General features: G+C 42.6%; 3 protein-coding genes across 10 annotated transcripts in view; 1 reads left to right on the top strand and 2 right to left on the bottom strand.

The window, feature by feature from the left end:
- The first annotated feature begins 7553 nt into the window (after positions 1–7553).
- On the top strand, positions 7554–75099 carry tfb1m (transcription factor B1, mitochondrial). 2 transcript variants are annotated; one of them, XM_080783879.1, is made up of 8 exons: positions 7554–7582; positions 11043–11180; positions 11979–12130; positions 16509–16617; positions 19815–19966; positions 21533–21652; positions 70464–70591; positions 74081–75099. In XM_080783879.1, exons 2-8 carry the CDS (start codon positions 11060–11062, stop codon positions 74388–74390), a joined length of 1092 nt encoding a protein of 363 aa, XP_080640005.1. In that variant the 5' UTR covers positions 7554–7582; positions 11043–11059; the 3' UTR covers positions 74391–75099. The 2 variants fall into 2 exon arrangements, with proteins under 2 accessions (XP_080640005.1, XP_080640006.1); XM_080783880.1 differs by having other exon boundaries at positions 7563–7573.
- On the bottom strand, positions 36380–42701 carry LOC308329065 (claudin-20). Its single transcript, XM_080783255.1, has 2 exons — positions 42394–42701; positions 36380–41672 (listed from the first exon to the last, which is right to left on the bottom strand). Exon 2 carries the CDS (start codon positions 41419–41421, stop codon positions 40687–40689), a length of 735 nt encoding a protein of 244 aa, XP_080639381.1. The 5' UTR covers positions 41422–41672; positions 42394–42701; the 3' UTR covers positions 36380–40686.
- A 32437-nt stretch (positions 75100–107536) lies between the features above and the next one.
- The window catches only part of tiam2a (TIAM Rac1 associated GEF 2a), a 153891-nt gene continuing 117248 nt past the window's right edge, over positions 107537–144179 (bottom strand). For all 7 annotated transcript variants that reach the window (XM_080784848.1, XM_080784849.1, XM_080784844.1 and 4 more), the window contains 12 exons: positions 130338–130583; positions 127252–127320; positions 126032–126157; positions 124847–124955; positions 120409–120588; positions 119618–119736; positions 116717–116825; positions 115055–115110; positions 114395–114509; positions 113981–114068; positions 112538–112674; positions 107537–109815 (listed from right to left, as the gene is read on the bottom strand). In XM_080784848.1, coding sequence (XP_080640974.1) covers positions 109043–109815; positions 112538–112674; positions 113981–114068; positions 114395–114509; positions 115055–115110; positions 116717–116825; positions 119618–119736; positions 120409–120588; positions 124847–124955; positions 126032–126157; positions 127252–127320; positions 130338–130583 — 2127 coding nt within the window. In that variant the 3' untranslated portion in view covers positions 107537–109042. The remainder of the gene's footprint in view (positions 109816–112537; positions 112675–113980; positions 114069–114394; positions 114510–115054; positions 115111–116716; positions 116826–119617; positions 119737–120408; positions 120589–124846; positions 124956–126031; positions 126158–127251; positions 127321–130337; positions 130584–144179) is intronic.

The following is a 144179-nucleotide window of genomic DNA, read 5'->3' on the forward strand; positions in this document are numbered from 1 at the left end:
CTGAAAATTCCATATAACAGCGTATCTGCACTGCAGGCTTAGGCAAGTCAGATTTAACTTTAATACCTTTTTTTATATTTAATATTTTGAGCTTGTAGATCTGTTCAAGCTGTTACTTTAGGCTTGTTTATCAGTAAAGACAGCAGGAACTCCTATACGGTATAGTTGTGTGCATTTGTCCTTTAGTGCTGTAACTCTGTGATTTACCCCATTTGAACCCATTTTGACCTGAGATCAGATTCAAAAAATTTCTTCTATACATCCTGACAGTTTTCTGAAAAAGCTATGTTTCTATGTCTTCGATCTTTTTCAAAAATACACAGATCTATAAGCGCATAGCGCGCGAACCATGAGCTTGTAGATCTGCTATTTTTCAATAGCTAAATTATATCATAATGTTTAAAACACCAAAAGGGGTTAATTCCCACCCAAAATGGATTAATACATTTCAGTGATTTCTATAGCGGTTTACCCCCATCTGATACAACTCTTCTTATTCTCTGACTGACTGGGACCCCAAAGTTCACTGTAAAATCCTATAAGTGTTGATTTAAGTCTTGAGCTCTGTGTACACGTTGTACTGTACAGGGACTCCCATCCCAGGTTGAGAACATTAAATATGATATATATATATATAGGCTTACGTTAAAATTAAACAAAACCTTTAGCCTTGTATACATAGATCAGGGCTGGGCAACTTTGATGATGCATATAGGGCCAATATATTTCCACACTCATTCCAGAGGGGCCACAGTGCATATTACTGTCGTAGAAAAAAATTGCCGATCTACAAGCTCAAAACGCGCCTCAATGCGACGCGTTTTGAGCTTGTAGATCGGCTATTTTTTGCAATATTTGAATTGAAAACCTGAATATTTCTTTGCTATTTTTGAATTGGAATCCTGAAAAGTAACCTTTTTTTATTGAATTTCAAATGCATTTAGTTATAGTTATGTTAACTTTCTCTCAAAGACAATAATGAAGTAATTAAAGTGGGTTTGGAATTGTAACAGCTGAAATCAATATGTATTCTGATATTAACATGAGGGCCGCATTGAGTGAAGGTGGGGGCCGCATGTGGCCCCCGGGCCACCAGTTGCCCACCCCTGGCATAGATAGTGTGTGTGTGTGTGTGTGTGTGTGGTTAAATAAATGCTAATTATTCTGGGTGTGACAGGCACCCCCCCCCCCTTCCAGTGTGTGCCTCTTACAAATGTGCGCCACGGAACCCTTCTGGTTTAACCCATTCAGCACGGGAACCCCTTTTGGTGTTTTTAAGCATCATGCTATATATTTTAGCTATTGAAAAATTGCAGATCTATACCGAGTGATATGATATGATATAGTACTTTATTGTCAGTTCACACTGCGGGAGGCAAACGAATATCCCCGAAACAGTGTTTTCAGATGCGGGAGGCAAACGAATATCCCCGAAACAGTGTTTTCAGATGCGGGAGGCAAACGAATATCCCCGAAACACTGTTTTCAGATGCGGGAGGCAAACGAATATCCCCGAAACAGTGTTTTCAGATGCGGGAGGCAAACGAATATCCCCGAATCACTGTTTTCAGATGCGGGAGGCAAACGAATATCCCCGAAACAGTGTTTTACTACAACAAGAACAACAACAACAGATCCACCTGTTGGTGGCGCTGTAACTGGCCAATGTGAAAAGGGTGGGATATATTCCTCAGCCTATAGTATGAAAGTATGTGAAAGATTCCACGTAAATTGCACATTGCCTTCATGATTTGAGTCATTTTCAAAAATCCACCTGTTGGTGGCGCTCCTGTTCTCCCGTTGAAGTAGACCACTGGCCTATGAATTAATGCAGCACCAATTTGAACTTCCTTTTGTTTTGTTTATTTAAAAAAACATGTAGCCTACAAAGGCAATTTAAATAAATGTAAGCTACTTTAGCATATTTAATATAACAGAAATGCAATACGTGTAAATGGCTCAATTGAATAACATTGCTGTAATTTGCATCAGTTGAATCCCAGTTTCAATGTATTGATTTATAAACAGTATGCGGAATGAGTACATTTAATTCAAACAAAAGTAGGCCTACAACTCAATACAAAAACTGTGGACACTATAGCATTACACTAATTGTTTACAATAAGGCCCACCATTTTCAATTCATCAGAACATTTAGAGACAATTATACACTTCTATATAAAAATCAGGAATGATTGAATGTAATATATCAGGTATATCAAGTTAGTTTCAGCCTTCTAGTGGAATCTCGAATCTGATATTTCCTCTTGTGCTGTGTTTTATGGGTTAAGAATTGCATAATTATGTAGGCTACCATATGACATAAGATTCAGGAATACCCCAAAGATGTATAAGTTTGTAGTATAAGGATATAATGTAACCTTAAGAGGCAGCAGGCATTGTCGCATTTCTCTGGCAGAGGATGGGGCTTGACACACATTTACGAAGTGAACACTTATGGTTATAGATGTGACATGTAAATTGTTCAATTGAATAACAACATTGCTGTAATCAGTTGAGTCCCAGTTTCAATGTATTGATTTATAAACAGTATGCAGGCAAATGGTTTGGGATTGGACAGTGGTTTATATGAGTTGAGTTGCTTAAAGTAACTTTGACTATCAACTTTATCTGACTAGTGACTTTGTCTTATAGTATTGTTTCACTGGGAAAACGGAAAACAGGGTCTACTAGTTTGCATGCTCTTACTGGAACTGGAACAGACTACGCAACTCTGAAAAGGGAACTTATGTTGTCCAAACGAAACAGACCTGGCCACTGTGTCTAAACCCATGAAGACATACGAGAAAGCATTTCCTGTGTTGCACAAGTTGTCCCAAGCCCGGGGTAAATGCAGAGGTAGTGGCAGGAAGGGCAATTGGGTTAGCATACTGTTGGTCAAAGAGAAGATAGATGAACTGATGATGATAGCATATAGTTTTCTATGCATTTTGGTGGTTTGACACCCCAAATTCTGTCTGCCCACCTTAGTGGGGCTGGCTAAATCCGGCCCTGGTCTACTCTAGCAGCATGTGGTGGCAAAAGAGCTTGTGGGCTGCCGCTGTGTCACAATCAATCCACGACACGCCTCCAATCTCTACTGCCACTCCCACCATCCAGCACTGGAAAACACTAACAGTGGATTATACAGGGGGGGGGGGGGGATTATTCATTTGATTTACTCACCAATTATGATGTTCTTTTGTAAAGGGGTCCAAGGCCTGCATCCTCCCCAAAGCTATGCATTGGCAATCCCCCTCATGTTATGTAGGCCAGTGGTTCTCAAAGTGGGGTCCGGGGACCCCCAGGGGTACCTGAGGGAGTTCCAGGGGGGACCCATCTATTTTGTTCATGTTCATAAAGTGCTAAAGTGTTTAAAGCAGTGGTTCCCAAACTTTTTCATGTGAAGGACCCCCAAATTGACACTACTTAGCCCGTGGACCCCCATTTGAAAAGATATGCCAGGGACCCCCATAAGAGAAGACGTACACATTTAGACGTCTACATTTAGATGTCTACATTTAGACGTCTGTATACATTTAGACGTCTACATTTAGACGTCTACATTTAGACGTACACATTTAGACGTATACATTTAGACAGTGTCCCCCTGAGTGCCTCCCCAGTGTCCCCCTGAGTGCCTCCCCAGTGTGCCCCCCGAGTGCCTTCCCAGTGCCTCCCCAGTGTGCCCCTGAGTGCCTCCCCAGTGTCTCCCCAGTGCCTCCTCACTCCTCAGTGCCTGCCCAGTGTCCCCCAGTGTCCCCCAGTGTCTCCAATAGCAATACAAGAGCAATAATACAAATTAATCTTAATGTATTAATCTTATTAATTAATGAATCAAATTAATTAATTAATCAAAATTGCGGCCTGTGCCCAGCACCATGCCAAAGCTTTTTCCTGCAGGAAACACTGCTTGTGGTTGTAAATATATTGTTATCCGTGTTGCGAGGATGAGGGACCTGGAAAAATATCTACCCCAAAAGGGGTACCTGGTCAAAAAAAGTTTGGGAACACCTGATGTATATAGGCTACTATATCTCTGCTGTCGGGAAGAAAGCACCCAACTCCAAAATGTTCATTTTCTCATGCAATGAAAATGTTTCATTGTTTATTTTTTTAGGCTGTTAGAGAAAAGATGAATGTATTATTATCATTTTTTTCATTTGCTGCTTTCTTTCGTTTTAGCGATTTTTACATGATTCGAGCATGGGGCTAAATAGGGTTTATGAGGGTTGGGCACAAGGTGTGCATGACACTAAAATAAATAAACAATCAATCAATCAATCAATCAATAGGTATTTCTTTTACAATTTCTTATAGCAATTTATTTTATTATTTATTTACTATAGTCCTACTAGACCTCGTAAAATCACATCTGGCCACAAAAGATGCCCCTGTAAAAAAAAAAAAAAAAGCAGCAAATGAAAAATAAATAAATAACATTCATCTTTGACTTTCTCTAATAAGATAAAACATGAACCTGGTTGAAAAAAAAACTAAGGTTGGAAATAAAATAAATCCCTGAGATTGGTTCCCTCACCCCAGAGTTGTGGGTGGCCAATTAGAGGCCACTATTCAAAATGAGACTTTTTTTGGTGTGACATTGGAAACTGTTTCTAACCTCCCCTTGGAAATGAAACCTCAACACAGAATTTCCAGACTATATGTATGTATGTCCATGCCAGGCTATACTACCTCATCAAAGTTGGCGTTGTGACTTTATACATAAGGCTTTTGTTTAAAAATGAAATGCACCCTCATACATCTTATTCTCATCCAACTCAGCAGCATTGAATATTTTTTAATTTTAATGAATTGAAAAGTAAAACCCTTTAGCAGCAGTTTGGCAGCTGGGGCACCATAACAGTTCTCAGTCTCCACTTACTAAGCTGCATTACAACATTAATTAAGTCTAATGAAAAAACAGCCAGCTTAGGTCAACTATTCTTTTTCAAGTGAACTATAGTACTGCCACGCAAGCAGTGCAGGCAGATGCGATAATACAGGAAACTGAGCTTTTCAGCATTGTGATAGGCTACACTACACAAATGCACCTTGCATTAATACATTACATTAATTTATTTGACACAATGGCATTATTTATTCTGTATTTTATTCATGCTTGGTAATAGGAAGGTGTGTGTGTGTGTGTGTGTGTGTGTGTGTGTGTGTGTGAGACTGTGTGTGACTGTGTGTGTGTGTGACTGTGTGTGTGTGTGTGTGTGTGTGTGTGTGTGACTGTGTCCTTCCGTCCATCTGTCCGTCTGTCCATATTAAAGGAATGTTGCAGGAGAAACTGGAGGAGAGCCTCACCACATAAAGCATCTGATTGGGCTTTCAGTTGCCATAGCAGCAGACTCCAGAGCATCATCAGCACCGCTGCTAGTGTTTTTTCCTTGTCTTACTGAAGCGTTCTCCCAAGGTCACAGCCACAACGGGTGGCGGAACTGTCACTCATCAGCAAAGCTCTGGAGGGGGAAGTAGAGTATCTTATTTCTACCAGTGGTGGACACTATAAGTAGAAGTTACAACGTAAATGTTATTTTTGTAATATCATAGCATTGCTTTATTGGAATTTAAAAAAGAATGCAGAAATGTTCAGGCAAACAAAATAAAAATAAATGATGATATGATGGGCAATGATACGTCCTCTATACACTGCAATTAAGCATGTGCGTATGTGCTTGTGTTTGTGTGTGTTAATTTTACTATACACAAATGTAAGATTTATCTTCTTCCTGCTCCTTTTCTTTTCTGATATGGAATACGTAAAAAAAAAATATAATATATGCATATAAAACGGTAGAAGTCAAGATCAACTGATTGCTAACTTAGCCGGCATAGTTAAACAGCAAACTGTTGGATAATGACTGAATTCCGACATGTGGGAATACTGAGTATGAAATGAGGTTATGCCAAACAGAAAATGAAAAACAATTAAACATGTGTGGCTCAAGAGGAAAAGTGAGGAAGCATTCTGTCTTTATCACAATGATATGGTATGGTATGATATGGTATGGTATGATATGATATGATATGATATGGTATGGTATGGTATGATATGGTATGGTATGGTATGATATGATATGGTATGGTATGATATGATATGATATGATATGATATGATATGATATGGTATGGTATGGTATATGGTATGGTATGATTGGCCGCAATTTGCAACTCTAGATTTTTTTATAATGGGATGAATCTAGAGTTGCAATACCCTCCATTGACTCCCCACTCATCTTTTTTGGTTTGCGATCTGCTTGTCTTAAATGACGTTAAACTCACCAACATTGCAGCTGTAGTACAAACTTGAATTATCCTCTTTCAATCTGCCGAGCTTGTTTTTCATAAAAATCCAACGTAGAGATGTTATGAGCTACTTTCTGTCAAGACATCCTCTGCAAGTGATTCTTTTTGGAGTGCTGGAGTTTGGAAGCACTCGTCGTATGTCACTGAACAGCCCTGCGTTCCACCTGTTTCGAATTTGCACATAATGCAGGAGGCAGCAGCGCGACCTGTTAATAAAAACGAGTGCCAGTGCTTCCAAACTGCAACACATTATTGTGTGTAGTTTACCATACCATATCATACCATATCATACCATACCATACCATACCATACCACACCACACCACACCACACCACACCACACCACAGCCGCAATTTGCAACTTTGAAGAAAGTAAAAATAGCTCAAAATTCTATACTGTAGCCTACTTATACACAGTGGTGTAAAGTAACTATAAGTAGGCTACAGTATAGAATTTTGAGCTATTTTTACTTTCTTCAGTATTTACAATGCAGTGTCATGGCTCTAATTGCTTTTTGACCATTGTACCAACTACCATAAGTACGCCTACTGTTTTACTTTATGTCAAAGTAGCAATATCACAATATAAAACAAAAAGGTCTGTATTCAAAGTGGCAATATCATAATATAACAATACAAGTAAAAGGTCTGTATTCAAAATTTTACTTAAGTCAAAGTACAAAAGTATAAAAGTGTTCAAAATGTATAAAACATCTTTTGAAAATAGCAGATCTACAAGCTCACAACAAATGTACATCGGCTATTTTCAGATGTCAATAGTGGTTAATGTATGTTTTGGTAATGATATTCAACATCCACAAAGTAAGTAACTAGTAACTAAGGTTCAAACTGGTAAATTCACATATATTTGTGGAACCGATCGAGTCAATAAATGTAGTTTATTTTAATTAACTGAAAAATAGACAATGCTTCTTTAACGATACAGACTGAAAATTGTCTCATTTTTTACCCATTAATTATCTATTTATTAGCAAATCTTTATAACAGTCAATCAATCATGACATACTATACATTACAATACAAAACAAGACAAACTGAAAATGAAAATTGTCTCTCTCGTGTGGTCTTTACGTGTCATTACATCAACAACAGCCAGTTGTTCAAGGGCAAAGCAATGTCCCGCCCCCACTGCCAGTCGATTGGTTGAAGTTGGGATCTCTGAGAGCTCATTGGATCTCCGGTTGCCGGTGAGATGACGAAAGCGGTAGTAGTAGTGACAGGAGGACTGTCCACAGCCTGGTGAGAAACGTGGGTTTATTTATCTTCATGATTCATCTCTTTAACATTTAAAGTCTTACTTTCTTCATCAGGTTTAACATGTTGTACAGCTCAGGATATTTCTTGCTTCTATGGAAGTCATAATTCATATTTAGAAGCTGTGACGAAGAGCTAGAACACTATTTAGATGCTGTTAGCTTTAAGGCTAAATTGTTGCAACTTTTTACTTCAGTATTTATTCTATAATATTCGCGGAAGCATTTGTCATACATTGTCACCGCGTTATAAAGACTGTTTATACGGTGTACGCCTTGGGTGTGATCAATATGTCACGTGTGGTGGACTAATAAGAAATAAATAGTATCCATACATTGCTGTTAAAATTGTTTCTTTTTCAATGTTTCTACCACAGACAGAGAACTTGGTATTACATCTCCACAATCCGAAATAACGTTCGTTTAGTTTGCAGGGGAGTGGTTCATGGAATTATTTAGGATTTGTGGAAATTGTTGTGTTTTATATTCATTTTCGACATTTTTGCTGTAGACCTTGTCAGTTGAATTGCTTTGCTATGGGAACAGTTTAGGGCAGTGGTTCCCAAAGTGGGGTCCGGGGACCCCCAGGGGTCCTTGAGGGAGGTCCAAGGGGTCCCCAGCTAAATGATAGTTTGGAACCAAATGGTCCCTTACTCCCTTATGGGTCTGTAACTCTGAGAGTGTAAATGGAACAAAATGGACCCCAGTGGGGCCATTTGGTTCCAGAGTTAAATTAACATCGATTTTACAATATAAATTGGGGGTCCCAGAGATAGAAATTCCATTAAATGGGGGGCTGTAGCCTAATGCATGTCAAACTGGGGGCCCTTTAATTAAACAGGTTGAGAATCACTGTCTGCTATAGAGCCGTAAAGATCTTCTCTTATCTTATATCTTAAGATATTCCAGGGGGTCCCTGGAATATCTTTTCAAATAATTAGTGTAAATTTGGGGGTCCTTGACATGAAAAAGTTTGGGAACCACTGGTTTAGGGTTCATGTTTGCTGCCAGTACTGATGTTATTTTACAAAGTACAAACAACACCCTGCTAGGCTGCTACAGGAATTGAACTTCTCTTAGTGAAGTAAAGTGGAGTTCCTATAATTCTACTGACAATATTGATATGTGTAAATCTTAATATTTACACATTTAGTCTTGGTGTTAAATATGGATAATTGAGTTAATATGTGCAAGGAAGGACTGGAAACATTCCCATGAAACATACTGTTAATTACATGGCTATCTCTAAGTCAAACAACGTTTTGACTAAAAGTCTCTGTTTTTGGCCTTTTTAACTTTTAAATAAGACACTGTCTGCCCTGAAATGATTGAAGTACCGGTATTAAGATTTATTTTTTACTTCAAAATGCAACTTGGCCATGGCACCACTAGGTGGGGGTAGAGATCGTGTTATGAATCACTCCAGCGTCAAGCGCTTCTATTAGCTCAGGCAGTGGTTGGTTATTAAAGGGAACTCTGAGACCCCCCTTGAGGGGGTTCCAGCAGGGGGTCCCCTAGCTCAATTATTGATAGTTAATCTTCACCATTATTACATGTACACTGAAATACACCTAGAGAATGTACACCCATGTCTATTTTCACCGTTTAACCGTTATCTCTACTATAGGCTTTTCCGCTACATAGACTGTAAAGGAATTTTAGACCTTAATCACATGACCATATCAGATGATGTTGGATTAGGGCCCCAAAGAAAAGGCTTGTATTTTTGGGGTGTCCTTGGAATGTAAAAGGTTGAGACTCACTGGCTTAAAATATTTAGTTGAAAGACAATGAAAACCAATTATGAATCAACAAAGTGGTTCCATTGAACTAATTAAAATATTCTTAAAAAAACAATGAAAGAAAAAACGTATTTAGCTGGAGAATGATGACTACAACTACTCAACCATGAGAAGAATCATTATCTGCCTAATACAAAATTACAAATCCATACCTAATCCTGTATCTTTATGCTCATTAGATAAAAGACTGAAAATCCTCTTTATTGCCAAGGTAATTACTTGTCAGTGTGTGCACTGCAGCTGTCATACTTTGGTCTTTCACAAATTATCTTTCCATTTATACCTGTGAAATGTGACTTCAGTTATTTGGAGCCGTTTAATGCAATCCCTCAGATCTTACATTTGGTTCCATTTGTTCACTCTCTGAAACTTGCCAGTACCCAGTAGCCACTTTTAAATCGTAGGACGGTGTCTCGCTGAATCACACAGCGAAAACAGCAGATGTACAAGTTCTCACCTTGTGAGCTTGTTGTAGAAAGAAAGCTATTAGTATTAATATGTTTCCCCCACCTATAACGACAGGCCCAAAATAGGGCAGAAAGCTTGAAAGCTTGCGTTTGTGTAGTTGTTCCGATACCAATACCACTATCGGGAAAGCTGCCGATACCGCCTAAAATGCTGGCATCGGTATCGGCCAGTCTAAGTATGTCATTCTGATACCATGTAATTTTTTTGTCCATGTCATTCACATATCATTTTGAATAGGCCTCAATTGATGTTGCACGACTGTTTTATACTGTCTCTTACTGTACTATTTACATGATTATTTGTGGCTTGTGGCTGCACACACAATTATTAATGGATTTAAAAAAATGTATTCCTAGATCAGTGGTTCTTAAACTTTTTAAAACATTTTTGGATATTTTTTTCTGCCTTTATTTGGATAGTATAGTAGAGCGAGACAGGGGACGGTTAGAGAGAGAGAGGATGCATTATGTGGCATGGGCCTTATAGTTGGGTCGTTTACGACAGTTCTGTGACCGCGGAGAGCAAAGGTCCGTTTCTCAATGGATTTGTCATCTAGGACGGTTATTAAACAAATTGAGCCCCCATGTGAATCGCAAAAATGCGGGGAAAATTCATGAGACCCCCAAATCTATATGGCCAAAAACCTGTTAATGCAAAATGATCTAAAATTCATTCTGCTTTCAGTAGCATGTGATGTGTCAAACTAGGGGGCTTTCATGATTCTGAATCCATTCGTTATTCATTAGTTTTGCACAAAAAACACTCCTTGGGCTAAAACAGCCATAGCCGTCATCACAAATGTGATGAGGTCAGCACATTTGAGCACATTTGAGCAATGTTTACAAATTACATGGGGGCTCAATTTGTTTAATAACCCTCCTAGATGACAAATCCATTGAGAAACGGACCTTTGCTCTCCGCGGTCACGGAACTGCCGTAAACAACCCAACTATTAACCATAGTGGATTAAGCCAGTGGAGTTGCAGACCTGTAAGGGTCCATTTGGAACCCCCTCAAGGAACCCACTTTTGAGAACCACTACTGGATTCTTTTTAAATTACACACTGGTATGGTATGGTATCGGTACTCTGTATCGTATCGACCGATATGCAAGTTTACGCTCTCACCGGAGTGTGTGTGTGTGTGTGTGTGTGTGTGTGTGTGTGTGTGTGTGTGTGTGTACAGTGCATCCAGTGTTCCAGATGGCGGGCCCCAGGTTCCGCCTGCCTCCGCTGCCCACCATCGGAGAGCTGATCAAACTCTACAACCTGAGGGCTGAGAAACAGCTGTCACAGAACTTCCTGCTTGACATGAAGCTGACAGGTCAGCCAGCATTCATTCTGTCTGTCTGTCAGTCCGTCTTTCTTTCTTTCTTTCTTTAGTTTTTTCCTCTCTTTAGGTCGCTCTCTTCCACTCTTTCTCTCCTGCCTCTCATCCCCCCCCCCTCTCTCTATATATATAGCTGCAATGCACCAACACCTGCCAGCCACTGTATATATTCTGTACATACAGTAATAAGTATAGCTCCAGTAGTGTGTGACTGCTCTGCTCTGAGCATGCAGGGACACAACAAGTGCGTTTTGTATCACCATGGTGCACTTGAGCTCGCGGCAGGCACACAGCAGCCTTGTTCATAGCCATTGAAAGCGACAGGCTCTTTGTCCAGGGGACTAGTAGTATACACTGAGCAGATAGTCCTGCTAATGTGAACAGACCGAGTCAATTGCACGCAGCCCCTTCCTTCCTTCCTTCCCTCGGCCGCTCTCCGCGCCCCTGGAAACGTGATTATCGGTGATGCAGTGCAGGCCTGATCTGCTTTCATGTCCTTGGACAAGGTGACTGTGTGTTAGATTAATGTATCCCCAACTTCGTCATAGCGAGGTAGACGCGTGCATCATCAATCTCCATCCAGACTCTTAATAAAGACCTTCTAAACCGTCAAATAATTCCTAATTCCTATGATGACGCATCAGTCCCGCAGACTTTATCGTTGTAGTTCACAAAGCGCACACAAGCCCCCGAGTCAGCCTGGTATTAATTTCATGTTTAAATTATTCAATTCCATTAACTGTGTCTCTCGCTCATCCGTCCATATCCCTTTCTCCACGTTTCTCTCTCCAGACAAAATAGTGCGTCAAGCGGGCAGTCTGAAAGACGCCCACGTGTGTGAGGTGGGCCCCGGACCCGGGGGCCTGACCCGCTCCATCCTCAACGCGGGCGCAGCAGACCTGCTGGTGGTGGAGAAGGACTCCCGCTTCATGCCGGGCTTGCAGGTACCGCTGGAGATCTGTGTGGGGCAGTGGCTTACAGGTACCGCTGGAGATCTGTGTGGGGCAGTGGCTTACAGGTACCGCTGGAGATCTGTGTGGGGCAATGGCTTACAGTTACCGCTGGAGATCTGTGTGGGGCAGTGGTTCCCAAACCTTTTCACGTCAAGGTCAAGGACCCCCAAATTGACACCAATTAGCCCGCAGACCCCCATTTTTAAAAGATATGCCAGAGCCTGCAGACCCCCATAAGAGAATGTTTTTACGGCTCTAGCAGTGATTCTCACCCCGTTTTAATTTCAAGGACCCCCAGTTCGACATGCATATTAGTCTACAGACCCCCATTTAATGGTATTTCTATCTCGGAACCCAATTTATATTGTAAAATGTTAATTTAACTCTGAGAGTGTACAAATGTGTACAAAGCGTGGCATTTGTACACTCTCAGAGTTACAGACCCATAAGGGTCCATTTGGTTCCAAACTATCATTTAGCTAGGGACCCCCTGGAACTCCATCAAGGACCCCTGTGGTCCTTTTTTAGAGCACTATTTCTCAAACACTGGGTCGGGACCCGAAGGAGCTTTATTGGCATGAGAAAACAAACGTTTACATTGCCTCTGATTGGCCTATCGAACGTCCCCTTCCGTGACTCACCGTTACGTTCCTTGGACGCACGCGGAAGCTTGGGAAGCTAACGCTATGCTTCCGCAAAAGCTTGCCTATATGTTGCCTATTCTCGAGATACACACGAGTCTATGTCTAAGGTATAGGCTCTGTACTTGGTCTGCTCTTCCCCCCTCTACATCAAACCTCTTTGCAGAAAATAACCTAACTACAAGCTCACAACACGTCACAGAGATGTTGTGAGCTTGTAGATCGGCTGTTTTTGGCTAATGTTCACCTCAGAATGTGGTGGTTAATGTAAATAAAAGAAACGGGTCATATCACACACAGATTTTGAGACCCTCTGTAGTGATGCTGAGGACCCCCATGAAGACCCATGCTCTATAGGGCAGCAGTTCCCAAACCTTTTTGGCCATGCACCCCCTGTTACCTCCCGACCTAGCTGAGAAATATAAATTGCATAAGCTAGAGACATATATTTCCTTATTGCGAACGCAGTGAGCATTTACTATGAGACCTAGCAGATCATGTCTGTCTGTGTGTGTGTGTGTCTGTGTGTGTCCCACCTTTGTGCCCTTATGGAGCTGAGAGATTTGTTTGTGATTGATGCAACACACTCCATATTTGGACGTATAGCTGCTTTGGGGACTCCTTATATGGTTATGGCTAAGTTAAAAACTTAACTTAAAAATAACTTAACTTAAAAAAATAATAACTTAAAAATAAATCTTAAAAAAACCCAAATATGTACGAGCTGCGTTCGCTTCCCGCGTTTGCGCGTCTTACTGGTATATATATATGCCTATTAGCCCACAATTCAAAGGTATTGTTTTTTAGGGGCGGCGGTGGCTCAGGGGTAGAGTGCCTGGATGGGAACCGCAAGGTTGCCAGTTCGAACCCGGGCTCCCCCAGAGTTACTGTCGAAGTGTCCTTGAGCAAGACACTGAACCCCTAATTGCTCCCGATGTGCTAGTTGGTGCCTTGCATGGTTTCCGCTGCCATCGGTGTATGAATGGGTGAATGTAATGCACAATCTATGTAAAGCGCCTTGGATAAAGGCGCTATATAAATGCACCATTTACCATTTACCATTTAAGGGGCGCTATGCTATGCACAGGTTTGTATGTCTGTGTGTCTGTTGCACGGAATGTGATGATTTGATTGGCTGAGTACGGAATGTGATGATATATGATGATAAGAGCACCCCTCACTTCACACGAGTGTGATTTCTTTTACTTGTATATTGCGGAAACTTTAGTGTTTGGTGTTCATCTACAATGATGCATTTACCTTGCAGAGCCATCAGCCAAACCAGCCAGACATTCATCTGTGGACTGCTTCAGAACATCTGACAGCTATGCCTCTGTTTAGAAGTGGCCTAAAAGTACTTTAGGTGACACAATGGATCATTGAAATGCAGCCAGCCAGGGTCATTCCTATGTTAATTCGCACTGTTGGCAGCGTTTGTAAGACGGTGTGAATGGCTGTGTTAGATTGATACGCGATTATTGTTCTACAAGTTGAAGGCTTTCTCGCTGGCACAAACGTGTCGTGCTTGTGAGATGTGAGTCACGTGCATGCAGCTTAATAAGCTTGTGGAACCCTTGTGCTCACTGCTCAGCCCTCGACTACATCCCTGGCCCTCACGGTTCCATTTGTACACTCAGTCATGTCTGTGAAGGGATGCATACCAAACTGGAGGTTTGAGGAGAATCTTGATATGTCTACCAATCACTTTGCATTTGTATAGTGCCAACTCGTAACAAGTTATCCCGAGACACGTTAGGCGTAGAGCAGGTGCAGAGCGCCCATACTCTGTCTACAGAGACCCAACATGCCCGCTGCATGAGCAAACACTTGGCAGCGGTGGCCAGGAGGGAAGAAGAAGCAGGCTCTGGGTGGGCGGCCATCTGCCTCCACAGTGTTGGCAGAGAGAGAAGAGACTGACGATCTGTACTATGCACCCAGTTTACTTACTGCATATATACAAGCAGAGCAGATAACGTTACATACATTTGATAAATTGCTGCTGCTATGATTCCATCTTGTTTTAAATGTTTTATCCTTATCTACCGGTACATCTGTGGCAGTTCAGCCTGCCACTGAGACTGAATGGCTAAAGTTTGAATTATTTATTGCGTATGTTGCAGAGAATTATATTATTTTGGAATGTGTATGTAAATGAGATGATGATGATGATGATGCTTGATTGATAATTGGTTGACTCCATTGTAGGGAGCAACTATCAGCTGTGGGGTGTGGGGAACATACCAACAGTATGAGGGTTTGGGTAGAGTTCAGTCTCACTTGAGGCTAGGTAAGAGATAACAGGGGAGAACTGCCAGCCAGGGAAAAGCCTGTACCAGTTCCTGCTTGTCTCTTGATTGTATATTATGTGACTCTAAAATGTATTATGAATGAACTGTGATGTCTCTGGACATTGTGAAGCCACTGGTTAGATTGTGGAATCAATCCTGGGTTGGTTTGGTCCATTGGAGGGGGACCTGCCACTGCACAGGAGTCAATTTAGGACTGCCCAGGCAGGAGAATAGACCTATAGAGCCAACCAGGCCAGTGAATGTAAATACTAATAATGTTGTGTATTTCTTGTAACAACCATTTCATGTGGACTCTCAAAAGGTGAATAAAAACGGATTGTTTCTTGCATAGAAAAGACTGCCTGCTATTTTTGCCATTTTGAGCATTTTGAGAACTGGTTCAGTGCCAATTTTGGCCTACACTACCTTCACTCAGACCAGAGTGTGACAACATCTATCTATTCTGCGGTATGCTGTATATATTTTCCAAAAGCAAAATCATAATTTCTCTTTGAGCTTGTGGATCTGCTACTTGTGATGATTTTGTGTGAAGCAGTAGTATGATAGGGCATTAATTCACCAACAAACACAAAAACCCCACAACATTGTAGAATAAGGAGAATAAGAGTTATTTTTAGCACAGCAACAACATGCACGTTAAGGACATACTCCTTGCCAGAGCTCTCTTGAACAAAGCTTACAGCTGGAGTTGGTCCCTGGGCGCGAGCACTGCTCCCAATAGATAGGATGGGTTCATTGATTGAATACTTTATTAACCGTTTGCAAATTATTTATTTAGCGATGCAAAGTCCTTAAGCCAATGATCTGCTTTTATGGAGGGTGACTAATCCTCCTTTCAGTCTTTGGAGAGGACAAACGTCAATGATGTGCTCCATTGTGTGCTCCTCTCCACCACTACTGCTCCATTTTGTGAAGGCAGGCCAAGCAGGGGCCATGTCCAGTCTTGAATCTATGGAGCGTAGACTACCGGCTCCAATCCCTACTCCCCTTCGAATCCGCTCTCAAAGAGCACATACAGGTGGCTGCAATTTGACACTGTCCCCAATAAAAATGAAAACGATGAAAATATATTGTCTTTTTTTTGTGGCTTTCGCCTTTATTTTATAAAGTCTTTAGTCTGTAGTTGCTGAACAATTACTACATTCAAAATGTATCACCTGGAGCCAACTACTTTGGCTTTAAACAGGCACATCAAAGTGCTTGTCTTGTAGCAAAAACATAAAGGGTAACTAAAATGAATTGGACAGCCAACTAGTGCTGCACGATTCTTGCTCAAATTTAGAAATGAGATGAGATTGCATACAGTAGGTTCAATTAATCGTACAGCATTAATGTGATAGACACATTTTGTGATAGACTGTAGATGTACTAACAAAATCACATGATGTTATGTTGTTGATTTCATGTGTATCTCCACAGCTGTTGTCGGAGGCAGCACCAGGCAAAGTGAGGATAGTTCACGGGGACATACTGACATACAGAATGGACCGGGGCTTCCCTTCACACATCACTACAGCCTGGGAGGACAGTGAGTACTGTGTGTGTCTGTGTGTGTGTGTGCTTTGTTTTAAAAATATAAGGTTTTCTTAATTTCCTGAAAAATGTATATTTTTCATTTCCTGAAAAATGAACATTTTGGAGTTATGAGGTTTCCTCCCGACAACAGAGATATATATATATATATATATATATATATATATATAAGTCATATATCTGGATGAAGTTACAATTTGGACATAGTTATGAATAGGTCCTGCTATCATTCAGCCATGTTTTGTGTGACGATTTTAAATCGTCTTTGGGACCATGGACTTTAGACTTTAATTAGGAAGCCTATTCCACATGACAGCTGCTCAGTATATGAACAGGCCCTTACAGCTGTTAAATCGACATCGTCTAATGTCTGGGTGTCCCTGACCTTCACCAAATTGTTAACTAGATACCTGGGTACCTCACTGTTTGCAATCCTGGCTGTGAACCATACACATTTTCATGTGAGATACTCTCTCTTCAACTCGAAGCCACTTTAGGCTAAACAAAGGGAGAAGATGTTTTGGGATGTAGTTTGGGGATTTATCTGATCATTTTGTTCTGAGAGGTCTATAGCTTTGTTTAGAGCAGGGGTAACCAACCGGGGGTTCGCGAGCTACCGGTAGCTCGCGGGAACGTTTCCAGTCGATCGCGTCAGACCCATTGGAATAATGTCAGTGCCGCTCGTCACATGCAAATTAATTTTGAGCAGAGCGCTGTGACTCTGAGTTTGAGAATAGACCCCATCGTCCAAGGGTGTGTGTGCGTGTGTGGTGGGGAGGTGGTATCTTAGCAACACTGAATGATCTGTCCCATTGGTCGTGTGCTCGTATCATGAGCCAATGGCTGCAGCTCTGAGCTTCCCAGACCCAGGTTCACATCTCATGCCGTAAAGAGAACTGACAGGTCAGCCACAGGGCTGCTACCATATTAGCAGCTGTGAGCGCTCTTCTCTTCTCGTGAAGAAAGCAGGACAGAGTTGTCAAATAAATCCCGCCGTCATTCATACTGTATTTATTCTCCGACCCGACATTAAAATACGGAACAACGTGCGTCCCGCGTATCAGTTCATTACGGGGCTCGTGACAGGCTGCAGACACTTGAGGTGGGACTACTAGCCGATAGCGCCGCTGCTCCTTCAGTTTTCGTTGTTCGTTGTTATAATGTTTTTTATTATTGGGATTTGATCATTGATGCAAATTCTAAACATATGGATGCAGCTGCAGAAGTTGTGTTGCTTAAAGGAATGCATAGTTGCGTTCTCCTCAACTGCTGCGCAGCAACAACAAAAATATAAAAATGAGAAAAATATACTGAATATACCAGTCTGCAATGCAAACTAATAGGCGAGTGCACTCCAGGGCATATGCAAAGGGAAAGAATGACTTCTGTCTGTGACAATAATCAATGCTACAGTTTGAATTCTGTACACATGCACACATAGAGCAAAAAATATGATAAATATGAAATATGAAAACTTGTTGAAGTACAACGCATGAGTCAAGTAGCTGCTTTTGTATCAAACCCTTTCCTCTTTACTGAGCCTACTGTCATTGAACTGCTGTCCGATAAAATGCAGGATGTGTTTGCATTAACTTCAGATATTTAAATGGAGATTATTGGATTAGTAAGTGACTGTCACCTGCAGGTCAGAGCTAAAGAGAAGGAATTTTGGTCTCTTGTGAGCAGAGAAGTATCCCCTGATTGTGTCGTGTGCACTGAAGCTACATGCCTACTTTGGTTCCACGTACTTATGTGAAATGGCCTTTTCACAAATGAAAATAATAAAATCCAAGTTTAGAACTCGTATGACTGACTCACATCTTAATGACACCCTCAGACTGGCAATCACTAAATATGAACCAGATTTCAAAACGCTTGCAGATAAAGTGCAGTCACAGCAGTCTCATTAAAGGTGGGCTGACCCTGAGAGTATGTCACCATATCTGTGCAAATATATATGGTCAAGTTATGCCTATGTCATTTGAACATCTGCCAATGTGAATATTCATTGAAATGAGAAACAAAATATTTCTAATACTAATTATTTCTAATTTGTCTTAATATTATTTGACATTGATAATATAACTTACTATAAGTATTTATTCTAATTTAAGCTTTAGTCTTTGTGTGGATGTGTGCACATGCATTGAGCCTGTCAGAAATAGCAAAAAAACAAGTGTTTTTTCTAACACGTTTTAGTGGTAGATCTTGGCTTACAATTGGGAATAAAATGGGCTCTTGGGCTTGAAAAGGTTGGTTACCACTGGTTTAGAGGATATTAGGGATGCTAGAAGTATCAGGAAGTGCAGGCGTAGTCAAAATGACATATTCTACTAGTGCTGATGCCTGTATTTTCAGGGCTCTTTGACCTACCCGAGTCAATGACTCTAGCAAGACATTTTGCTTTTTGATTTACTGTTTTTTGTTTTACTATTTTACTGACTTTCAATGCCATGTTCTTTCTCATTGTTGTCTAATATGCAACCTAAATATATGACTGCCTCCCTGGCTTTGACTTCATGAGTCCAGGAGAGTTCATTAGGTTGTGTTTAGACCCAAAGAGTATTGACTCGGTTTTACCAAGGTTACGTAAGTGACAACTTATTATGATTAGTGTAGATTTTCGTCTTCCACAAATTAAATTAAATTCCCATTGACAATGAATGGAGAATTCTACGTCGGTGTCTGTGCAAATAGGCATAGTGTCTATTTTCCCTCATGATGTACGATGATAAGAGTGCCCCTCACTTCACATGGGTGTGATCTTTTTTCCTACTTCTGACTTGTCCTTGGGAGACTAGTAGGGCAAGTGGTCCGTGAAAAGGAACAAGTTGCAGTTACAGGCTGATTTCATAATAAAATGAAGAGTGAATCTAGTATACTCCCCTGTGGAGTATACTAGGAGAGTGTTAGGGGTGAGGACAATGTGCAGCTTGTGTGTCCACCACTTGATCTCTTTCCCCCAGATATAATATCAGGTGGGTTGCCAATTTTAACCAATCAGGAGAGAGTACCCATTTATCAGCTTAAATGTCCGTTCCAATTTTATCTGCTTTCTTTCTTTGTGTGATGTAATATATATATTACAGGCATTTTTCTTACTTCTTTTCCAGGGGCAAAGGTTAAAAACACTTATTTTACGGAAAGAAAATCACTTATTGTCATGTTTCATTCATTTATGTTGTTTCTCAGAGCCACCCAACCTCCACATCATAGGGAATCTGCCATTCAGCGTGTCCACTCCTCTTATTATCAAGTGGCTGGAGAACATCTCAAACAGAAGCGGGCCTTTCGCCTACGGACGCACGCGGCTCACGCTCACCTTCCAGAAGGAGGTCGTCGAGGTAAGGAGGAACGCTCACCACCCACAATGCACCATTATTCCGTTGCCGTCGCGTATAGAAATCTTTTAAGTAAAAAAAACTCCCTTCCTTTTAATTATCATTTTAATAATTTAAAATAGTGAAAATAGCCAATGTACAAGCTCATAAGGTGTTTGGAACTAGTTGTAGATCGGCTATTTTCACTACCTATGTGTGACACTTTAGAAGTAGGGCATCAATTTACAAAGTAGAAATATGGAGATACCAGGTTTCTGCCCGAAAGCAGCGATTTTGTAATGCGACGCATCCTTCGCCAAGACACTTTACAACTCTGCGAGGACTAAACATAAAACGGCTACATATGCCATTTCCCACGTTTTCAACGTACACATTTAAGTCATAATTAATTTATCTCGCCTGTTCTAAACAAAGGTACAAAATGAAGTGCTTGTTCTAATATATTATTTAATTGTAACAAAGGAGAAGTGAGATTGGGAACACGGTACATGTGTTGCCCCAGTTAATAACGCAGATTTACAAAACATGTCCGGCACATCATCAGATGATCAGATCTATGAGCTTGTAGATCGGCTATGTCCACTATTTAACCCATTCTGGACGGGAACCCCTTTTGGTGTTTTAAGCATTATATTATACTTTAGCTATTTTAAAATAGCAGATCTACAAGCTCTTAGTGCGGCACCGAGTGTCATGCTATACGAGCCTGTAGATCGGTCGTTCGACTGATATAATTGTAAAACACAGCCGTTTGACTGATATAATTGTAAAACACAGCCGTTCGACTGATAGAATTGTAAAACACAGCCGTTCGACTGATAGAATTGTAAAACGCGGCCGTTCGACTGATAGAATTGTAAAAAACAGCCGTCCGACTGATAGAATTGTAAAACACGGCCGTTCGACTGATAGAATTGTAAAACACAGCCGTTCGACTGATAGAATTGTAAAACACAGCCGTTCGACTGATAGAATTGTAAAACGCGGCCGTTCGACTGATAGAATTGTAAAACGCAGCCGTCCGACTGATAGAATTGTAAAACGCGGCCGTTCGACTGATAGAATTGTAAAACACGGCCGTTCGACTGATAGAATTGTAAAACACGGCCGTTCGACTGATAGAATATTATTAATTATTATTAATATTATTCCAGTTTAAAGCTGACATGTGTTTTGTGTTGAGTGTTCAATATTGTTGCAATATTAAAATGGTTATCTATCCCAAGTGTGTGCACTTGGAATATAATATTGTAACCAAATATTATTTTGTTGCCAAAACTGAAAAAAATTATTGTGCATTGTTTGTCCAACTTCAGGAATAAATGGCATCAACGTTTAGGAAAAACGTTAATTTATGATCGTCAAATATGGTGTTTCAGCTAATCTAAGGCAGTGTATGGGCTAAGAGTGCCTCCTAGTGTCTAGAATTACTATTACTATGTTCTTATGTGAAGGTCCTCAGTTTGTGGGGGTTTCATACTCGGACCTCACTAGGCCCCAAGTACAGGGTGTGTGTGTGTGTGGTTTCTCAATTGAAATTGAACTGTGTATGTGTGTGTGTGTATGTAGCGTCTGACAGCCAGCACCTCCAGCAGACAGAGGAGTCGTCTGTCCGTCATGGCCCAGTATCTGTGCACCGTCCATGACTGCTTCACCATCCCTGGACGAGCCTTCGTCCCCAAACCTCTGGTAAGGATCACGCACGCGTATGCACACATACTGTATCTATCTGTCTTTATATCTACACTACTGCTGCATAATAGTGGGTCCATGCTGTATCCACACACACACGCACACACACACACACACACACACACACACACACACACACACACACACACACACACACACACACACACACACACACACACACACTACAAGGTGTCTTTGAGGTGTCATGCGATGTTGTCTCGATCCTATCTCATCTCAGGACCCTTTCTGGGTGGTAATGATGCCTGCTGGGTATTTGAGAGACGAGGCTCCATAATGAGAGAGAGAGAGAGCACTGCTGCTAGTTTAGGTCCCTCTGCCTCCCTGTGTGTGTGCGTGCGTGTGTGCGCGCGTGTGTGTGTGTCTCACTGCTGTCAGGAAGAACTACGCTGTTGCGTAACACAAGAGAGCTGTGTGTCGTGCATGTGAAAATGAAAGGATTTTGTATGTCTCACAATGTCTATTTCTAAAATTCAACTCTACATTTGTCCCTAACAAGTATAGTCACACACATGCGCACACTAGGGTGTTAAGCAACTAGTCGACTATTCAACTAGTCCACTAGTAAATCCACTAGTTGACCTTGTTGGTACTAGTTGATAAGGAAAAAAAACATTTGTAGGCCTAGAATAGCCTACGAAGGTCAGCTAGAATGCTACATTATAGTCACCAATGTACACAGTTTTTAAATGTACACATTATTTTAAAAAGTTTAAAAAAAAAAACCCCTGTGTGTACATTTCAGTGAAGAGGCTGGAGGGATAATAACAGTGGACCAATTATAAAGCCGACCATGATTAACTAGTTTACCAAGTATAGAGTGTTCAAATGGTTAATGGGATGTTTCACTTTCAAATAAAATAAACAGAACAAATATAGAGATGCTCCGATCAATCGGCCACCGATCGGTGATCGGACGATATTCACTCCAAATTACTCGATCGTTCATCGGCAATTTAGCTATCTGTGATCGGCAATTTACTGTATCTGGAGAAACCTTTTATACTGATTTAAGTGGTATAAAATTCAGATATATTGTATTAATATCATGTTGCATCTTTGTGACAGGCCTAAACATTCTCCCCTTCCTCCCCACACACACAGGAACAGATGTGGGTTTTGACATAATCATTTTGGAAATATTCCAATTGTCTCCTTACGCATGAGAAAAACAATCAGTGATCAGGATCGGAGCATCCCTAAAACAATACATGAAAAAAGTTATGAAAAAATCACGTCCCCTTACGCATTAGAAGGACAATAATATCAGTCCCTAGAACCGAGAATTGGTGTTTCAATGCAATCTATCGTGGTTAAAATGGAGCTTGCCGTTACGAACATGTTTGGAAGTGAACACGTTGACAGCTGAAAGTAGTTGACTTCAAGCTCCTTCGGTGCAACGCATTTTTAGTTGAATTAGGGCATTCACTTCTAGTAATATTTTACTAGTTGACTAGTTGCAAGGTTTACTAGTTGTTTACCTACCTATTATGTAAATAAATATTTGTACATTTAAAAACTGTGTACATTGGTGACTATAACTATAATCTACCTGGTCTTGAGGCCTGCAAAATCGACTAGTCTACTAGTACCAACAAGGTCGACTAGTGGATTTACTAGTCGACTAGTTGAATAGTGGACTAGTTGCTTAAAGCCCTATCTTGAATATCAGTTCCGTTGGGCCTTGACTCATGCATTAGGCTGTAGGAGGTCCAGTGCTGTGGGTAAATATTTAATCCCATGTGTGGTGGAGAGGAAGAGACGGCACTGTGTGAACCTGATTGTTTATTCTGTTAGAAGAAGAAGATGATTATTTCATCACACTCTGCAGCCTCACTCTGTCGTCTTTTCATATAAACTGAGCGTTCTTCTTTGTTCAGCGTCTCACGTCATGCGTATGCGCGTGCCAAAATGTAGCCTGATGGGTTTTGAGCATGCTCGTTTGGCTTTTGCTTTTTTAAAAGCTAGACCTCGTGTTGTTCACGCTGTGTGTTTGTACTGTTTGGTATGTAACGTGTGCTTTAGATCATTGGTTCCCAACCTTTTTATACTGAAGTACCACCTCAGAAAATATTTTGCTCTCCAAGTACTGTACCACCATAATAACTGAGCATAATACAGGAGTGTATACCTGTCCTTTTTGTTCCATTCCTAAGCCAATAATGCTGCTGCTCTGACAAAACTCTGTGTAAAAGTCAGCACAGCTGATGATATTTATTTCTAATGTGAATGATCTGTTCTCAAATCTTCTTTTAACGGCTAGGTGTGCTGTCATTCTCATTTCAGCACGGCTTAATAGCCTATTTCAACCAATTGCTTGATCAGATGAACTACCTGTAGTAATATAAATATTTGTATTTTGTATTTTTGGGGCGACTCCTCTGTGTACCACCAGAGGGGGGCTCAAGTACCACCAGTGGTACTAGTAGTACCAGTGGATGGGAACCTCTGCTTTAGTGTTCCAAGGGGTCCTCACTCCTCGGCAAACTTTGTTAACACAGTCAGCATCACAATCGTTTCAACCACTTCATCCATTATTCGTCGTTGGCTATACAAATAGATGGCAGATATAGAAGCTCACAGCATGTCGCTTCATGCCGTGATGCAATCTTTTACGTTTGCTATTTTCAAACTTTAAATCATGAAAGTATAGAGGGTACGATATGCGCATGCATAAAGTGAGTGGCAAGGTGAGTTTAACGTCGTTTAACGTCGTTTAATGTAATCAGATATGACTTTTATTTTTGGCTGCTATGGGCTGTCATGGCCAGAAAGTAGTTTTTTGCCACTCAGTAGGCGTTCCCGCATAACTTCTGAGTATGATGATGATGTCACGCGCATACCCTCTATTGGAAAATGTTGAAGGCTTTTCCCTGGCACAAAATGTTTTCAGATAGGGGGTCCGTGGCCAAATACGTATCAATTTGGGGGCTCCTTGACATGAACAAGTTTGAGAACCACAGCTTTATACATAGATGAATACGTAGCCCACACACATGCATGCACGCGCACACTTCAGGAGATCATCTCCCTGTATGTTTGAGTGGGTACTTGGGAAAGAGCTGATGTCATTAGGAGAAATGATGGGTCTTTGATGAGCAGGGCTCCAACTACTGACAGTGTTCTCATAAAAGACTCGAAAGAACAGAGACTACAGTAATGCTATATCATCATCTATGCATCATGTACAGTACATGAGGCCCCCTTTTAGGCTGCTATGTTCAGACCGGCAGCCCAGATCAGATTTACAGTCTTGTATCCAGATTGGAATCTGATCGTTTTATCAAGTCTAAAAACGGCGCCTGACACTGAAGACGTGTCTCAGTCTGGACGCTCCGACATGAATTCATACTCGGTCGCACGGCGATGTCGCTCGCCTAAAGTAGCCGATCTTCAAGCTCACAACACGTCGCAAACTCCCAACACAGCCCATTGTGAGCTAAGCTTGTACCAGATAGGCTATTTTCCCGCGAGCGACACGGTTGTACTACAAGAGCACAAGTAAGTTAAGCATTGCTTGGCCCTAAGTCGTTACGCCGTTACCACAGCAACCAATGCAGCCACGTCGACGCTGTCTGCATACACAAGTCCAGTCTGATCACTTTACATTACATTATGGACAGTCAGCCCTAAAGATCAGCTTTGAGAAACAGACATTTGCCTGTAGACTGGACAATTCTCTCTCCCTCTCTTTCTCTCTCTTTCTCTCTCTCTCACTCTCTCCCCCCCTCTCTTTCTCTGTCTGGCTTGTTTACTGGTAGATGCAACGCTAATAACAAATTGGCGGAACAATAAAAATGTCTCTCGCATCATGATTTATGAGGCAAAATTATGAGGCAAAAAGACTGGTAGGGGCGGGGGGGTAGAGGTTGCATTTATTTAAGGCACAGGAAAACGGGCTCATAACAATGGGTTTTTGACTTTGTCAGAGACATACGGCACAGTAGTTCTATATGTCGTCTTGTCGAGATGCAGTAAAGCGATATGGAGTATTTTCAGGCCTGTGGTTATGGCGCTGTGCCGTTCCGCTGTAATTAAATAGGCGTTATGGGATATTGTTCCCATCGCTGCCTGTCATGAGCGATGGATGACCGTAATAATAATAAGGGGTCCATGAGGACGGGTCACTGGGAAGAGATCGTCACTGTTGGGCAGAAACCTCTTATCTCCATATTTATATATGTCCAAGTTTTTGTGGGTTTTTGTTGTTGCAAGTAGCAAATCCACAAGCTCGACATGTGGCGCGGAACGACACGTTTCGAGCTTGTAGATCTGCTACCTTTTGATGCTTTTGAATTGGAAATCCTGAAAAGTAACAGTTTTGGACATATGAGGTTTCCACCCGACGGAGACGAAATTGTCTTTCTCTCCCTTCCTCTCAGTGTGTAGTTTTTAGGCACACACACACACACACACACACACACACACACACACACAGCCAGTAAGTCGGCTAAGTGTTCTAATTGTCGGTATTATCTTGTTCTCTCTGTAGCTTTCAGATCAGTAATTGTCTTGCGGTTGCACCGGGATTTGTTCAAATGGAATTAGAATTGTCCTCCAGTCCTTTTGTTGATTCCTGGCATGTCTTGTGTCGTGATGGCTGCAGCGAGCTGAGAGGCTGGCTATAGAGTCTGCTCTGCTCTGCGTGCATGCCTGCGTGTGTGCCTGCGTGCGTGAGTGTGCTCGTGTGCACGGAATATGAATTAGGAAAAGTGAAAAGATTCAGGTGGAGTTATGCAGATTTATTCTTGGTTACTGGTGGCCGGTGTGGCACACACGTCACGATCTACAAGCTCACAATGCGTCCCAAGTGTCCTAAATGATGATTGTTTGCGTGCATGCGTACGTACGTACGTACATGCAGAATTATTGGAAGGGGGTTGTAATTGTCATGACAGATCAGCTCAAGCGAGACAGTGCCACCGCCAGATGAACTTGCGGTGTCAAACATGCGTGCCTGCGTGTGTTTTGAACAGTTTTTGACATAATATGAGGTTTCCACCCGACAGAGAAGAAGTGTATCAAACTCCAAGAGGGTTTTTACCATATCTGTCACTCCCTCTTAGAGGTACAAGTAATGAAATGTTGGTGTGGCATTTCACAAGACTGTGCTAACGACATCAGTTAAAATATACAGCATAACAACAAGATGGCAATAAATGATAATACTGGTTGTAACGAAGCTGGCAATAGTGCAGCTGAATTAGCAAAAGGCCGATGTACACCTCAGAAGGCTAGTGACAGGTGTGTATAGGACAATATAGCATACTTAAAAAGGGTATCTTTGAAAAACAAAGAAAGGGTCCCGCACACTGTCAAACTTGCGTGGTCTTGGTGTGGTCTATAGATGTTTGGTGGTTATTGTGCCCTGTATTGTCTGTCCTGATGAAGGTCTAATCGACCCAAACGTCGACCCAATAAAGAGCAACATTTTGGCAAGTTTCTGTCTGTGCGGGACCCTTTCTTTGTTTTTCAAAGATACCCTTTTTAAATAGTATTTAGCAGCAATGAGGAGTGTGCAGAATATGTGGGGGACAATAATTTTGCATCTGTATGTATTTGTGTATGTAATTACTGTCTGCATGAGTCATATAATAAACCTGCAATGTGCAGGAAGTCTGTATTGACGGGTGAACCTTTCCAGAGCGTAGCTTTAATCAATCCATGTGAACGTTTCTGCCTGCAGTCTTCATATCCTCTTCTCAAAGCACTGTAGAATTGACTTAATTTAACTCTGAGAGAGAACAAATGGAACCAAATGGACCTGCTAGGGACGGGTCCACTTGGTTCCATTTGAACACTCTCATAGTTGCAAATGGTTAATAATCCATTTGGTTCCATTATATGTTCGCTCGCAGAGTTAAATCACATTTTTCCAGAGTGGTAACCTAAAATCCAAAGCAGCAGGTGCCAAGCAACACGAGGCACAATTAGCGGACTGACTCCTATCTTCACACATTTATTATGTGAAAAATGCTCTGGGTGGTTCTAGACAACATAGCAGATATCAAACACACATCACCCGCTATAAACATAGACACACGGGTGACAAATAGCCACGGCAGAGGAGAGGAAATGCCAACAGTTAAACGTGTGTGCGTGTGCGTTGCTTGATTGCAGCCCGCTGGAGGGAGAGGGGAGCATCCAATTTCAAGCGGACGGAGAGGGTTAATGAGGACGGGAATGTTTAATCCATTTGACATGATTTGTAGCGTTTATTGACAGGCAGAGGGGAGAGACGGGTGAGCTGGTCTTTATCCAAGCTATTTAATCTGTCCCACTCCCCCACCCCCAGACGGGCCCCTCTCTCTGTCACATTGAGTGACTAGGGGTCGTCCTTGAAGGTTTCTCTATCCTGGACGGTGTGACAGACAGCGGTGTCCCCTCAGGCTCACCGTGTCCTCAGCTTGTCCTGTAAGAGGAAAACAATCCGATCGGATCCAATCCCCCCCCCCCCTACGCTTCTGTTCATTAGTCACACACCTCCTGCTAATTCAAACACACTATTGAAATGTCTATTAAAGGAGTCTGCTGCTGTTCTTGGTCTCTCTCGCTCTCTCTCTCTCTCTCTCCATATATATATATATATATACTGTATATATATATAGGTGGGTGCAAGCTTTTTTTGTGCAAGCTCTATGGTTTTTGTAGTTTCAGAAAGAAGAGAGAGTGTGGACAAAAATAAATCAAACGGCAAAGAGAAACATGCCGGAGATGGACAAAAATCTAAGATATCTACATGTATAAACACAAATATCTACATATGTACACATATATCACGTACATAATATACACACAGCTTAGCTGTTTATACATGTACATGTTTATTATTACCGCGGCAGCGTGATGCTGTTTTGTTGCTTAATATTCCGGTCATGGAGTTGAGGACTGTTTGAGTGCAGCACCGCCGCAGCAGGAGGGGACTATCGTTGGTTGCATCTGCACTCAATCCAATGTGGACATTCTCTCATTCGCACTTCCTCTCCTCGCCGCCTCCCTCCATACATAGAAAAGAGCTGATTTGCAGGGAGTGTGTTGACTTGCGAACACCCTCCCCCCTCCCTCCCCCCTCTCCTCTCTGCTCTCCTGGCTAGAATGTGATTAAAATCAGCTTCTGTCCGTCAGCGAACGTGTCTCATGTCTATAAGTCGCTCAATAAGCGCTCTATCACGAGCCCGGCAGCTGTCCGTCCGTCTGTCTCTCTCTCCCTCCCAAAGAGGGCTCGTAGGACGCACGACTCTGCAGCGTTCTGCTTTGGCTATTAGTGCCGCTACTTTGATGTCATTGGAGATAATGGGGAACAAATAGAGAATGCAGGGTGGAGTGGAGGGTGGAACCGCATAGGAGAGGAGAGAGGTGGTGGAGCGTTAAGCGAAGGATACAAAGGACATAATATGAGTCGTGAGACTGTAGAGATGACTGAGAGAGATGGGGAGAGGATTGTGTGTGAGGAGGAACAGGAGGGTCTCGGGGCCCCGGCTCAGAAGTGGAACCTGTCGGCGTGAGAAGGAATGGAAGCAATAATCCGCCAGGAAAGGCACGGGGGAGCACGTGTGGAAGTGAAACGGAAAGGGAAATGATATATAGAAGTCACGGGAGGGACAGCGTTAGCAGCAAAGCCTGGAAATGATGCAGGGGAGGGGGAAAAATAATAATACGAAAAACCTCCTCACACGAGCCAGTGAGCGGCGAGGTAAAAGAGCACCCCGAGACAGATTCATGATGGAGATGGATCTGATTGGAAAGTGAGGCGTACCTCCAGCAGATGGTCGTCTGGGCCAACCCTCGGCCCCTCGGCCCTCTCTTGAGTAATGGCTCCATCCACCCATCCAAGCCTTTGGAGGAGGACGGGCCCTACAGATGCTTTGCCTTGTACACACAGAGGAAACCCCAAATTAAATCTGCTTAATGCCGGCACCACGCATCAGCATTCGGCTATAGTCTGGCCCGTTGTCTGGCGCAGAGAGTTTGATCCTGAGCGGCAGAGAAAGCCGAGTCGAGGAGGAAGCAGACACGCAAGCCTCTGCTTTAAAAAAGCACTACTTTATTTTCTTTTTTTAGCAATTGATTTTCCGTGTCTTTGTGGGGTTTCGTCTGCAGATCGGGTGCCTTTTCTGGTATCAAAGTAATTATCTCCTCATAATTCCAAAGGGTGTTTCGGCGCTCAATGTGACCCAGTGCAGTGAAATGATGGATATCTTCCGTTTTGGACTGAAGTGGCCCAGCACCCAGGGAGCCAAACGGAAGGTATCCCTCAACTACAAACCTAAGAACAGGTTCAGTGTGAGACTCTCTCTCACTCCACGAGCACACTATTCATCCGGTCCTATTCCTATCCCCGTATAATGGGGTCAAACACGCTACCAAGAGTATAGGGAAAGTTATTTCAATGACTGGTGCCGGTTCGGTAAACGCCCGAAGCCTTTGGTCTCAATACGTCACAGTCCCACATGACAATAAAAAGATGGCTAAAAATATTCTCCTCTTTTTCCTCCGCTTCCCCTCAAACACAACGAGCTACGAAAGGTTGGCTTATCAACATCTCTGGAGATCCTCCTAACAAGGAGCAGCACTGGGTATATGCCGGTAGTCAGCAACTTGGTGTTTTAGCAGATTCAGCACTGTTTTTATCTGCACAAGCCAAAGAAAACATGCAGGTGTTTTTAAATTAAATGCCAACAGCCCTGCTTGGACTCCAAGAGAAGGTCGGCTTCAACTGAGAAATAAACTTGACATTTGACCTTATTTGAGCTAATGGATATAGAGGCTGCCTGCTTGCTCAGGGTATAGATTGAATCTTCGTGTCAGATCCTGTGTCTAGGTGAGACATGACCTTTGACACAATCTAAATGACTTTCAATAGAACGGAAGGGAGACAAAATGCAACATCCCAATTGTATATGTGCGATATTGTATCAACATCCATACCATACAGACTGGACAAAATGAAATTGTATTCATTTAAAAAAGCCCACTTTAATGTGGAATTGACTGAGTTTGACTAGATTTGTTTTTATTTCAGTATGTCGCTCTCGATAATGTTCACTTCAACCCCATACGTTGTTCTCTTGGGGCTACTAGTGACCTTTCTGTTTTCGCTCTATCTTTGCTAAATATATTTGCTGAGAATAGCAAATAATAGTTATAGAGCTCAGTGTGAATGGCCCCTGGTTGCACATCGTGTCGCTCATCGATAAAAACAAAAGGTGATATATGCGACACACTGGCAAGCAACCAGGTATAAAACGGGCCTAAAGGATTCATTTGCAGCGTGAGAAAAACGACCATCAGTGTAGTCTCATCTCCAGATGACTGCATCTACATAAAGTACTGTATCACCCCGCTCGCTTGTGGGGCTGAAATATTAAAGGGCCTCCTTTGAACTGTCAGAGTGTATTGTTTTCATACAAGCACCCCTTTGTCATCTCGCAGAGCCTCTCCACTGCCTCTCTCAGCAGTTTACAGCCCAGCCAAGGTCACAGCTATTATTCCCCCCTCTGCTCAGATGAGCCCTGGGACCTGGGTGGGTGAGGAGGGGTCTTTGACAAGCGAAGGTCATTTTCAACCCGGGCCGTTGATGACCGCGTTATATCTCAGATATGAACCTTCACAAGGATGAAGACGACTGAAAAGCAAAGTGCCTCCATTTAAAGGAGAATTCCATGCTAGAATGCTTTCTTACCTTTCTTTGTAGTTGTTACATCCCCACCAATGAGCTCCAGGTGTTTTTTGTGCAAAAGCTCCTTATTGGCTATTTCCCCTACCATAAGCGCTCAATGAATTGCATTGAATTGAATGGGGCTATGGGGTGTTGTGCTAATTCGCTTATTTCCATCTAAATAAGTAGTAAACTGTGCAGCTTGGGATATTATTTACATTATGAAGAGAGGATATATACAAAAAAATTATAATTTTGACACCCCATAGCCCCATTCAATTCCCATTCAATGCAATTCATTTAGGGTATGGTAGGGGAAATAGCTAATAAGGAGCTTTTGCAAAAAATAACACCTGGACCTCTTTGGTGGGGACGTAACAACTACAAATAAAGGTAAGAAAGCCTTCTAGCATGGAATTCTCCTTTAAGCACGGAGCAGTTTGGAGGGCCCTGGCGTGTTGTTGTCACGGTCGGACGGGTCCATGCTGATGGATTTTGGACGGGCGCTGGCACACGCCATGAGAAGTCCCTTGCGCGGCCCCCGGTTCTATCAGTCTTTGTACTCTCGTTCATTTTGCTACAAACGTGACTGTTGAGGCCGAGTGTGTTAGGCTCTTTTACAAAAGCCGTACACCTCCCTGGGGCTATTACGATGGTGAAGTTTTAGTTGCCATAAAACATTCAGATATGACAGGGCACAATGACAAATAACTTAAATGGACAATTAGACAAGTAATTTAGCATTTTTTGACAAAATTACAGTAAGCGGTGGTCTAAGACTCCAAATCAATACACAAACAAATTATGTACAGTACTATCGCCAAAACAGGCCATATACTGTACAAGCTCACGTCATGTCACATCACATATCACATTTATTTTTCAAGATCTTTGCCATAAATCCCCAAAATATTGGGACCCAAGGTTGAAAGTGGTTAAAACAGCTTAGATGTAGACGGCATGAATATAATCATGTAAATGATGACATTTCTGTTCATTACAGCTGTACACAAATTAATGAAATTAATTCCAAGAATTAGCTTATAGAATAATTGTGCTCAGGCGATGATGTAATGATGGTGACAGTGCTAGGTGGCTTAAAAGTAGGGTTGTCCCGATCCGATCACATGATCGGAAATCGGGGCCGATCACGTCCTTTTCAAATGATGGGGATAGTATATCCATATCATGATATTAGTCTGGAAATTGTCTATGATTTTGGATATTGTGCTATTGTGATATTTAAATATCAGATCGGAGAAATTGGTATCGTCAGATACTCAAAATCAAATGATTGGAATCGGATCAGGACCAAAACAACAGGATCGGGACTTCCCTAATTAGAAGACCCTGGTGTGGCCCGTTCTATCCCTAATTATAAGACCCTGGTGTGGCCCGCTTCTATCCCTAATTATAAGACCCTGGTGTGGCCCGCTTCTATCCGTCTCATTATTTGTGCTGCCAACTAGTGCTTTTGTTTTTGCAAAAGCCATAACCTCATTAATCTGGCATAGATCAGAGGTCTCTGACTCTGACCAAGGCCAGGCGAGACTGTCCCCTCATTTTCGTCTAATACTGGCCAATTCATATTAATTATTCTACTTTTTTGATGACATCCATATTGGCAATTAAGTCGCCGATGTGTCACACTTTCAAACTGGTGTCCCTCCTCTCTCTCAAGTTTTCAGAAATGTTCTAAATGTTCTAAATCTACAAGCTCACAACACAATGCTGTGACTGTGAGCTCGTAGATTGGTTATTTTAGAAATCACTATTTTTGAAAAAAATAATAATCAAATGTATTATGTTTTGTTTTTTTTACAAAATGCTAAATAAAGAATAAGTCTGCACACCGTTTTGATAGCTCACCAAAAACTTCACTTACCAAGGCAGTCTGTTGTTTTTGTTCGAGCACCCGTTTTATTGGCCTGGGATGTGCGTGCACCTCCTGACCACTTTTTTTTTTTTACAAAATGGCATTCAAAACGTCAGTAACTGGTGGTCTAGGACTCAAAAATCAGGCATGGGTCAGGCTCTGTCTGTCTTGTCACTTTAATGTTGTGGTTCACGCCGCGTTCAGCACAGTTGACCTGTGTAAACTGATGTGGCAAGAAAAGCTCAAGGTAAAGAGTCAGGACCACCACGCTATAGGCTTAGAATGTTATTAACCCCTGCCTGGAACCGACTAAAAGCGCCTTCCCCTCCCATCTAAGCCCACAGCCCCGAATCTGTCACGACAGCATCTCCGGGTGAGAGCCTTTGAAGGAAAATGTAGGTTAAATACACAGAGGAGCGTATCTTATTAGCGTTTACCCACGAGAGGACTGGCTATTTGATCTCCACTCGTGTTGCGTAACCAAGAGGAGCACAGGATGGCGAGAGACAGAGGGCCTTGAATAATCCATGTTTGTTTCAAGGCACATTATTTCTTCTTCTCACTGGTGGTCGTGGTCCATCAGCTGTTACTGAGAGGGGAGTCCCGGTTCTCTGCCAAAGAGGAGCGGCTGTCATGATGGGCTTTTCATCTGCAGTCCAGGGGCCACAACGGCATAGACATGGTTCCTGGAAAACATACTGATTTACAACCAATTATCGTCGCTGTCGGGCAGAAACCGCCTATATCTATATTCTAACTTGTTGTGTTTCCTTTCGTAAATTAACGCCCTACTTGATCGTACAGCGTCACACAAGAGCATAAAAAGTAGCAGATCCACAAGCTCGAAACACTGTGTGTTTTGAGATCGTAGATTTGCTACTTTAATTTGAATCCTCATTTTGGTGTGAGGTTTCCAGCTGACAGAGACAATATGCTAAACAATACCACATTACCATGCAGCACTGTGATTCACACGGTATCTGGTGTGAAAGCAAGGATGGCTTGTGCATGGTTTTAGTGTGTCACAGGTTTTTCAAAGTGAGAGCCATGGACCCAAGGGGTTGCCAGGTCTTTCAAAGTGAGAGCCATGGACCCAAGGGGTTGCCAGGTCTTTCAAAGTGAGAGCCATGGACCCAAGGGGTTGCCAGGTTTTTCAAAGTGAGAGCCATGGACCCAAGGGGTTGCCAGGTTTTTCAAAGTGAGAGCCATGGACCCAAGGGCTTGCCAGGTTTTTCAAAGTGAGAGCCATGGACTCAAGGGGTTGCCAGGGGACAATTTGAAAAGACATGGGAAGAAAAAAAAAAACGTTATACAATACCGGTATATATGTTTTTTATTTCAATTCATATTGAGCTTGAGCCACTTTAACCACTTTGAACCTGGCATCCCTATTTTGGGCATGTCATTGTCAAACATTTTCTGAATATTTAAAAAATAGGACATATTTGCCAATCTACAGTCTAACAATGCGTTGTTTTTAAAAGCTATTTCTATGGCTATGTCGGGGGTCCTTCCTTGGCATAGAAAGGTTTGTGAATCCCTGGGATGTGTTATCTCAATCCGCTTTGGCGTTCATCTTGTTTAGAGACGGACTCAGGCTGGGCCTGATTTGATTTGACGAGGTTCAGCTGCTGTTCAGCTGTTTTGTGTTATCTGTGTGTGTGTGTGTGTGTGTGTGTGTGTGTGTGTGTGTGTGTGTCTGTGTGCACTCGCACGTGCATTAATCTCTTTGATTCCAGTTGGCGATAAATGGTGTTTGCTACTAGACAGACCCTCGGGTATACTGTATCTGGCACTTAACAGAATCACTGTTAACAAACATGCATGTTCTGGAAAGCAACGTCGTTGTTGTTTACTGTTAAACTAGACTATAGACAAACCATTCAGCCACTGTTGCCTTCCTGCCTCCTGTAAGTGCATACGTTCAGAAACATGTCCTAAGCCTGAAACTGTACTAGAGTAAAATTATCATTCATTGACCAGGGGTTCCCCAGGGCTCTCTATACTAGCTCCACTAGTATTTCCTTCCATTGCCAAATCTCTTCGCCGAAATAGAGGCAATCAACAAGCTCACGGCACGCTGCATTGCTGCAACCTTGTTGATCTGCTATTTCCGCCGAATGTTAAGCACATAGTCATACTGTATATTAAAGGTAACTGTAGTTACTACCCAACCTACAGCATTAGTTGAAAAAGACAACGCGAGTTGAATTGCAGTTGGATGCACAACATGAAACTAAAAAAGGATCACCAGCACTCACTTGAATTCCTTTATAGGATGTGTTATTTATTGAAAACTCAGCAGCAGCTGCAGAATATTCCTATAAGGAATTGAAGTGAGTGCTGTTGAGTGTGGTGATACACATGTAGGAATTGTCATGAACTTCTTACAGTATGTGAAAGAGACCAGACCAGATCCTCCCCCGTTTTCCCTAACCCATTATGAGCTGAGGCCCATTCTACAAAATGTCTTCTAAATGCTAACTTTTGTTGCTATATCAGTCATTTTCTAACTTTTTCAATGACCACCCAACATTATGTATTTGGCCGCCGACCCCCATCTCAAAAATATTTTGTTCCAGGGACGTCCAGAATCAAAGATTTGCATTAAAAATGTTCGCTATGTATGTATGTATTCATAGATTTTTTTCAAAAATAGATCCACAAGCTCAAACCACTTTGCTATGACGGGCTATAAGCTTGTATATATCTGCTATATCTGAATAGCCAAGTATAAAATAATAGTTAAAGGGGTTCAAATCTAAAATGACACCGATGCTTTCTGGTTAAACTCTCACCAGGGTTGTTATGACTTCATTCATGACACATTCATGATACTGTACTGTACATAAGAAACAAGGGGAACAGGCTGTGAACGGTATATTAAAGTAAGCGCCGCTATTCGAAAACCCATTTGCAACGTTGTGTCGGTAATGTTTTATGGATGCGCGCGATTGCATGTCATGGTGGGAGTTAAATCCTGTTTTCTCTCTCAGCGAGTGGAGTGGTTAACATATGAACAGCCGGTTTGCCTACGCACGGCACAGCACGTACCCACCCAGAGTCTGTGGATCTGGCAGGAGAAGCTTAGCACCGTACCCCTACTGTTCAGCCACACGCTCCCGCAGTCCCGCGCACGCATGACACACACACATTGAACAGATTGCATTGGTGTGTTGCTTCCACAAAATAGTTTTATTGGTAAAAAATATAACTACTTGCACAAGCACACTGAGACAACGGTACCAGAACTTGTGAAGAACGGCTTTATCATCATAAATACGCTCTGGCAAAACAAATGAAAGTAAGAAGTGCTAAAGCATCCACAAAATAAGCTGCAATTATCAAAATGATAATTTCTTGTCTTTTATGCAGGTAGAGCTGCAGCTCTTTAAGCGTTTTTAGGACCCAATTGTTTTTTTGTACTAAGCTTATGAAATGTTGTGCTGATGATGATCAAGCTGTCCCCGTTTGCCTGGTGGATCGTATAGGACAGAAATGGTTCACTTTTCTGTGTCGTATGTACATTTGTAGCAGCTGCAGGGAACTTGGAACACTCGGCCGCAAACTACTGTCAAACTATATAACATGAGAAAAGGTGCATTTTACTAGTCTTCTTATAAAGAAGATATGGATCATGGTGTTGTATAGTGAAATAAAATTGAGGGTAACTACTTCAATCAACGTATGAGATCTCATCGGCCTAGATACTTGTGTACAACATTGTGCAGACTTTTACAGTGGTCAAGACATCCTGAAATGTAAATTTTCCATTAGAAAGATCTCATCCTCAAGTATTGCCCACTGAAACTATATCCCATAGCCTAAATGCCGGGTTATTAAATAATGCTGTGCTTTGAAAAGAATGGAAGAATGAGGCGAACAGATAAAAACCTCGAAATCCACAGTGAGCCGTACACAAATATCCAGCTGAAGACATCACAAAGCCAAAAAAATTAAAGAAAACATTTGCCAACACATAACTCATTTACAAACACAACATAATTGAAAATAAACTAAAACAAGATTTCCGTACAGTATTAAATCTTGTCACCATGAGACAATTTGGCACATTCTCAAAACACAACGTGTCAGTATTGGTTGATGACATGGCACATTCTCAACATTGCTTATTGCATTGCTCAATATGGAGGCCTGGGCCCATGGGTTATTGTTTTGTCAGGATGCCCGGTGTGTTGGTTCCGGACAGTGTGTGTGTGCTGGTGGCATGGTGGATGGCTGTGATGTAGATACAGTAAACCTGGCTCTAGAGGCCTCTGCCAGCACCTGCAGAGAGATGCCTACAGACAGAGAGGCCTCCTGCATGCCAGCAGCAGCCTGCAGGTGGCGAGCTGTGCTCAGCCATCTGCTCTCCCCCCAGGAAACTGCATGTTTATATGACAGAGAGAGGAGAGAGTGAATGCATTGCTCTGTACAGTATGTCACTGCCAGGGCCCTGTCACTGAAGTCACTGTGGGCCCTGTCACTGAAGTCACTGTGGGCCCTGTCAATGTAGGACCTGTCACAGTAGGCCCTGTCACAGTAGGCCCTGTCACTGTAGGCCCTGTCATGTCACTGTAGGCCCTGTCATGTCACTGTAGGCCCTGTCACTGAAGTCACTATGTCCTGTCACTGTAGGCCCTGTCACTGTAGATCCTGTCACTGAAGCAGCCAGTGTATTGTCACTGAAGCACTGACACTGAAACAGCCAGTGTCACTACACAGCCAGTGTCACTGAAACAGCCAGTGTCACTGAAGCAGATTCACTGAAACAGCCAGTGTCACTGAAGCAGATTCACTGAAACAGCCAGTGTCACTGAAGCAATGTCGCTCAAGCGGCCATTGTCCTAGAAACAGCCAGTGAGACTGAAGCAGCCAGTATCTCACTGAAACAGCCAATGCCATTGAAAGAGCCAGTGTCACTGAAACAGCCAGTGTCACTGAAATAGCCAGTGTCACTGAAACGGCCAGTGAAGGACAGAAACGTTACCTCCCAGCCATGGAAACAGACCGGTGTGAAAGCTTAAAACAGGTACCACGTACCACCACCACCACGACATTTGAGTAGGTGCGCGTCTGTGTGTCGGGGTCAGGTCGTCAAACATGCATCCATGTTCCCTGTCAGTCATGCGCGTGACTGTGACACATGACACAAGCGAGAGAGGGAGAGTGGGAATGACTGACGGTTAAGGAAAAACGACGATGACAGAGAGTCAAGTGGCTGCAACTCAAGACACCGATCCCATCTGCAGGTACATACATACACACACGTGTCGTTGGTATTACTATACTTGTGAGGACATACGCATTTGACAATTGTATAATTTGTTACCTTCTTTCTTTCTTTTTGCGTGATTTTAAACACAAACGTTAAAGCCTGACGTATGCTGATATATTATTATACTCGTTTTTTATGCTGCATGACACCGGCATGCAACTAATCAGGCAGAACTCAACGCCAACCCACACACCTGACCTCTAAAATGTCTAACGCCAACCTCAATCATTTCCTAATTGTACGCCTAAAAACAACTAACGAGGACCAGGAAATTGTCCCCGCAATGTCTATTTCTCAAATTCTGCTATACCCGTCGTGGTTACATTTGGCCTTCACAAGTATAGGAATACAAGTGTACCACACGTACGCACACACACACACACACACACACACACACACACACACACGCTTGTAAAAACAAGTCACATATGGAGAATGACTCAAACCTTTTTAGCAGTCTGACACACAGCCCACTCCGGCAGTCATGACTCAAGAATCTTCATTTCTTGCACGTATATTTTCTTTGTTTTGCTGCTGTGTAACCAGGATGTCATAGATACATTCGCAATGGACAACAAACAATAAAAGACAGACAGCATTTCCCAAAGCCTTAGTAGTCAGGGTAATGGATGGAAGCTGTCTCAGTCTCACATCTCTGGCTAATAAAATGGATTAGCGAAGCAGCAGCACTGCATGAGCAACGGCTCTGCAGAAACATTACACGCACGCACATATGCGTGCACGTACGTGTCGTGGACACTCACACAGACACACACGTGCACACACACAGGCCCCCAGACAACAGCGATTTTTGGGTACCAGATTCTGTTTCCATGGCAGTGAGGAGGTGGATGGCTACGAAAAGCACATTCATTTTTTAGAGGGATGTTTCCGAAGGTTCCGTGTGTACACACGCTATACTGCACAGGAGTGTGTGTGTGTGTGTGTGTGTGTGTGTGTGTGTGTGTGCACGTGTGCACGCGAGCGAGCGTGCGTGCGTATCTGTTTTATTTCTTTTTTTCATGAGTATGTGTATGCATGCGTGGGTGTATAATCGGCGTGCCAGTGTTGTTGGTGGGTTGATCACATCATGTAATGGAATTTGAGTTAAGAGACAGGATGTTTTTAGTTTGAAGGGAAATGTGAAAACAAAGTGTCAACACCATCCAGTTTACTGTTATCTTAATCTCTCTCTCTCTCTCTCCCTCTCTCTCTTTGCCATTCTCTTTCTCTCTCCCGCCACCTCATATTTACACCTGCAGTGCAATATGTGCTGGGTCTGTCTGTCTGTCCGTCTGCATTTCTCTGTCAATTCTGCAGCCCAGCAGTCTCTTGTCTACTCATCCTGAGTCTATTATTTGAACAGTTTCAACGGGATATCATAATGTACAGCTTATTTGTAGGCACAGGCATTGTGTGGGTTATCATGTATCGATCCTCTAACCAGGCATTCCACTGCATTAATACACTTGACAGGCTCCGGACAGCATGCTTCATATGAGGCAAAATATCAACATCATTCTATATTAGCTACCAAAAATATGACCATTTATTTCAGTCTATTTCCTGCTAGCATTCTAGTGGACAAGCATTAAAAACAACAACCCATGATGGCTTCTATGAAAGGGCTTCCACCTACTGCTGCCTCTCTGAGACATCATATTGCCGACTTTGCGAATGAGAGGATACCAAACGATTGTAAAATAGCAGCTAGATGATTGGATTTTATTCCTCTTTTTCCCTTTTTCTTTCTTTCAATTCAAACCTTTGGCGAGGGGGGAGTGGTGGTGTTAAATCTACATGGGAAGGCCTACGCACAGTAACTGTTTAATCCATTCTCCACGGGGAACTCTGCCCTCTCCTCCGTTACTTCACTGACTCGTGACGGATATCTGCGTGTGTTTAGCGGGTTTCTCCCGTTCCGCAGCGAGCTCCTTATCCAGACTCTGTCTGCTCCAAGGCGCCACTCGCTCAGGGAAACATCCACGGCTTGTGCTTGTGGAACGCAATAAAAGAGAAGATACAAGCGGGCCAGGGGTCAAAAGAAAACAAAGGGATTAGTCGTTTCCCTCTTCCCTGCTCTTCTGTTCCTCTCCACCTCCATCCAAGAGAGCCTGGTCAGGAGTGTAGTGAGATTTATAATCCGTTCTAGACCCCCCCACCCTGCGGTGGTGCATGCAGCGTTCCTTTTATTTTTTGAATCACACGTAGTCCTGTAGGCTGTAGCCAGTCTTGTTGTCCAGCGGCGACAGGGAGCAGTACTGATGCTGGAGGTCCTGCGACTGCTGCAGGAGCTGCTGCGCCTGCTGCTGCAGGAGCAGCTTGTCGGGCGGCGGCAGCAGGATCATGTCCTGAGGCCCGTGCCTCTTGCCCGAGCACGACATGCAGAAGATGGAGCCGCCGGCGAACAGGAGGCCCGCCGACACAAAGGCCACGTAGACGGCGCCGCCCGGCTCGAACTTGTTGCTCTCGGGCACGTTGTGGTCCATGAAGCTGGCGATGACCTCGTTGGTGAACCATGAGGCGGGCACCAGGCACAGGAAGCCGGCGGCCACGAAGCACGTGCCGCTGGCGACGGCGGCGTGCCCTTTAGCCCGCCGGCCGCCGCCCCAGCGCGTGCACTTGAGCCCCAGCGACGCCAGGCAGAGGCCCATGGCGGCCATGACGCAGCACAGCACCATGGTGGTGCGCGCCGTCTGCAGGTAGGCGGGCAGCGACAGCACCGAGTACTTGAGCGTGCAGCTGAACATGCCCGTGCTGTACCACGTGCAGTCCATCCACAGCCCTTGCATCTGGGAGATGGCCGTGATGATGTTGGAGCCCACGTCGGCGCTCACCTTCCAGTTGGGCAGCACGGTCGCCACCATGGCGCCCATGATGCCCAGCAGCGCCAGGACGAAGCCGAAGACCTGCATGCCGGTGGACGCCATCCTCATCCTTACCCGCGCCCGCCCTCAGGTCGACGCAGCCGCCCCGCTATGCCTTATAAGCCCGACGGTGACGACGATGCCCGTCCCCCCCTCCTCCTCCTCCTGCTGCCCCTCCTCGCCGGGCAGCATTCAAGCGGCGCCGGCCAGGCGCCTCAACCCCTCTCTGCCCTCCCGGGGCTGGCCGCCTCACACCACTCCCCTGGTGCTACGCCAAGATGATGCCAGGTCCAGGTCAGCGCCGAGCCGGCTCCACCGGACTGGAGGAGAGAAAGAGGCACACGGAAAATGAGAAACTGAATTGTGTTATTCCCTCTCTCTCTTTCTCCTCACTCAGCGCTGCAGAAGCAGCGGATACTTTTCTAACGGGGGGGGGGAACAAAGGAGAGCGTGAAGCCCTAGCTATGTAGAGCGATAAGACCCACAGCTCTGGCTGATTTCTGGTAAACGAGTAATGAGACACAGGGTTTTGTGCTTGTGTGCGTTTTCCCATTTGCCTGTTTTTCCCCCTCCCGTGTGCCTGCCTAGGCTGAGCCCCATAGAGCTGTTATTGGAGAGCGAGAAATGAGTTTGTGGTATTTTGCAAACGGTCTTTGCTATGAGCACTTAAAGGTGCAGTGTCCTCAGCACCACTCAATAATAAAGAGCTTATTCTAGGCACTTTCACTTCAAAGCAGTATGAGCTATTCTAATCATTAAGCCTCGAAGTTTTACATATAGGCTTCCATTTTAACATAATTGTCAATTAGTTCAAATTAATTAACACTTTTTTTGGGGGGGGGGGGGGGCAATTCGGGCAGAATAAAACTTTCCAGTTATTTTCTAACCCCCCCTATACTTCATAACCAATTTATTACGTTTATTTTCACCGTGGACGTATAAAATGTCAGTCGCTGCTCAGATTGAAGAATGAACCGCATAAACGAACGATTGAGAATAAATCCTAAGTATTTAATCTGAAATACAACGGCTCTTTCTTACCTCCTCTCGTCGGCTGCGTGGTGCTGCAGTCAGAGCTGGTCACGTTGTGTGTTGACTGTGTTCGCTCGCTCGCTGTGATTTCTGTAAACACCAAACAGACACACGGATGGAGATGAGGTGCAGCAGCGCTGCTAGAGCGAGGGGGCGACGATAGTTTCAGTCCCGACCGGTATGGTCCATTCCGCATCCTCCGTGCAAGTCATAATCATCCATTATTGCCGTATTGCCGTTCTGACCAGAGAGGAGAACATCCACAGAGCACGCTACCTACCGCACCGCACCGCACCGCGCGGCTCTACTGAGCCTCTCTGAAGGACTGACTGACTGAACTGACTGACTGAATGTCTGCTGCTGTAGCACCGTGTCTACGTCATCAGCACAAGTTAAACTACTGCCTGTGTAATCATCTAGTAGCCTAATGCCTATACGGCCGTGATGGCTATACTTACCGAAAAGAAAGTTAATTATTTATAGGCTATTTTAGCCTATCAATAAATTAATGTAGGCTATAGGCTAACCTTGTATCAATACATTATATGAGCATTTATATAAAGATGTGGTAAATTCAATATAATAAAGTTCAAATCCTTAATGGTGGCTATACGTGGAAGAATGACGCATCTTATTTTAAGTTGTAGCCTAGACTAGTGTTATGTAATTCTGCTTTAATAGGATATGTTTCTTAGTTTTTAAATTACTGTGAAATTGTCATAACTATAGTGTTATATTCCTAATATTGTCTGGGGGGAAATGAGCTAACTCTAATTAGACTATCGACTAACCTATACATGTTTGCCTATTGATTTGTGCATTTATAGGCTTAAGAGGCGAGGCAACGGTTTGGTCATTGGTATAGTGATGATGAAGATGATGATTATCATGATTATTATTACTTTTAAAAGTTTTGCCATCCCGCTACAATTAGGGCTACAATAACTTTGTGATCTTTATAGCTATACTAGTTAGCTCATTTTGCTGGGCAATTTGAGATATCACCTTAATCATCAACTTAAAAGAATATACTGTAGTAGCCTATATCATTTTTATTAAGGTTAGCCTCCATTAAGGATTGTAAGTATTGCTTTGTTTTATTATGCTATAGGCTTCAATATAGCCTACTATAAAATAGTAGGCTATCATACAAGTAAATATCAATATTAGAGAATGCTTATTATGCTCCCATGTGTACTGTAGTGTTAAAATAACTCATTTATATGCTGTATTGTAATTTATTTTAGTTTATTTATATGTAGCCAGCCATATTAATATATATTTCAAAATGCCCCTGCAGGCATTACCAGACAATGCTTATGAGAAGAAAGAAATCACACCCATGTGAAGTGAGGGGCGCTCTTATCATCTCTCATTCTGGCCAATCACAGTTTGCGTCCTCAGTTTTGTCTTCAATATGTACTTTTCTCAGCCAATCACAGCTGTGGGGTGATCAGCCAATTACAAGTAAATGTTTGTTCACAACCCTGGAAGCTGGGCATAGGGTTTACTGTTCTTTCAATGCTAGTGGATGGAGAGAGAGGATTTTTGTCCAACCAAGAAACGGCACAACCACGGGCGTCTTTCTCCATGTCAGAGGTTTGTGTCTCTCTGGAGGTCTATTACTCCATTAGACCCCGTTATAATATGCAAATATGTCTTCCTGGTGTATTCCCGGCTTCTTCCTGAAAGCTTTGAGTCAAAAAGCCAAAATCAGCCAATGCTCTTATCATGCAACAGCCACGGGCGTAGCTGAAGAAGTCCAAGTATTGTATCTCACGAGTATCGCGGAATGTCAACTCAGCAGTGTCCGTGACACAATCACTATGCGATGCTCAACCAATGGCACATCTCCCACCCAATCACGCCGGCGGCCAATCACAATTCACGTCCTCACGTCTTCACTTTTATCTTCAATGTTTTGAAACCCGGATAGAAGGAGGGACGCCCCCTTGTGGCCCCTGGAATATATATTTTTTAAAAGATAAATGGTATTAAATGGGGGTCAGTACAGGGGGGCAGTCAGACGGATATTTTGTGAAGCCACTAAGGAAATGAAAGTTCATATAATGGCCTGTTGTGGCGTTCTCATTGTGCTCAAAAAAACCCATAGCCCCATAGAAGTCCATGTATTTGGGCCCAACTTCACCTAGACTGTATTACCTTAATAAACATGGTCATGAATACTTTTTTCTTCCAGTCACTAGTTTAAAGTCTCATTTCTAATGTCATAATATTCTTTTTGGAAAATGATGGTCCCATTTATTAGAAAAATGACCATAAAGTCGCGCATGTTCTGAGGGGTGTGGCTACCGTTACAGTCTATGAACGGGATCCCCCACCCACTCGAGTCAAAATAAAAACCAACGAAGAAGAAGGGGGAAGTCCCGCCTCGTTGTCTGGGCCAGCCAATGGGCCAGCTGGCCTGAACTGGGCCAAAACGGATCTAGAAAGATGGCGACTTCCATTGCAAGGACTGACAGGCTTCATTTTACGTTCACGTTAGACCTGCGGAACGCTTTGTCCATATTTTTTACAGTCTATGGGTCAGTAGCGTATGCATGTCAAACTGGGCATCCTTTTCAAATGGGGTCTTGCCCTGAAAATGAATTTTCAGGACAAGACGCGCGTGCAGACTCGGCCCCCAGCCTGGTACCCTATGGCCCTTGAGGAAAATTAATTGAGGAACCCTGGGCTAGCGGCCAAGGCCCGACCACCGAGAGGAAACATTGAAGGGAAATGGATATGGTGGCCAAAAGTGGTATTGCACCATGGGCAATGCACTATGCACTATGGGCCATACGTGAACGCGCGCTATGCTGCATACGTGAATGCTATGTTCCATACGTGAACACTAGTATGTTCCATTCGTGAACACTATGTTCCATACGTGAACGCTATGTTCCATTATGTGAACGCTATGTTCCATACGTGAACGCGTGCATGCTATGTTCCATACGTGAATGCTATGTTCCATAAGTGAATGCTATGTTCCATACGTGAATGCTATGTTCCATACGTGAATGCTATGTTCCATACGTGAATGCTATGTCCCATACGTGAATGCTATGTTCCATACGTGAACACTATGTTCCATAAGTGAACGCTATGGTCCATACGTGAACACTATGCACTCTGTTCCAAACCAGAAGATCGCCTCATGCTCTGGGTGAGCAACTCAATGCAAGTGGATGAGAGGAGAAGTCTGGTGACGTCTCTATTATATATAACTCTAATTATATATATACAAGTGGTTGCTATAGATAGCATGCAGCTAATGTGTTGCTACCACAGGCTACTGAGGTTTTGCTTACCTAAAGTGAAGTCATCAGAAATAGAAATAATACAGGGATGCTATAACAGCTCCTACTCTTCACAGTTAATGGTTTTATCTAAAAATAGATCTTGATTAGTTTAACCGTCCATAGAGCCTATATGAACTTTACAGTGAGTCAGGGGATTTAGTTCTCTCACAGCAAATTAACATTTTAGACATTTTAATAGTTCCACATGTGGAGTAGTGCTTACTGTAGGTGTAAAATTAGAAAGCAGTGTTGCCAGGTTTTCCGAGAGAAACAAGCAACCAGGTCTATGAAAACAAGGCCAAAAATAAGCAATTATACCGTATGGCACATGAGCCCTTTATATACATCAGCTATTTGAAAATAGCCGATCTACAAGCTGTGAACCTTGTAGATCTTCTATTTTCTAAAATCTTGAATGTGAAAAATGTGGAATATTTTTAACAAATCTTGTCCCTGTCATCAAATATTGTCACATGGGGGTCCGCATCAGACAAATGCATATTCATTTGGGGGTCCTTGACATGGAAACGTTTGAGACACACTGGTTTAAAGTAAACAACATTAGACAGCAAGCCCAAAATAAGCAACTACACTTTAGAAACAAACCCCAAAGAACCGCAACCCACAACTAAACAATATTTACAAGCTACTTTACAGAAGAACAAGGCCAAAGTTGCTTATAATAGGCGGACATGGCAACACTGTTACTTAGAAAGCTCTTGCAGCATGCAGGATACATTTCCAGACAGGCTGCCCTGCAGCGGGTGTTGTGTGCATATAGAGGGGATGGCGGGAAGGCCGGTGTAATCAAGATGAGAGCTTAACTATTCCTCCGGAGTCCCCCAGGGCTCTATACTAGGATGCTCCCCCCCCCCCACAGAATCTCTTCGCCAATCTATAATATAGTTGTGTTCAAGCCTGGTGTTTCATTATTTTAGGAGCAAAGGCCAGTTGGCTTTTGGTGTTATAAGTTTTTTAAGATCTTTTTTTTTTGTCCTTTCTGCCTTTTGATAGGTTGAAAGTAGACTGACAAGAAATGGGGAGAGAGGTGGGGGGGAACCTGCGGCAAGCCGTAGGTTAAAGTCATTCTGTGTGACCTTTTCGATAAAATGAAAGTTATTTTTGATATAATCACTATTAAACGCTATTTTTATTCCGGAGTTTCTGGCCCCAGCACTCGTGCCAAAATGACGTAGGCACCGTAGGCATGCTATTTTACTGTTAATAAATACTGTTTCTGACGACTTCTGACAAATATTATAGCTAAATATGACCATGCGGCCTTCCTTTTATGAGCGGTACTTCACTACAGGGGGCGGCGCCAAAATTACTACTAAAATGAATCTTACGCAGTGTGATTATTTATAACCTTAAAAGACTGAGTTTTGATGTCTGTCCAGATCAGATGGCCCAGACATTATGTCTTCTGAAGATGGGTCCACACCCTCCTGTTCAAACCTAGCTCCACACCCTCCTGTTCAACCCTAGCTCCACACCCTCCTGTTCAACCCTAGCTCCACACCCTCCTGTTCAACCCTAGCTCCACACCCTCCTGTTCAACCCTAGCTCCACACCCTCCTGTTCAACCCTAGCTCCACACCCTCCTGTTCAACCCTAGCTCCACACCCTCCTGTTCAACCCTATAGCTCCACAGAGGACACACAGGGAGGGGGGGGGGTTGGGCCGGGGGGCTCTGGTGGTTTAGAGCAGTAGCCTCGTTTCATGAATGACAAAGAGGACAATGCACGAGACGGGGACCGAACCGACAAAAAATAAAAACACGGCTAATAGACGCGATACCCTTGAAAACACAGATGTGCGGGTTGCTATAATTCTGCTGCGTGGGCAGATAAAAAAAATAGAAAAAACAGAAACATCCCCCTCATCAGCCTCTCTAGCGTGTAATGACCGTACAGTGGCTGCAGTGACGTGCAGGTCGTTACTTGTGCGGATGGGTTTGCTGGTGATTGATTTGTTCACGTATTGATCTGTTTGTTTAATTTGGCCTGATGAACTCCCCGCGCCGCCCCCCCACTCCTGTGTTTCCTACATGTAACAACCCCTAAGAGACCCGGAGAGAGTACTAGAGAGGCACATGCACACACACCCCCCACACACACACACACACACACACACACACACACACACACACACAAGCATGCACACTACAGTAGTGATACCTGGGGTTTGGTGGCGGTGGTGACCTTCAGCGATATGTTCTCAGAACCCCTGTGGGGGTGCAGCAGGATGAGACATTTTCCAGTTTCTGCACACACACACACGCACACACGCACAGCCACTCGCACACACTCGCGTGCGAGTGCATTTGTATACTAGGTTTTTTTGTAGCCCTAACCGGTATATAAATGCAGGCATAACTTCAACCTAACCTATAAATGCCTAAACCCTAATCCCATCATGAGTTTTCTCCTTGTCTTCACACCGTCTATTTCTCACTTGAGGAGACATTTGGCCCTCACAAGTCTTGTAACATGAGTACAGTACAGTACACACACACACACACACACACACACACACACACACACACACACACGCGCACACACACTATGACGAGTGCGTGGCTTGTCTCTTGTAAGCGATGATATCGTAAGTGCTGATGCTGTTGTTCTGTGGGGAATGAAATAATGAAATAAATAAATAGATTTTAAGAGGAAGTGGGTCGTAGGGGGGGTGGGGGGGGTTGTGTGGGGTGGTGGTTAACATGAGCCCAGGGAGTGTGCTGGTGGTGGATGTGTGATCCTGTCATGTGTGAAGACATGACAGGCTATTATAAGCATGGTCCCCCCCCCCCCCCCCACACACCCCTTTTTCTTTTTTACTTTATCACCTCCTCTTCCCTTTCTGCAGCGTGGCTCCCGGGCTCAGTCGGACCTTCTCTAACCACGTGATGGAGTTTTATTGTCCAATTTGCATTTTCTCTCTTTTATGTCCCGCATCTGCCCCCCTCACTGCCCCCCCCCCCCCCCCCCCCCCCCGCCATATCCCAGTGTGTAATTGCTTTTGTGCTCAGTCTCCTGCTAAAGTGGATGTTCATAGTTAATGTCCAAGGTGTCTTGTGATAACGGCGGGGAACCCGTTCACTTTCAAAAGCAGTCCTTGTTTAGGCGCCGCGGGACCATGTCCGTTGTTGTCACACCACCCTTAGTAATATTACACATCATTATGTGTGAGTCTGTTTGGAGGCAAAACAGCTGTGACCGCCGGGCTTGTTGGCTTCTGTGTCGTCTATGTCGGGCAGAAACGTTGTATCTCCATATATGTCCCCATACAGTATACAGTATATGGAGATCTGTCTTGTCTGTCTACCTTTTATGCCCATATACGGAGATCTCTGTATCTGTCAGTCGATCGAGAGTTCTGCCAATGAGGGTGCAGAAAACAGCCCGGTAACGTGCTGTGGCTCATGTAACTCGTTTGTCACTCTAAAGGCCATAGACTCCAATGCATTCTGTAAAAACTTCCGCTTCTGGCGGAGTTGTCGTAACTCTGTGTCAGTCCTTGTCCCTTTTCTGCCCATTTTGAATGGAGATCCCTAATGTCGTCACTATTTCCCATTTATTGGCATTCCCATATATGGACATATCGGTTGGTTTGTTTATGGTTATGTCAGGGTGACGTGGTCCTTCCTATATATGGACGTATCAGGTTTGTTTATGGCCGGCCACCCTGCACGCTCCCATTAGCCAATTTTAATATATAGGATTGCATCCATTGAATGCAATGGATGCAACTACATTGTATCCAATGGAAAACGGGTTATTTTTTCCCATCTAGAAAACAGATTTGTTAGTAATACGTACAGGTTTCCGCCTGACGTCGATGATATATGGGTGCGTTCGCAACAGATCCCTTAGTTTGTATCGGCAGTGCGCTCAGTGTGGCTATATCTGAATGCACCCTATATGTCATTGTCCATTGTCAACATCACCCACACAGTTGTACATAAACCTCAACCAACTGTGAAACTGTGACATTTACGCCCCACTTGTACTGTATACTGTACTACAGCAGTGTTATTCAACTGCCGGCCCACCGGCCAAATTCGGCCCCTGGGGAGTTTTCTTGTGGCCCTGAAACACTATCCATTATTTAACAAAAGAAAACACATAGTGTGTGCGTGTGTGTGGCTATCTCCAGGTATTAAGGTGCTCGCATCAAGACATAATGCTGTACATTGTTGTGTGCTAATAGTGCAACGTTATGTCCATCGTTATGTGCTATAGGTCGTATGAAACATCATGGTGACTTCATACTGCTGAAGTAGGTATTTCAGTGTGTCCATGGAGTATTGATGAAACATCATGTTGACTTCATACTGCTGAAGTAGGTATTTCAGTATTGGGCGCAGGCTGACATGGTGAAGTGTTTCTATGTTTGAATGATTATTATTGTTTTGAGTACCACCTGGTTGATAAGGCCACAGGCTCTAATGACATGTTTCATGAATCATTAGTTGACATTCAGCCTGGGAAACTATTGAGTGATTGGATGAAATTAATGGATTGAGAATTATTTATTTGGTGTGATGGAAAGAGATCCACTCAAAACTAAGAAATATGATTACAAATAGAGAGAGATGGCATGTGATGGTCGAACGGCACTCAAAACTCATATTGTGCTCTTTTTATGTTGATGTGTTTGTAGTTTCCGGTAAAATGGTAAATTGTTACCCTCCCTTTGTTGTCTTGTGACTTTAAGTCATCTTACTATTGTGGCCGCCTGCCTAATCTAGTTGAATACTCCTGTACTACACTGTCACACAACAGTAGCCCATCTACAAGCTTGATCTGCTAATTTCTCTCTAGGTCGTCCTCAGACGAGCCCTCCATCGTCGTCTCCAGTCATCTCGGTTCTCCATACATCCGGCCAGTTCGTTGGTACTTTGCACTCCTGCATCGCTCTTGAGTATATCCACGTATGTTAGCACGGGGCGTCCTCGTGATCGATGGCCGTGTGTTGGTTCCCAGAGCACCAGTTTGCTGGCTGGCAGTTCTTGATGTCTTTGGCAGTGTCCTGCTAGTCTCATTCTCCTGGCTGCTATTTTCTGGCTCACCCTCGGTAGTCCCTCATACAGAGTCATGTTAGTGACATGTACAGTCTTGCTGATGTTAAGTACTGCACGCAGCATTCTGGTGTAGCACCCGTCAAGGGACTTCTCCAGGGTTGGCTTCAGGGTCCAGCATTCACTGCCGTATAGGAGAACAGACTCCACTGTTGCGTAGAAGAAGCTCAGTTTGATTTGTCGGGGGAGATTGGAGTTCCAAACACTGTTCATGCCATTCAGGGACCTCCATGCAAGTGCCTTCCTCACTTTCAGATCTTGCTCGGTTGAGTTGACCCATGAGCCGAGGTACTTAAAGTCCTTGACTTCCTTCAGCACCGTGCCTCCTGCTGTTGTGAGAGGTGGATGTTCCGGTGAGATGTTGTAGGTGATAACCTCAGTTTTCTTGGCATTTAGCCTAAGGCCAACTTTGGCACACTCCAGCTCCACACTGTTCAGGAGTTCCTGAGCTTGTTCCACGCTGTCGGAGAGCAGGCCGATGTCATCCGCATAGTCCAGATCTGTCAGGACTACCTTGGGATGTCGTCTTGACCTCCTTGGGGTTAGGGTGAAGCCAAAATCCTGCTCTCGTCCACTGATAGCTTTCCTGAGCGCATAGTCCAGGACTATGATGAAGAGGAAAGGGGCTAGGGTATCCCCCTGCATTACCCCGGCCCGGATATCAAACTCCTCACTGTTACCATCTGGGGTCACCACCTTGGCCCTTGTTCTCGCATACATGGACTCTATTGCCCGGAGCAAGTTGGGAGGGACACCGTAGGCCTTAAGGATCTTCACCATTGTGCCTCTGTGAATCGAGTCAAACGCCTTTTTGAAGTCGATGAAGCAGAGTACAGCAGTCAAGTTATCCTTCCTCACCCCCTCAATCATTCTCCTCAGTGCCAAGATCTGTGCTACGGTAGTTCTCCTCTCTCTGAAGCCATTTTGGTTCTCTCTCAGGAGAGGGTCGATGGCAAAAAGAAAAATCCTGAAAAGTAACAGTTTTGGATATATGAGGTTTACACCCATTATCTCATCTCGTGTGTGTGTGTGTGTGTGTGTGTGTGTGTGTGTGTGTGTGTGTGTGTGTGTGTGTGTGTGTGTGTGTGTGTGTGTGTGTGTGTGTGTGTGTGTGTGTGTGTGTGTGTGTGTGTGTGTGTGTGTGTGTGTGTGTGTGTGTGTGTGTGTGTGTGCGCTAATCTCGCAAACCGCCGGGAACGATTGACACAAAACGTTTATGTGCTATGCTGCCCAGCAGGTCAAGGAAGACAACCCCCAGTATTTTTACTGTTATTTAATATTTTTTCTTTATGAATGCATAACCTTAGACCTACTGTGCCTCCAATGTGGGAGTGTTCCCGTGAGCCCCATTCTTAATGGAAGTGCTTCTATCAACTACCACGTCCCTGTAATGTATGCGGTGGGGATGTCATTGACTGCATAGTTTAGACTTAACACATTCTGGGCGGGAACCCCTTTTGGTGTTTCAAGCATTATGTTATACTTTAGCTATTGAAAAATAGCATTGGTGCTACGAGCTTGTAGGTCTGCTATTTTTTTTTAATCGTGAATATGTGGCAGAAATCTTTGAATATATATTCTTTCAGAGCGAACGTTTTATAACTCAAATCCTTGCTTCTGGGGGGTCCCTGGAACAACATATTTCCAAATGGGGGTCGGCGGCCAATTACACATGAAATATTGAGAACCACTGACATAGAAACATGAGGTTTTTCAGAAGATTGTCATGATTTTGAAGACATTTTTTTAATTCCGTCCCTGGGTCTAAATGGTTTAACAAGCTGTGGTTTCTTTTTCGCCCTCTGACAGACTCACACAAAAAGACACACAGCAACCAGCAGCACAATGCAAACACACACATAGTGAGGAGGTAAAAGACACACAGCAACCAGCAGCACAATGCAAACACACACATAGTGAGGAGGGTAAAGACACACAGCAACCAGCAGCACAATGCAAACACACACATAGTGAGGAGGGTAAAGACACACAGCAACCAGCAGCACAATGCAAACACACACATAGTGAGGAGGGTAAGACACACAGCAACCAGCAGCACAATGCAAACACACACATAGTGAGGAGGGTAAGACACACAGCAACCAGCAGCACAATGCAAACACACACATAGTGAGGAGGGTAAGACACACAACAACCAGCAGCACAATGCAAACACACACATAGTGAGGAGGAAAAAGACACACAGCAACCAGCAGCACAATGCAAACACACACATAGTGAGGAGGGTGAACACACAGCAACCAGCAGCACAATGCAAACACACACATAGTGAGGAGGGTAAGACACACAGCAACCAGCAGCACAATGCAAACACACACATAGTGAGGAGGAAAAAGACACACAGCAACCAGCAGCACAATGCAAACACACACATAGTGAGGAGGGTAAGACACACAGCAACCAGCAGCACAATGCAAACACACACATAGTGAGGAGGGTAAGACACACAGCAACCAGCAGCACAATGCAAACACACACATAGTGAGGAGGGTAAAGACACACAGCAACCAGCAGCACAATGCAAACACACACATAGTGAGGAGGGTGAACACACACAGCAACCAGCAGCACAATGCAAACACACACATAGTGAGGAGGGTGAACACACAGCAACCAGCAGCACAATGCAAACACACACATAGTGAGGAGGGTGAACACACACAGCAACCAGCAGCACAATGCAAACACACACATAGTGAGGAGGGTAAGACACACAACAACCAGCAGCACAATGCAAACACACACATAGTGAGGAGGGTAAGACACACAGCAACCAGCAGCACAATGCAAACACACACATAGTGAGGAGGGTAAGACACACAGCAACCAGCAGCACAATGCAAACACACACATAGTGAGGAGGGTAAGACACACAGCAACCAGCAGCACAATGCAAACACACACATAGTGAGGAGGGTAAGACACACAGCAACCAGCAGCACAATGCAAACACACACATAGTGAGGAGGGTGGTTGATTGACTGTGACGGGAGACAGCAGCACCTCACGGGAATGTGTCACGCCTTCAGTAGAGAGAGAGAGGGGGGGGGGGGGGGGGGGAGAGACAGAACCACTGAGACGTTATGACAGGAATTGGAATGGAATACAAACGCCATTTTTGAGTTATTGTCAGAGTTATCGACAGAAATGCTTAGTAGAATGAATTCATCCCCATGTACATGTGAACATTTTGTACATACATACATATCTGTCTGGTGGGGCGGCAGGCAGGTAGCAGAGAAATCAATAATAATAAATGCATTCATATGACTGCAAGGCACTAGACGACTAAAATAGGAAACATGGGGTAAAATGGAAGTGAACATGGGGAAGTTAACACTACAATACTAATTAGGCCTGCATGTGTGTTCCTGCACATCCAATCTGTGCCGTGCTTAATTATCTCGGTACATACAGTAGAACTACACACATTTCTATTCTAGTATTGATTGTTTTAATTTCACACATATGAAAACATATGCCATGCCATTAGAAGCCAATTTTAATTGAATTGAAATGAGAGACAGAAGGGAAGGGACTAACATACTGTACTGTAGCTGCACATGTCTGTAGCCTCTGGTGATTAAAAGAGCAAACGTAAGCACTGCACACTGAGATGGGTCATCTCTGCTAAGGGCTTAGTAGTCCAAATTAGACTGCTATGGTCTTCACTCTCCACCAGTCATAACACGGGTGGCAGTGGCTCAGGAGGTCACTGAGAAACCCTGTCCTTGTGTCCTTGAGCAAGACACTGAACCCCTAATTGCTCCCGATAAGCAGGTTGTGGTGCCTTGCATGGTTTCCTCCACCGTCCGGTGTGTGAATAGGTGAATTTAATGTGCCTTGGATAATGGCTATAACGCACCATTTACCATTCAAATTATAACACTGGATTTGTGTTTTTGTGCATGTCCTCCTGAAATTCTTTATTGGCATCCTTGGAGTGAACCAAGGGGGTCCACAAATGACAAAATACAGAATTCATACATTTGGACAAAATATTTAACGGGCAATTCAAGCATCAACCAAACAAAGAAAACAAAAACAACAACAACAAAAACAACAGGAGTGCTTCATAGATTTGGTATAATGATCATAATGGGCAAAACAAGAACAGGGTCATCTCAAGGTGAGAGTGACAGTTTTAAACAATTGAAAATATGTTGACCAAATGTGAACAGGAAGATACTTTATTAACAGTTTGCAAAAAGTACAGATGTAGGCCTACAGTACGATAATGCTAAAATGATAACACAAACATACCTGAGGACTTGTTTACATTGTGGTCCTGTATATTAAATTCATCAAGGCATAAGACATACAATACTAAATCATCAACACTTGTCAGAAGGAGCTTTAAACCTAAAGGATATTTTTTTTGGCAACTGATGTAGATACTTTTGGAATTTAAAAAGAAAAGAAAATAAAAGTCTCAGATGTTTGATAATATCTTAGGAGCACAGTCACTGGACTCCATGAGAACAGTTGTGTTTGTTTTTAGGTCATTTCCTCACTGGTCTCATTGACTTCGTTCACGTCGTACGTGCCAATTCCTTCCGAGGGCCTGAGCTTATCAACAGGGACTTTAAGCAACGCCGCTTTTCAGGACGGCTTCGCTACATGGAAGTACGCAATCGCTGTAGATGTCAAAATTGTTAAGCAAAGAGCCATCGGCAACGGGTTCTTTGGTTTTTATGGTGACGTGTCTATGCAGCATGTGACAAACACATAAAAAAAAACAAAAAAAACATGTCAGCTAACTTGCCGATATCGCTGTAATTCCTACATGGGCTGGACATGATCAGCAGTGGAAAGAGGAAGGTGCTGGAGCAATCTGTGTCATTCTAAAACCGTTTTAATAAACATGGTTAATATGACATGGTATTAGTGTTATTTCTTCATTCAGAGCATGCCGACACATTACACATGCATAAGAGAGGTGATGGAGCAATCGGTGTAAATGTATTACAGCTATAATTTCAATAATCATGGTTATGACATGGCGTTGTAGACACTACGTGTAAGTGTAGATTCTGCCGTAGAAAGGGCTGCGATGGCGAGCAGGTTTATGTATCGAGCACTGATCCATTTCCTGTTGCCGGAGCGGACTGCCGTGGCCGTCGTTGCTTTAAGTCCCTAACGACCAGGGCTTGTGTGTGTGTGTGTGTGTGTGTGTGTGTGTGTGTGTGTGTGTGTGTGTGTGTGTGTGTGTGTGTGTGTGTGTGTGTGTGTGTGTGTGTGTGTGTGTGTGTGTGTGTGCCCGCGTGCATGCATTCTTTTGGCATTATGCTGTCCTGAAAAATGTATGTCCTCACGTATAGGAATATAAAACATGTATGCATGAGTGTGTGTGTGTGTGTGTGTGTGTGTGCCCAAGGCAATACTGGGAGCGTGGGAAGTTAGTAGAGAGTGGCCTGCCTGAGCAGGAAGCCCCTCCCCCTCCTCCTCCTCTAGTGGGTCAGTAGCTCCTCCAGCATCATATAGAGGAGTATCTCTCCTCCTGCCTCCTGAGAGTCCTCTTCCAATGGATGTAACGCTGGTTGTCCTCTCCAAGGTAGCCCCACCGTCATGATTAATGCAACCCTTTCCTCTCTGTGGTGTCTTAGTGGGCTGTTTTTCCATGTGTTTCCATGGCTCCATCCCCCCCAACACATAGGCTCCACACACACACACACACACACACACACACACACACACTCACGTAACCTGGCGTTACGTAAGAGTTTGATTTGCCGTGTTTTGCCAGGTTAACAAATTATCAAAACATCCAAACTTATTTATGTTGCAGATTATGTTGCAGTGAGTATACCTGACGAAGGCCACGGAGACCAAAACATGTTTTTTCTCCCGCTTTTGGTAGTAAATATATTTTTGGGAGCATTCAAAACGGTTTGCAGACTTCCTCCTTTTCAAGCTTGCAGTGAGGCACGAGTTGAGCTTATATATCTGCTAATTTGTATAGCCAATTCATAAATGGTTAAACCGCTTATGAAAATGATTGTGCTGGAGAATTAACATTTTACTGGAGACCCCCTGGAACCCCCTCAAGGACCTCTGCCCAGACCCCGCTTTGAGAACCAATGCCTTCTGCACTCACGCGCACACACACACACACACACACACACACACACACACACACACACACACACACACACGAATGCGCATGCACAGAACCTGGTGTTATGTAAGAGCAGGCGTGTTGGTTATTCAGGCGGTATTGTTACAGTACATGGATCGGCCGGTCGCCCAGGGCGCCCCGCTCTCCATCTCATCTGGGTTCCGCTCAAAGGGACGTGACAAATTACGGCTCCCACACCATCTGGGCGAGGAGCCGGCGCCCCCTCTGGGCGGGAACCCCTTTTGGTGTTAGCTATTTAAAAATAGCAGATCTACAAGCTCATAGCGCGCCACCAGCTTGTAGGTCTGCTATTTTTTCGAAGAGCGACTGACATAGAAGACATTTTTAGAATCTGATGCAGGTCAGAATGAAAACTGTCAGGATGTAGAAGACATTCTTAGAATCTGATCTCAGGTCAGAATGGGTTAAGGTGGAACTAGGCGAGGGTGCGAGGCCAGGAGACTAGAGAAGCCCGCAGGGGGCCCCGACTAACCCGAGTAATGGAGTTCCTCCTCTCGGAAGCTTCTGGAAGGTCAAGCGCACAGAATACGTTTAAAATGTGGAAAAGTGTATTAATATGGAATGTGGTTTTGAGTGTTTGTGTCAAAGTGGGTCAGGTTTTATAAGACTTGAGCTGCGTGTGGAGTGGACTAAAGTGGGCGTGGGAGTTGTAGATGATGGGACTTTTATGATTTTACCTTTTTACAAAATGCATTTAGAACGGGGACTGTGTGAAAGCTGGGTTATTTTTAGGGTTATTAGTTGATATGCTACATACACCAGATAGACAGACATATAGAGTATACAGACAGACAAATAGCTACAGTGTACAGATAGATAGACAGACAGACAGACAGACAGACAGACAGACAGATAGCTATACAGATAGCTATACAGATAGACAGATAGCTAGACAGACAGATAGCTATACAGATAAACAGATAGTTCAGTTGCCATGTATGCTTGCAAGAACATGGGTTCAAAGTCCATGTACGTGTTTGAAGTCTTCGTTTGGAGGGAGGGAAAAAATTAAACACGGACGGCCAAATTAGTCGGACCGAGGGAACGGGAGAGAGAGGAATTTTTATGAGTTATGAATATAGATTGTTATGTAACGAGCTAATTTGGAGGCCAAACTTCATCCGGAAATCATTAGAGGCTATGATGTTGTTTCTCTCTCATCCCCCTCCCCATTAAGTGTGTTTGTAGTGTAAGATGTGAAAGAGATGTTTTTGCATCCAGACCATCTCCGCTTTTCCCTGTGCGTTCTCTGATTATAAAGCTCCCGTCGCCTCCTGTGCAGATGAACGTGTCATCAGGGAATAGATCCACTGGGACGCGTTAACCACTTTCAACCTGCCGTGCCTATTTTTGGGAAATCGGTAGAATCGGCATCGACTTTTATTTGTCACGTCACACAAGTGTGGTGAAGAAGAGCGGGTGAAATACATTTCTGTGTAAGCTCTCAGCATCGCTAACAGAATTAGAATAGAGAAGTGAGAAGAAAGGGAACGCATTATAGCACACAGCACAGGTCAAATAACTGGAAGGCACAGACAAATCACTCCAAGTCCATAAATACATATAGTACATACATAAGGTACGTGATTAAATTCATTGGCAATGGATAGGCGGCACTATACTGCAGAAGGCAGACATGCAGAGACGTGCAGAGCTTAGAGTATATATGAATAGAGACGGCACCGGATTCCTCCTCCCATCCACTTGCATTAAGTTGCTCAAAAGCGCATGAGGCGATTTCACTCCTAGGAGCAAGAGCATTCTGGGATGGATTTCCCCAAGCGTTGAGAGCTTGTAGGTCAGCTATTTTCCGGGCGCAAACCAGCTTCTTTAGCTAGTGGAGATGTGGTGTACGACATGGATTTCTAAACTAATTTGCAAAACGCAAAATGCTGCGTTCAAGTTCATTCTCCTGAATGCTGCCTTCCGGCATGGCATGGAAAGTCTTTCACCATAGTAAATGGCTGCATTCATTTGTGGTCTGGGAGAGGGCAGTTGTTTTACAGACGGATGAAAGGGCAGGGGCTGAAGCCCCCTTTGTGTGCACGGCCCTGCAGACTTGTAGAGTATCTCTTGTGCACATGGATTAAAGTCCTCAGTCGCCACGGCCATGATTCATTCTGTCATTTTGGATTCCATAGAAGCCAGCAGGTCTTCTATTGAAGCATGTTGCGCGGCGAATCTATCTTTTCTACATTTCGCATTGAGGAGCTTGTACGTAGATAAGCTGTTTCCGGTTCTTATTTTAAGGTTAGAGCATTTTAAGAGGTCAAACTATGACTTATGCACCTGGTTGGTGCAGGGTGTGGAACATCAGGGACATACTGTAACTGTGTTCACCTGGTTGGCAGTGTGTGGAACAGCAGGGACATACTGTAACTGTGTTCACCTGGTTGGCAGTGTGTGGAACAGCAGGAACATAACTGTGTTCATTTGTTTAGGGATCGGTGTGGGCGGCTCCTTTCACACTGTTTCACAAATAGCACATTTAGGACATGGCCATACAAACATTTCCAGTCGTGAGATTTATTATTTTCGCTTTAACCCATTTTGACCTGAGGACGATTCTACAAATGTCTTCTAAATCCTGACCCTATATGTTTCTATGTCATTTTCATGTCAAGGACCCCCAAAAATATATGTAATTGGCCGGTGAACGCCATCTGATAATATGTAGTTCCAGGAACCCCTCAGAAGCAAAAAATTGGTTAAAAAAACTTTCGCCCTGAAAGAATATACTGTATATTCAAAGATTTGCACCACAGATTTGCACCAAAATAGCAGACCTACAAGCTCGTAGCGTGGCACCGAGTGCCGCGATAGGACTTGTAGATCTGCTATTTTTCAATAGCTAAAGTATAACATAATGCTATAAAACACCAACAGGGGTTAATCCATGTGCACAGGTGGATTATAGGCATGTCGTTATCGACGGCAATGTTCAATTATAAAAATGGAATTGGCAAAAATGGATGATCTACAAGCTGGTGGAGCTTGTTGAAGTGTAGGGCTGAAGTAGTTAATGTTGTCAGACGGGGCCAATAAGTCACAGTGCAGGGCCTCCCCGGATGCAAACTATTTCAGGGGGGGGGGTAGATGGGGGAAGCCTTGGGGGGTGTGGGGATATATATATATAGGGCATGTACAGAGCACCTGAGTGAAGGGAAGCGCTCTGCGAGGCACATGATTTAGGATGGAAGCTCCTTGGTGTTAAGGTTATCAGGGGAGGATTAATGGCGGAGAGGGGGATATATTACGTAGTGAAGCCATGTAGCGCGGCCGTCCATAAATCACTGCCGCAAAGTGACTTGGACAAGCCCGATGGCTGGAATGCTGCTCCCCGTATAGTCCCAATATCGACGTCCCCCCTCTTCCTCCAGAGCTCCACTCTTAAATCATGAAGTGGGGAATATAAATGACCTAATTATTCCAGAGCAGAGAGAGTGAAATTAAAGGCATTCCCTTTTTTTATTGCCTTTCCTGCACCCAAGCAGATGGCATCCCTATCTTGCATCATCCGCGGTCCTGTTAAGAAGCATGCAGCAGCCCCCCCTCCCCATCCAGACGACATGTTGATGTGACAGGTGGAGGAATTGATTTGTCCCTAATGCAAAGCCCTGTTCCATCCCGTTGATGCAGCCTGTGGGCTGTCATGGCCTCTTGCTGATAGTACCTGTGCCGTGGTTTCTGCCCTGTGTGCCCGTGGCATTTTAAATGGTGCAATCAACGCGGTTATGGATTAAAGTCCTCTTGACATTTGGCATTTTGGATTCCATAGAAGCGTGTCGCTCACACACTGAAAATAGCAGATTGTCTATTTACAGTTATTAGTAATTTATTTTAATATGAAATTGTATTTGAAGTGGTCAGACAATAGCAATAGATTATATTCAGAAGCATCTTCCATGAAACATGAATGGTCTGGATGGGATATTTCATAAAGGTCAAAAGCCTCAATCTGTGATGTCTTACTGATCAGACAGATCTGACAGATCCCTGTAACTGTGATTTGTTTCCTGTACGCTGGTGATTCTCCTCTGCTAATGTCCCATCAGGATCAAGACACTCTTGAGACCGCCCCGAGTGAAGGATTGGCTAATGTTAACGCCTGGCTTATCGATAACAAGTTATGTTTTCACACTAAGGGAAGACGGAATCCATTCTGTTTGGCTCCAAAATCTAATTAGGAAAGAGCACTGACGTCAAGGTCAAACTAAATGCGGAATGCATACCGTATAGCAGCAACATTATCCTAGGGTTGTATCTTGGAGGGTAACTTTTAGACGACCAAAATATGGCCAGCAAGGTCTCCGGACTGACAACTTTTTATTTATTCTCGAAATTCCACTGAGTAATCAAACACATTTTTAGTGTCGTCGAGTAATACAATCACATAGAAAAACATCACAATACATCAGAAGATAAGGAAAAGAAAAACAAAAGGTATACATGTGAATTACATACAGTAGGTTTACAAATGGAAGCTACGACAGATTTCAAAATGATCTAAAAACAGTTACATATTGTGGGGGTCTGTATGCTCACCAAGGTTTTAAAACGACTCAAGGGTACCAATTTTACATTTGAGTTCGAGGGCCTAATCAAATCCCTCAAAACCAAGCTGTACAGTCAGCTCGGAATAGACTGATCAAGGTCATAACCAGAACCCATGATACTGTAGGCATTATACAGAGAGCTCAAATCTCCTGCTTTACCACGGCCAGATTGACCATGGTTCATAATCAAATAAACCATATGGGGATATTTTCATTATTATTACCAATTAAGATGATTGCCTGTGTTTGTGCTCACCATAATTATTTGTGCCTCCCGTGAGCCTGATGCATGGATGGGGAGGTGAATTGTGCAATGTTATGTTTATTAATCATTGTGTAATAATCCTACTATAAATGCGCAATGTGTGTGTGTGTGTGTGTGTGTGTGTGTGTGTGTGTGTGTGTGTGTGTGTGTGTGTGTGTGTGTGTGTGTGTGTGTGTGTGTGTGTGTGTGTGTGTGTGTGTGTGTGTGTGTGTGTGTGTGTGTGTGTGTGTGTGTGTGTGTGTGTGTGTGTGTGTGTGTGTGTGTGTGTGTGTGTGTGTGTGTGTGTACGGTTGTAATGCACGTAACTCAAAAACTGTTCGCCCCACCGACTTCAAATTCAACACACGCGTTCCACACCCCCACAGGGAGTGCAGTGCCCGGTGTCGAGTCGGTCGGACCCACGGTTCTCCAGAACCACCACAAAAGGCTCTGCCTAATCAGCCTAAGGTGGTCTTTAGACAAGAACGTTTTTCATAGGAAAATAAGTGACTTTGCTGGGGTCCCTTTAGACGAGAACGGCGTTTTGAGGTGAAAACGCAACAAATTATTATTCAGTTAAATTGAGTGTGGAAGGCAAGTCTGAGGGTGGATTTTGGCGGTGGCTTTAAGTCCGTTGGCAGTGGGTGGAGGTCATTGTACTGTAGGAGGTCAGGAGTCTCTGTCGGGTGCAAACCACCTCTGTCGAAAGCTGTTACTGTACTTTTCACCATTCAAATTTAAAGTGCCAGATCTACAATCTCGAAATGCGGCGAGAATTGACGCGTCTCAAGCTTGCGGATCTGCTACTTTTTGTGTGAAGCCGTAGTAAGCAGATCAAGTGGGGAATTATTTATTTAAGAAAAAAATAAATAAACTGAGTGCAACATGCGTGTGGAGGTCCCTGGAACTTCCAGACCCACAGGAACACGGCCAGGGTGCCGGCCAGGTTCCGGCGAGCCGCCCCGCGTTCGAACCGGTCGTGAAAGATAAGAGAAGTCAGAGTTACTGTGTGGGGGAATTAGCAGACAACATTAAAACACAAAAAGAGAAAGCATGGAGATAAGAGGTTTCTGCACCGACAGCAACGATAAAGAAAAGCTGTATTTATTTGACTGGGAGCGAGTGAAGGTCACAGAGGGCAGGTGTGATGTGGTTCTGGTGTGTAGGCGGGCAGCGAGCAGCGCGGTACATTCTGTACTGTGGTTTATATTGAGGACTTTGGTAGAGGCACCGTTATATAGGAGGCTGTTGCACAGTGTTGATTTTGACAGCAAATTTTGATTTTAGTTTTAGTCACAGTCTTTTGAATAGTTTTCATTTAGTTTTTAGTCACATTTTTTGTCACCTGGAATGTTTTGGTGTTGGTCTAGTTTTAGTCGACTAAACATCATAAGATTTTAGTCGGCTAAATATGAAGTTGATTTAGTCAACTAAAATGTATTTTGGTTATTTGCATAACCCACGTCTTCTACCCTGCAGCCATCCCCCCCAATCTATCCGTGTGTTGGAATGAGGTGGGCTTAAGGCCGTGCAGTAGCAGTCGGTATCAGGTTGTTTTGGGAGGTCTGAAGGAGAGTGTGGGGGTCGATGAGATAACTTTGGATTAATTGCCCACCGCGCCCTCCCGCTACACCTCCACTGCAGCACATCCTGGCACGCAGGCAGGCGTCATCTCTGGGCACCCCAGACAGAGAGAGAGAGAGAGAGAGAGAGAGTCAAGCTATTAGATCTGATAAGAGAGAGTGCATGCGGCGGTTCGGATGGAAGGAAGTGTCTGCCAAAGCGCCGCCATCGCCGTATGCGGCGGAGCAGATCTAAACACCTCATTAGGGATCCTTTGCGCGTCCGTGGACCACTTTAGTTTACCTCCCCCCAATTATGCACCCCCCCCTTCTCCCCCCACCCTGGCCCAGGAAAACAAAAGACAGCTGAGAAGGAGGGATGAGTCCCCCCCCCCCCCCCCCCCCCCCCACACACACACACACACACACACACACACAATGCAGTAACACGACCGTAGCACAGCCTTCAAGGATGCAGAAAAATGCAGAGCTCCTCAGCTCACCACAGGGGGCCTGTTCCGCTAAATGAATTGCCCTTTCATGTCCTCTACTGTACCTGTGTGTGTGTGTGTGTGTGTGTGTCTGAGACAGAAAACATAGCAGCTACAGGGGAGTGCGTGCGTGCGTGCGTGTGTGTGTGCGCGCAGTATATGAATATATATATAGAAGGGATGAAAAATATTGTTGTCATGTGTGTTTACAGAACACCTGGGTCTAATGTAGAATTGTTCAAAGAAAGACTAGAAGAACTAATGAATGGATTAAATGAAAATAAGACATGTCTAATTTGTGGAGATACCAACATAGATCTAATCAGGGTACTGAATCATAAAGCAACATCAGATTTTCTGGACACATTATATAGTAGAGGGTTCTACCCCTTAATTACCAAGCCCAGTCGAATTACAACAACCAGCGCAACGCTGATTGACAACATTTTTATCAATGTATTAAAGGATGATATTAAGAGTGGGTTAATAATAAATGACATAAGCGATCATTTGCCAGTATTTGTAACGTTCAACAGTCAAATAAAGAGTAGGAGAGAGGAAAATTGTCACAGATATATTAGGATAAGAACGGAGGAATCAATAAATAAATTAAGAAATGACCTATTAAATGAAGAATGGAAAGGAGTGTATGCAGAAGGGATAAATGATGCATATGAGTCATTTCTGAATCGTTTTCTATCCCATTATAATAAACGGTGCCCATTAACACAATGCAGAAATAAGAATAGGTACAATAACAAGCCCTGGTTAACAAAAGGTTTACAAAATGCATGCAAAAAGAAAAACAAACTTTATAGAGATTTTATGAAATTCAGGACAAAGACGGCTGAAAATAAATACAAGGTGTATAAAAATAAACTGGTAATCATAATGAGACAAGCAAAGAAAGAATACTATAACAAAAGGTTAGAAGAAAACAAAAATAATCTTAAAGGTACTTGGAAAATATTAAATCAGGTAATAGGGAATAAAAATACATCCACAGAATTGCCCACTTATTTTATTAATGACAACAAGAGAGTGATAGAAAATATAAATGAAGTGGTGAATGAATTCAATTCTTTTTTTGTTAATGTAGGGCCAAGCCTGGCCAATGCCATTCCACAACATGCTGGGGAAAATGAAAATGATGAAGGGGGAAGTAGAATAATTCAGTCCATGTTTCTGGGAGAAGTGAGTGAAAATGAAATTAAATCAATTGTAGCTAAATCAAAGAACAAAACATCAACCGATTGTGATGGGATAGATATGATCATTGTAAAGAAGACTATTGACTGTATAATTAAACCTCTTAGTTATATCTGTAATCTTTCTTTTAATACAGGAGTTTTCCCCGACAGGATGAAAATGGCAAAGGTTATACCACTTTTTAAAACAGGAAATAAACATGATTTTACTAATTATAGACCAGTGTCGCTGCTTTCCCAGTTTTCGAAAGTGCTTGAAAAACTGTATGGACAAAGATTGGATTCATTTATTGAAAAGAACAACTTACTGAGTGAGAGTCAGTATGGCTTTCGGACCAACCGGTCCACAGCTCTGGCACTCATGAAAATAAACGATGAAATAACAACAGCAATAGACAATCATAAACACGCAATAGGGGTCTTTATTGACCTCAAAAAAGCGTTCGACACAATTGATCATACTATTTTAATATCCAAATTAAATAATTATGGGGTGAGAGGTGTAGTGCTAGATTGGTTGATCAGTTACCTTCACAACAGACAACAATATGTACAGTTGGGGGATCTTAAATCTGATTATATGAGGCTTGAGTGTGGGGTACCGCAGGGCTCGGTCTTGGGACCCAAACTTTTTATTTTGTACATCAATGATATTTGTGAAGTGTCAAAGTTAATGCAGTTTGTTTTGTTTGCAGACGACACTAATTTCTTTTGTTCCGGGGATAACTTAAAAAAGGTAGCAGAAAGTATTACAAGTGAAATGGATAAATTAAAAAAAATGGTTTAATAAAAATAAGTTATCATTGAATTTGAAGAAAACCAAGTTTATGATTTTCTCTAATAGGAAAAAGGATGAAATTACTCTCTCTATAGATGGAGTGAATATTGAAAGAGTGAATGAATTTAGGTTTTTGGGTGTTATATTAGATGAGAAATTATCATGGAAAAATCATATAGCATATATAAAAGCCAAGGTGGCAAAAAGTATTTTTATTTTGAACAAAGTAAAATATGATTTGGATACGAATTTATTGAGGATGTTGTATTGTACACTGGTTTTACCATATTTTATTTACTGTCTGGAAGTATGGGGCAACTCATTCAAGAGTAATATGACTCCCTTGATAATGTTACAAAAAAGAGCGTTAAGAATCATGTATAAAGAAGACTTCAGAGCACACACCAATAGGCTTTTTATGTTATCAGGTGTTTTAAAAATCATGGATTTGGTTGAATTACGTACATTATTGGTGGTGTTTAGAGCGAAAAACAGATCTTTACCAATACAGTTACAGAAGTCATTTGTGTTTAGCTCAGAGGATGAGAACCACAGAAGAAGACATGATTTTAAACATCTGTTCGCCCGGACTACACTAAAACAAATGTCACAGGTATAAAATTATGGAATTCACAAAACCAGGAGTTGAAGAGTTGTACAACAGTGTTTCAGTTTAAGAAAGTGTTTAAAAAGGAAAAAATGTTAAGATATGAACGAGAAGGTTAGATAAGTGTTATTTTGTTCCCTTAGCGTTGTTTTGTTTTGTTTTTGTTTGTTCTCTTGTTGAGCTCTATGTTATTTCGTCTTGTTGTTCTCTTTTTTAGGGTTAGGGTGAGGGTTAGGGTTAGGGTTTAGTTGTTAGTTGTTTTATTTTTTTATTTTGATAGGGGCAGGTATAAATAAGATTTATCTTCTTCCTGCTCCTTTTCTTTTCAGTTTTGGAATATGTAAAAAAAAAAATATGTAAAATGAATATAAGTATGTAAAAACCAAACTGAAATGAAATAAATAAATATGAAATGAAATGAAATGAATACTGTACTGTACATTCATATGAATGCACTTAACATATCGCTGTTGACGGGCAGAAACCTCTTATCTCCATTTCTAACTATTTTCTTTTCGGAAATTAAACGCCCTACTTGATCATACTACAGCGTCACACACAAGCATCAAAAGTAGCAGATCATCGCGCCACGTTTTGAGCTCTGGGCTGTAATTCAATTCAACGTCTTTTTCAGATTGTACAACCGTACTGTATGTCCTTTAACAAAACCACAGTATATCCCCACCACCCCCTCATGTCAGTCCTGTATCCATGTCTGTCCTGTGGACATTGAGTCACACAGCAGCATCCTCCTCCTCCTCATATCGGTGACGACGGTCCCCACTCCCCACAGCTCTCACCCTAGACTGTCAATCCACTCAACCAGTCAGCTATATTGGCCCTTCACACCCACCAGGGACAACCAGCAACATTACAGCAACTGTACTCTACAGGCAGACGGAAAACACTGATGAAGGCCTGAATAGCTGAAACACGTCCGTTTGTCAGAGACTGCTGCTGTGGTAAATAATCCAAAGAATTCACCTTGTGAGTGAGGAGTGCGGACTGTTTCTATAGAAGACTATACATAGAGACAAGGCAGGCAGACAGCCGGATGGATGGACAGACCGACAGGCGACCACTCTGTGGTGCTGTCCAGTATGTTGTGAACCATAAGCCCTCCTACACATCAGAGCGTCCTCCTCTCAAACAGGGCTCTGGTCCGTCTGCAAGGAAAGCACGGCATTCGTAAAGCATTCGTCTGAGAGTACAATCTTCAAACGATGCTCTGCTGTGCTTTCCAGACATGCAGCACATTCACACATCGAGCAGCAACAGAGGAGTGTGAAGGTTATCTCCCGAGCCATTGATGGGCTTTTTTGATCCTTGTGCTGCCGGACTGACCTCTGGGAAAACGAACAGAGTGGACGATACGATAACGTGTAGGAGAGTAAAATACGCAGTGTCCAGCTCATGGCACGCCGCGTTGAGCTTGTAGAGCAGTTATTTTGGCCGCGCAACACCGGCACGCCACTATAGTACAAATCAGCCGTGGGGGAGTGAGCGAAAGACATGGACTGAGTTTGAAGTGTGTGTGTGTGTGTGTGTGTGTGTGTGTGTGCTTAAAAGATTGGAGAGGCAGCGAAAGAGAGAGATCAGAGAAATGGAGAGAGAGAGAGATAGGAGGGGGGATGTGAGTGAGAAGGAGGCTAGGCACTGCTTTGTCTGGCATGATTACTTCAACAGTTTGTCATATCGGCTTAGGGCTGACAGAGGAGAACAAACTGGAGCCAGGACTCTCACTTCCAGCCCAACTCCTAAACCCAGAGACAGTCATATCCACTACTCCTAACTAGGGATGGGTATCGTTAGGATTTTTGTGAGTCCGGTACCGATTCCGGTTCTTAACGGTTCCCTATTTCGGTTCCAAAATGGTATAAAATAACTTAAAATAAGAGGTCAAATGTTTATTTAACAAAAAAGCTCAAAGTCAATTTTAGACATGTATAATGAATAGTGTAACATCCTCTCCTATATATTTAGAGTTAAATATAATATATCTATTCTGTATTTACCCAGTGTTGCAGGCCACTTCTCTTACTACTAACTACTGACAATAACAAATAAAAGCATGTCTGAGATTTGAGAGCAACACTACTCCTAACCCCAGACACAGAGAACCATGCCCCCATAGCCACTACTCCTAACCCCAGACACAGAGAACCATGCCCTCATATCCACTACTCCTAACCCCAGACACAGAGAACCATGCCCCCATAGCCACTACTCCTAACCCCAGACACAGAGAACCATGCCCTCATATCCACTACTCCTAACCCCAGACACAGAGAACCATGCCCCCATATCCACTACTCCTAACCCCAGACACAGAGAACCATGCCCCCATAGCCACTACTCCTAACCCCAGACACAGAGAACCATGCCCCCATAGCCACTACTCCTAACCCCAGACACAGAGCACCATGCCCCCATAGCCACTACTCCTAACCCCAGACACAGAGAACCATGCCCCCATAGCCACTACTCCTAACCCCAGACACAGAGAACCATGCCCTCATATCCACTACTCCTAACCCCAGACACAGAGAACCATGCCCCCATAGCCACTACTCCTAACCCCAGACACAGAGAACCATGCCCTCATATCCACTACTCCTAACCCCAGACACAGAGAATCATGCCCTCATATCCACTACTCCTAACCCAGAGTATTCTGGTAGAATTAACACTGCTAGCCGCTACAAGGACAAGCTGAACCATAACGAGACAGGCTGTGACCAGAAGAAAAGCCATCAGTCCTAAATGCTTTAATAATATGCTTCTCTGACGAGGGATGCGTCGCTAATGCAAAAAGCCTCAATTCTACCACTCTTCTCCCTTCCCTTTCAAATCACACTGAAGCACAACACACCAAACCCTGTCACGCACACACACACACACACACACACACACACACACACACACACACACACACTCCCCTGCAGTTGCTGTTTTCTGTCTCAGACCCTCACCTATACTGGCAACAGTGGAGCTGGCAGTGACTCACACTTTAGTCATACAGTATAAAACACCATGGCATTGAAACCAATGACTGGTAGAGAGAAAAAGACACACAGACAGAGTGTGTGTGAGAGGGAAAGCGACTCGGTTTCTATGGTCCATCACAAAGGTGTTACTGTGGCAACCAGAACGAACCCAATAGCCACTAGCTTATACTGTAGTACTGTACCACCTAGTTATCCTCTCTGTCTCTGTCTCTCTGTTTGTCTCGCTCTCTTTCTGTTTATCTCTCTCTATCTCTGTTTGTCTCTCTCTCTCTGTTTGTCTCTCTCTCTCTGTTTGTCTCTCTCTCTCTGTTTGTCTCTCTCTCTCTCTCTGTTTATCTCTCTCTATCTCTGTTTGTCTCTCTCTCTCTTTGTCTCTCTCTCTCTCTGTTTGTCTCTCTGTCTCTCTCTCTCTGTTTGTCTCGCTCTCTTTCTGTTTATCTCTCTCTATCTCTGTTTGTCTGTCTCTCTCTCTCTCTCTGTTTGTCTCTCTGTCTCTGTCTCTCTCTCGGCTCTCTTTGTCTCTCTCTCATATTCTCCTCACACTCCATGCTGTCTACAGTCCCTCCTGATTTTACTTCTTTCTCTCCCCTCAGCAATCCAGTTCTCAGCACTCTGCTAAAGCACTTTTGCATTTCACTGCAGAAACCTCCTATCATACTACAGCGCCGCGCAATATAAAATCAAAAGTGGCAGGTCCGCATGCTCTTTCAGCTTGACAATCTTTAAAAAATGTGTTCTATAGCCTGCTATAGTGTTTATAGTTTCAATGTATGCATACTGTACTGTTAGTCGGATGACAGGTTCTTAGTTTACTTATGATCCTAGATGACTTATACTATGCATTTGATGTATTACCTTGTTCTTGCTTGTTGTAAATCACTGAGTCAGGATTAAGAACTGTCTGCTACATTAAATGCCTAAAGTGTGTGTGTGTGTGTGTGTGTGTGTGTGTGTGTGTGTGTGTGTGTGTGTGTGTGTGTGTGTGTGTGTGTGTGTGTGTGTGTGTGTGTGTGTGTGTGTGTGTGTGTGTGTGTGTGTGTGTGTGTGTGTGTGTGTGCGTGTGCGTGCTGCTTCCAGGTGGATGTGGGAGTGGTCCATTTCACTCCTCTGGCTCGTCCGCAGATCCAACAGCCCTTCAAGCTGGTGGAGAAGGTTGTCAGGAATGTTTTCCAGTTCCGTAGGAAGTACTGCCACAACGGAATATCGTAAGAACACCATCCATCCATCCATCCCTGCACCCCATTTTTTTTAAATGCATCATTAGTTTTGCCACAATCTTAAATCTTTTCATCCTGCTGTCAACGCCCGGGGTTATTTAATCCATTAAATCAGAGCGCCCAGCGATTTATAGCAGCGGAGCACATTTAGCGACGGACCGGATGCTATCCCGGATGTATCTGCAGTAGCTAGATGTAGCCAAAACACTCTATCCCGGATGTATCTGCAGTAGCTAGATGTAGCCAAAACACTCTATCCCGGATGTATCTGCAGTAGCTAGATGTAGCCAAAACACTCTAGAGGATGTATCTGCAGTAGCTAGATGTAGCCAAAACACTCTAGAGGATGTATCTGCAGTAGCTAGATGTAGCCAAAACACTCTCCATGCCATCGACAACAACGGGAGGTATGATTAGTTCTAACGCGACTAGCGACGGGACCACGATGGGCCGTCTAACACATAATCTTTTCTTAGAATTGGACGGAATGGGGGCACGGTGGCACAGTTGGTAGTGCTGTCGCCTCACAGCTAGAAGGTCCTGGGTTCGATTCCCGCTCGGGACGCTGTGGGCGCTGGCGGCGTGTTTCCTCCTCCGCGTCATCAGTGCCCATACCCGAAGGCGGGGTTGGCGAAAGGGCCTTTCTGTGTGGAGTTTGCATGTTCTCCCCGTGTCCCCTAGGGTAGGTACCCTCACAAAAAACATGCAGTAATCCTGGTCACTAAACTGCCTCCCCCATGGAGTGTCGTGCACCGCAAAATAGCAGATCTACAAGCTCAAGGAGCTTGTCTGATGCGTTGTTTTATGCTCTCAAGAGTTACATTATTGTTAAACATCTGCATTACTTAATTTACAAGAAGTCTACACAATTAGAGAATGTAGAAAAATGTGTATTTTGTCAACATTTGCCAACGGCATGGAATTTTGGACATAATCTTATCCAACGATAACAAAATATTCTTTAGTTTTGTGTCTGAGAGGCTAAATGTCATGTCGTGGCTCAAATGCCGAATAAATAATGGACCTTGATGTGGAAAAAGGTTGAAAACCACTGATTTTATTTATGCCCTATAGCAGCGATGTGACGCGTTTTGAGCTTGTAGAGTCAGCTATTTTTGGATTTCAATTATGTAAAGTAACACTTTTAGACATACAGTAGACATACAGTAGGCCTATGAGGTCTTTGCAGACGGCAACTAAATCCGCCATGATCCAACTGTGAACACTGTGTGTTCGCCAGCTCTTCATCAAAGCTGGACAGTTGAAAGCGTCAGCCAACGTGAAGCGAGCGCCACAGCCCGGCGCCCCCGTGTGCCCATTAAGATGCGTGGGCGGGCCGTGGCTAACAAAGGCAGCGCTATAGCTGCTCAAACCAAAGCGGCAATTATGAGTCATTGAAGTGTCATAGAAAAAGACGAGGCGGGCTCACAACTTATGTAACTGTGAGAGGGAAGGATGGGTGAAGGGAGGGGTGGGGTAGAGGACTGAGTGAGTTCTAGGGTTCCACTTCCTTAACCCCGCAAGCCCCAGCGTAGCTTTTTGGCTACATTTATATTTTAATTAATTCATAATTTAATTAAGAAAATTAAGAAATTCTGTTATTTTTTCACCTAAACATCATAATTGATGTTCATTGTTTAGTCTTGCAATGCAGGGTTAACAATTCCCCCTTACAGGTCTGTAACTCTCAGAGTCATGGGGATCCTTGAACTGATTGTAATTGCATAGCAGATGTGGAGTCACATGCAACTGCTTCCGGAAACTGTTCCAAAATGTGATTCCCGGTTTGCTCAATGATCTCAAACCAGAGTTTAACTGTTGCAATCAGGGCAGGTATGGAGGCCATTTATTTATTTCACTGATAGTTAATACTACATATTAAATCCAAAAATTATTCTTAACCTTTAAATTAGATTAATTATTTCAGTGGACTCAGTGGCGTGCACAGACATTTAGAGGGGCAGGTGCTCAAGTGAAAAAAGGGCACCTTGTGCAGCGCGGAACCGGCCGGTTGCCTTAATAGTGTGAGATTTATAGATTTATTTTTCTCCAAAAGGGCACATTTGTCCAGAGGGAAAATGGCAGGGAGTGCTCTAGCACCCTCTAGTGTCTATCTGTGCACACCACTGAGTGGACTTAATATCATTGTTATATTTGGACGGAGCATATATTACGTTTTAAGCTTCCCTATTCAACCACAGGGTTAATGGATGCCCTATTCAACCACAAGGTTAATGATCATTGGATGGATTGCGGTTTAATATCACCGTAGCGTCCCCTTATTCTGGGGTGAACACTGGACTAAAATTGCAGATCTACAAGCTCACAACGCGAGATTATGTGTTGAGGGAATGAAAAGGAGTGGGCCAAGTACAGAGCCCTGGGGCACTCTGGTCAATGAAGTACAGCGTCTCTGTCGGGTGGAATCCGACAAAATTGTTACTTTCCAGGATTCTAATTAAAAAAACAGCAAAAGTAGCCGAAAGTACACTGTAGGTTGTGGATCTGCTACTTTTGATGCTTTTACGTGATGCTGTTGAGTAGTATGATCCAGCAGGGCGTTAATTTAGCAAAACACACAAAAAGTTAGAATATGGAGATAGGAGGTTTCTGCCCGACAACGGCATTCACTGACTTCTGTCTCTCACTTTGGAATATATATCTGTAGTGGAGAGAAAGAACATCATCTGGATACCTGTGATGTCTACATTGTTTTATATACATTTATATTTATATTCTATTTTAAGCACGTTAAAAGCTCTGTAACACTTCAGAAGTTTCCCTCCATCAGTATCCGTGTCCTCGGCCTGCAGAGCTCAGCAGCTACTGAGAGCTTTAAATATTCATGAGTCATTCCAGCTCCTTGTTTGATTTCAATTAACTTCAGAGACGTTGGGGAGGCATTTCGCTGAGGGTTCATTTCTCTCGAGCGTTTGAATTCCTGGTTATTAAATTTGCATGATCGATGTGATATCAAAGCGAGCCTGAGAGCGAGTGTCAACGCTGACCCTGCTTGTCACAACTAGTCTCTTTCTGTCTCTCTTTCTCTCTGCTATCCGACTACGGACCAAATCTAAAGTTTGGTCCGTAGTTACCATGACTAAAACTATGACTAAATATATTGACAATTTCGTCAACAAATAAAAACTCGACGGAAATGTTAGGGAGGGACTGGTGGAGAAGAGATCAGGTAGAACTAATATAAAAGACAAGTCATTTTATGTTTTTTGCCGTCTGAAAACAGCAGATCTACAATCTCCCGGCGCAGATCAGCCATTTTCAGCATGCAACCAAGTGTAAAATCAGGCATTACTACGACGCCATCAAGGCACCGCCGAAATACATTTTGTCGACAAAATCAACTGAAGATTGAGTCGACTAAAACTAGACCACACCAAAACATTAGACTAAAACTAAATGGAAGTTCATACAAATGACTATGACTAAAACTAAATCAAAATGTGCTTTCTCCCCCAGAATGCTGTTCCCCGAATCGCGGCGCTGGGAGCTAGCGACGGAGATGATGCGCGAGGCGGACGTGGACCCCACCCTGCGCCCCACGGAGCTCACCATCCCGCAGTTCCGGGCGCTGGCGGACGCCTACGCCCACCTCTGCGCCCGCGAGCCCCCCGGCCTCCTGGACTACTGCTTCAGGGAGGAGCGGGGAGGGGGGGGGGGGGGCAGGGGTCGAACCACGGCCAGTGGGGCTGACCTATCCCACCATCCCCCACCACCAGCGACGGGAACGCCAGTAACGCCCGGCAACCCTGCTGAAGAAAGAGCATGAAGAATGTTTGGCGGGAGAACAGCTCTGGTCCGTAGCGGCAGAGAAGGAGTTCTCCTTAACGCTGTGTTACTTTGGAGCCCTTTGCGCGCACCTCCCGCTGGAGCAGCCTCTCGTCGGTCTGTAAATTTAAAATACTTTTTTCGCTACGGTTCAGAGGAGTTGAAAGCCTACTTTCCTTAGTGGGAACAGTCGGAGCCCCCCCCCACCCCCCCCGCACACACACCGGAAAAAATCTGGTCAATGGCACTTTTATATCGACAAGATCTGTAGAGGGTCGGTATTCCGGTGAAATATTTTATTTTTGTCCAAAAAGTGTATTTTGGACGTGAGGTGTGGGGGCTCCGACTGTTATTGCCACTAACGAAAGTAGCCTTTTCAACATCTTAAAAGCGTCTTTGTGTTGGTGAGAATTCTTTTTTACTAAAGAGGGGAAAGGGTGGACAGAAAGGGTGGACAGGACCATGAGTTTAGGGGGAGAAAAGGCGGCTAATGGCCTAATCTTGTCGGTTGCGGAGACAGACAGACAGACAGACAGACAGACAGACAGACAGACAGCCAACGGAGCGCTCGGAGCACTTTGACATTTCCACCTAAGCATGCATTTTTTTAAACGTCCGCCCATCCTCTTGTCTCTTCTCCCATTAAGGCAAGCGGGTACCTTTCTGTGTTACAGTTACAGCCAGGCCTGGAATGGAGACAGGAAGCATGATGGAGATAATGGAGGTAGAGGGGGGGGGGGGGCTGATGGTAGCTAAAATAGGCTTGGAACGTCTCCAAGACATAAAGCACTGGATTTATACTTTAGTTGCGTGCCAGTGTCGCACAAACGGAAATAGCCGATCTGCAAAGCTCACAGCGTGTCATGGCGCGAGCCGCTGTGAGCTTGCAGATCGGCTATTTTCTGGTCGGAGTCGGGGGACACGGAAAATGAAAGAAAATGCAGAAAGCGTGTTTTTTTCCCGTACGCAGGTGGAGGCTCTGAAGTGTGAGGATGAGTGTGGTAATGGCTGGCTACACATACATGCCCGCGCGTGCACCGACACACACACACACACACACACACACACACACACACACACACACACACACACACACACACACACACACACACAATTCCAGCTCTCAGAGCACCTGGTCCTGTGGGACATCGTGTGGTTTAGGGAACGGGAACAAGATGGCAGCGCCACATTCAGGCTATTCCTCCTCATCTCCTCTCGGCACTGGATGAGGCTTATTCACAGGGGAGACGGTGATGAAAAGCACTAAACATGTATGATCATGCTCTGCTATCAAAGAGAACTCTTTCTTGTCCAGTTAATAAATCTCCCGCGATCCATTTTTATGTTGGTATGACAACATTGCATGCAGTTAAACAGAACATGAGAACTTCAAGATGGACGTTTGCTTTTTAGTTTTTGTTTGTTTTTTGTGGAGAAGACAAAATATTAAACGGTCATTGTTGTGTGAGCTATATGTCAATTAATTTACTTTAATAAAGCAAAGTCTTTGGTTTCATAATTTTGTGTTTATGTTGCACAATTAGGACTCAATTTTCTTTTGTAAGTGTAAGACTCAACTAGACTAAATGAGACAAATGAGACTTATGGGCAGGTCTTTCAAAAATTACGATATACCATATTTCCATTTGGGGGAAAAAATCATAAAAAGGCTGGTAAGTGCAGAAAATGAGCTACTTTAGCTGATTCATCCACCGCATGTCCTAATGCTATGATGAGGTAGTTTTCTCGAAAACATGAACTGAAGCACAAAATGAGGCGTCGTTAGAAAGACAGGAACTCCCTGTTCCTGTAATACTAAAATATTTTTTTTGTTATTCCACATTTTCCCCGGAGTGCACAATACTGACCTGAGCTGTTTCCTGCCAGTACAACAGATGGTTTACTGAGATTTACTCGGGGGAGAAGGAATTTCTTCCCTTTTAGGTGCTTTAGTACTTACTCGTATGACGTCACTACAGTATGTTGGTACTAGAGAAGTTGACTAAAATAACTACTCAATATGTATAGTGATCGTTGTTGTCGGGCAGAAACCTCTCATCTCTGTATTTTAGCATTTCCTCATTTTTTGTAAATTCATGTCTTACTCGATCGCACTACAGCGTCACACAAAACCATCAAAAGTAGCAGATTTGCAAGCTTGAAACGTGGCGTGAAGCTATGCGTTTTGACCTTGCAGATCTGCTACTTTTGAATTTTATTTTTATTTTTATATAAATGAACAGATTCGGACATATGAGGTTTCCACCCGACAGAGACGATATACTTTGTTGACCGGCGGAGTCCCACAGGGGCGGTCTCTACTTGGTATGGAATAGATCATCTACTAATGTACTGTATAAGCTGACAACGTGACATGTTGTGACTTGTGAGTGAGCATGCAGATCTGTTGTCTAGGAGGGTTCATGTCAATACCAAGCGGTCAGAGGGCTTGTGGTTCGAGAGTCCGCCCTGAGAGTGGAGGCCGGCGGCCAGGTCATACCAAAGACTCTGAGAAATGGGACCCAGTGCTTCCCTGCTTGGCACTCGGCATCAAGGGTTGGATTTGTGGGTGAGTCCCTGCAATATGCTAGCGTCATGTCCAGGGGGTGTACTTGTACATCATGTCCAGAGGGTACAGATGTCTCACACTACAGAAACAGGAGATAGACTCTGGCCACACAATTTGACAAGGCTTAACCCACCCCCACCCCCCGGCCTCAGATCATTCCCTGCCTTCATTCTGTGGGACGAAAATATACTCATATTTACACCCGGTAAGTTATTTTCAACTTGCCTTTGTTGAATCCCTTCCAATGTTATATTATAACAATGCTTTGTGCGTGCATGCGTTTCCTCCCTGAGACTGTGTCCCACTTCTGTCATGTTTGCATGCAGTGTGTATTGATGATCTGCTTCTCCTCTCCATATACGATGGAGACGGGATTCTGCATCTTCTCCTTCCTGACAGACAGCACCTCCATGTTGGATGACATGTTTATCCCCCGGGGGCCAGAGCCTGGAAGAACACCAACCGGGACAGAACAACTTCCACAAGAAGCATATAAGTCCCCTTTCAGGGCACCGGAAGAGAATTTCCCATTCATTTTTCCATAGACGTTTCAGAAAGTAGCTTTAATTAAGCCTTGGACAAAGCCAACTCTGCTCCTGACAAATCATTCACATCACAATAAACGCATTATTTTGGCCCGAACAAATGATTAGAAAGAAGAAGAAAAAGGGCGTTAGGGTACAACACTGTGTACACTTTTTGTGCATGGTTACACCTCACCCCTGCCCATTTTGATAGGCAGGACTGGCTTTTAGGGTTGACGACAGAGTACAGAGCATCTTGCAATATTATTTACAGTGGTTCAGGGGACACCCAAATAGCTCTAACTGCTTTGACAAGCATTTGACAACATGTCACATCAACTATTTATATTTCTGTTGTGTCCTGTAGATCAGGGGTTCCCAAACTTTTTTGGACCAGGTACCCCTTTTGGGGTAGATATTTTTCCAGGTACCCCCGGCCCTCATCCTCGCAACACGGATAACAAATAAATGTATACGTCTAAATGTAGACGTTTAAATGTAGACGTCTAAATGTAGACGTCTAAATGTATACAGACGTCTAAATGTAGACGTCTAAATGTAGACGTCTAAATGTGTACGTCTAAATGTAGACGTCTACATGTGTACGTCTTCTCTTATGGGGGTCCCTGGCATATCTTTTCAAATGGGGGTCCACGGGCTAAGTAGTGTCAATTTGGTGGTCCTTGACATGAAAAAGTTTGGGAACCACTGCTTTAAACACTTTAGCACTTTATGAACATGAACAAAATAGATGGGTCCCCCCTGGAACTCCCTCAGGTACCCCTGGGGGTCCCCGGATCGCACTTTGGGAATTTCCGCAATTCCGCAATTTCCGCAATTTCCATTTCCGCAATTCCGCAATTTCAGCATTACCATTTCCGCAATTCCGCAATTACCATTTCCGCATTTTCCGCAATTACCATTTCCGCAATACCGCAATTTTTGGAAAAAAAAGTTAGCCTCGTTTCTCATCATTTTGGACCATGGGCTATAGCCCATATCGTACGGCATACTATAGCGCGCCGTTTTTCATCATTTTTGAGGATTTGAAAAAAATGACAAAATGACAAAAACGATGGGTTATAGCCCATGTTTTTTGAAAATTTGAAAAAAAAATTAGCCTCGTTTCTCATCATTTTGGACCATGGGCTATAGCCCATATCGTACGGCATACTATAGCGCGCCGTTTTTCATAATTTTTGAGGATTTGAAAAAAATGACAAAATGACAAAAACGATGGGTTATAGCCCATGTTTTTTGAAATTTTTAAAAAAAAAGTTAGCCTCGTTTCTCATCATTTTGGACCATGGGCTATAGCCCATATCGTACGGCATACTATAGCGCGCCGTTTTTCATCATTTTTGAGGATTTGAAAAAAATGACAAAATGACAAAAACGATGGGTTATAGCCCATGTTTTTTGAAATTTTGAAAAAAAAAGTTAGCCTCGTTTCTCATCATTTTGGACCATGGGCTATAGCCCATATCGTACGGCATACTATAGCGCGCCGTTTTTCATCATTTTTGAGGATTTGAAAAAAATGACGAAATGACAAAAACGATGGGTTATAGCCCATGTTTTTTTAAATTTTGAAAAAAAAAGTTAGCCTCGTTTCTCATCATTTTGGACCATGGGCTATAGGCCATATCGTACGGCATACTATAGCGCGCAGTTTTTCATCATTTTTGAGGATTTGAAAAAAATGACGAAATGACAAAAACGATGGGTTATAGCCCATGTTTTTTGAAATTTTGAAAAAAAAAGTTAGCCTCGTTTCTCATCATTTTGGACCATGGGCTATAGCCCATATCGTACGGCATACTATAGCGCGCCGTTTTTCATCATTTTTGAGGATTTGAAAAAAATGACGAAATTACAAAAACGATGGGTTATAGCCCATGTTTTTTGAAATTTTGAAAAAAAAAGTTAGCCTCGTTTCTCATCATTTTGGACCATGGGCTATAGCCCATATCGTACGGCATACTATAGCGCGCCGTTTTTCATCATTTTTGAGGATTTAAAAAAAATGACGAAATGACAAAAACGATGGGTTATAGCCCATGTTTTTTGAAATTTTGAAAAAAAAAGTTAGCCTCGTTTCTCATCATTTTGGACTATGGGCTATAGCCCATATCGTACGGCATACTATAGCGCGCCGTTTTTCATCATTTTTGAGGATTTGAAAAAAAAGACGAAATGACAAAAACGATGGGTTATAGCCCATGTTTTTTGAAATGTTGAAAAAAAAAGTTAGCCTCGTTTCTCATCATTTTGGACTATGGGCTATAGCCCATATCGTACGGCATACTATAGAGCGCCGTTTTTCATCATTTTTGAGGATTTGAAAAAAATGACGAAATGACAAAAACGATGGGTTATAGCCCATGTTTTTTGAAATTTTGGAAAAAAAAGTTAGCCTCGTTTCTCATCATTTTGGACCATGGGCTATAGCCCATATCGTACGGCATACTATAGCGCGCCGTTTTTCATCATTTTTGAGGATTTGAAAAAAATGACGAAATGACAAAAACGATGGGTTATAGCCCATGTTTTTTGAAATTTTGAAAAAAAAAGTTAGCCTCGTTTCTCATCATTTTGGACCATGGACTATAGCCCATATCGTACGGCATACTATAGCGCGCCGTTTTTCATCATTTTTGAGGATTTGAAAAAAATGACGAAATGACAAAAACGATGGGTTATAGCCCATGTTTTTTGAAATTTTGAAAAAAAAAGTTAGCCTCGTTTCTCATCATTTTGGACTATGGGCTATAGCCCATATCGTACGGCATACTATAGCGCGCCGTTTTTCATCATTTTTGAGGATTTGAAAAAAAAGACGAAATGACAAAAACGATGGGTTATAGCCCATGTTTTTTGAAATGTTGAAAAAAAAAGTTAGCCTCGTTTCTCATCATTTTGGACTATGGGCTATAGCCCATATCGTACGGCATACTATAGAGCGCCGTTTTTCATCATTTTTGAGGATTTGAAAAAAATGACGAAATGACAAAAACGATGGGTTATAGCCCATGTTTTTTGAAATTTTGGAAAAAAAAGTTAGCCTCGTTTCTCATCATTTTGGACCATGGGCTATAGCCCATATCGTACGGCATACTATAGCGCGCCGTTTTTCATCATTTTTGAGGATTTGAAAAAAATGACGAAATGACAAAAACGATGGGTTATAGCCCATGTTTTTTGAAATTTTGAAAAAAAAAGTTAGCCTCGTTTCTCATCATTTTGGACCATGGACTATAGCCCATATCGTACGGCATACTATAGCGCGCCGTTTTTCATCATTTTTGAGGATTTGAAAAAAATGACGAAATGACAAAAACGATGGGTTATAGCCCATGTTTTTTGAAATTTTGAAAAAAAAACTTAGCCTCGTTTCTCATCATTTTGGACCATGGGCTATAGCCCATATCGTACGGCATACTATAGCGCGCCGTTTTTCATCATTTTTGAGGATTTGAAAAAAATGACGAAATGACAAAAACGATGGGTTATAGCCCATATTTTTTTAAATTTGGAAAAAAAAAGTTAGCCTCGTTTCTCATCATTTTGGACCATGGGCTATAGGCCATATCGTACGGCATACTATAGCGCGCAGTTTTTCATCATTTTTGAGGATTTGAAAAAAATGACGAAATGACAAAAACGATGGGTTATAGCCCATGTTTTTTGAAATTTTGAAAAAAAAAGTTAGCCTCGTTTCTCATCATTTTGGACCATGGGCTATAGCCCATATCGTACGGCATACTATAGCGCGCCGTTTTTCATCATTTTTGAGGATTTGAAAAAAATGACGAAATTACAAAAACGATGGGTTATAGCCCATGTTTTTTGAAATTTTGAAAAAAAAAGTTAGCCTCGTTTCTCATCATTTTGGACCATGGGCTATAGCCCATATCGTACGGCATACTATAGCGCGCCGTTTTTCATCATTTTTGAGGATTTAAAAAAAATGACGAAATGACAAAAACGATGGGTTATAGCCCATGTTTTTTGAAATTTTGAAAAAAAAAGTTAGCCTCGTTTCTCATCATTTTGGACCATGGGCTATAGCCCATATCGTACGGCATACTATAGCGCGCCGTTTTTCATCATTTTTGAGGATTTGAAAAAAATGACGAAATGACAAAAACGATGGGTTATAGCCCATGTTTTTTGAAATGTTGAAAAAAAAAGTTAGCCTCGTTTCTCATCATTTTGGACTATGGGCTATAGCCCATATCGTACGGCATACTATAGCGCGCCGTTTTTCATCATTTTTGAGGATTTGAAAAAAAAGACGAAATGACAAAAACGATGGGTTATAGCCCATGTTTTTTGAAATGTTGAAAAAAAAAGTTAGCCTCGTTTCTCATCATTTTGGACTATGGGCTATAGCCCATATCGTACGGCATACTATAGCGCGCCGTTTTTCATCATTTTTGAGGATTTGAAAAAAATGACGAAATGACAAAAACGATGGGTTATAGCCCATGTTTTTTGAAATTTTGGAAAAAAAAGTTAGCCTCGTTTCTCATCATTTTGGACCATGGGCTATAGCCCATATCGTACGGCATACTATAGCGCGCCGTTTTTCATCATTTTTGAGGATTTGAAAAAAATGACGAAATGACAAAAACGATGGGTTATAGCCCATGTTTTTTGAAATTTTGAAAAAAAAAGTTAGCCTCGTTTCTCATCATTTTGGACCATGGGCTATAGCCCATATCGTACGGCATACTATAGCGTGCCGTTTTTCATCATTTTTGAGGATTTGAAAAAAATGACGAAATGACAAAAACGATGGGTTATAGCCCATGTTTTTTGAAATTTTGGAAAAAAAAGTTAGCCTCGTTTCTCATCATTTTGGACCATGGGCTATAGCCCATATCGTACGGCATACTATAGCGCGCCGTTTTTCATCATTTTTGAGGATTTGAAAAAAATGACGAAATGACAAAAACGATGGGTTATAGCCCATGTTTTTTGAAATTTTGAAAAAAAAAGTTAGCCTCGTTTCTCATCATTTTGGACCATGGGCTATAGCCCATATCGTACGGCATACTATAGCGCGCAGTTTTTCATCATTTTTGAGGATTTGAAAAAAATGACGAAATGACAAAAACGATGGGTTATAGCCCATGTTTTTTGAAATTTTGAAAAAAAAAGTTAGCCTCGTTTCTCATCATTTTGGACCATGGACTATAGCCCATATCGTACGGCATACTATAGCGCGCCGTTTTTCATCATTTTTGAGGATTTTAAAAAAATGACGAAATGACAAAAACGATGGGTTATAGCCCATGTTTTTTGAAATTTTGAAAAAAAAAGTTAGCCTCGTTTCTCATCATTTTGGACCATGGGCTATAGCCCATATCGTACGGCATACTATAGCGCGCCGTTTTTCATCATTTTTGAGGATTTGAAAAAAATGACGAAATGACAAAAACGATGGGTTATAGCCCATGTTTTTTTAAATTTTGAAAAAAAAAGTTAGCCTCGTTTCTCATCATTTTGGACCATGGGCTATAGGCCATATCGTACGGCATACTATAGCGCGCAGTTTTTCATCATTTTTGAGGATTTGAAAAAAATGACGAAATGACAAAAACGATGGGTTATAGCCCATGTTTTTTGAAATTTTGAAAAAAATAGTTATCCTCGTTTCTCATCATTTTGGACCATGGGCTATAGCCCATATTGTACGGCATACTATAGCGCGCCGTTTTTCATTATTTTTGAGGATTTGAAAAAAATGAAAAAATGACAAAAACGATGGGTTATAGCCCATGTTTTTTGAAATTTTGAAAAAAAAAGTTAGCCTCGTTTCTCATCATTTTGGACCATGGGCTATAGCCCATATCGTACGGCATACTATAGCGCGCCGTTTTTCATCATTTTTGAGGATTTGAAAAAAATGACGAAATGACAAAAACGATGGGTTATAGCCCATGTTTTTTGAAATTTTGAAAAAAAAAGTTAGCCTCGTTTCTCGTCATTTTGGACGATGGGCTATAGCCCATATCGTACGGCATACTATAGCGCGCCGTTTTTCATCATTTTTGAGGATTTTTAAAAAATGACGAAATGACAAAAACGATGGGTTATAGCCCATGTTTTTTGAAATTTTGAAAAAAATAGTTATCCTCGTTTCTCATCATTTTGGACTATGGGCTATAGCCCATATCGTACGGCATACTATAGCGCGCCGTTTTTCATCATTTTTGAGGATTTGAAAAAAAAGACGAAATGACAAAAACGATGGGTTATAGCCCATGTTTTTTGAAATGTTGAAAAAAAAAGTTAGCCTCGTTTCTCATCATTTTGGACTATGGGCTATAGCCCATATCGTACGGCATACTATAGCGCGCCGTTTTTCATCATTTTTGAGGATTTGAAAAAAATGACAAAATGACAAAAACGATGGGTTATAGCCCATGTTTTTTGAAATTTTGGAAAAAAAAGTTAGCCTCGTTTCTCATCATTTTGGACCATGGGCTATAGCCCATATCGTACGGCATACTATAGCGCGCCGTTTTTCATCATTTTTGAGGATTTGAAAAAAATGACGAAATGACAAAAACGATGGGTTATAGCCCATGTTTTTTGAAATTTTGAAAAAAAAAGTTAGCCTCGTTTCTCATCATTTTGGACCATGGGCTATAGCCCATATCGTACGGCATACTATAGCGCGCCGTTTTTCATCATTTTTGAGGATTTGAAAAAAATGACGAAATGACAAAAACGATGGGTTATAGCCCATGTTTTTTGAAATTTTGGAAAAAAAAGTTAGCCTCGTTTCTCATCATTTTGGACCATGGGCTATAGCCCATATCGTACGGCATACTATAGCGCGCCGTTTTTCATCATTTTTGAGGATTTGAAAAAAATGACGAAATGACAAAAACGATGGGTTATAGCCCATGTTTTTTGAAATTTTGAAAAAAAAAGTTAGCCTCGTTTCTCATCATTTTGGACCATGGGCTATAGCCCATATCGTACGGCATACTATAGCGCGCAGTTTTTCATCATTTTTGAGGATTTGAAAAAAATGACGAAATGACAAAAACGATGGGTTATAGCCCATGTTTTTTGAAATTTTGAAAAAAAAAGTTAGCCTCGTTTCTCATCATTTTGGACCATGGACTATAGCCCATATCGTACGGCATACTATAGCGCGCCGTTTTTCATCATTTTTGAGGATTTGAAAAAAATGACGAAATGACAAAAACGATGGGTTATAGCCCATGTTTTTTGAAATGTTGAAAAAAAAAGTTAGCCTCGTTTCTCATCATTTTGGACTATGGGCTATAGCCCATATCGTACGGCATACTATAGCGCGCCGTTTTTCATCATTTTTGAGGATTTGAAAAAAATGACGAAATGACAAAAACGATGGGTTATAGCCCATGTTTTTTGAAATTTTGGAAAAAAAAGTTAGCCTCGTTTCTCATCATTTTGGACCATGGGCTATAGCCCATATCGTACGGCATACTATAGCGCGCCGTTTTTCATCATTTTTGAGGATTTGAAAAAAATGACGAAATGACAAAAACGATGGGTTATAGCCCATGTTTTTTGAAATTTTGAAAAAAAAAGTTAGCCTCGTTTCTCATCATTTTGGACCATGGGCTATAGCCCATATCGTACGGCATACTATAGCGCGCCGTTTTTCATCATTTTTGAGGATTTGAAAAAAATGACGAAATGACAAAAACGATGGGTTATAGCCCATGTTTTTTGAAATTTTGGAAAAAAAAGTTAGCCTCGTTTCTCATCATTTTGGACCATGGGCTATAGCCCATATCGTACGGCATACTATAGCGCGCCGTTTTTCATCATTTTTGAGGATTTGAAAAAAATGACGAAATGACAAAAACGATGGGTTATAGCCCATGTTTTTTGAAATTTTGAAAAAAAAAGTTAGCCTCGTTTCTCATCATTTTGGACCATGGGCTATAGCCCATATCGTACGGCATACTATAGCGCGCAGTTTTTCATCATTTTTGAGGATTTGAAAAAAATGACGAAATGACAAAAACGATGGGTTATAGCCCATGTTTTTTGAAATTTTGAAAAAAAAAGTTAGCCTCGTTTCTCATCATTTTGGACCATGGACTATAGCCCATATCGTACGGCATACTATAGCGCGCCGTTTTTCATCATTTTTGAGGATTTTAAAAAAATGACGAAATGACAAAAACGATGGGTTATAGCCCATGTTTTTTGAAATTTTGAAAAAAAAAGTTAGCCTCGTTTCTCATCATTTTGGACCATGGGCTATAGCCCATATCGTACGGCATACTATAGCGCGCCGTTTTTCATCATTTTTGAGGATTTGAAAAAAATGACGAAATGACAAAAACGATGGGTTATAGCCCATGTTTTTTTAAATTTTGAAAAAAAAAGTTAGCCTCGTTTCTCATCATTTTGGACCATGGGCTATAGGCCATATCGTACGGCATACTATAGCGCGCAGTTTTTCATCATTTTTGAGGATTTGAAAAAAATGACGAAATGACAAAAACGATGGGTTATAGCCCATGTTTTTTGAAATTTTGAAAAAAATAGTTATCCTCGTTTCTCATCATTTTGGACCATGGGCTATAGCCCATATTGTACGGCATACTATAGCGCGCCGTTTTTCATCATTTTTGAGGATTTGAAAAAAATGAAAAAATGACAAAAACGATGGGTTATAGCCCATGTTTTTTGAAATTTTGAAAAAAAAAGTTAGCCTCGTTTCTCATCATTTTGGACCATGGGCTATAGCCCATATCGTACGGCATACTATAGCGCGCCGTTTTTCATCATTTTTGAGGATTTGAAAAAAATGACGAAATGACAAAAACGATGGGTTATAGCCCATGTTTTTTGAAATTTTGAAAAAAAAAGTTAGCCTCGTTTCTCATCATTTTGGACCATGGGCTATAGCCCATATCGTACGGCATACTATAGCGCGCAGTTTTTCATCATTTTTGAGGATTTGAAAAAAATGACGAAATGACAAAAACGATGGGTTATAGCCCATGTTTTTTGAAATTTTGAAAAAAAAAGTTAGCCTCGTTTCTCGTCATTTTGGACGATGGGCTATAGCCCATATCGTACGGCATACTATAGCGCGCAGTTTTTCATCATTTTTGAGGATTTGAAAAAAATGACGAAATGACAAAAACGATGGGTTATAGCCCATGTTTTTTGAAATTTTGAAAAAAAAAGTTAGCCTCGTTTCTCATCATTTTGGACCATGGACTATAGCCCATATCGTACGGCATACTATAGCGCGCCGTTTTTCATCATTTTTGAGGATTTTAAAAAAATGACGAAATGACAAAAACGATGGGTTATAGCCCATGTTTTTTGAAATTTTGAAAAAAAAACTTAGCCTCGTTTCTCATCATTTTGGACCATGGGCTATAGCCCATATCGTACGGCATACTATAGCGCGCCGTTTTTCATCATTTTTGAGGATTTGAAAAAAATGACGAAATGACAAAAACGATGGGTTATAGCCCATGTTTTTTTAAATTTGGAAAAAAAAAGTTAGCCTCGTTTCTCATCATTTTGGACCATGGGCTATAGGCCATATCGTACGGCATACTATAGCGCGCAGTTTTTCATCATTTTTGAGGATTTGAAAAAAATGACGAAATGACAAAAACGATGGGTTATAGCCCATGTTTTTTGAAATTTTGAAAAAAAAAGTTAGCCTCGTTTCTCATCATTTTGGACCATGGGCTATAGCCCATATCGTACGGCATACTATAGCGCGCCGTTTTTCATCATTTTTGAGGATTTGAAAAAAATGACGAAATTACAAAAACGATGGGTTATAGCCCATGTTTTTTGAAATTTTGAAAAAAAAAGTTAGCCTCGTTTCTCATCATTTTGGACCATGGGCTATAGCCCATATCGTACGGCATACTATAGCGCGCCGTTTTTCATCATTTTTGAGGATTTTAAAAAAATGACGAAATGACAAAAACGATGGGTTATAGCCCATGTTTTTTGAAATTTTGAAAAAAAAAGTTAGCCTCGTTTCTCATCATTTTGGACCATGGGCTATAGCCCATATCGTACGGCATACTATAGCGCGCCGTTTTTCATCATTTTTGAGGATTTGAAAAAAATGACGAAATGACAAAAACGATGGGTTATAGCCCATGTTTTTTGAAATGTTGAAAAAAAAAGTTAGCCTCGTTTCTCATCATTTTGGACTATGGGCTATAGCCCATATCGTACGGCATACTATAGCGCGCCGTTTTTCATCATTTTTGAGGATTTGAAAAAAAAGACGAAATGACAAAAACGATGGGTTATAGCCCATGTTTTTTGAAATGTTGAAAAAAAAAGTTAGCCTCGTTTCTCATCATTTTGGACTATGGGCTATAGCCCATATCGTACGGCATACTATAGCGCGCCGTTTTTCATCATTTTTGAGGATTTGAAAAAAATGACGAAATGACAAAAACGATGGGTTATAGCCCATGTTTTTTGAAATTTTGGAAAAAAAAGTTAGCCTCGTTTCTCATCATTTTGGACCATGGGCTATAGCCCATATCGTACGGCATACTATAGCGCGCCGTTTTTCATCATTTTTGAGGATTTGAAAAAAATGACGAAATGACAAAAACGATGGGTTATAGCCCATGTTTTTTGAAATTTTGAAAAAAAAAGTTAGCCTCGTTTCTCATCATTTTGGACCATGGGCTATAGCCCATATCGTACGGCATACTATAGCGCGCCGTTTTTCATCATTTTTGAGGATTTGAAAAAAATGACGAAATGACAAAAACGATGGGTTATAGCCCATGTTTTTTGAAATTTTGGAAAAAAAAGTTAGCCTCGTTTCTCATCATTTTGGACCATGGGCTATAGCCCATATCGTACGGCATACTATAGCGCGCCGTTTTTCATCATTTTTGAGGATTTGAAAAAAATGACGAAATGACAAAAACGATGGGTTATAGCCCATGTTTTTTGAAATTTTGAAAAAAAAAGTTAGCCTCGTTTCTCATCATTTTGGACCATGGGCTATAGCCCATATCGTACGGCATACTATAGCGCGCAGTTTTTCATCATTTTTGAGGATTTTTAAAAAATGACGAAATGACAAAAACGATGGGTTATAGCCCATGTTTTTTGAAATTTTGAAAAAAAAAGTTAGCCTCGTTTCTCATCATTTTGGACCATGGGCTATAGCCCATATCGTACGGCATACTATAGCGCGCCGTTTTTCATCATTTTTGAGGATTTGAAAAAAATGACGAAATGACAAAAACGATGGGTTATAGCCCATGTTTTTTTTAATTTTGAAAAAAAAAGTTAGCCTCGTTTCTCATCATTTTGGACCATGGGCTATAGGCCATATCGTACGGCATACTATAGCGCGCAGTTTTTCATCATTTTTGAGGATTTGAAAAAAATGACGAAATGACAAAAACGATGGGTTATAGCCCATGTTTTTTGAAATTTTGAAAAAAATAGTTATCCTCGTTTCTCATCATTTTGGACCATGGGCTATAGCCCATATTGTACGGCATACTATAGCGCGCCGTTTTTCATTATTTTTGAGGATTTGAAAAAAATGAAAAAATGACAAAAACGATGGGTTATAGCCCATGTTTTTTGAAATTTTGAAAAAAAAAGTTAGCCTCGTTTCTCATCATTTTGGACCATGGGCTATAGCCCATATCGTACGGCATACTATAGCGCGCCGTTTTTCATCATTTTTGAGGATTTGAAAAAAATGACGAAATGACAAAAACGATGGGTTATAGCCCATGTTTTTTGAAATTTTGAAAAAAAAAGTTAGCCTCGTTTATCGTCATTTTGGACGATGGGCTATAGCCCATATCGTACGGCATACTATAGCGCGCCGTTTTTCATCATTTTTGAGGATTTTTAAAAAATGACGAAATGACAAAAACGATGGGTTATAGCCCATGTTTTTTGAAATTTTGAAAAAAATAGTTATCCTCGTTTCTCATCATTTTGGACTATGGGCTATAGCCCATATCGTACGGCATACTATAGCGCGCCGTTTTTCATCATTTTTGAGGATTTGAAAAAAAAGACGAAATGACAAAAACGATGGGTTATAGCCCATGTTTTTTGAAATGTTGAAAAAAAAAGTTAGCCTCGTTTCTCATCATTTTGGACTATGGGCTATAGCCCATATCGTACGGCATACTATAGCGCGCCGTTTTTCATCATTTTTGAGGATTTGAAAAAAATGACGAAATGACAAAAACGATGGGTTATAGCCCATGTTTTTTGAAATTTTGGAAAAAAAAGTTAGCCTCGTTTCTCATCATTTTGGACCATGGGCTATAGCCCATATCGTACGGCATACTATAGCGCGCCGTTTTTCATCATTTTTGAGGATTTGAAAAAAATGACGAAATGACAAAAACGATGGGTTATAGCCCATGTTTTTTGAAATTTTGAAAAAAAAAGTTAGCCTCGTTTCTCATCATTTTGGACCATGGGCTATAGCCCATATCGTACGGCATACTATAGCGCGCCGTTTTTCATCATTTTTGAGGATTTGAAAAAAATGACGAAATGACAAAAACGATGGGTTATAGCCCATGTTTTTTGAAATTTTGGAAAAAAAAGTTAGCCTCGTTTCTCATCATTTTGGACCATGGGCTATAGCCCATATCGTACGGCATACTATAGCGCGCCGTTTTTCATCATTTTTGAGGATTTGAAAAAAATGACGAAATGACAAAAACGATGGGTTATAGCCCATGTTTTTTGAAATTTTGAAAAAAAAAGTTAGCCTCGTTTCTCATCATTTTGGACCATGGGCTATAGCCCATATCGTACGGCATACTATAGCGCGCAGTTTTTCATCATTTTTGAGGATTTGAAAAAAATGACGAAATGACAAAAACGATGGGTTATAGCCCATGTTTTTTGAAATTTTGAAAAAAAAAGTTAGCCTCGTTTCTCATCATTTTGGACCATGGACTATAGCCCATATCGTACGGCATACTATAGCGCGCCGTTTTTCATCATTTTTGAGGATTTGAAAAAAATGACGAAATGACAAAAACGATGGGTTATAGCCCATGTTTTTTGAAATTTTGAAAAAAAAAGTTAGCCTCGTTTCTCATCATTTTGGACCATGGGCTATAGCCCATATCGTACGGCATACTATAGCGCGCCGTTTTTCATCATTTTTGAGGATTTAAAAAAAATGACGAAATGACAAAAACGATGGGTTATAGCCCATGTTTTTTGAAATTTTGAAAAAAAAAGTTAGCCTCGTTTCTCATCATTTTGGACCATGGGCTATAGCCCATATCGTACGGCATACTATAGCGCGCCGTTTTTCATCATTTTTGAGGATTTGAAAAAAATGACGAAATGACAAAAACGATGGGTTATAGCCCATGTTTTTTGAAATGTTGAAAAAAAAAGTTAGCCTCGTTTCTCATCATTTTGGACTATGGGCTATAGCCCATATCGTACGGCATACTATAGCGCGCCGTTTTTCATCATTTTTGAGGATTTGAAAAAAAAGACGAAATGACAAAAACGATGGGTTATAGCCCATGTTTTTTGAAATGTTGAAAAAAAAAGTTAGCCTCGTTTCTCATCATTTTGGACTATGGGCTATAGCCCATATCGTACGGCATACTATAGCGCGCCGTTTTTCATCATTTTTGAGGATTTGAAAAAAATTACGAAATGACAAAAACGATGGGTTATAGCCCATGTTTTTTGAAATTTTGGAAAAAAAAGTTAGCCTCGTTTCTCATCATTTTGGACCATGGGCTATAGCCCATATCGTACGGCATACTATAGCGCGCCGTTTTTCATCATTTTTGAGGATTTGAAAAAAATGACGAAATGACAAAAACGATGGGTTATAGCCCATGTTTTTTGAAATTTTGAAAAAAAAAGTTAGCCTCGTTTCTCATCATTTTGGACCATGGGCTATAGCCCATATCGTACGGCATACTATAGCGCGCCGTTTTTCATCATTTTTGAGGATTTGAAAAAAATGACGAAATGACAAAAACGATGGGTTATAGCCCATGTTTTTTGAAATTTTGGAAAAAAAAGTTAGCCTCGTTTCTCATCATTTTGGACCATGGGCTATAGCCCATATCGTACGGCATACTATAGCGCGCCGTTTTTCATCATTTTTGAGGGTTTGAAAAAAATGACGAAATGACAAAAACGATGGGTTATAGCCCATGTTTTTTGAAATTTTGAAAAAAAAAGTTAGCCTCGTTTCTCATCATTTTGGACCATGGGCTATAGCCCATATCGTACGGCATACTATAGCGCGCAGTTTTTCATCATTTTTGAGGATTTGAAAAAAATGACGAAATGACAAAAACGATGGGTTATAGCCCATGTTTTTTGAAATTTTGAAAAAAAAAGTTAGCCTCGTTTCTCATCATTTTGGACCATGGACTATAGCCCATATCGTACGGCATACTATAGCGCGCCGTTTTTCATCATTTTTGAGGATTTTAAAAAAATGACGAAATGACAAAAACGATGGGTTATAGCCCATGTTTTTTGAAATTTTGAAAAAAAAAGTTAGCCTCGTTTCTCATCATTTTGGACCATGGGCTATAGCCCATATCGTACGGCATACTATAGCGCGCCGTTTTTCATCATTTTTGAGGATTTGAAAAAAATGACGAAATGACAAAAACGATGGGTTATAGCCCATGTTTTTTTAAATTTTGAAAAAAAAAGTTAGCCTCGTTTCTCATCATTTTGGACCATGGGCTATAGGCCATATCGTACGGCATACTATAGCGCGCAGTTTTTCATCATTTTTGAGGATTTGAAAAAAATGACGAAATGACAAAAACGATGGGTTATAGCCCATGTTTTTTGAAATTTTGAAAAAAATAGTTATCCTCGTTTCTCATCATTTTGGACCATGGGCTATAGCCCATATTGTACGGCATACTATAGCGCGCCGTTTTTCATTATTTTTGAGGATTTGAAAAAAATGAAAAAATGACAAAAACGATGGGTTATAGCCCATGTTTTTTGAAATTTTGAAAAAAAAAGTTAGCCTCGTTTCTCATCATTTTGGACCATGGGCTATAGCCCATATCGTACGGCATACTATAGCGCGCCGTTTTTCATCATTTTTGAGGATTTGAAAAAAATGACGAAATGACAAAAACGATGGGTTATAGCCCATGTTTTTTGAAATTTTGAAAAAAAAAGTTAGCCTCGTTTCTCATCATTTTGGACCATGGGCTATAGCCCATATCGTACGGCATACTATAGCGCGCAGTTTTTCATCATTTTTGAGGATTTGAAAAAAATGACGAAATGACAAAAACGATGGGTTATAGCCCATGTTTTTTGAAATTTTGAAAAAAAAAGTTAGCCTCGTTTCTCGTCATTTTGGACGATGGGCTATAGCCCATATCGTACGGCATACTATAGCGCGCCGTTTTTCATCATTTTTGAGGATTTTTAAAAAATGACGAAATTACAAAAACGATGGGTTATAGCCCATGTTTTTTGAAATTTTGAAAAAAAAAGTTAGCCTCGTTTCTCATCATTTTGGACCATGGGCTATAGCCCATATCGTACGGCATACTATAGCGCGCAGTTTTTCATCATTTTTGAGGATTTGAAAAAAATGACAAAATGACAAAAACGATGGGTTATAGCCCATGTTTTTTGAAATTTTGGAAAAAAAAGTTAGCCTCGTTTCTCATCATTTTGGACCATGGGCTATAGCCCATATCGTACGGCATACTATAGCGCGCAGTTTTTCATCATTTTTGAGGATTTGAAAAAAATGACAAAATGACAAAAACGATGGGTAATAGCCCATGTTTTTTGAAATTTTGAAAAAAAAAGTTAGCCTCGTTTCTCATCATTTTGGACCATGGACTATAGCCCATATCGTACGGCATACTATAGCGCGCCGTTTTTCATCATTTTTGAGGATTTGAAAAAAATGACGAAATGACAAAAACGATGGGTTATAGCCCATGTTTTTTGAAATTTTGAAAAAAAAACTTAGCCTCGTTTCTCATCATTTTGGACCATGGGCTATAGCCCATATCGTACGGCATACTATAGCGCGCCGTTTTTCATCATTTTTGAGGATTTGAAAAAAATGACGAAATGACAAAAACGTTGGGTTATAGCCCATGTTTTTTGAAATTTTGAAAAAAAAAGTTAGCCTCGTTTCTCATCATTTTGGACCATGGGCTATAGCCCATATCGTACGGCATACTATAGCGCGCCGTTTTTCATCATTTTTGAGGATTTGAAAAAAAAGACGAAATGACAAAAACGATGGGTTATAGCCCATGTTTTTTGAAATTTTGGAAAAAAAAGTTAGCCTCGTTTCTCATCATTTTGGACCATGGGCTATAGCCCATATCGTACGGCATACTATAGCGCGCCGTTTTTCATCATTTTTGAGGATTTGAAAAAAATGACGAAATGACAAAAACGATGGGTTATAGCCCATGTTTTTTGAAATTTTGAAAAAAAAAGTTAGCCTCGTTTCTCATCATTTTGGACCATGGGCTATAGCCCATATCGTACGGCATACTATAGCGCGCCGTTTTTCATCATTTTTGAGGATTTGAAAAAAATGACGAAATGACAAAAACGATGGGTTATAGCCCATGTTTTTTGAAATTTTGGAAAAAAAAGTTAGCCTCGTTTCTCATCATTTTGGACCATGGGCTATAGCCCATATCGTACGGCATACTATAGCGCGCCGTTTTTCATCATTTTTGAGGATTTGAAAAAAATGACGAAATGACAAAAACGATGGGTTATAGCCCATGTTTTTTGAAATTTTGAAAAAAAAAGTTAGCCTCGTTTCTCATCATTTTGGACCATGGGCTATAGCCCATATCGTACGGCATACTATAGCGCGCAGTTTTTCATCATTTTTGAGGATTTGAAAAAAATGACGAAATGACAAAAACGATGGGTTATAGCCCATGTTTTTTGAAATTTTGAAAAAAAAACTTAGCCTCGTTTCTCATCATTTTGGACCATGGGCTATAGCCCATATCGTACGGCATACTATAGCGCGCCGTTTTTCATCATTTTTGAGGATTTGAAAAAAATGACGAAATGACAAAAACGTTGGGTTATAGCCCATGTTTTTTGAAATTTTGAAAAAAAAAGTTAGCCTCGTTTCTCATCATTTTGGACCATGGGCTATAGCCCATATCGTACGGCATACTATAGCGCGCCGTTTTTCATCATTTTTGAGGATTTGAAAAAAAAGACGAAATGACAAAAACGATGGGTTATAGCCCATGTTTTTTGAAATTTTGGAAAAAAAAGTTAGCCTCGTTTCTCATCATTTTGGACCATGGGCTATAGCCCATATCGTACGGCATACTATAGCGCGCCGTTTTTCATCATTTTTGAGGATTTGAAAAAAATGACGAAATGACAAAAACGATGGGTTATAGCCCATGTTTTTTGAAATTTTGAAAAAAAAAGTTAGCCTCGTTTCTCATCATTTTGGACCATGGGCTATAGCCCATATCGTACGGCATACTATAGCGCGCCGTTTTTCATCATTTTTGAGGATTTGAAAAAAATGACGAAATGACAAAAACGATGGGTTATAGCCCATGTTTTTTGAAATTTTGGAAAAAAAAGTTAGCCTCGTTTCTCATCATTTTGGACCATGGGCTATAGCCCATATCGTACGGCATTCTATAGCGCGCCGTTTTTCATCATTTTTGAGGATTTGAAAAAAATGACGAAATGACAAAAACGATGGGTTATAGCCCATGTTTTTTGAAATTTTGAAAAAAAAAGTTAGCCTCGTTTCTCATCATTTTGGACCATGGACTATAGCCCATATCGTACGGCATACTATAGCGCGCCGTTTTTCATCATTTTTGAGGATTTTAAAAAAATGACGAAATGACAAAAACGATGGGTTATAGCCCATGTTTTTTTAAATTTTGAAAAAAAAACTTAGCCTCGTTTCTCATCATTTTGGACCATGGGCTATAGCCCATATCGTACGGCATACTATAGCGCGCCGTTTTTCATCATTTTTGAGGATTTGAAAAAAATGACGAAATGACAAAAACGATGGGTTATAGCCCATGTTTTTTGAAATTTTGAAAAAAAAAGTTAGCCTCGTTTCTCATCATTTTGGACCATGGGCTATAGCCCATATCGTACGGCATACTATAGCGCGCAGTTTTTCATCATTTTTGAGGATTTGAAAAAAATGACGAAATGACAAAAACGATGGGTTATAGCCCATGTTTTTTGAAATTTTGAAAAAAAAAGTTAGCCTCGTTTCTCATCATTTTGGACCATGGACTATAGCCCATATCGTACGGCATACTATAGCGCGCCGTTTTTCATCATTTTTGAGGATTTTAAAAAAATGACGAAATGACAAAAACGATGGGTTATAGCCCATGTTTTTTGAAATTTTGAAAAAAAAACTTAGCCTCGTTTCTCATCATTTTGGACCATGGGCTATAGCCCATATCGTACGGCATACTATAGCGCGCCGTTTTTCATCATTTTTGAGGATTTGAAAAAAATGACGAAATGACAAAAACGATGGGTTATAGCCCATGTTTTTTTAAATTTTGAAAAAAAAAGTTAGCCTCGTTTCTCATCATTTTGGACCATGGGCTATAGGCCATATCGTACGGCATACTATAGCGCGCAGTTTTTCATCATTTTTGAGGATTTGAAAAAAATGACGAAATGACAAAAACGATGGGTTATAGCCCATGTTTTTTGAAATTTTGAAAAAAATAGTTATCCTCGTTTCTCATCATTTTGGACCATGGGCTATAGCCCATATTGTACGGCATACTATAGCGCGCCGTTTTTCATTATTTTTGAGGATTTGAAAAAAATGAAAAAATGACAAAAACGATGGGTTATAGCCCATGTTTTTTGAAATTTTGAAAAAAAAAGTTAGCCTCGTTTCTCATCATTTTGGACCATGGGCTATAGCCCATATCGTACGGCATACTATAGCGCGCCGTTTTTCATCATTTTTGAGGATTTGAAAAAAATGACGAAATGACAAAAACGATGGGTTATAGCCCATGTTTTTTGAAATTTTGAAAAAAAAAGTTAGCCTCGTTTCTCGTCATTTTGGACGATGGGCTATAGCCCATATCGTACGGCATACTATAGCGCGCCGTTTTTCATCATTTTTGAGGATTTTTAAAAAATGACGAAATGACAAAAACGATGGGTTATAGCCCATGTTTTTTGAAATTTTGAAAAAAATAGTTATCCTCGTTTCTCATCATTTTGGACCATGGGCTATAGCCCATATCGTACGGCATACTATAGCGCGCCGTTTTTCATCATTTTTGAGGATTTGAAAAAAATGACGAAATGACAAAAACGATGGGTTATAGCCCATGTTTTTTGAAATTTTGAAAAAAAAAGTTAGCCTCGTTTCTCATCATTTTGGACCATGGGCTATAGCCCATATCGTACGGCATACTATAGCGCGCCGTTTTTCATCATTTTTGAGGATTTATAAAAAATGACGAAATGACAAAAACGATGGGTTATAGCCCATGTTTTTTGAAATTTTGGAAAAAAAAGTTAGCCTCGTTTCTCATCATTTTGGACCATGGGCTATAGCCCATATCGTACGGCATTCTATAGCGCGCCGTTTTTCATCATTTTTGAGGATTTGAAAAAAATGACGAAATGACAAAAACGATGGGTTATAGCCCATGTTTTTTGAAATTTTGAAAAAAAAAGTTAGCCTCGTTTCTCATCATTTTGGACCATGGACTATAGCCCATATCGTACGGCATACTATAGCGCGCCGTTTTTCATCATTTTTGAGGATTTTAAAAAAATGACGAAATGACAAAAACGATGGGTTATAGCCCATGTTTTTTGAAATTTTGAAAAAAAAACTTAGCCTCGTTTCTCATCATTTTGGACCATGGGCTATAGCCCATATCGTACGGCATACTATAGCGCGCCGTTTTTCATCATTTTTGAGGATTTGAAAAAAATGACGAAATGACAAAAACGATGGGTTATAGCCCATGTTTTTTGAAATTTTGAAAAAAAAAGTTAGCCTCGTTTCTCATCATTTTGGACCATGGGCTATAGCCCATATCGTACGGCATACTATAGCGCGCAGTTTTTCATCATTTTTGAGGATTTGAAAAAAATGACGAAATGACAAAAACGATGGGTTATAGCCCATGTTTTTTGAAATTTTGAAAAAAAAAGTTAGCCTCGTTTCTCATCATTTTGGACCATGGGCTATAGGCCATATCGTACGGCATACTATAGCGCGCAGTTTTTCATCATTTTTGAGGATTTGAAAAAAATGACGAAATGACAAAAACGATGGGTTATAGCCCATGTTTTTTGAAATTTTGAAAAAAATAGTTATCCTCGTTTCTCATCATTTTGGACCATGGGCTATAGCCCATATTGTACGGCATACTATAGCGCGCCGTTTTTCATTATTTTTGAGGATTTGAAAAAAATGAAAAAATGACAAAAACGATGGGTTATAGCCCATGTTTTTTGAAATTTTGAAAAAAAAAGTTAGCCTCGTTTCTCATCATTTTGGACCATGGGCTATAGCCCATATCGTACGGCATACTATAGCGCGCCGTTTTTCATCATTTTTGAGGATTTGAAAAAAATGACGAAATGACAAAAACGATGGGTTATAGCCCATGTTTTTTGAAATTTTGAAAAAAAAAGTTAGCCTCGTTTCTCGTCATTTTGGACGATGGGCTATAGCCCATATCGTACGGCATACTATAGCGCGCCGTTTTTCATCATTTTTGAGGATTTTTAAAAAATGACGAAATGACAAAAACGATGGGTTATAGCCCATGTTTTTTGAAATTTTGAAAAAAATAGTTATCCTCGTTTCTCATCATTTTGGACCATGGGCTATAGCCCATATCGTACGGCATACTATAGCACGCCGTTTTTCATCATTTTTGAGGATTTGAAAAAAATGACGAAATTACAAAAACGATGGGTTATAGCCCATGTTTTTTGAAATTTTGAAAAAAAAAGTTAGCCTCGTTTCTCATCATTTTGGACCATGGGCTATAGCCCATATCGTACGGCATACTATAGCGCGCAGTTTTTCATCATTTTTGAGGATTTGAAAAAAATGACAAAATGACAAAAACGATGGGTTATAGCCCATGTTTTTTGAAATTTTGGAAAAAAAAGTTAGCCTCGTTTCTCATCATTTTGGACCATGGGCTATAGCCCATATCGTACGGCATACTATAGCGCGCAGTTTTTCATCATTTTTGAGGATTTGAAAAAAATGACAAAATGACAAAAACGATGGGTAATAGCCCATGTTTTTTGAAATTTTGAAAAAAAAAGTTAGCCTCGTTTCTCATCATTTTGGACCATGGACTATAGCCCATATCGTACGGCATACTATAGCGCGCCGTTTTTCATCATTTTTGAGGATTTGAAAAAAATGACGAAATGACAAAAACGATGGGTTATAGCCCATGTTTTTTGAAATTTTGAAAAAAAAACTTAGCCTCGTTTCTCATCATTTTGGACCATGGGCTATAGCCCATATCGTACGGCATACTATAGCGCGCCGTTTTTCATCATTTTTGAGGATTTGAAAAAAATGACGAAATGACAAAAACGTTGGGTTATAGCCCATGTTTTTTGAAATTTTGAAAAAAAAAGTTAGCCTCGTTTCTCATCATTTTGGACCATGGGCTATAGCCCATATCGTACGGCATACTATAGCGCGCCGTTTTTCATCATTTTTGAGGATTTGAAAAAAATGACGAAATGACAAAAACGATGGGTTATAGCCCATGTTTTTTGAAATTTTGAAAAAAAAAGTTAGCCTCGTTTCTCATCATTTTGGACCATGGGCTATAGCCCATATCGTACGGCATACTATAGCGCGCCGTTTTTCATCATTTTTGAGGATTTGAAAAAAATGACGAAATGACAAAAACGATGGGTTATAGCCCATGTTTTTTGAAATTTTGAAAAAAAAAGTTAGCCTCGTTTCTCATCATTTTGGACCATGGGCTATAGCCCATATCGTACGGCATACTATAGCGCGCCGTTTTTCATCATTTTTGAGGATTTGAAAAAAATGACGAAATGACAAAAACGATGGGTTATAGCCCATGTTTTTTGAAATTTTGAAAAAAAAAGTTAGCCTCGTTTCTCATCATTTTGGACCATGGGCTATAGCCCATATCGTACGGCATACTATAGCGCGCAGTTTTTCATCATTTTTGAGGATTTGAAAAAAATGACAAAATGACAAAAACGATGGGTTATAGCCCATGTTTTTTGAAATTTTGAAAAAAAAAGTTAGCCTCGTTTCTCATCATTTTGGACCATGGGCTATAGCCCATATCGTACGGCATACTATAGCGCGCCGTTTTTCATCATTTTTGAGGATTTGAAAAAAATGACGAAATGACAAAAACGATGGGTTATAGCCCATGTTTTTTGAAATTTTGAAAAAAAAAGTTAGCCTCGTTTCTCGTCATTTTGGACCATGGGCTATAGCCCATATCGTACGGCATACTATAGCGCGCCGTTTTTCATCATTTTTGAGGATTTGAAAAAAATGACGAAATGACAAAAACGATGGGTTATAGCCCATGTTTTTTGAAATTTTGAAAAAAAAAGTTAGCCTCGTTTCTCATCATTTTGGACCATGGGCTATAGCCCATATCGTACAGCATACTATAGCGCGCAGTTTTTCATCATTTTTGAGGATTTGAAAAAAATGACGAAATGACAAAAACGATGGGTTATAGCCCATGTTTTTTGAAATTTTGAAAAAAAAAGTTAGCCTCGTTTCTCATCATTTTGGACCATGGACTATAGCCCATATCGTACGGCATACTATAGCGCGCCGTTTTTCATCATTTTTGAGGATTTTAAAAAAATGACGAAATGACAAAAACGATGGGTTATAGCCCATGTTTTTTGAAATTTTGAAAAAAAAACTTAGCCTCGTTTCTCATCATTTTGGACCATGGGCTATAGCCCATATCGTACGGCATACTATAGCGCGCCGTTTTTCATCATTTTTGAGGATTTGAAAAAAATGACGAAATGACAAAAACGATGGGTTATAGCCCATGTTTTTTTAAATTTTGAAAAAAAAAGTTAGCCTCGTTTCTCATCATTTTGGACCATGGGCTATAGGCCATATCGTACGGCATACTATAGCGCGCAGTTTTTCATCATTTTTGAGGATTTGAAAAAAATGACGAAATGACAAAAACGATGGGTTATAGCCCATGTTTTTTGAAATTTTGAAAAAAATAGTTATCCTCGTTTCTCATCATTTTGGACCATGGGCTATAGCCCATATTGTACGGCATACTATAGCGCGCCGTTTTTCATTATTTTTGAGGATTTGAAAAAAATGAAAAAATGACAAAAACGATGGGTTATAGCCCATGTTTTTTGAAATTTTGAAAAAAAAAGTTAGCCTCGTTTCTCATCATTTTGGACCATGGGCTATAGCCCATATCGTACGGCATACTATAGCGCGCCGTTTTTCATCATTTTTGAGGATTTGAAAAAAATGACGAAATGACAAAAACGATGGGTTATAGCCCATGTTTTTTGAATTTTTGAAAAAAAAAGTTAGCCTCGTTTCTCGTCATTTTGGACGATGGGCTATAGCCCATATCGTACGGCATACTATAGCGCGCCGTTTTTCATCATTTTTGAGGATTTTTAAAAAATGACGAAATGACAAAAACGATGGGTTATAGCCCATGTTTTTTGAAATTTTGAAAAAAATAGTTATCCTCGTTTCTCATCATTTTGGACCATGGGCTATAGCCCATATCGTACGGCATACTATAGCACGCCGTTTTTCATCATTTTTGAGGATTTTAAAAAAATGACGAAATTACAAAAACGATGGGTTATAGCCCATGTTTTTTGAAATTTTGAAAAAAAAAGTTAGCCTCGTTTCTCATCATTTTGGACCATGGGCTATAGCCCATATCGTACGGCATACTATAGCGCGCAGTTTTTCATCATTTTTGAGGATTTGAAAAAAATGACAAAATGACAAAAACGATGGGTTATAGCCCATGTTTTTTGAAATTTTGGAAAAAAAAGTTAGCCTCGTTTCTCATCATTTTGGACCATGGGCTATAGCCCATATCGTACGGCATACTATAGCGCGCAGTTTTTCATCATTTTTGAGGATTTGAAAAAAATGACAAAATGACAAAAACGATGGGTAATAGCCCATGTTTTTTGAAATTTTGAAAAAAAAAGTTAGCCTCGTTTCTCATCATTTTGGACCATGGACTATAGCCCATATCGTACGGCATACTATAGCGCGCCGTTTTTCATCATTTTTGAGGATTTGAAAAAAATGACGAAATGACAAAAACGATGGGTTATAGCCCATGTTTTTTGAAATTTTGAAAAAAGAACTTAGCCTCGTTTCTCATCATTTTGGACCATGGGCTATAGCCCATATCGTACGGCATACTATAGCGCGCCGTTTTTCATCATTTTTGAGGATTTGAAAAAAATGACGAAATGACAAAAACGTTGGGTTATAGCCCATGTTTTTTGAAATTTTGAAAAAAAAAGTTAGCCTCGTTTCTCATCATTTTGGACCATGGGCTATAGCCCATATCGTACGGCATACTATAGCGCGCCGTTTTTCATCATTTTTGAGGATTTGAAAAAAATGACGAAATGACAAAAACGATGGGTTATAGCCCATGTTTTTTGAAATTTTGAAAAAAAAAGTTAGCCTCGTTTCTCATCATTTTGGACCATGGGCTATAGCCCATATCGTACGGCATACTATAGCGCGCCGTTTTTCATCATTTTTGAGGATTTGAAAAAAATGACGAAATGACAAAAACGATGGGTTATAGCCCATGTTTTTTGAAATTTTGAAAAAAAAAGTTAGCCTCGTTTCTCATCATTTTGGACCATGGGCTATAGCCCATATCGTACGGCATACTATAGCGCGCCGTTTTTCATCATTTTTGAGGATTTGAAAAAAATGACGAAATGACAAAAACGATGGGTTATAGCCCATGTTTTTTGAAATTTTGAAAAAAAAAGTTAGCCTCGTTTCTCATCATTTTGGACCATGGGCTATAGCCCATATCGTACGGCATACTATAGCGCGCAGTTTTTCATCATTTTTGAGGATTTGAAAAAAATGACAAAATGACAAAAACGATGGGTTATAGCCCATGTTTTTTGAAATTTTGAAAAAAAAAGTTAGCCTCGTTTCTCATCATTTTGGACCATGGGCTATAGCCCATATCGTACGGCATACTATAGCGCGCCGTTTTTCATCATTTTTGAGGATTTGAAAAAAATGACGAAATGACAAAAACGATGGGTTATAGCCCATGTTTTTTGAAATTTTGAAAAAAAAAGTTAGCCTCGTTTCTCGTCATTTTGGACGATGGGCTATAGCCCATATCGTACGGCATACTATAGCGCGCCGTTTTTCATCATTTTTGAGGATTTTTAAAAAATGACGAAATGACAAAAACGATGGGTTATAGCCCATGTTTTTAGAAATTTTGAAAAAAAAAGTTAGCCTCGTTTCTCATCATTTTGGACCATGGGCTATAGCCCATATCGTACGGCATACTATAGCACGCCATTTTTCATCATTTTTGAGGATTTGAAAAAAATGACGAAATTACAAAAACGATGGGTTATAGCCCATGTTTTTTGAAATTTTGAAAAAAATAGTTATCCTCGTTTCTCATCATTTTGGACCATGGGCTATAGCCCATATTGTACGGCATACTATAGCGCGCCGTTTTTCATCATTTTTGAGGATTTGAAAAAAATGAAAAAATGACAAAAACGATGGGTTATAGCCCATGTTTTTTGAAATTTTGAAAAAAAAAGTTAGCCTCGTTTCTCATCATTTTGGACCATGGGCTATAGCCCATATCGTACGGCATACTATAGCGCGCCGTTTTTCATCATTTTTGAGGATTTGAAAAAAATGACGAAATGACAAAAACGATGGGTTATAGCCCATGTTTTTTGAAATTTTGAAAAAAAAAGTTAGCCTCGTTTCTCGTCATTTTGGACGATGGGCTATAGCCCATATCGTACGGCATACTATAGCGCGCCGTTTTTCATCATTTTTGAGGATTTTTTAAAAATGACGAAATGACAAAAACGATGGGTTATAGCCCATGTTTTTTGAAATTTTGAAAAAAAAAGTTAGCCTCGTTTCTCATTATTTTGGACCATGGGCTATAGCCCAAATCGTAAGGCATACTATAGCGCGCCGTTTTTCATCATTTTTGAGGATTTGAAAAAAATGACGAAATTACAAAAACGATGGGTTATAGCCCATGTTTTTTGAAATTTTGGAAAAAAAAGTTAGCCTCGTTTCACATCATTTTGGACCGTGGGCTATAGCCCATATCGTACGGCATACTATAGCGCGCCGTTTTTCATCATTTTTGAAGATTTAAAAAAAAATGACGAAATGACAAAAACGATGGGTTATAGCCCATGTTTTTTGAAATTTTGAAAAAAATAGTTATCCTCGTTTCTCATCATTTTGGACCATGGGCTATAGCCCATATCGTACGGCATACTATAGCACGCCGTTTTTCATCATTTTTGAGGATTTGAAAAAAATGACGAAATTACAAAAACGATGGGTTATAGCCCATGTTTTTTGAAATTTTGGAAAAAAAAGTTAGCCTCGTTTCACATCATTTTGGATCGTGGGCTATAGCCCATATCGTACGGCATACTATAGCGCGCCGTTTTTCATCATTTTTGAAGATTTAAAAAAAAATGACGAAATGACAAAAACGATGGGTTATAGCCCATGTTTTTTGAAATTTTGAAAAAAATAGTTATCCTCGTTTCTCATCATTTTGGACCATGGGCTATAGCCCATATTGTACGGCATACTATAGCGCGCCGTTTTTCATTATTTTTGAGGATTTGAAAAAAATGACAAAAACGATGGGTTATAGCCCATGTTTTTTGAAATTTTGAAAAAAAAAGTTAGCCTCGTTTCTCGTCATTTTGGACGATGGGCTATAGCCCATATCGTACGGCATACTATAGCGCGCCGTTTTTCATCATTTTTGAGGATTTTTAAAAAATGACGAAATGACAAAAACGATGGGTTATAGCCCATGTTTTTTGAAATTTTGAAAAAAATAGTTATCCTCGTTTCTCATCATTTTGGACCATGGGCTATAGCCCATATCGTACGGCATACTATAGCACGCCGTTTTTCATCATTTTTGAGGATTTGAAAAAAATGACGAAATTACAAAAACGATGGGTTATAGCCCATGTTTTTTGAAATTTTGGAAAAAAAAGTTAGCCTCGTTTCACATCATTTTGGACCGTGGGCTATAGCCCATATCGTACGGCATACTATAGCGCGCCGTTTTTCATCATTTTTGAAGATTTAAAAAAAAATGACGAAATGACAAAAACGATGGGTTATAGCCCATGTTTTTTGAAATTTTGAAAAAAATAGTTATCCTCGTTTCTCATCATTTTGGACCATGGGCTATAGCCCATATTGTACGGCATACTATAGCGCGCCGTTTTTCATTATTTTTGAGGATTTGAAAAAAATGAAAAAATGACAAAAACGATGGGTTATAGCCCATGTTTTTTGAAATTTTGAAAAAAAAAGTTAGCCTCGTTTCTCATCATTTTGGACCATGGGCTATAGCCCATATCGTACGGCATACTATAGCGCGCCGTTTTTCATCATTTTTGAGGATTTGAAAAAAATAAAAAAATGAAAAAATGACAAAAACGATGGGTTATAGCCCATGTTTTTTGAAATTTTGAAAAAAAAAGTTAGCCTCGTTTCTCATCATTTTGGACCATGGGCTATAGCCCATATCGTACGGCATACTATAGCGCGCCGTTTTTCATCATTTTTGAGGATTTGAAAAAAATGACGAAATGACAAAAACGATGGGTTATAGCCCATGTTTTTTGAAATTTTGAAAAAAAAAGTTAGCCTCGTTTCTCGTCATTTTGGACGATGGGCTATAGCCCATATCGTACGGCATACTATAGCGCGCCGTTTTTCATCATTTTTGAGGATTTTTAAAAAATAACGAAATGACAAAAACGATGGGTTATAGCCCATGTTTTTTGAAATTTTGAAAAAAAAAGTTAGCCTCGTTTCTCATTATTTTGGACCATGGGCTATAGCCCATATCGTACGGCATACTATAGCGCGCCGTTTTTCATCATTTTTGAGGATTTGAAAAAAATGACGAAATTACAAAAACGATGGGTTATAGCACATGTTTTTTGAAATTTTGGAAAAAAAAGTTAGCCTCGTTTCACATCATTTTGGACCGTGGGCTATAGCCCATATCGTACGGCATACTATAGCGCGCCGTTTTTCATCATTTTTGAAGATTAAAAAAAAAATGACGAAATGACAAAAACGATGGGTTATAGCCCATGTTTTTTGAAATTTTGAAAAAAATAGTTATCCTCGTTTCTCATCATTTTGGACCATGGGCTATAGCCCATATTGTACGGCATACTATAGCGCGCCGTTTTTCATCATTTTTGAGGATTTGAAAAAAATGAAAAAATGGAAAAAAAAATCTGCAATTTCCGCAATTACCATTTCATCAATTTACGCAATTTCCGCAATTCCGCAATTTGACATAAACATTGGGTTATAGCCCATGTTTTTTGAAATTTTGAAAAAAAAAGTTAGCCTCGTTTCTCATCATTTTGGACCATGGGCTATAGCCCATATCGTACGGCATACTATAGCGCGCCGTTTTTCATCATTTTTGAGGATTTGAAAAAAATTACGAAATTACAAAAACGATGGGTTATAGCCCATGTTTTTTGAAATTTTGGAAAAAAAAGTTAGCCTCGTTTCACATCATTTTGGACCGTGGGCTATAGCCCATATCGTACGGCATACTATAGCGCGCCGTTTTTCATCATTTTTGAAGATTTAAAAAAAATGACGAAATGACAAAAACGATGGGTTATAGCCCATGTTTTTTGAAATTTTGAAAAAAATAGTTATCCTCGTTTCTCATCATTTTGGACCATGGGCTATAGCCCATATTGTACGGCATACTATAGCGCGCCGTTTTTCATCATTTTTGAGGATTTGAAAAAAAAGAAAAAATGAAAAAAAAAATCTGCAATTTCCGCAATTACCATTTCATCAATTTACGCAATTTCCGCAATTCCGCAATTTGACAAAAACAATGGGTTATAGCCCATGTTTTTTGAAATTTTGAAAAAAAAAGTTAGCCTCGTTTCTCATCATTTTGGACCATGGGCTATAGCCCATATCGTACGGCATACTATAGCGCGCCGTTTTTCATCATTTTTGAGGATTTTAAAAAAATGACAAAATGACAAAAACGATGGGTTATAGCCCATGTTTTTTGAAATTTTGAAAAAATAAGTTAGCCTCGTTTCTCATCATTTTGGACCATGGGCTATAGCCCATATCGTATGGCATACTATAGCGCGCCGTTTTTCATCATTTTTGAGGATTTGAAAAAAATGAAAAAATGAAACGAAAAAATCTGCCATTTCCGCAATTACCATTTCATCAATTTACGCAATTTCCATTTCCGCAATTTCCATTTCCGCAATTTACGCAATTTCCATTTCCGCAATTTCCATTTCTGCAATTTCCGCAATTTCTATTTCCGCAATTTCCGCAATTTCCGCAATTCCAGCAATTAACATTTCCGCAATTTCCGCAATTACCATTTCCGCAATTTCCATTTCCGCAATTTCCATTTCCGCAATTTCCGCATTTCCGCAATTTCAGCTTCCGCAATTTCCGCAATTACCATTTCCACAATTCCGCAATTCCAGCAATTACCATTTCCGCAATTTCCGCAATTCCGCAATTACCATTTCCGCAATACCGCAATTTCCGCAATTACCATTTCCGCAAGTCTCTTCAAGCTCCGCCCCTCATGTCATATTCAGAATCATAATGGTAAAAGTCGTCACCATCATAGGTGAAAAAACTGTGCTCAAGACATCACTCACAAATGGAAAAAAAACAACCTTTATTTATAAAACAAAGATCCATAACAAAAGGGGCATTCACATTCATTGGTATGCTAGCATTAAAGGCATTGTATGTTAACCACTTTCAACCTGCCATCCTATTTTTGGGCATGTCATTACATCGACCAAAATGTTGCCACGTGTTGTGAGCTTGTAGATTTCCGCCATTTAATTTGTATGACGAAGTATAATAGGACTTTAAGTGGTTCAAGTGAAAACGCTCCTGGAAAGATAACTAATGTACTTGGTGGTTTGTCTAGCAGTACCCTCCATATTGTACAAAAATATACACCACCTGTACAAATCTGTACAATGTCAAGTAGGTAGAAGAGAATATAGAAATTGTTCAAAAAATGTACAGCATACTTAACAAAAGCTGGTATTTACAAGACGCATACAAACATAAAAAAAAGTCATTGGGCTTCAAACATTATTGCAGTTTAAAATTAAAGCATTTTATATTAAAAAAAAGAAAAAAATAACTGTACATCCCAATGCATACAATGTAAATATAATCCTTGTAGACAAAGATAATTCAATAGTCTACATATAAAAGAATGTGTGGGGGGGACAGTATTGAATCTCTTTTTCTTTTTTTTGTCGTTTTTCTTTTTTAACACAAGTGGACCAAATCTTTTCAATAGTTCAAGTCTTCACCCCGAAAATGTCTTTGCTAAGATATACAAAACAAACCAGTCAATAAATAAAATAAAATAAAACAATACAAATCATATACAAACAGCAAAGAATCTTTTCTTAAGAGGCAAACAGTGTATTTTAGTGCACAAAAATACAGCAAAAAAAAGGCAGAGCTGCGTTTTAAAATCTCCTTCCTGTTCATTCTGTACAGGAAGCGCACAGTCAGCTCCTAGGGCAGCTCCTAACCGCTTGCCACCTCATTTCCTTTCCTTTCACACCATCCTTAAATCGTAAAAAAAAAAAAAAATACAAAATAAAAAAAATATCGGGGCCACTAATGACAAACTCCCCAGGTGACATTCTTTTCAGTTGAAAGGAAAACGATCAAAACATAATCTGGTGCTCGGTGCAAAGTGAACATATAATCCTAATAATAATAGCTGACAATGCGCTACGGGTTATGAGCTTGTTGATCGGCTATTTTCTGAACATAAATTGAGCATGAAGGTAGAGCCACCAGGTGGGGAACACAGAGGAACATAGACAGTATGCATCAGTGCTTTGCAGATTCATTGCAGTCTTTATCGTTGGGACAGCGTCGTCTCACCTCTCTTATTGCGTTGGGGGGGTACTTGTGGCTGTGAGCCTGTCTGCATCCATCGGATCTGACGTTTTTTTAACAACTCACACCAACAACGAGCGACTTATGAGACGAGGCACAACACTCATGAGAGCGTACAAGGAGAAACCGCGGGGTAACCCCTTTCCTCGGACGCAGCAGGGGCCCGGTCAGCCCTTTTGTGTTTGAGTCACGTGGTGCTTTGTTTTCTTTCTCCCGTCACCTCCGTCCTAGGAGGACGAGGAGGAGGAAGATGAGGAGGAGGAGGAAGAGGGCTTGTTGTTGTTGTTGTTGTTATTTGGGGTGTTGTTGACGTTGTCGTAGAAACAGTCCTCGTTGACCACCGAGGTCAGACTGTGGACACTGAACTCCCTCTCCAGCAGGGCGTTGAGGTCCGACGAGGTGGCCGGGGTCACGTCCGTCTGGCTGTCCAGCGAGCGGCTGTGCCTGAGTGCCCCCTGGTCTCTCCGTCTGAAACTACCACCACCGCTGCCGACGCTGCCTTTCCTGGTGACGGCGCCGCCGTGGCTCTGCTGCGTCCGCCTGTGCCGGCTCTCCGGCGTGTCCACCTCGGCGCCCTCGGGTTGGACGCGGGGAGCCACCGCGAGCCCCATCGACGCCGCCGTAGCCGCGCCGCCCTCCTCCCCCTCGGACAGTCGCATCTGAAGGAACTGTGCCTCCACCGAGCCGTCGCCCACATCGCCTCCCACTCCGGTCTCTCTGGCGTCGCCGTCGGCGAACTCGTAGTCGTCCTCGTCGCTCGCCACGCCGTCGGACTCCTTGGCGGAGGAGGAGGAGCAGCGAGGTTTGGAGGAGGAGGAGTCGTGGCCGGGGGGGAGGTGGTGTTGGTGCAGGAGGTGGTGCTGGGGGTCCGACAGGTGGCTGGGGGTCCCGCTGCTCAGGCTGCATTCGTCCGAGTCGAGCCCCAGTTTGAGGGTCCCGGGCTGGGCGGCCGGCAGGTCCAGGAGGGGCTGCTTGCAGAGCCAGGCGGCCCTGGTGGAACCTGGCGGGGGGGAATGGGAGATTGTTATCTCGGTATCGTCGCTCCATATGGAAACCTTGCATCTCTTTGTACTAAATTGATGTCCTACACTTTGTCGTACGAGCCTGTCGCACAAAGTGGCAAACACGTTGCTGATCTACGAGCTCACAACGTGTCGCATGATCACAAAACGTGATCGGTACATCGGAATTATTTAACCGAGGGGAAATTGAGCCTAAAAGTTATCCTCGTTTCTCATCATTTTGGACCGTGGGCTATAGCCCATATCGTACGGCATACTATAGCGCGCCGTTTTTCATCATTTTTGAAGACTTGAAAAAAATGACGAAATGACAAAAACGATGGGTTATAGCCCATGTTTTTTGAAATTTTGAAAAAAAAAAGTTATCCTCGTTTCTCATCATTTTGGACCATGGGCTATAGCCCATATCGTACGGCATACTATAGCGCGCCGTTTTTCATCATTTTTGAGGATTTGAAAAAAATGACGAAATTACAAAAACGATGGGTTATAGCCCATGTTTTTTGAAATTTTGAAAAAAAAAGTTAGCCTCGTTTCTCATCATTTTGGACCGTGGGCTATAGCCCATATCGTACGGCATACTATAGCGCGCCGTTTTTCATCATTTTTGAGGATTTGAAAAAAATGACGAAATTACAAAAACGATGGGTTATAGCCCATGTTTTTTGAAATTTTGAAAAAAAAAGTTAGCCTCGTTTCTCATCATTTTGGACCGTGGGCTATAGCCCATATCGTACGGCATACTATAGCGCGCCGTTTTTCATCATTTTTGAAGATTTGAAAAAAATGACGAAATGACAAAAACGATGGGTTTAGGTGGCTAAATTGATGTCCTACACTTTGTCGTACGAGCCTGTCGCACAAAGTGGCAAACACGTTGCTGATCTACGAGCTCACAACGTGTCGCATGATCACAAAACGTGATCGGTACATCGGAATTATTTAACCGAGGGGAAATTGAGCCTAAAAGTTATCCTCGTTTCTCATCATTTTGGACCGTGGGCTATAGCCCATATCGTACGGCATACTATAGCGCGCCGTTTTTCATCATTTTTTAAGACTTGAAAAAAATGACGAAATGACAAAAACGATGGGTTATATATAGCCCATGTTTTTTGAAATTTTGAAAAAAAAAGTTATCCTCGTTTCTCATCATTTTGGACCATGGGCTATAGCCCATATCGTACGGCATACTATAGTGCGCCGTTTTTCATCATTTTTGAGGATTTGAAAAAAATGACGAAATTACAAAAACGATGGGTTATAGCCCATGTTTTTTGAAATTTTGAAAAAAAAAGTTAGCCTCGTTTCTCATCATTTTGGACCGTGGGCTATAGCCCATATCGTACGGCATACTATAGTGCGCCGTTTTTCATCATTTTTGAAGATTTGAAAAAAATGACAAAATGACAAAAACGATGGGTTTGGGTGGCTAAATTGATGTCCTACACTTTGTCGTACGAGCCTGTCGCACAAAGTGGCAAACACGTTGCTGATCTACGAGCTCACAACGTGTCGCATGATCACAAAACGTGATCGGTACATCGGAATTATTTAACCGAGGGGAAATTGAGCCTAAAAGTTATCCTCGTTTCTCATCATTTTGGACCGTGGGCTATAGCCCATATCGTACGGCATACTATAGCGCGCCGTTTTTCATCATTTTTGAGGATTTAAAAAAAATGACGAAATTACAAAAACGATGGGTTATAGCCCATGTTTTTTGAAATTTTGAAAAAAAAAGTTAGCCTCGTTTCTCATCATTTTGGACCATGGGCTATAGCCCATATCGTACGGCATACTATAGCGCGCCGTTTTTCATCATTTTTGAGGATTTAAAAAAAATGACGAAATTACAAAAACGATGGGTTATAGCCCATGTTTTTTGAAATTTTGAAAAAAAAAGTTAGCCTCGTTTCTCATCATTTTGGACCGTGGGCTATAGCCCATATCGTACGGCATACTATAGCGCGCCGTTTTTCATCATTTTTGAAGATTTGAAAAAAATTACGAAATGACAAAAACGATGGGTTTGGGTGGCTAAATTGATGTCCTACACTTTGTCGTACGAGCCTGTCGCACAAAGTGGCAAACACGTTGCTGATCTACGATATAACCGAGGGGAAATTGAGCCTAAAAGGCAAACAGAAATACAAATTGTAACGTTCCAATGATCAATGCAAAAAACACAATTAAATCGTTAATCACAATTATCTGTGTGACAATTAATTGTCAACCTAAATTTGTAATTGTGACAGCCCTAGTATTGGATATACAAGGTTTCTGGCCGGTCGTTACGATATGCTCCTCTAGCACGTTATCTCCAAGAACCCGAAATGCTCTGCCAGATATGATGGTGTACATGCAGGCTTACATTTACACACTTTATGCAATGTTTGCAAAGCCATAAATCCTCTTATAGAAGGCCAAATGCGTGGCGGTTTGGGTAAAAAGCAGATATACAGTACAAGCACTTCTTGAGCGCTATGAGCATGTAGATCTGCAATCTTTGATTTGATTTGGATGATTTGATTTGTGAACATTTGCTGGTTGAAAACCACTGCACTATACAATGCCAGGTCAATAATGACATCTAAATGACATTGTTTTGCCTTTGCACACGCCTGTAAGGTCGTCCAGGCTAGGGCAGGTGCTAATGGGCCTCAGCCAGGTCTCAGTGGGTTTAAAGCAGAGACTCACCTATCTTGGCGGAGGCGGGCATGGTGTGGCGGAGGGGGGTCAGCCGCTCCCTGCAGCCCCCTCCCATGTTCCTCCTCACGTTCTCCCTCAGGACGGAGCGGAGCACCTTGATGACGCTGACCTTGGACTCCACCATGCTGCAAGGACACACACACACACACACACACACACACACACACACACACACACGACTGAGACATTTTGTATGGCCGAGTCCTAATGTGTGCGACTTGTGGAACATTGGAACAAATACTGCTGTACTTAAAAGATTAGATAAATGTATTGAATGTTTCCTAAAACGAGTAGTTGACTCCCCCAAAAATATATATACTTAAGTTATTTTCTATTCAAAAAAAGTACACACCCCGTGAAGCTTTGAATTCATGGAGAGGTTTTTGTCACATTCCTGAGCTCCTGAGGCATAATGTGATGACCAGGTCATCGGTCAATAGGAGAGTCAGCAAATTATCGCAGTTTTAAATTAGTATTGACTATTATTAGTAGCTTACTTAATGCAGCATCTATTTTTTGAGGGGCGCTAGCCCCTCCTATATGCAGCTATTAGTGTAGATTTTCGTCTTACACAAACATTAAATGACAATGAATGGAGAATTTACGTAATATGGGTCGTACAAATAGACATGTTACGTCATGACGACGTCGACGATAAGAGCGCCCCTCACTTCACACAGGTGTGATTTTTTAAATTATTTTGCTAGGAATATGAATATACATGGCCACCTCGGGCACCACCTGTTCTGTAACCTTGAACAAGGACATTTAATATTACATAAACCTTGCATAATGTATTCATTCACGAAGCTGATCAACACTTATTTATGTGTTGACAGCAACGGAGTCATTGTTGTTTTCCATCGTCTCTGTTGGGTGGGAAACCTCACATGTCCAAAACTGTAACTTTTCAAGATTCAAACTCAAAAGATATACAAGCTCAGTTGTGGAACTTGTGGATCTGCTACTTTTGATGATGCAGTGTGATCAAGCAGGGTGCTAATTTACAGGGGGGAAAAAACCCACAAGATAAGAGGTTTCTATCTAACTCTAACCTCTTATCTTAACTTTTTAACACCCCGTGTGTGTGTGCATAAGGAAGAGCAGAGAGGTAGATATGTTGTGTCTGACCTGCTACTCTAGTGTTGATTTTGACAGCAAATTTTTATTTTGTTTCCATTTAGTTTTAGCCGATCTACAAGCTCACAACGCAACAAAGCATAAAACGACCTGTCTTTTAGTTCTACTGGATCTCTTCCCCACTAGTCTCTCCCCAACATTTTAGTCCAGTTTTTATTTGTTGACAAAATCCCCAATAGATTTAGTCTTAGTCATCGTAGCTTATTTAGTTTATTTTTGTCGGCGAAAAACGTTAAGTCAGTTGAACAGTATTCTATCGTAGTTTTAGTCGACGCAATTAATCAACGCTACCTGCTGCACAGCTGGAAGACTGTCTCGGGTCTGCCCTCCACTTCAGACTTGGTGTGAACCAGCTCCCAGACGCTGCTGCTCTCTGTGCCTGCACCCCCACAACACGACAAGGGACAATATATGGATGATGGATTCAAAGGAGAGAGAGAGAGGGGGGGGGGGGGGGTGTTGACGCCGAGAGGGCTGTGTGGGTTTATGAGCTCCTGCTTTAGTATGTGTGTGTGTGTGTGTGTGTGTGTATGTGTGTGGGAGAGAGAGAGAACAAAAGACCCAGAATGTATTATGTGAGTGATGTCATGGTGTGTGCGTGCGTATGCGTGTGTGTGTGTGTGTGTGTGTGTGTGTGTGCTCGTGTGTGTGTGTATATATATATATATATAGGGATAATAAATGCCACGCAGTGGTTCCTCTCACCTGCAGCGTTTCCCAATCGGACCTGCAGCGCCGAGAGGGGGATGAGCCAGCGGAACTTGAACGGGTCCAGCTCTCCTCCTCCTCCTCCGTGGGAGAGAGCCGAGCGAGGATTATTCTGTATGACACACACACACACACACACACACACACACACACACACACACACACACACACACACACACACACACACACACACACACACACACACACACACACACACACACACACACACACACACACACACACACACACACACACACACACACACACAAAGCAAAACCTTTCATGAATTAATAACAAAATCCAAAGATTATTTTCAGTAATATCATGAAGAAATCATCAACACATATTTAAGAAGTAATGAAAATATTTTCACTAGTTTGGGTCCCGGGCAAAACATCTAATCTCTCTTTTGGGTCACAGAATAAAAGGTTTGGGAACTGCGGCTATGGGGTACCGATGATACAATGGTTGATGTTTAGACCGTTTGAATGTTTAGACAGTTTGAATGTTTAGACCGATGTACTTGGTTTACCTACCGTGTGATCCTAGATTACTATCGCTATGCAGCTGATGTATTACCTTGTAATACATTGCTGTAAATCGCTCTGGATTAAGAGTGTCTGCTAAATGCCTAAATTGTATGGAACTACAACTCACCTTCTTCTTGAGTTTGTTGCTCTCCCTGTAGACCAGGATGACTGCCTTCTTGAACACTGATGATGACAGAGAACACAGCGACCGCGTCAACACACCCACTCAGGCAATGCTTCGCTAGACTAGAACTCACCTATGCTTCTTATGGCATAGGCAGCTCCCGGCAGGATCCGCCGGGAGAAACTAGGCGCAGCTGCGCGACATGAGACTAATTAATTAAAGCGACAGAGAGAGAAAGAGAAGGTGCAGACGATCAGAAATCAGCAGAGTGATCAACGTTTGTGCTACTGTATGCCAAATTGTGGACTCGACCCCAGACTTTTTTTCTCCCTAGAAATAAAAACGACACAACTGGCTTTAAATCCAGGATTTATTTGAGCCTCCCCCCACCCTGACCAAAAAGTGGAATTGTAGGCATTACATTTAGTTTGACTCAGTTCCACAGATACAAATTGTGAAAATAGCCCAACGTCTAGCGGGTTGTAAGCTTGTCGGCCAGTGACCTATCTCTGGCTTACAACCTGCAGGGGCCCATTCTTCAGCGGCTCCGTGCGCGTGCACGAGCGAAGCCATGATGATTATGATTAAATAGCATTTAATGTGTCAAACTAGGGTTTATCCATGATTCTGAATCCATTCCAAGCATTAGTTTTGCACGAAAAATATTCCTTAGGCTAAAAACGGCCATAGCCTCTTGCCCACATTTGTGATGATGGCTATGGCTGTTTTTAGCCCAAGGAGTGTTTTCCGTGCAAAACTAATGCTTGGAATGGATTCAGAATCATGAATAACCCCTAGTTTGACATGTGACATGCTACTTAAAGCATAATTAAAATTTGTGTGTGGCGGGTTAAAACGAATCCGTGCTGCAGGTTAAAAATCACCCATAGCTTCCTGTGAGGTTAGGGTTTGGGGAGGGTGTCTGAATCATAGGGCTCCATTTTCGTCACCGCTAAACCCCTTATCCCTAAACTTCTTTTTAGCGGTGATGAAAATGGAGCATGGTGTGTCTGACTGTGGGTATGTACAGCAGCAGTGTGAAGAGGAACACAGAGATGTGTGGGGATGGTCAAACTGGCACAATAACAAGCAAAGTGGGAGGGGAAAGAGGGGTACAAAAGATAATTGGCTACTCTAAATTTAGAAAGAAAGTAAAAAGAGAGAATGGCCTGCTGGTCCGCCTGGTTGCCATAGCATCACTACGGCGTGATGCTTTTCAAACGACAACCCATAGGCGCTTTAGGAAGAAAATTAGAAAGGGGGGGGGGGGGATGACAGGAACTCAAACCGCCTGCAGGCGGACTTTTAAGTCCCCAGCTGGGCTGCGGCTACACACTTGTCTCAGTGCCACCCCAGAACCAATCCTGATTAGCAACCCAATATTTGTTGGCTGCTGATTACATTTTAATAAGACATCTGCAGGTGACACTGAAGCTCATTTAAACCGTGTCAAATGTGGTGGTCTGTGTCCAAAGGCTTTGAGGGGAACACTGTCACATGTGGGAATTTGATGCGAGTGCCAGTGGGAGACTGTTGGCTGCCAGGAGCCCTTAAGCTCTGGCAGAGGGGGGGGGGGGGGGGGGGGGGTTACGGACGGGACTCATTTTCCCAGAATGCAACGCGGCAGCCCAGTGGTGGTGACAGACAGACAGTATGTGGACTCACCAAACACAGTCAACTCTGGATCTTTTCTCATGCGGCCCAGAGACGGATGGGGGTTGAGCCAGACCACGGAGGAATGCATGAGAAACTCTCCCATAGAGATCTCTGTGACCTGACACGGAATATAAATAGACGAGTTAAGTCACTCAGCCTTCAAGTCAAGTCACATTTATATATATATACATCTAGCACATTTCATACAACAAGTGACTCAATGTGCTGCAAAAATGACGACATATGTTTGTAAATCAGCTATTTTGTTTGTCAGTAATTTCTTTGTATATTTAAGTTATTTGTCATATCTGATGTGTGCAGATTTTGATCATGAAGCCTCAATTCAATCGCAAGAAATCAAATCGTAATTATTAGTATGGCAATTAATCGTCAACTTAACTTTTTTGAAACATCATTCACAGCCTTAACCATAACAAAAGTGTCTAACCTGAGCCAGATGCAAGTATCCCATACAATACAATACATCTCATTTATAAAGCACATTTAAAACGAAGAAAATGAACTACTAAAATACAAAAGGGCAAAAAAACAACAAAACATAATAACAGGGCAACATGAAGACATATTGCAGTTGAAACAGCTACTCTTAATCAGCATGTTGGAACACCAGGGAGTACAAGTGAGTTTTCAGACGGGATATAAACACAGGCAAGGTTTGAGAAGCTCTGCCCCATCCCCCCGGGATTTCAGCTTTGAGTTAGGGATCTTAAGTGACCGGTCAGTCGACCTCAGGAGGGCCCTTGTAGATTATTTTGGAGGTACAAGTTCCGATATGTACAATGGTACCAATGCCAACCCATTTAAAGACTTAAAAATCACGCCCGTGTGAAGTGAGGGGCGCGAAGTCTAACGCAGGGGTTCCCAAACTTTTTTGGACCAGGTACCCCTTTTGGGGTAGATATTTTTCCAGGTACCCCCTCATCCTCGCAACACGGATAACAAATAAATGTATACGTCTAAATGTAGATGTTTAAATGTAGACGTCTAAATGTAGACGTCTAAATGTATACAGACGTCTAAATGTATACAGACGTCTAAATGTAGACGTCTAAATGTAGACGTCTAAATGTGTACGTCTAAATGCAGACGCTAAATGTGTACGTCTAAATGTAGACGTCTACATGTGTACGTCTTCTCTTATGGGGGTCCCTGGCATATCTTTTCAAATGGGGGTCCACGGGCTAAGTAGTGTCAATTTGGTGGTCCTTGACATGAAAAAGTTTGGGAACCACTGCTTTAAACACTTTAGCACTTTATGAACATGAACAAAATAGATGGGTCCCCCCTGGAACTCCCCCAGGTACCCCTGGGGGTCCCCGGATCCCACTTTGTGAACCACTGGGTTATAGCCCATGTTTTTTGAAATTTTGAAAAAAAAAGTTATCCTCGTTTCTCATCATTTTGGACCATGGGCTATAGCCCATATTGTACGGCATACTATAGCGAGCCGTTTTTCATCATTTTTGATGATTTGACAAAAATGAAAAAAACGATGGGTTATAGCCCATGTTTTTTGAAATTTTGAAAAAAAAAGTTATCCTCGTTTCTCATCATGTTGGACCATGGGCTATAGCCCATATCGTACGGCATACTATAGCGCGCCGTTTTTCATCATTTTTGATGATTTGAAAAAAATGACAAAATGAAAAAAACGATGGGTTATACTCTAACGCATGTTGATTAGGTGATAACATTAAATTCTCTTTATTGTTAATGGCATTTAATGTTTGTGTTAGGGGCAAGATGACGTAAATGTTCCCTTCATTGTCAATGGCGTTTTTAAAACGAACTAAAGACAAACATTAAACCTGTATATACAGTAGGAGGGGCTAGCGCCCCTCAAAGCACAAGAAATTATGTCATAATGTGTCAGGTGAAACCGTTGTCCCCCTTTTTGTCTTTGTTTTCCCCCCAAAATTATTATTATTATTATTATTTCATTATAATGTTTATGTTTCTGTGTCGCAACGTCGTGGCCGTTGCGGTGCATGCCACTTTGTGTTTACACACTTTAGTCTTCAATTTTCGGGTTTACACAAACGCTCAAAGTTGGACATTGGAGGGGCTAGCACCCCTCAAAAACCAACATTAAAATCTTAAACTAGATCCTGTAACGCACACAGGGAGCCTGTGTAGGGAGGCGAGAATCAGGGAGATGTGACCATACTTCCGTGTCCCTGTTAAGAGGCGAGCGGCCAGCGTTTTGGTAATAATCATCGACCCATGCCTGATCAATAGATTGTGTGAAGAGTGTGTGAATTATGCAACAACCATATACATACAAGTGATGATACAGTCATCACTGCATGTGTTATGTGTAAAGTAAAGCTCTTTGTGACATACATATTCATCATCCCTCTCCACCTCGTCTTTTTTTAAAAATCATACACAGACCACATTCAGGCTCAGGGACTTTGAATATCAATGGAGCAGAGAGAGCCCCGCCTGCTAAACTAAATATTCCATCAATTCAACATTTAAATACATATTGGTTCCCTGGGGGGCATTGCAGTAGAAAGTGTAAACAGGATAATGAGTCAGGCTGCTTTGACTTTGAGGTGCTGATATACACCACGAGAAGCAACCTCTTTGGTTTGAAGCAGGTTTCACACACACAGTGCCAAATATCATCAGATACAGAAAATACAGTTTAAAACACAACTGTCTGTCTGTCTGTTTTGTCATCTGAAATGTTTTTAGTCTAGTTTTTAATTGACACTAGATATTATAAGATTTTAGTCAACTAAAACTACAGTTGATTGACGGCAACATGTGTGTCTTCATGGCTCTGTTCACGCCGATGTAAACAACTCCACGAGCGTTTGTTCCCGCTAACCGAAGACCCCCCTTGAAAACGAGGTTATTTATTTAATTCTGTGTCATTATTACCTCTTTTTCGTGGCCGGTCTGCTCAGCAACCAGCTGGTCGAACACCGTCCCGTATTCCTCGTAGATCTTCTGCATGTCGTTTATATGGCTGGCCACCTTCTCCATAGCCCTCTGGGCCTCTGTAGAACACACACACACACACACACAAACACGGCTTAACACATGACACATTCTCCATGGCCCTCTGTAGCACATGCTCTCTCTCTCCTACAAAGATCAACCCACCAGTGAGGTGGTAGAGTGAGTGTGTGTGTGTGTGTGTGTGTGTGTGTGTGTGTGTGTGTGTGTGTGTGTGTGTGTGTGTGTGTGTGTGTGTGCGTGTGTACCAGTGAGGTGGTAGAGCGTGTGTGTGTGTGTGTGTGTGTGTGTGTGTGTGTGTGTGTGTGTGTGTGTGTGTGCGTGTGTACCAGTGAGGTGGTAGAGCGTGTGTGTGTGTGTGTGTGTGTGTGTGTGTGTGTGTGTGTGTGTGTGTGTGTGTGTGTGCGCGTGTGTACCAGTGAGGTGGTAGAGCGTGTGTGTGTGTGTGTGTGTGTGTGTGCGCGTGTGTACCAGTGAGGTGGTAGAGCGCGTGTGTGTGTGTGTGTGTGTGTGTGTGTGTGTGTGTGTGTGTGTGTGTGTGTGTGTGTGTGTGTGTGTGTGTGTGTGTGTGTGTGTGTGTGTACCAGTGAGGTGGTAGAGCGTGTGTGTGTGTGTGTGTGTGTGTGTGTGTGTGTGTGTGTGTGTGTGTGTGTGTGTGTGTGTGTGTGTGTGTGTGTGTGTGTGTGTGTGTGTGTGTGTGTGTGTGTGTGTACCAGTGAGGTGGTAGTGCTCCTCGCTCTCCTCGTCAGTGAGCACCACCAGGCCCTGCAGCAGCAGAGGGTACTTCAGGACCCTCTGGACCGGCTTGATCAGGTAGGACTCCAGCGTGGACGAGTGCTGCTTGGTGGGGTTCCTGGCCTCCAGGAACTGCTTGAAGGCCCGGTCCGTCTTGGCTGATGATGAGACAAAAAGTTACTCAAGTTATCAATACACTGCAATGTAAGAACTATATACTCCGTTACCGTTAAGTGAAAGTCCCGAATTCAAAATGTACTTGAGTGAAAGTGCAAAAGTATTGGTAACATCAAAATGTACTTAAAAGTACGAAGACTGGAAAGTACTCAATATGTAGAATATCCCTTTTGAAGTTTTCAAATATATACAAAAATATTTAGAAAATAGCAGATCTACAAGCTTGTAGATGGACAATTTCCAAATGGCTGAAATGTATATAGGGCTGAAGTGGTTATTGTATGTTTAGGATTTTTTTGTATAATCCTTATATCCTTATAAAATATTTGTGTGTGTGTGTGTGTGTGTGTGTGTGTGTGTGTGTGTGTGTGTGTGTGTGTGTGTGTGTGTGTGTGTGTGTGTGTGTGTGTGTGTGTGCGTGCGTGCAGCAGCCGTAGTAGTGCAACACACAGCTGGTCACCACCAGTAGAGGGGAGTGTGTGCTTCTCCTCTCACCACTGCATACACAAGGCAAACATGACGGTATCGTTATTCTAACTTTGCTTGTGTTCTGCTAGCATCGATTTGGTGAAAGCTGAGCATATAGCACAGGCCTGGTGTGAGAGCATGTAATAATATCTCAAATGTGTACAAAATCAGCGACGCTGTGTGTGTGTGTGTGTGTGTGTGTGTGTGTGTGTGTGTGTGTGTGTGTGTGTGTGTGTGTGTGTGTGTGTGTGTGTGTGCGTGTGTGCGTATGTGCACCGCTCCAAAATGTACAATATAACACTGACAGTATGATCCATGTAGAACCTAGACTGTCTAAAGACTGTATCTTTCTGTAAAGGTGATGACATTTTGCATCCCATCCCTCCACTTTCATCTCCACAGGCTGAGAAGAGCCATTAAAGGTATCCATTATGGCATTAATTATAGCCCTCGCGGCGCACAGACAGGCAGCCTCACTGACACCTCCCAGAGTAATTGGCAGGCAATTAACGGAGTTGACAAGTAAACATTGGGGAATCACATATGGGCACAGGGGCGTGAAGGGAGTCGAGGAGAAGAAGAAGCAGTGATTCGGGTGGCTGGTGTGTGTGGAGAATTATTTCACCGTTGTTGACAAAGGCCTGTGTATGAAGTTGGATGTTCTAAGGATCAGCGGTTATGTTGAGCACCATGTTGCCGAATATTGCTGTGCGACGCTATAGGCTCTAAGTTGGCTGAACTCTGTAATTAATGCACTATTTCTATCAACTATAATACTATGCTTGGTGAATCTCCGTGGTCTGACGCTGGTGTTTAAAAGACAATGCTAGTCCTATGTATGACATGTGAAGAGGAAGATAATACTAGTCCTATTTATGTGCAGAGGAAGATAATACTAGTCCTATTTATGTGCAGAGGAAGACAACACTAGTTTATGTGCAGAGGAATATGGTGACAAAATACTACTGTAATACGCTGTGGAGTAAATACATTAAATAAGAAAGACTAAACTAAACTCCAATTATTGTAAAAAATGCTATGATGTTATAAAGAAATTAAGTGAAGTTTGATCACAGCAGCATAAAAAGTGCCACTGTATTATGGCGTTATATACTGCACCGGTACCACAATAAAAAGAGGAATAAAAAGAAAAGGGTCATACCACTGTGTCCTATTTAATTGTCTTGAGTTCAACATCATTTTCCTTTTGGAGATATTTGGGAGCCATTTTGTGCTGATGAGTCACAGTGCTGCACCTCCAGCAACAACACACATCCATGAACATTGCACAGATGATTAAATCCAGCACGCTGTTCTGCTGAAGTGACGCTTCCCTAATAAGTTGCTCTAGTCTAGTTTCACCTACTCCGTCACATTGAAACCATGAAAGGAATCAGTGCCACTTTAGATTTTTAGTGCGAGTCACGATAAAAAAAGAAGAAGCTCATAGCACGTCACTTTGTGCCACACTATGAGCTTATAGATCTTCTAAGTTTTTGAAGAATCTTACAAATTGGCACAAATCTTTGAATAGCCTACGTAATGTTTTTTTAAAGCGAACATTGTTTTACTCAAATCTTGCTTGCTTCTAGGGGACCCTGGAACACAATATTTTGAGATGGAATTTTTAGGGTCCTTGACATGAAAAGGGTTTGGTTCAGAAAACTGTATTACTGATTTAGAAGACAACTTTAGAATGGTCCTCATTGCATTAAAGAGGAGCAGGAAGCCTGCATTATAGCATCCTGTACTATCTCCCAATGTCAGAGGCTGGCCATGACATTTTTTCTTTATGTCAGTTTAGTTTAGTTATTGTCGTTGCCCTTTCAAAAATATAAACAAGCTCCGCGTTCCGAGAGAAGGAGAATTACAAGCGATCCATAATAAATCAACGCTGCAGCAGAGCTGCGCGTTCCCCCCGTTCTTCTCGGGGGGCTTTGATCAAAGAGTTGCCAGTTTACTTCAACCCAGCCCCATTAAAACGCCATCCGAGCGCCCTTCCCTCCTGAGGAAATCCCCACGCAATCCGTGTAATGGAACGGCTTTAAGAGGCACAGGAGGGCACTTTGCCCGTCGCCGAGCGTGGGCGGGGAAGGCCAATCTCCTTCCACTTTTCCCGCTGTTGTGTTTGGGCAGCTTCCCATAACGGCGCTTGCGAGGCGAGGCGTCTTAGCGGCAGCATAAATCAACGTAAATGTTTATACTCTGTCACACACACACGCTCGCCGAAGGAGACACGAGGAATTATTAGCGCTCCTGTCGCAGGTCCCCGGCCGCGCTCTTGGTGGGGATCTGGCAGCCCTGAACTGATGTAGAAGTGACAGAATCCGCTTTTTTTAATGTAATTTACCAGATATAATTGCTTAACGAAGAACGTTAATCCACAATGAAAACAGCCTAAATGAGCACAAAGTCTTGAGGTGAGTCGTCAAAAAGTAGAACAGCGCTACTCGACTTAGCCACTCAAAATTCCAAAAGTTCCAAGGGCCACAAGCTAAAAATGTCAGCATTATTTTTTAAACGATTCAAATAATTCAAGTATTTAGTAACAGAGACTACATTAGAGACACATTTCCAACTAACCTCAATGAACAAAAACATTGTGATTAATTAAAGTTACAAAATGAGGCTTCATTCACAAAATGTGAAGACAACATATACTGTACCTAACAGATTATCACAGGTGTATAAATAAGTAAGTGATTAATTCTGACATCAGGCCATATCACTTTCTCATGGAACAAACAATACCTACAATCTTGTTCAAAAACAATGAAAATAACTATTTATATTTTTATTGGTATGACGATGACAGGCCGCAGATACACTAAGCAGGGGCCGCATGCGGCCCACGGGCCGCGGGTTGAGCAGCACTGCTGTAGAAGCTGGAAGCGACACAATGATGTAACGGAGATGCAACCATGATGGCTGCATCATGGCTGCGTCCATCGTGATCCATACGGCCGTCAATGAAAGTGACGGACGGGCTCTCCTCTGAGGTCAGACACAATAAACATGGAGGCTCTGGAGTAGTCGCACTGGTTTTAAGGTCTGCGGAGGTAAAGTTGTTAATATTTTGTATGTATTGCTTTGCTCATAGGTTATTGCATTGTACTGCACTTTGTGACATGTGGTAGGTTATTGTGTAGTTATTGCATTTCGTCTCTTTCCAAAACTGTAACTTTTCAGGATTCAAATTAAAAAATAGCAATTGTAGCAGATCTACAAGCTCCAAGCGCAGATGCTACTTTCGAGAGCGACGCTGTGGCATGAATATACCATATAATCAATTGTTTCACATTGGGTTTTATTATACTGTCTTGTAGAGAGAAGACTTCCGCACACCTGGCAGGCAATTTGGAGCAGGTGCGATGATGACAGAGAGTATACAATGTGAAAGAAGGGACCTTCCTCAACCTTCCTCAAGCCTGAGGAAGGTCGCAAGACCGAAACGTTGCACAATAAAATTGCTCTGAACTAGCAAGTGTCAGTGTGCGATTATACTGTCTTGTTAAATGTTTTCATATTGCTTAATGTATTTCATGTGTGGAAGAGTAGCTGCTGCTAAGGTGGTAGCTGATGGGGATCCAAATAAACAACAACAAACAATAAGAAGGGCATAAATGTACGAGATTTTTTTTTACAAAAAGTAAAAACATGGAGATGTAGAGGTTTCTGCCCGGCAGCAACGATACTTAGTCTGTAGCTCACCGTGGGCGGTATACATCTGTGTGTGAGTGTGTGTGTGTGTGTGTGTTTGTTTTACAATACCTCTCTCCAGTACTTTCTGCACTTTGATGTGATTGGCACAGAAGCCGCTGTAGAGCTTGAAGTGGTCGGCGTAGTAGAGGAACGATCCCCCCAGAGAGAACAACAGCTTCTGTTAAAGAGAGGAGACGAGAAGCCAGGGTGAGTGTGTGTGTGTGTGTGTGTGTGTGTGTGTGTGTGTGTGTGTGTGTGTGTGTGTGTGTGTGTGTGTGTGTGTGTGTCTGTGTGTGATCGACCCCAACACCTCCCTCTCTGGGGAAGCTATTCAGACAGTGGTGGACAAAAGTACTCAAATGTTGTAGTTAAGTAAAAGCATCAATACTGCAATGCAGAAATACTACTAAATGTATACAAGGCTGAAGTTGTTAATGTATGATTTGTAATACCGGTAGTAATCAAAATCTACAAAGTTTTCAAAATAAATGTAGCAGAGAAAATGTATAATATTTGCTTCTGAGATGTAGTGGAATAGAAGTAAAAGTAATTGGAGACGGAAATACCCCAGTAAAGTGCAAACAACTCAAAATGGTCTCTCTCTCTCTCTCTCTCTCTCTCTTTCTCGCTCTCTCTCTCTCTCTCTCTCTCTCTCTCTCTCTCTCGCTCTCTCTCGTTGTCCAGTTCAAGCGGTCAACCAGTGGGTTGTGTGGATCAATAGCAGCCACACACACCTTGTCATGTCTGCTTTATGAATCACACTTCGGCTATTAATAACCCAGAAGCATTGCTTGCTTTAAAACGGAAACATTGACCGATGATGCTTCTGCTGGACTACTTCAGGTCACTGGCTTTGATTGATTGATTGGACATTTTATTTCACAGTTTGTAGAATAGGTACGTTTGAAAAACGAAAGTCAATACAACACGAGTCAATACAAAAACTGCTTCTTTGAGGACGAAACCATGATAAAGCACTAAGACTTGTTTACAACAGGGTCCACAATTTTCAATTCATCGTGAAAAACAGGAAATCATCATATAAAGAAATATAAATTCATGTAAGTATATTTTATGATCCACCACCATTGCTGAGTGTTTGCGGCTCGTTGTACTGTAAGTGATCATGCACCTGTTGATCTGAGATTTCAGACAGACAGATTAGACACCGTCTACAAGTGTTTATTTGAACAGGTGCATGTCGTGCATGTCGTGCATGCGTGCGTTGCTTGCGTGCGTGTGTGCGTGTCTCACCTTGAACTGCCCGGGGGTCTCCAGGGTGCTGAAGTTGGGCGAGGAGGCGATCCTCTCCTCCAGGGTCTGGAGGAACACCTTCTGGAACTCTAGCATCTCTGGCAGGCTGCCAAACAGGCTCTCCATCTGAGGAGAGGAGAGGAGAGGAGAGGAGAGGAGAGGAGAGGAGAGGAGAGGAGAGGAGAGGAGAGGAGAGGAGAGGAGAGGAGAGGAGAGGAGAGGAGAGGAGAGGAGAGGAGAGGAGAGGAGGAAAGATAAGACAAAGTCCAAAAGGAGCAGAAGTGATGAGTAAGAGGAAGAGGGGGACGAAGACGAGGTGGAGGAAGGTCAAGCCAGCAGACATTCGTTAAGTGTCAGACCATTACACCGTCCCTACGGTGGTTAATGTCTGATGAAGGCACTTAGGGACAAGCTAGCTGCTCTGCTGCTAACACGCACGCGCACGCACACACACACACACACACACACACACACACACACACACGGTGCACGCACGCACGCACACACGCACACACACACACACGACTCCATTAATTTGTTCAGAGCGAACACATCCTATGGTCCCTTAATGGCCTTTTAATTTGCCCCCCAGCGGTCCGCTGGCTGCTGCAATCTTGGGAGAGAGATGTGCCGTCTCATCTTCGAGGTCACACTCGGCCACGGAGCGGCACAGATAGAGCGGGGAAACCACGCTAAGGGTCGTTAGCATTCTGCAGATGGAAAAAAGGGTTGTTCGGAGTGGGACCGCGGCAATCTCTTTCTCTCTTTGTTTTGCTTGGTTGTGAATCTTTGGTCTAAAGTTAAACTATAGGCTCAGGTAGCGCATAAATGCAACGCTCAATGCTAACATGCAGCATTCGGAAGGGAATATTTTTAATGGAGAAGGGTGCAGTGAAAGTTAAGCAGGTTAAGGTGTCTCCCTGCAGGGCATGCAGCCCAGAGGTCTGGCCTTCAAGGACGCTGGAAGTCGAATGGAAATGTGTCACCGCTAACGAGGGACACCTCCGACACCAGTCACACCTCTAGCCAATAAACACTCAATTAAATGTTCCTGCCTCTGCTCAGCCCCGCATATACTGCTTATAAAGGGCATGCACGCATATTAAATCCACAAATGAATATTAATTTCCAGGGAAACAAACGTACCTGGGGTTAGAGACAGTTCATGGGCACCCAAGGGTACATGATTAATAACACATACTGTAGGAACACGCACGTACCTCGTCCTGTGTGAGGAAGGTCTCCTTCTGAAGGGGCGTCAGGTAGATCTCAAACAGGCAGGACAGGTCCTGCACACACACACGCACACACACACACACACACACAAAGGTCAGTGATGGGAAAATAAAACATTATTCGTCTTTTAAATCCACTCACTCAGTACAACCTGTAAGCATGATGAGTCACAACGTGAGGCCCAATATGTATTCGTCATTTGATGATATTTTAGCCTCTCAGACCAAAGACTTTTTGTTGCTGTTGGATAAGATTTAGTTATTTGTCACAATTCCATGCTGTATTGAGGCAAACATTGATCAAAACAACAATTCTTCTACATTCTCTAATTGTGTAAACTTCTTGTAAATTAAGAGTAATGCAGATGTGTAACAATAAAATAATGGAACTCTTGAGAGTGTAAAATGAAACCAAATTAACCCGTACGGGTTTCAGATGATGAAGATGGTTTCAGATGATGAAGATGATCAAATGTTACGCCCTCAAGAGTTAAAGATCTATATTGTTACAGTACCATCTCTCCCATCATTGAGCTGGGGACCACCTGGAACCCCCTCAGGGACCACTGGTTGAGAACCACTTCACTAGCAGCAACAACTGAACCAGTCATTGTCAATAGAAGCCAGCAGCCAGCCGCAAGCAGGTACAACGTGATGTAATACAAAACAACACAACAAGTGTGTGTGTGTGTGTGTGTGTGTGTGTGTGTGTGTGTGTGTGTGTGCGCTGCAGTGGTCAATGTGTGTTAGGCAGCTCAACAGTGACACCTTAGGGTCAGTGATGATATTTCCATAGTGAGACAGACAGACAGACAGACAGACAGACAGACAGACAGACAGACAGACAGACAGACAGACAGACAGACAGACAGACAGACAGACAGACAGACAGACAGACAGACAGACAGACAGACAGACAGACAGACAGACAGACAGACAGACAGACAGACAGACAGACAGACAGACAGACGGACGTTGTCATATTTTGGTGGTTTCTGTCGCCTCTAGTGTGAACACAGCATTGTGCTCCTGTCACCAACACTCTCACCCTCCTCCACACAGCAGCACGTGACCCAGAGTACAGCCTGCTGCTGGTGAGGAGATACGCAGAAGAAAAGACCTGACAGAGAGGGAGGGAGAGTGACGGAGTGCTGGGCGTTCAAATGAAACAGGCATGGGACAAAGAAGAGGTAGAGAGACAGAGAGAGAGAGAGAGAGAGAGAGACAGAGAGACACACACCACACAGAGAGAGAGAGAGAGAGACAAACAGACAGACAGAGAGATGCAGTGATTCTGTGTGGTGCAGTGAATGTGTGTCTGCGTGGTGCGTGTGTGTGTGCCTGGTGCGCGCAGTGTGCGCGCGTGTGTGTGTGGAGCGCGTTGTGCGTGCGTGTGTGGTGGGTGTGTGTGTATGTGTGCATGTGTGTGTGTGTGTGCGGTGTGCGGTGTGCGTGTGTGTGTGTGTGTGTGTGTGTGTGTGTGTGTGTGTGCTGCAGTCAGTGTGAAGGATAATCAGACGTCCCTGACAGGCATTAAGAGGAATGAGGGGGCGGCGGTTAAGAGCAGTCGTTTAGCACGGCGGGGGAAGGAGAGGTTGCATGGCTGATCTGAACCTACGGGCTGACTAAACGCTTACGGCTAGGAGGGAGATAAACTGCAGCCAGCGTACAGACGGTGGGGGTGGAAGGGGGGCAGCGTTTCTAATGCCCCCCCCCCCCCCTGCTGCTGTATTATTATATCACAACATAATGTTATATCATCGTCATTGACCATATTGATCCTGGTGACGCACGGTTATAGAATCACGGTCGGGAAAACTTGGGATTCCCTTCTCGCGTACCAGTGGGACATGTACCAGTGGGACATGTACCAGTGGGACATGTCCCTCATACCAGCACAGGTACACGTACCAGTGGGACATGTACCAGTGGGACATGTACCAGTGGGACATGTCCCTCATACCAGCACAGGTACACGTACCAGTGGGACATGTACCAGTGGGACATGTCCCTCATACCAGCACAGGTACACGTACCAGTGGGACATGTACCAGTGGGACATGTACCAGTGGGACATGTACCAGTGGGACATGTACCAGTGGGACATGTCCCTCATACCAGCACAGGTACACGTACCAGTGGGACATGTCCCTCATACCAGCACAGGTACACGTACCAGTGGGACATGTCCCGTGTACCAGCACAGGTACACGTACCAGTGGGACATGTCCCGTGTACCAGCACAGGTGCACGTACCAGTGGGACATGTCCCGTGTACCAGCACAGGTACACGTACCAGTGGGACATGTACCAGTGGGACATGTCCCGTGTACCAGCACAGGTACACGTACCAGTGGGACATGTCCCTCATACCAGCACAGGTACACGTACCAGTGGGACATGTACCAGTGGGACATGTCCCTCATACCAGCACAGGTACACGTACCAGTGGGACATGTCCCTCATACCAGCACAGGTACACGTACCAGTGGGACATGTCCCGTGTACCAGCACAGGTACACGTACCAGTGGGACATGTCCCGTGTACCAGCACAGGTGCACGTACCAGTGGGACATGTCCCGTGTACCAGCACAGGTACACGTACCAGTGGGACATGTACCAGTGGGACATGTCCCGTGTACCAGCACAGGTACACGTACCAGTGGGACATGTCCCGTGTACCAGCACAGGTACACGTACCAGTGGGACATGTACCAGTGGGACATGTCCCTCATACCAGCACAGGTACACGTACCAGTGGGTTGGAACCTCTGCTTTAACCCGTTAAGACGTGGAACGCACCTGTGTCCAGTGTGTCGCCTTAGCTTTTAACAACTTTAACCATTATTTGAAACTGTAGCTGTTGAAAAAGGCCCCCACAATTATCTGTATTTGGCCACGGACTCCCATCGCAAACTATGTTGTTCCAAGGACACCCTGGCACTCAGTGCCGTGCTATGAGCTTGTGCTATTTCTCAGTAGCTAAAGTATAAAAGTTGAAGTGGTTAAACACTAAAGTGACAACGTAACAACTTAACGGACAAACTTTGCATGTAGAGCCGGACCTCACCTTGACGTAGGACTTCTCCGTGTCCACCAGCTCTTGGATGACCTTGCGTAGCCTCTCGGTAGCGCTCATGTGCCTGGGACAGTGTCTGAGGAGCGCCGAGGGGTCCCCCCCTGCCGAGGCTGACCTCTGGCCCCCCTGCTGCTGCTGGCCCCCCGCCGCCGAATCCTTGGCGCCCTCCATCACACCTCCGGAGCCCGACGCAGAATCCTGGAAGGACTGGTACAGAGTGCACACTGTGTCCACACTCTGTGGAGGGGGTGGAGAGAGATATAGAGGGACAGAGAGAGAGAGAGAGAGAGAGAGAGAGAGAGAGAGAGAGAGAGAGAGAGAGAGAGAATAGAAAGATAATTAAAACGACGTCCTCTTTAGTATTCTCAAATGTAATGTCCTTTATAGCAAGGAGACTTAACCATTTAAACCCCCAGCATCTGTATGGTGGGAATGATTTAGCAGAAAACAGCAGAGCGACATGCTCAGAGAGAGAGATAATGACATTTACTCAAATGTAATCTCCTTTCATAGCGAGGGGACTTAATGACAAGTCAGCACCGTCTCATCACAGACATCTTGCGTTTACTTTCCAGGAAAACGGCTCCGGTGTGGTTAGTATTTAATCACAAGGTCTACTTTTTCATTAGTTCGATATTTGGTTGCAGTCGGGCAGAATCCTTCTATGTCCATATTTTAACTCGTTGCGTTTCTTCGTAAATCAACGCCCTACTTGATCATACTACAGCCAGCGTCACTCAAAAGCATTAAAAAAGCGGCACGCAATTGTTTCCACCCTGACAGAGACGATATTTATGAAACAGACTTTCAACCTGGCCTCTATTTTGGACATGTCATTATGAGCAAAAAGTCAAAAGAAAATAAACAAAGCCAATCCACAAGCTCACAATGTTTCACTGTTGTGTTCTTGAAGATCAGAAAATGTTGCTAGTTGTCCTCAAGACGGTCATAAAATTAAGTATAATATAGGGCTTTAATTTATGAACACAAAACATAAAATAAAAATAAACTATGGCGATACAAGGTTTCTGCCCCACAGCGGCAATATACACACGCACACGTGCAGCACACACACCGCACACGCACACACACGCGCACACACACACACGAGCCTTAATTAAATAAGGTCCTTAGCTTCTAGGCGAAACGGAGGGAGGTGGAAAGCTTTTCCTCTCTCAGTCGAACAAATCCATAACTGACTAGCAACCAGTGAGCGATGGTGGAGCTGCGTGTGCATTAAACCACCGCGTACCACATGTATACAATGCTAACGTGCATATAGGGGGAACGACGCGCACACACACCCACACACACACACTCACTCCCCTGGGCATACGCTTAACGAGCATTATGGAGAATTACACGTGCGCTGCTGTATGCTAATTGGCCTCACATCAAAGAGGTTTCATTGTACATGTGAAAGATTAGCTCGCATACATCCCAGCAGATAGAATTAATGGCACATTCATTCATGTATTTTAGTTTTGCATGGGGCCGTGATGGGCAGAGGCTATAGTGCAGCTTTGTGGATGGAAATACGTTCCAGTGAATTTGTCACAGCGGGGGGGGGGGGGATCTCGCTGCCCGGCGGGGGGGAAGTCTTGTGTAATGATGTCAAGTTTGACTGATCTGCTCTGTGCTTCATTTATTTAGTTAAAAAACACACTACTACGAGTTGTTGGATTTTATGTTTTATCCCCGCTGCGTTGCCAGGCAGAAAACTCTTCTCTCCATATTTTAACTTTTTTGTGTTTTTTTCGTAAATTACTGCCCTACTTGATAACACAAAAGCATCAACTGTGGCAGATCTACCAGCTCGAAACACGGCGAGAGGCGGCGCGCTTTGAGCTTGTAGATCTGCTACTTTTGAGTTCGAATTTGAAAAGTAACAGTTTTGGACATGTGAGGTTTCCACCACAGTGTATCAGGCACATGCAAAAGTGACAATTTATTTAATTTATATTTCCCTCTTTCCATTAAAACAAGAAACCATAAACGATGGGGTCATTTGGGCCGACCACCTGTCGAGTCATTTGGAGCAAAAAACGAAACAAAAAACGATCAGAAATGTTATATTGGTGGCCGCTGAATCAAGGACCTGTCCTGCAGTTCTATGGACTGTTCTGCCTGCGGGATGGGAAAGTAGCGCGAAAGTACAGCATTGAGCTCGTACCCGATCTACGACCGCACACCGCGGCTCGTTGTGAGCTTGAAGGTGGGCTAATTTCAGCGAACGACACCGGCGTAGGACAAAGTCTGTTGCCAGTGGCTGGTCAGGTTCTATGGGGATTATCAGACCTTGAGACTTCAAGACCATCTGTATTCGTCAATACCCAATCTAAGATATTTACTGCATGGTGGGTCAGTGTGCTATATAGGCAGAGATCAGTCCAACACAGACGATGAACACCAGTCCATCATCATCATCTCACCTGACAGGCAGACAATAACTATTTCATCATAATCATCATCATTTGACAACACAAGAGGAGCAGCACAGACTAGAATGCACAACCCTGTACAGTAGTTGAGATGTAATCAGTGATATAGAAACAGTGCTTTTCAACCCTTTTCATATCAAGGACCATTATTTATTTGGCATTTGAGCCACGTACCACCATTCGGCGAGATTTAGCCTCTCAGACTGAAAACTTAGAATATGTTGTTTTCTGTCCACAATTCCATGCTGTATTGGTGTGGTACCATAGGAGAGACAACATGCAAACGATCCAAATAACTATTATTCTACATTCTCTAATTGTGTAGACTTCTTGTAAATTAAGTAATGCAGATGTTTAACAATAGCGCATTCATAAAGTGAGTGGCAAATCGAGTGGCAAAGTACTTTGTTTAACGTCGTTCAGTGCAATCAAATACGACTTTTCTGTGTGGATGTATGGGCTATCAAGGCCAGGAAGTAGTTTTGGTAGGCGTTCCCACATAACTACCGGGTATGACGATGATGTCATGCGCATACCCTCTACAATGTAACTCTCGAGTGTAAAATGAAAACAAATGGTTTCATTTTACACTCTCAAGAGTTAAAGACCTTGTAAGGGTCCATTTGGTTACCAACTCTCCATCATTTAGCTAGGGACCACCTGTAACCTCCAGAAGGACCACTGGTTGAAAACCACTGGTTGAAAACCACTGCTATAGAACGGTACAGTCGATGTACAGTCCAGTATGAATGGTACAGTCCAGATACGGTACAGTATGACATGGTACAGTCCAGGTACAGTCCAGTATGACATGGTATAGTCCAGGTATGGTATACAGTATGAATGTTACAGTCCAGTACGGTACAGTACATTATGACATGGCATATTGCGGTACGGACAGCCACAGCTGAGAAGCCACGGTAATCACAGGTTCCAATCTGTTCCACAGCAACACCGCAGCGTTGCCCGTGCACCGTACCAGCTGCTCTCTGTGGCACAAACGGCCGTGTGTGTGTGTGTGTGAGAGAGAGAGAGAGAGAGAGAGAGAGAGATAGAGAGAGATAGAGAGTTTGTGCGCTCACTTATTCTATTCTACGTATTCTATCGTCGATGTGGGGCAGAAACCTCAAATCTCTATAATGCAACCTTTTGTGTTGTTATTTGTGAGGGTCCACACAAGTACAAAAAACCCCACTATAAGGTATAAAAGTAGACAATATTGGGCCCGGGCTGTTTACACCCATATTTTGGGTGTAAAGGAATTTTCCAAACTTCCCACGTTATATATTACAGATTCTGTAATATATATTCTTTTGTCCGTGTATTTTGTGGAGGGCCTGCTCTTTCTCTAGTCTGCTCGGATGCAGACTTACATGATGGGACCAAAGCTTGCTGTACGTGATTAGAATGCCTTATTCTACACTACTAATATGGGATGTAAACAGATTAGTGAATCAGGCCCATTGTGATGACAATGTTCCTGGTTGTCACAAGAACACAAATCCTCTCTCAGGCTGGCAAAGAAAACGGCAGTACTTTGCCTTATATCTATAACTTTATACTGCTGTCTCTGGCACCTGAATTCTCTCCCCCCGTAGTAATGTGTGCGGTGTGGTGTGGTGTGGTGTGGTGTGGTGTGGTGTGGTGTGGTGTGTGTGTGTGTGTGTGTGTGTATAGGGGGCATTTAAAATACTGCATGTGCAAGCACCAAAAAGTGCTCGTCACCCAAGATTGCACAGCAACACCCTTAAATCAATGGACCGTTCATTTTTATACTCACATCGATACACACAGTCACACACACACACACACACACACACACACACACACACACACACACACACACACACAGTGAAGACATGCCTGAGTCATTCAGTTCTGATGCTGCCTGCCTGTCTGTCTACACCCCCCCCCCCCCCCCCCCCGCCCCCCAGAGACCAGACAATCAGAGCTTCCATTAATATGCTAGCAACTCATCAGCTAAAGCTCATTACAGCATGGTCACTCCAGAGACAGACCGCCAAAAAATTACTGCACAACACATTGAGAGAGAGAGAGAGAGAGAGAGAGAGAGAGAGAGAGAGAGAGAGAGAGAGAGAGAGAGAGAGAGAGAGAGAGAGAGAGAGACACACACACAGACACATTGGGGTCTCAAATTGAGGGCTGCTAATTAGAACGACTTAAGGTCTCCTCTTGCACTGAGCAGAGATTAGCATGCTCACTGGGACAGTAACACACACACACACACACACACACACACACACACACACACACACACACACACACACACACACACACACACACAGTCAAGGTTCACACACTACTAACATACATTAAAGGCTGATTTATTTATATAAGTAAGCCTCTAAAGTAACGCCTGGCATCACAACAACAGCACCGTGGCATGCATCAGAGCACATAAATCAAGCGTGGCTCCACACTGCAGGCTGAAGGATATCAGGTCGACATATTCATCACACACTCTGACAGCATGAGGCAGCCCTCAGACCGATAGCTAATATCACACTTTGTTTCAGCTTCAGGTGCCCAGGGCGCGCACGTGTGTGTGTGTGTGTGTGTGTGTGTGTGCGTGCGTGCACTCGCATGCACTCTCTCTCTCTCGTGCGTGCATGCAGCCGTGTACGCGTGCACAGTGTGTACACGTGCACAGTGTGTACACGTGTGTGAAAATTGCACATTGCTGCTTGTGTGCCAGGTTCATTCTCGTCACATACTCACAGACACACTGCAGATTAGGGGCTCCAGGTCAATATTGAGCACAAATAACTGCACAGCCACACATGCTGCCAACATTATTAAAGGACCACTTCACACCTTTTGCAACCAGATCTTAATTTAATGATGTTTGGTACACGAGAAACACTTTCCTGGGGGTTTTTATGTGGGTAATAATGTGTTTTTACATATTTCAGTATTTCATTTCATGGACACTTTGAAATACTAAAATATATCTAAAAAACACATATTACCCACGTAAAAACTCCAGGCAAGTGTTTTTTTGTCTCCCAAACATCATTAAAATAAGATCTGGTTGCAAAAGGGGTGAAGTGGCCATTTAAGTTATTATAAATTAGGTGATTTAAAACTAAATCATGTTTAGATGCCTACAGTATAGCTTTTAACTTGTATGATTTACATTTTGGTACCTTTTGGGATTGTGTATTTTCTTTAGCAAAATGTGTTAATACAGTATCACAGTCATTTCAAACACTATATTATTTTATAAAAAATAAAGCAGATCTACAAGCTCACAGCTTGTACTTTAAAAATAAATCATAAATCATATCCTATCCTAAGACATTTTCCCATGGGGGTCCGGCGGGCCCAAATAATACAATTTGGGGGGGGGGGTCCTTCAAATAAAAAGGTAAAAGGTTGAGAACCACTGCACTGTCAGAAAGAAGAGCTCTAACAGAGACACCTCTTAACAGAGAGAAGAAGATCTCCATCATGTTTTAAAGGTGGACACCTGCATGGCAGAGAGGCAAAGAGGTCTTAACGGACAGCCAGGAGATAAATGGAAAGAGACAGAGAGTGAGAGTGAGAAAGCCCCCCCCCCCCCCCCCACACACACACACACACACACACACACACACACACACAGTCATGACTCAGAAACTCGGATAACGATCCCACCAATGTGGCCTGACAGCTCTGCCAAAACATCCAATTAAGGGGCTGAGGACAGGAGGTGAGCGCTGGCGGGGGAAAAGCCGCCCCGGAGCGCCCCGGTCTGTCCAACGGATCCGACGGATTGGCACCTTGAATCCCACACACACACACACACACACACACACACACACACACACACACACACACACACACAGCGCCCCGGTCTGTCCAACGGATCCGACGGATTGGCACCTTGAATCCCCGGCCCTTTGTTTTCACCCCAAGGCGCTCAACGGCAGATTCACCTCCAAATGGTATTCGCTCTTCAGCCTTCAGCCAATGTAGACAAGAATTCTCTACATGACTTTATAATAATTATTATTCCAACAAAGAGTGTAATGTCACCCTAACCCACCAGACATCAAAACGGTGTGACTCTCTCTATCCTCAACCAAAAACACCAACAAAGAGCACCTGTTACAACAGGATCTACAAAAGGAGATATATATATAAAGCACTTTGATTCCCAATTTGATACTTTCGGGAACGCAATGGCAGTAATGCCATAAAACACAAATAACAGATTCATTCCAACCTGTCCGTAGTCAAAAAAAGAAACACTTTAGATGGGACACTTGATGGTTTTAAATGGCGTGCCACTGACTCACCGTGAACATCAGCCTATAGAAAAGCCTCCACACGGCCGAGGCCTGCCGTCGGGTCCTCCTGACCAGGGAACAGCCCTTCCTGTGCAGCCTGCCCGCCCCGCACGACGGCATGACTGACCCCGGTGCTGCTGGTCCAACCGCTATACGCTCCCGCTAACACCCAGAGAACACGAGCTGTGGCGATGACCAGTCGATCCTCTTCTCCTCCTCGGCCTCCCTCCACCCCTCCTCTCCCCCCACCCCAGCCCCTCTCGCCCCCTTCAACCCTTTCAAAGCGGTTGTCACTCTCTCCGACAACTCTCCCCCTCTCTCCCTCTGATGTGAGGGCGTCCCTCCAGCTCCTGGGCTGCGGGTGCTTTGGATGGAGTCATTGATCTCCTGTGTTTCCCCTCTGTTCTGGAGGCGTATGGGGTTGGGGGGGTCTGCTCTGCTAATCTGCATATCAATCAACCTGTGGACGGACTGTCCCAACCGTTGTTTTTGTGCATACGGAGAGGAATTCACTACCACCCCACTCCCACCACCCCTGGCAACTACATGTTGCTCTCCTCGATTCTCACACCCTATCACTTCACTCTCACTCTCTCTCTCTCTCCAACAACACCCCTCCCTCCTCCCATCCATCCATCTCCCATCTCTGCCCCTCTTGTCTTGTCTTTGTAAAATCGTCTCCGTCGGGTGGAAACCTCACATGTCCAAAACTGTTAACTTTTCAGTATGCAACCCGCAAAACTATACAATCTCTACAAGCTCAAAACGCTTTCTGCTACTTTTGACGCTCTCGTGTGACGCTGTAGTACGATCAAGTATAGGGCGTTAACATCCAAATATGGAGATAAGAGGTTTCTCAGTTTCCTTCTCTTGTCATTGTGTGATGATGATCTCTCTTGTTCCATGTGACCTCAGTGTCACTGGCACAGGGGTCAGAATGCAGAGGGAGGCCTGGAGTGTGTTGAATAGCCATGGAGGTTACAATGAGGACGGTTCTGGCCCGGTGGCGCCACGCACACGCACGCACACACACACACACACACACACACACACACACACACACACACACACACACACGCACACACACACACACACGCGCACACACACACACACACGCGCACACACACACACACACACACACAGGAATGGCTGACACAGACACAGGAGGATCTGGGCCATGGGGGGAAGGGGTATAGTGTGTGTGTGTGTGTGTGTGTGTGTGTGTGTGTGTGTGTGTGTGTGTGTGTGTGTGTGTGTGTGTGTGTGTGTGTGTGTGTGTGTGTGTGTGGGGGGGGGGGGGGGATCTGAGGAATCTCAACTATGTCGCGGCAGCACCTCACAATTGAAAATGTGACATTGTCTCTTCTTTAGATGGTGGGAGGCGGAATGCACACTTGCACAGCATATGAATAGTTGGGACTTAAAGGACCAGTTTTTTCTACCCGGGCTGAGTCTCATGGGAGGGCTGTGTTCAGAAGTTCAGAAGCCCGTCAACCAGTCACATCATCGATGGGAAATCCAAGCAAAAGAAACCGCAATTCCTGAAAAATGGTGGTCTTTTCTCGTGAGCATTAGTGACATTGGTCAAGACATCCGTTGTAGAGGGAAATACCAGACTTCACAGGGCAAACTCACAGTTTGAAGGTCATTTGAGATGGGCAGCGATTAACGTGCCTAAGAAATTCATTTTCAATGAGAGGCGTGCGTTTTTTTATTTTTACACGCAGAGAAGTCGAGTGGCGACAACGCAAAGCGTATTCACGTGGATGCAGCCCCGTGAAATGCGTTGCGCGTGTGCTCGTTTCATGCACACGCCCGTGACTGACTAGACTGACTTTTTATACGCTTGCGTTGTCGCACCCCCTCGTTAGCACACCTGTCGCAGACCTGTCGCTGATCCAGGCAACAACGTCTGCGTCACTCGCTCCCCATCTGAAAAGGACCGTAGCGCGTCGTGAGGTCGCTGTCGTTTTGTTTTTGGGTGTTAAGTATAACACACAGGCTTGAGGGTTACAGTTAAAAAACGGCAGAACTGTTCTGGTTGTGAGGAATATCTTTACGTCCTCACAAGCGCAGTAATACCAATGTGTTTGTGCGAGTGTGTGTCTGTGTGTGTGTGTGTGTGTGTGTGTGTGTGTGTGTGTCCTCAATAGGAGCCGTGGTGGCCTACTCCATCTAGTCTTCCCAACACTCGGGGCAGTGACTATCGTGCAAACGTCAGCGTAAACAGCCTCGTTCCCACGCACCCCCTCTCTGCCTCTCATCACACACACACACACACACACACACACACACACTCACAGTCCAAGATGACAGCTAGGCTTTCTATGTCAAACGGAATTCTCAACATTCATGCACATTAATACGTTAATTCATACAGCACACAACCCACTTGCATCATAATGCAGGGCCCTCCGGCTAAATCATCCATGGATCCGTCAACTCACACACACTTCACTTCAAGCCCAGCGGCTTCACACTCCTCCCTCATGAATCCTATTCAGTTGTTTTTATTTCCCAGAGTTGGCTGTAAACACAACACACAAATAAAAGCTGTCGAAATGGAAAATAAACACAGATCCCCGGGCGCTGTAATAGAGTCATTATTACGCAGAACTCGGCCCATTTATTTTGTTGATGAAAAGCTGCTCAAATTTTAAAGGAGAAAGTCTGGTGCCTCACCAGTGTAGCAAGCGTTGAAATAAACAAATACTGCGAGGCCTGTGTGTGTGTGTGTGTGTGTGTGTGTGTGTGTGTGTGTACGTGCATGCATGCGTGCATGTGGGTATGGGCGAGAAGATAAAATATAGGCGTGTCCCTGGGGCTAGCTTCTAGTTTTACCATCCCTCATGGCAAAGAGCCCTGTCATGCTAGAGAGAGAGAGAGAGAGAGAGAGATTCATTCAGCAGGTATGGGGTACTCTATAGTACCATGTTGCCAGCGTCTTTTCAAAGCTCAATAAACGAAGACGCGCTCCCATAAATCAGACCGGAGAAGAGTAGAGTAGAGGGGAGGAGTGGAGAGAGAGAGAGAGAGAGAGAGAGAGAGAGAGACAGAGAGTCGCCAGGCTGGCCCCGGCCAGCGTCGCGCTCTGCTCCAGCCCATTTACGGCTTTTATTATTCATTCCAAAACAAATATTGTTCCTCGCCGGAGTCTCGGAGGACATCGTGAAGAGCGTGTGTGCTTTAATAACGACGAGGCAGGGCCCCGGATTAAAAAGCCATTCCGCCGCGTATCCCCGGGGCCGCCGCGCTGAGACGCTTCCACACGCTGCCTGGCTGGCTGGCTCGCAGCACAAAAGGTGCTGCGAGGGAGATATCCGCCGCCACTACACAAATATACTTATTACGCAAACATGAGGCGGCCGCGAAACAACACAATGAAGTCAATTGAAAAGGTGAAGTAGTAAGGCTGGGTAATAATAAACGTGACTCGGTACAATATTAATAATGTTATCCACCCCCAGGGGTCCTGGGGGGCGGGGGTGGGGGTTCCAGGAGGTCCCCAGCCAACTCTATCCTACATTTTATACGTTAGCTATTCGAAAATAGCAGATGTACAAGCTCCATGATGTACTGCGAGATTGTACGTATATAGTCTATATTTGAGGGGGGGAGCGGTAGTATAGAAAATGTTTTAATTTAGATTTATCTTTTAACACAAATCTGTTCTTATAGGGGTCCCAAATGGCATAAAACATTTTCAGATGGGGGGGAGGCAAATACATATCAATTCAGAGGTCCTTGACACGAGAACCACTAATCTAAGGAACGACGGAAAATAAACACTTTCGATTGGGTCGCCCCGCCAACAACAACAACAATAACACCCCGCCCTCCGCCTGGGCTCAAACGTGTGACCGCTAAAGATGTCACGGTGATACTAGCAGATAAATCCACCGGGGCTACCCAGGAGGGGAGGGGGGAGGGGACACACATGACATTTCACAGCGGACACAACAGCCATAAAGGGAGCAAGCTGCCGGGCTAAGCACTCTAATCAACTCTAATAAACTACATGGAGGAGATACAGTTCTACGGAGAAGATCTGGTGCTGTTGATGTTTAGCTACAGTACACTGACTGTACATGTTAAAACCTTCCTTGAACAAGGATATTGAGTACTGACTCCTGTTTGTGCAATACTTTATGTGTTGTGTATTTTGCATAGGCATTTTTAGTCTAGAACGATGTCAGTCAATCAGTCCAAACGTCACAATCACAACACTTACATTTAACCCCCAGCCAGACAAACAAGACTACCGGTATATCTTTGAGCCCATTACAGTTACCAGTGGTTTGTTGGTCCCACGATGGTTGCCATGTTTGACAGCGCAGCAGACAGGTGCATGCAGGCCAGACCGGACAGGAGCGCTTATCTCTAAGTAGCTGTCTCAAGGCTAAGCGGCAGCGCCCAGCAGCATATCCTTCTCATGGCGCTTGGCAGCCGTCCGGACAGGAGGAGGAGCGAGAGCGCCACACGATGGGCCAGAAGGGAGGAGCACGTAGCCCTGGGGGTCGGTGGAGCTACGACCGGCTGGCCCCTGACGGACAGCTCTATTAATGTGGAGGAGCAGACGCCGGCGCCCTCCTCTCAGGTTGGAGGAGCGGTTATTAACCGGCGAGGTTACGGCCACCGGTCCACCGGCCATTAATTCTTACGCGAGCGTGGGTCAATGGGTCACCTGACCGTACATCTATCCAACTATCCTTCTGCATTCTCTCATCGCTGAAACCTTTCCTCACCTCTCTGCCGCAGCGTTGTTTATAGTGAGGACCAACTGAGTGGGACAAGCTGTATAGCGTTGACTCCACTACTGTACTGTGGACGTGTAGTAAAGCCAAGTCATTAGTCTGCTCACAAGCAGATGGTGGCTGGTGAGCTTAGTCATAACACGCACACGCACGCCGCGCACACACACACACGACGGGAAATGTTGGAGAAGGGTGACGTTTGAAGGAGCTGGCGGAGTCTATTATGTGTAGGCTTCTGCTGTTCAAGTCCCAATGCTTACGATAGACAGGTGAAGCTGAATAATTAAACGAGGACGATCAAGTAGAATTATTTAAGAGCAAAAAGCACACAGGTCTTTTTTTGGCGCTATCCCTTTTAGACCAAGTGTTTTGACTGTACTCTGTTTTACATTTCTGTATAATTAACTATTCAATCAATCAATCTGTGCATACCGTAACTGTAGTCCTGGGTTTCCTGAAGGGGGCACACAGTACTCGTAGTTTCCTGTTCCATTTCAATGTCTCAGAGCAACGCTTGACTGACGCAATTTAAACCGGAAGCACACACATGACGGTGTCACGTCATGTGACATGCTTCCATCAATCAAGCGAAGCTATAACTGAACCAGAACATGGGTATAATTATACCGCCTTTGGGAAGCACAGGACTTGAGATACTTACATACACTACATACTATTAGCAAAGGATCCAATTAGCAAAAACAAGATTTCATAGGTTCATGATTATATCAAATTAATTACAATTGAAAGAACCCAGCTAATCTGCGAACAAACACAAAGTGGATCAATAGGATTATTTTTAAACAATGTGTCTCCAAAAAAAATAATCCTTTGCCTGAATTGAATTTGAATTAGTGAAACAAACACAGTGTGGATGGAGGGATCGTTAACTGGGTCGCAGCAGTGAGTGTGGATGAGGAACGGGGTTAATTGCAGTTCTAGAATCTAGACCATGACTTTTTTTCCCCCAGGCAGGCTGTGAGAGCTCTGCAGCAGCCCGGTGTCATGTGGTGAGAGGAGCCACACCTCGCCCAAGGTGTTACCGATGATACTAATCGGAGGCTCCGTTCCATTCTGGTCAAACAGAGTCATATCAGGGCTGCTGCTATTGTGCGTGCTGGCTCAAACTCTGCTCCAACTCTGAGAGTGTACAAAATGGAACAAAATGGACCCTTTCCATTGGTACACTCTCGAGTTACAGTATGGGGGTCTTTGAAATTAAAATGTTTGAGAACCACTGTACACTAATGGAACAGAGCCTTAATTAGTATCATTGCCAACACCAAGGAAGTAGGGAGAGTTGTTCTGTGTGCATAGAGCCTATTACGTACTTTGCCGAAAATCTGCTGTTGAATGACCGGTGGGTACACACAGGCACATAACTACCGCGGCGCAGTCAGTCAGCTGACCTCTAACTCAGATGGATCACAGCTAGGCTGCGTGTGTGTGTGTGTGTGTGTGTGTGTGTGTGTGTGTGTGTGTGTGTGCATGTGCGTGCGCGGGGGGCATCCTGCCAGCGCGTCCAAGCGGCAACATTATAAACTTATTATTTATTTATCCAATCCCACAACGAGCATATCAAATCAATTCAAACTGAGGCGCCTCAGGGGACGCGTCTCGGGCCAATTGAGTTGACTCCTCTAATCGATACGCTCAGCTCATAATGGCGCCGTGTGACACCGCATTAAGCCGATTGCTACGCCGCCGCGCGGCTGAATATATCATTAAATAATCCACCAGCGATAGGAAATCACACTCGATATCCCAACAGCCAACAGCAGTGTTGCTTAGTAAGCAACACCGCCCGCGCCCGTCCCAAGCAGGCACGCAAGCACACGCACGCGCACACCACACACACACACACACACACACACACACACACACACACACACACACACACACACACACACACACACACACACACACACACACACACACACACACACCTCTGGTGTAATAACCGCAAATTGGAATGCAACGGACCAATTAATCAAAGTAAGCCACTGTGGCAAAACAGACGCTTACACAAGGTGACGACAGCCTTGAAATGAGTGCTTTGGCTTGCCATCCATCTCAATTGACTTTCAGACCGCTTTCTGTGTGTGTGTGCGCGTACGTGTGCGTGTGTGTGTGTGCGTGCATGCGTGTGTGTGCGTGTGTGTGTGTGTGTGTGGTGTGTGTGTGTGTGTGTGTGTGTGTGTGTGTGTGTGTGTCAGACTATTTGCTGATACACAGTTGATTTTCTACCCAACGACTCCATCTTTTCTCCCGCTCCAGAAAGCAAGGTGTTGGTTTGGGGCTGGGGGAGGATTGGGTTGGTTAGGTTCCACTCTGCGCTCCACGACA

The sequence above is a fragment of the Protomyctophum bolini genome (genome assembly GCF_963924005.1).
Source record: "Protomyctophum bolini genome assembly, chromosome: 15".
Lineage (NCBI taxonomy): Eukaryota > Metazoa > Chordata > Actinopteri > Myctophiformes > Myctophidae > Protomyctophum > Protomyctophum bolini.

Coding starts and splice junctions, on each gene's coding strand:
- tfb1m (XM_080783879.1), top strand. CDS start 11,060: ATGGCGGGCCCCAGGTTCCGCCTGCCTCCGCTGCCCACCATCGGAGAG. Junction 16,618..19,814: donor CACTACAGCCTGGGAGGACA/GTGAGTACTGTG, acceptor GTTGTTTCTCAG/AGCCACCCAACCTCCACATC. Junction 21,653..70,463: donor CCTTCGTCCCCAAACCTCTG/GTAAGGATCACG, acceptor TGCTGCTTCCAG/GTGGATGTGGGAGTGGTCCA.
- LOC308329065 (XM_080783255.1), bottom strand. CDS start 41,421: ATGAGGATGGCGTCCACCGGCATGCAGGTCTTCGGCTTCGTCCTGGCG.